Below are 135,006 nucleotides of genomic sequence, written 5' to 3'. Positions count from 1 at the left end.
ATGTATAAAACTGTATAACTGTCATGTATAAAAATTGTCTTTCCCTCAGATAAACAGTTTTCCTGGTATGGTAAGTTGTTTCTCTGCCATTAGCACATTTGGCAGCATGTACTTAAGCATGATTGACAGTGCTAGGAAAAGTAAACACAATTGAATAGCCTAAATGTACTACTCAACTCTGGTTCTAAGCAGCATTCTATATCTGTATTAAGCCAGATTTAGTTTGCAATAAAAAAAAAAAAAGAATTATGTAGCAGCAACTAACAGTTGCAGCTAAGTAGCCTTACATTTTATCACAAAAAAAATAAAATAATTAATTGGACAAACATGGCCTCAGTAATTATTCAAGACCATTTTAACTCCTGTTTTGAGTTTATATTATGGCTCTGCTCTATGATTGGTCGGGCCAGACCAGCACCCACCCCCTCCGCTGACCACTCCCCATCCGTGTATTTTTCCACGTGACTCTTCTTCTGAACGCTCCTGTAAAGTTAAAAACAGACTTTGTTTATCTTGCAGGCGGTTTGCTGAAATCCAATCCGACCAACAAGCTAGCCCTACTTCCCCAACGACTTTATTTTTTTCTTCTTAGCCACTGACACTTCGCTCCTTCTCTCCGTAGCATTTCGATACTCTGTCATTATTTTATTATTATTATTATTTTTTACCCCTTTGGAGCTCTTCATCAGGGACGGTGCACCACGAACGAAAAGAGGAAAACAGTTTAGGCATTCCAGTTCTTCTCCACGTATCTCGGTCTGTGCGGACAACCCTTGAACAAACTAGCGCAGATTTGTTCCGGGGAGGGGGATCTCCTGCCACTGATTGCAGCCCAGCACCGTGACTGTGAGGTGGGTTTTTAACCGAGCACTTGAAGAGCGCCATGGCGACCCAAGTGGATGCGTGGTCCTCCGCACCTCAAGCCGAAGGTGAGTACGTGATCTCAGCCTCCCGTTTTGTGGCGGACTACGCGTGGGATGAAAACCTAAAAATCCCAGGCGAGGTGGCGTTTAAAACTGCAAGACTGGGCCCGCAGACGTGCTTTCCACGATGCATTGTGTCCGTGCATGGGATGGGCTGCAACGCTAGCCATGCTCCACCATGTGCCCTTGTTGAAAACACACACGCATACACACAGAGCAACGCACCGCCTACGTGTGGGTCGCCCTGCACTTTGGAGCAGATGTAATCTTTTATTGCACTCAAGCCGATGCTATTTTGCTTCGACGAGTTTATTTTATTCGTGGCAAGTGTGTTGTTTGACTCGTCTTGCATTTAATCCTGCCACGGTTTTTGATTGGACGAGGCCACTTCCGCTTTGCACTCGAGATTGCACACTCAGATCTTTGCGTTTCCATTTTAACGTGTAGTAACGATTCCAGGTCAAAAACAGCAGAACCAGTCTTTCCCGATGTAGGCTTTATTTGCAAGATTCATCAAGGCGCACACAGAGACCGTTTACTTGTTTTTTTGTGCACTCCTATTGCATTCATTAACGTACTGCAGATTTATGTTGCTTTCATCCATAACATTGATTTATACATATATAAATAAATAATTTTTTATTTGGGGGGGACTCAATCAAAAATACCATCTGAAATAATTCATTTGAAATGCAATAAATAAATAAACGATGTTCATAATATCCTCAGAAATGCTTGCACAGCAATAATACGGTTTTAATATATTTTCTTCCTTGTTAATAATAGAGCTCCACATACAGTGGCTTCATGCTCCCTCTTCTTTTTGCCAAGAAATGACGTCAGCACGTATATCCCACAACAAGAGGCACCAGGAGAAGGCTTACATAATCTGTGATGCTGTGTATTTAGACGTTGCATAATGAAACGTATATGCTGGGGCTGTCACATGTATACTTAGATGCAAAAGTATCAGCATGAGATACATGGTTTTCAAAATATTTTACAAATAAAAATCTGAAAAGTATGGCACATAGTTGTACTCGGCTTCCCTTTTCTGTGATACCTCTGCTTATAATCACGTGCAACCAGCAAAGGCCAGGCGAGGAGAGAAATTTTCAGCAGCTCATAGTAACTCTGGAGGGCTTGCAGCGAGCCACTGCTCAGGTGAATGAATCTGTTTACATGAAAGCCTTTAGTTACATGTCAAGAACAAGTTGTTATTATTAGAAGAAAGCTACAAATTTCCCTCTTTTTTTTAGTTTTGTTTTTGTCATTGCTGCGCTGAATCCATCTACTATTACTGTTCTCAAAAGAACGGTGTGGGCAGACTTGTGATGCTGATTTTAATTCTGTATCCAGTTGTGATTTAGGAATGGCGGCGAGAGGAGGCTCATTTTTGTGGAAAATGTTTTGTGAAAGAGCCAATCGTATGTTCACCAAGATTAAATTACACAGGTAGACCCTGTTTACTGAACTAGGTGACTTCTGAGAGTTATCGTTTGCACTGAGTATTCTTAGTTTATCCAAATGAAGGAGACCAAATCAGATGTAGCCTGCAGTTTACAGATTTTTATTAATAAAAAAAAAAAAAGTTGAAATTTATTTCTCAACTTTCACATAAAACCCAAGTAAAATACTTTTAAACTTATTGCTTGTAACGCTGGGGTGCCCAAAGTCGGTCCGACATCCTGCATGTTTTAGTTCTCTCCCTGGTTTAACCCACCTGGATCAAATGATGGCTCTTTAGAAGGCATGCTGAAAAGGTTGTTGGTACTACCAGGGAGAGAACTAAAACGTGCAGGATGCCGGCCCTCGAGGACCGACTTTGGTCACCCCTGCTAACGTGACAAAATCTCAAGCGCTATGAACACTTGTTTTTGCAAGGTGCTTACCAGAGGATGATGAAATGATTATATCCGAACTCGAATGTTCTCTTCGGCCAGATTCATTGATGAAGCACTCTGTTGTTGTTGTTGACATGCTGTCTAACAGTCCATTGTCTGTGGCTGGACGGCAGCTGGCTGCTCCTTTGTACAATATGTGTCAGCATAGACATTCAGTTCACCCAGCAGTGGGTCAAACTAAGCAGACCTTAAAGACGCTTGTTATGATATAATGGTTTTAATATCACATATAGTGGTTACTGTTATGACATTCTTTTGAACACTCATGTACCAATGAAAGTCAGAGTGATGGCGTTGTATCAGCACCCAAAGTAATGTGATTACACATGTGGCTGAACGAGACTTTTTGTATGATAAATGGTGAACTTTTCCTCTAAGGAATGCAATTAATATGGTGAATACCCTGAATAGTAGTGAGAGCAAGAGTCTGAGCTGGGGGCTGCACCATGTATCGTCAGGATGTCATCAAAACAACCATAGCTTTGTGGAATAGCACCTCTGCATATGATGAATGCAGTAAATGAGGTGAAATTATATCCCAAGCATCATGAATTCAAACCTTGCATGTCATTAATAAGATATTCAATTTGTTGGAAATTCCAATATGTCACTCATCTTGCAATGTATACGATAAAGTTCACACGGAGCGTTGAAGCAACCATTGAAAAAAAAGAGAGGAGCAAGGAAAATGCTTTTTGTGTTTTTATTCTCAAGTGATTTCATCGCATTTTCTGGGAATAGTAATGCCAGAAGATGATTTTTAATGCAGCGTTTCAGCCTTACTCATTTGATCCTCCAGACTCCAATTCATGATAGATGTTGCTGTAGATCGAAAGGCTGAACAAAACTCTGCAGAGAGCAACGACTGGCTTCAGAACTTTAATTGATCTGAATCCGTTTCCATGGCTGCTTCCCTTTTTCTCTTTGGTTTCTTTGTAAGCTTCGCCTTAATTAAATAGTTACATTAAATATAAGCATTCAGTTTTGGACAAAATACAAAACCAGTGATGTATACAGGACAGACACCCCTTAAGCAAACAAAATCTGGCTCCAGAGCAGTGTGATTGATTATTATTATTTTTTTTTTTTCGTTTTTTCCTCCCACTAATGTTGCTGGAAAGATATACAATAACATAAACTTCAGTGTGCAGACGTGGTAAAATGAGGCTCATCAGAAATCTCTCTACATGTCAGTCATTCGGCAGCAGTGGTGGCTGTGGCAGCAAAGGCTGCAGGTCCTTTTTGGAAATCTTTTTCTAGCTCCCTAAAGAATGTTTTCACCACACCGTGTGGTTTTAATTACGAGGTTCTACAAAAGTGAAGACAGACACAATACTACTTTTCTTTGGCTTTTCTATTATCTTGCATTATTCAAGCATTCACCTCTCTGCTTTTGCAAGCCTTTTCTTTGTCTTATCCATCAACAATATCTTCTCCTACAGATTCTAATACAACGTGTTTGGAAAAACTCATTGCCAGATAGTTTTACTCAGTTTAATCTTTTTGTGTTTCAGAAATCATATCATTTTCTTCTAGAGTCCTACTATTAGCCTGCATCTTCTGCTCCTAATGTTGGACACTTGCTGACTTTTCAGCTGGGTGTTTAACTATAAAATACAAACCCCCATCTGTGTGAACATTGATGTAATTCCTTCAATAAACGTGTCTGCATCTTGGAAGAAACGTTATAGATGTCAAGTCCGATTTCTCTGTGGCCCATTGAGTACATTCTATGAGGATCTTGGTTGTAGCCCCCCCACCCCCCCCCACCCCTCTCTGCTTGTCAACCTTTGGTCCACTCATGCATTAATGACATGTTTGCTCACACTGTCTGAATCCATTTAGTCTCACAGGTATAAGGATGGCAAACCCATCCTTCCCCTGTCATATCTCAGGCTGCTCGGGGAAGTTGCTGACTAAACCAGGCCTGTACCCAGTTTATCTGTTCTCCCCTAATCATTTACATGCAGTTCCTTTTTTTGTGGGTCTGTCTTGTCAGGCAAAGTCACCCCAGAAGCTGACTTGATAAATTTCTTGAAATAAAGTTGCAAGTTTTGACAGTGAAAGCAAACATATCTTGACTGGTAGCTTGTGTGGTCTTTCCCCCAGTTTTCAAGATTTGGCTGTTTCTAACAAACCTGTATTTAGGGGAAAGATTTCCATTCTGGCTCCCTTTCATAAAAGCCTGACAGTTAAACCCCAAAGCACATCCGCACCCTTCCCTCCATGTCTTATAGATAAAGCAGAGAGGTTGCTATGCCTTATTCCTTTATCTCAGCACAGACTCATAGGTTCTGTTTGGGATTTTTTTGTTTGTAGTTTTAGTCTTCAGTATCGTGCCTGATGGTAACGTTATATCCCACTGTCCAACTGGCTCTTACAAATAATAAAATCCACAAGTTTAATCAAACAGTTGAATTTTTCTCTCTCACTCTTTCCTTGAAGAAATCAGCAAGTGCAAACAGAGATACTGCAGTACTGGTATGTGCAAGTACTGCAGTGCTATTCTTTTAATTTGGCTGTTTTCTGTCTCTCAATTATTTGTCCATCAAATTCATAAAGAAAAATAAAATTTTAAGATGTAAGGAAAATGACCTATGAACTGTACAGATGCAGTACTCTGAGATTTATAACCCAGTTCAGGTTTTTTTCTTTTTATAAAGCTTCTTAAATTTTTTTCTGTATTCCACTTTGTGTGTGTGTGTGTGAATCGGAGGTTTAGTTCTAGAAAGAAAAAGAGAAAAATGATTAGAAGTTGACTGTTTACTATAGTAGTGGCAAGAATAGCTAACTGCAAACACTGGTCTGTTTGTACTAATAACTTTTAAGGCCCATTCTGGGTTGGTGCTTCTGACCTCCTAACATTGTACAACTGAGGTCAACAATCATAACAGCTGCAGTTTTTGACCATACAAAAATGTCTTCTGAGAACTAAAAGTGATGAAGGTTTTTCAGTCAGCCCACCGCTCGTGTGGAATAATGTCCCAGATGAGCTCAAATAGTTAAATTTACCTTCATATTTTAAGTCCTTTTTAAAGACAACTTGAAACTTGGAGAATCTACTCCGATGAGTGATTTTGTTGCTTTCCTTGTGTAAAAACATACTCCTAAATTAATCAATTTTGCACATTAGCTTTTGCTATTGGATCAGAAGTTTAAATAAAACAGACTCATTGTGTTTATAAGTCACCACCTTCAGACATGTGTTTAAAGGCCATACAGGAATAATAATGTTTATCAAGCTAATGTGTGTCTCTTTCAGCTACGATGTTTGGTTCTTGACTCTAGCTGTTTGTGCTCATAAACATTTTGAACTCTTCCAACATAAATCTAACATCCTTTTTTGTGCTACCAGTTTTGCTGCTTGTATGGTAAAACCTTTTTTTTTTTTTTTTTTTTTTTTTGAGCAGAAGAAATCTATAAACAGCCTGTATGTATATTTAGAGCTTTAAAAACTGTTCCTATGTGAGTCATGTGAAACTTCTGCCCCACTGACTCCCTTCTCATTCATAAACACTCCTACTCCATGCACGCCTACATCCAAACACTTTAGCAGGTTTGCAGACTGTGGAGTCTTCCCACAGGCCTTTGCAGAGACTTAATTTCTTTTGTCCTGCACCTTTGGTACAGATTGTAAGCTGATTAAATGCAAATGTGTTTTTGAGGATCATTATTCCAGTTCACACTTGGTGAGGTCCATCGCTACTCGCTGCTGCAGTTTCAGCCGTTGTGTTTGCAACTCTCAGCAGTTACGGTCAAGCTCTGTTATCACAGAGCAACATTGTCCTCGCTGTGTTCGGGGACAATGTTGTTCTGCTTGTTTTGCAAGGCCCGTCTTGGCAAACGGATTTGAGTTCTCCCACAAGCTCCTATTTTGCTGGGTGCTCCCTTCCAGTTGGCTACAGAAGTGCTTTGGCCCGCAGCCATTGGTTAGTTCCTAATTTATGACCTTGCTCGGACGTGTAGCCTACATTAGGGAAGGAGGAGGAGGAGGTGCCGAAGGAGGAGATGACACATGGACGGCTGTTTACAGATTTCTGAAGGCCATGGGTGTGGCTGTGTGCTTGTATTGGAGCAGGTTAAGTTAGGTTTAGATTGCTGACTCAACTGAAATCTGCAGTGTTTATACCTCCTCTTGTGCTTCTTAATTAAACATAGCTGTTTTAATAAGAATATTAAGATACTCCTACTATTTTATAAAAATAAAAATTGATAGAAGTTACAGTGTTTCACTCCATAGAGCACACAATATTTTAAGAATTGCACCACTTTGATTAGAGGTTCATAGTGTTTTCTGGAAGTATTCACTCTTTAAAATTGATCATGTTTATTTGCATTAAAACTCCAAAATTCAGTGTATTATATTGGAATTTTACATGATAGACCGACAGACAGTATTCATAATTATGAAATGAAAGAGAGAAGAAAGCATGACTGGACCATTAAATACTTGAATATGCTTTGACTTAAACTATTCCAGTTTCCAATTCCAGTTCTGGCTTTGTTGTCCTCTTTTTTTTCTTTTTTTTTTTTGATCTTTCCATCTGTGTGTCAACTCCCAACCAGCTTTGCTGTTCTCGCTAAAGAAAACCTTTCTCAAAGTACAATGTTGCCACCACATGATGTGTAGTGCTTCCATTACATGTAGGAGGTTTCAAGATCAGCACAAACTCCAGGATATCGTTCACCAGCAGTTTTCTTTTTGTCACAGTTGTATAAAGATTAGATTATAGATTAACTAAAGGTTCTTCTGGAGCTGTGGATTTCTGCAGCTCTTCCAGAGTTTCCAAGTTTGTAGGGGATAACAATACTTTTGCAAGGCAGTGCAATTTTTTGTGCCAAAATACTAATTGTTTAATCATGCCCTGCTACTATGATACTACTCTCCCTTAAATTGTATGGTAGGTCTGCACTGTTATTGAAAATGCATTGTTCTGTTATCAAAATACACGATGCACAGTGTGAAAATTATGAAAACATGCAAGTGCAATGAATGTTTTAGATAATGTCGTCTAAGGCCTGCAGTGCATTTTCAAGCTGTCATGGAAAAGGAAAATAATTGGTCCAAGGAAGTTAGGTATTTGTTGGTTTCTTAGGATTTTGTTTTCCTGAAACTGGTCAGCTCCATTGTGCAGCAGACCAAAGGGAGAACCATTCGGAGGACAGAGGCACCTTTAAAATTTTCAGTTTACCTCTGTGTGCCTTTACAGGCTCTGCAATCCGCTATTTGAGGCATTTAGATTTTAATTACACCTTGTTCCTGTCTTGCCTCACTGCTGCTTTTCATGCCATGTGATCAAACTTGCATCCACCCATGCCATATGTACTCAGGTTCACTGTTTAAAAAAAAAAAAAAAAAAAAAACTGGCGTCAGCATTTCTCCAGCATGTGCTCGCTTCTCCCTCTCTCCCTCCCTGCCACCGCTGCAGCTGTGCTCCTCTCCTCTTCTCTCTCTGCTGTTCTACACACTTTAACCTGACTAAATATAGGATTTCACCCACACAGGAGTAGTACATTAACGTGACCCGATGTATGTCTGTATTTGTAGGAAGGTAGGGTTTTAAGTTTTCTCGACCACGTGTTTTAGCTTGCAGCATTTGCTAAATTCTTGATGTCATTCTATTCTCTCCAACTTGTGGGGAGAAACGGCGTTCAGGAACCTATTTTGGTGCTACTTCAAGTTTATATTCAACAACATTACCTCCAGAAAAGGCTTTTTTTAGGGAGCTGATTTTTTTTATAAGTGACCATAGTTTCAACATGCAAGCATATCTAAAATCACACTGCAGTAAGAACAGTTCCTATCAGAAAAAGCTTATGTTAGCATATTACGCACAACAAAACCAAAACAAACCTCTCAGCTTTTAGCAGAAGTGAAAAGAGTTGTGTAACCGTGTTGCAAACCTGAGCTTACAAATGAAAAAAGTAGGTTTTAGGGATACAGAAAAGGCGTCTTCAATGGCTTTACTATTTTTCTTCCGGTTAGATTCAGTTACTGTTTGCACACCAAGCAACACCAAGCCCTTTTGCAGACACAGCTCTACACAAAGGTCAAGAGCAGTGGTGTCTGAAAGAATGTGGAGGTTGGGAAGGCCAGACCAGCAGTTGAGATAAATCACCTGAAATATGTTTTTTCATATAGTCTTACTATGATTTTGCAGCTATATAGCCAGCAACACAAATCTGAGTCTCTTTTACAAACACAAATAAGCTTGAAATATCAAAAGATTTGGACTGCTCAGAAATGTTGGCTGCTGATCAGAGTTGTTTGCATTTTAATTTTAAAAATTCAGGTTGATCTGACATTGCGTAATTGCAATATCTGTATGTGCAACATTTTTATGGCAAAGGACTGTTTGGAGTAATATGATTGTTGGATGACGTTTTCCACATCTTATGAACTTGTATTTTTCATGCTAAGGTAATAGTTACTCAGTCAAAGACTCATGTCAGTGGATGCTCAAATGACGTTGCCGAAATACTCTTGAAGCACAGATGAGAAAGAGAAGAAAGAAGAAAATAGGCATATATTTCATTGTCAACTGTCATTGTCCTGGCAATGTTTGACCAGCCCTGACAGATGACCAGTTAAATGGTTAAAAAATATATTTTTTCTACCACAAAATTGTGTCTAGGTCTGTGCATCTCTATTTTTGATAAAATTTGTAAAATCTCTGGTTTCTAACCACAGGGGCGGTTACTTTGGATCACCAGCCCGAGGCCAGCTGTTCTTACAGTGATGACGATGACGGACTAGACGAGGCGGAGGTCAATGGCAACTGGACGCCCCAAGAGAAAGCACTCCACGAGGCTCGCCTCAAAGCCAAAGCCAAGCGTCGCCTGCGCAGGTCCTCATCCCGCAACTCGACAAGCGAGTCCGTCTCAGAGTCGGGCGAGACGCCAGGAGGCGACCCGCACGCCGTGAAGGGCAAAGTTCACAACAACGACCGCAAGTCGAGGACAGGCAAAGGCAGAGGCTTGCCAAAGAAAGGTAGATATGATTGTTGATCTGATTACTATCAGCTTCCCGTCTGGAGATGTTTCCGGATCAAATTCAAAGTTAGTTTTCTTCATGCAGCGCGACTAAATTTAACTGAAATTATCATGACTTCCTTTCATTAACTGTGCAAATTACTGGATAAATCCCACGTTATGTTTAAGAACTTCCTGTAGTTAACTTTTTTGCTGTGTTCAGGTGGGGCAGGCGGAAAAGGAGTTTGGGGTGCTCCGGGGATGGTTTATGAAGCTGAAGAGCCGGACGTAAAAGACCCCAACTATGATGAAGCTGCTCAGGTCAGTGGGTCTCTATGGGGATGTCGCTTTCCTCTCTTGGGTCATTTGTTTATCCAGACAGGGAACATTTAACTTGTCATCTCCACAAGTTCATTTGCTTCGATTTCATTAGAGGATCTTTCAACTTCTGCAGTTCCATTGAGACATGCATCATATGTCTCAATGAGCGTTATACGTTTATGATGTTAAATTTGTGGAAGCATCTTTGAGCTCAGTATGTTCTCACTAGCTTTGTTGTTGACCAGAGAACCCTGATCAGAGGTGAGAGCAAAACATAAATTGATTTTCATACGTCTAGCACATTCAGATAACTTAGTGCCTGTTACTGTATTTTCCCAGGAAACAAGATATTTGTTCATATTCAAACATAATTTGAAATAACACATAATAGAGAACCCACTGCTAGTTTAATTAACAAATGCCAGATTTAGACACACATACAAGTCATTGGGGAAAAAAATAAAAAAATTATATATATGTGTGTGTGTGTGTATTTTCTTATAAAGTAACGATGACATTGTTAGTGAAGTAGCATAAAAAAGGACCACAAAAAAGCACATCAACAATCCTTCCCATGTCTGAACAGCAGCAGCAGTAGTTTGTTGTGGACCTCCTCCTGCACCTGCACAAAATTATTACTGCACATATTTTATTGTTTTTGTCTTGTAATAAAACTAGAGATCCAGCTGCAGTCGTAGTTTGCATGTGTGTCTTTCCTGGCAGAGAAGAGACATAACACTGCATGTGATTTGGCCAAAGCTCATTAACAACACTCCGTCCCGCGCGATTGTTTAATCCAGATGGCCCTGTCCCATCACAATCAACGCTGTTTTCAATCTTTAACCCTGGTTATCATGTGATGCTGATGGGCTGGTGTGTTTGTCTCCCGGCTTCGATCACACAACTGCTTCACTGCCTGGGAACTCGGCTTCTGTCTGTTTCAAAAAAGAAAGAAAGGAAAAAAGAAAAAGATCCTGATAACGGTTTTTGGAATTGGTTCAGAGAAGCTGGTTTGATTTGGCCTTGACTGGTGCACAAAGTCAGTTCAAATATGTTGAAGGGAGCAGGGACGGAATGGTACAGAAAAATAAATGGGGACACGAACAGTCAGTGTGGCCTTTGAGTCCGACTGCGGAGTAGATCAAGGATTTCTGAACGCTACAGGGTCATCGTGTGCTTGGGAAAATGTCAAAGTGTGGGGAAAAAAATGACTTATTTGGAAACTCTTACAGTCTTATAACAGATAAAAGATAAATGTGCCCTGCAAAAGTCTTTACACACCTTGACCTTTTGCACGTTTTATCACATTGCAACCCCGGACTTCATTCGGTTTTACTAGTATTGTAATGAAAATCTGAAAGGTGTGCTAATTCAGTCTCACACCAACCCTGAGCCAGACCTTTGTAGAACCACCTCCCACTAAACCCGAAGCTTACAAATGAAACTCTCTCTCTACAAATATGGAGCATCTAACATCTTATGTTTATTTTCAAGTCTTTCCCCAGATTCTTCATTGCGTTAGACCCTGACATCGACTTTTCCATTGCAGCTCTGGTTGCATGTTTATGGTTGTTTTGCTCCTGGAAAATGAACGTCTGCTCCAGTCTCTACCAAGTTTTCTTTCAGGATTTTTTTTGTGTGTGTTTAGCTCTTTGATCTAAATGAAATAGCTCAAGCTCAGTCGGATTCGATTGAGAGCACCTGCAAGAAGCCATTTTCACAGATTCTCAGTCGGATTTAGATCTGGACTTTGATTAGGCCAGTCCAGAGGTGAACCTTTAGAATGGTGGTTCAGGTCTTCTACTGCTGCTAAGAGGATCTCTTCCAGAACCTCCCTTTATGTAGAGCTAACTATTCGTTCCATCAAGTCTGACTAGCCTCCCTGTGTCTGCTGAAGAAAGCACGATTCCACCACCACCATAATTAGCTGCTCGTCACTGTGCGATATGCAGTGTTAGTTTTTCTCTACACAAATTGTTTTATTAAGGTTTTATTTATCTTTACTTGTAAACCGTGGCAAAATGTGAAAAAGCTTTCGGCTTGTGAATACTTTGGCAGTGGACTGTAATTATAAAAGCACTTGGCGTACTTTGTGTACCTTTTGGGGGCATTTGTGACTCATTGTGTGAATGTGCTTTTGCCACAGGGTGACACTGTTTATGAAACGGTTGTGCCAGAGGTAGAAGAGAAGGAACTAGAAAAAATGGTAAACCCGATCGTATTGGAGTACTTTGAACACGGAGACACAAAAGAGGTTGAGGTAAATGATTAAAACTGTACATTTCCTTTTTGTTTTTGATCACTGATCAGGTAGAAATGTGTTGCTACCTGATCAACCCATTTCGGGTAGTGTAAATTTACTCACTGTAAATTTACACTCATTTACAGTGAGTGTAAATGTGGAGAAACATTAATGATAGTAATGAATAGACAGCATACTTTAATAGAGTGACAGATCCTGACTTGTGTTCAATGTTGTGGTGCTTCCAGGTGTTGCTAAAGGAGCTCAACCTGGGCCAACATAAGTACGAGTTTACCTCCTTGGCTGTCTCCCTGTCCCTGGAAGGCAAGGCCAGTCACAGGGAGCTGACTTCCCGCCTGCTGTCCGATCTGTCGGGGAAGATGCTCACGCAGGGTGAGATGGCCCACGCTTTCGATAAGATGCTGAAAGAACTGCCAGACCTCATTCTGGACACGCCAGAGGCCCCTCAGGTAGGCCTGACACCCTGAGAGAGAAACAGTGGCAACCACAGCTGTGAATCTGATCTTGGTATTGTTTGCTTAGAAGGGAGGAGAGGCAAAGCAGAGCTTAAGACACTTAAAAGATTAAAGATGAACACAGCCCCTTTTTAATTAGTGTGGTTTTTTTTTCTTTTCTCAATTCCATGTTGTAGGCTGGTTGTTCTGCGTCAGCTGGGTGTTTGTACCGTATTACATTGCCAGTTTGGTCGAGTTTTAAGCCACGATCAACTGAAAGTGATCAAAGACGGCACTAATTGATCAAAAATTTCAAACAAAATGGTAAATGGACTGAACTTATATAGCGCTTTTCCAGTCATTTTGACCACTCAAAGCGCTGTACACTAGAGTCACATTCACCCAGTCGCACTCACAAGCACCCACACTTATACACCGACACGCAGATCGGTTGGCGATTTGGGGTTAAGTGCCTTGCCCAGAGGCACATCGACATGTGGCAGGAGGAAGCTGGAAATGACCCTACAACCTTTCGATCGCAAGACGACTACTCTACCAAAGAGCCACAGTCGCCCAAGACTCGTATAGTTTTCTAAAATACAATTAGCTTATATGTTTTTGAGAATAAAATGCTTTTCTGCAGGGCCTTTTGGACGTTATGTGAATATACAGTTTATCTCATTACATAGAGTAGTTTTCACTGTTCACCTACATAATACATAATTCACCTACAGATTGGTTACAAACACTTTACACTGTGAACAAGTGACATGTGGATTGTCTCAGTTTAATGGGCTCTAAAATTTTTATTTTTTTGAAAATTGCAAAATGTGCACATTATTTTATATTTTTGACTGTCACATTATATAATCTATAAAGAAGCTACACATCAAGCATTGCTAACAAAAATGTTGAAATACTTACTTACTCCTGCTTAAGTAAAAAAAAAATTTGTTGTTGTAATTGAATAAAATTATTTACTGCTTGAATATAGCCTTTGTCTATTCTACTAGCTTTGTAAAAGCATCAATAAAGTGTTAAAGAAATAAAAAAGTGTTTTAAACAAATCAGGTTAGGATAGATGGAAAATGAAAACATATTTGTTTTTTCAGACTTTATATCCTATCTTATTGTCTAGAAGTCATATCCATCTAACACATTCCAAATCTGAATATTAAATTGTAAATTTGCTACCATAACGTCTGTTTGAATTTTGACTTTTGAGCCTGGAAATGTGTAAAAATTTCTTCTGGAAATGGTTAAATAACAGAAATTCAATCCAAAGTTGCTTTGCGCAACACTCAAACACTGGACCATTTTTTCCTCACTCTTTTTGAAGAGGTTTCCTCTGGTTTCTTTCAGATGTTAGGCCAGTTCATAGCCCGAGGCATCGCCGATCACGTCCTTCCCATGAACTTCCTGGATAGCTACAAAGGGAAAGTGGACTGTGAGCACGCTAGGTAAGCCAGCATAAGTTGCGTTAACCTTATTGTGGATTCCCAGAAACGTCAGTGTTTTCTATTTTAATAAATAGCAGTATAGTCATGGTGGGTATTTTTTCTTTTCTCTTTGTGCAGAGTGGCTTTAGATCGTGCTGCAGTGCTGCTGTCCATGAAAAAAGGGATGATTGGTCTCGATAACGTGTGGGGTGTTGGTGGAGGTCTGAGACCCGTTAAACATCTTGTCAAAAAGGTGAGCATAAATTAAGCAATGATAGAATTTCGCTTTTAGATAAAAAGTTATTTAAAATTGATTATGATTCAGTGATTTAGTAAGCAGTGTCTAACACTGGGGGACAAGGTGTTTGTCTTGACCATATAGGGATCTTTGTTGTTGTTATGTAACATAAACAGAAGGCAGAAATGCATGCTGGGTAGAGATCAGCAGGGCATTGCTCTACTGGACTGCTGTGTCAGCAGAGCGTTTTGTCCTCTCAGGAGTGTCCACATTAAAAACGAGGACACAGGAGAGGCCAACACACCTTCTGTTTGTGTGCCGCAGCTTTGCTTTGATTACAGTTACCACTCCATCATCAGGGCTTTTTGGGTGATTTGAAGTGATGGCCGGTCACATGGTTGCACAACATTCACAAGAGCTTGTGTTCTGAAATTAAGCAATGTCGTGTCAGGTTGTTCTCTCAGAGTATTGTGTGGCCTTCAGACCTTGGAACTGTCCTGTCCAGTTTTGATTTTCTGGCTGAGATGAGTGTAGGTACAGACGATTGACACACTCAGGGAGCTTTAGGACAATTTGTTTGGATTAACCTTTCCACCGCTATCTCAAAATCTGTTGAAATGAATGTATTATTTAATTGGAAAGCAATGAAATCAGATGTTGTTTCTCTAGTATCTCAGTGGCAGACTTGCTGTAAAAAGGGGGAAGCATGGATGATTTCCCTATTAAATTAGCTGTTGAACTTTCTCTCTCCACATTCATCCATCATTCCCATCAACGAGCCCCGTGTCTTTTGGTGTCAACATTATTGGCCCAGATTATCTGGTAATGTGAGAACACCCAATTAAAATCTCCCCAGAGGAGTAAAAAGTCTCACACTTTTACATTCCACTGCACAGTGCTGCTGACTTTTCAGCAGATTATTGATGGACGTCTCCCATTTTGCTTGCATCCTCTTTCCCAATCAACACCATAACATGCATTGATCCCTCTAACACAATAAAATGTGGGATTTAATAAAGGATCACGTTTGATATAAGATGCTAATGTCTGAAATCTCACTATGATTGGACTCAACTGGAACTTACTGGAGCTTTTCAATGTTATTTTATGATCTTTGTTGCCTTTAAACCACCCACATGAGTTTCTTTTAATTTATGGGACTCAAATATTCAGATTTCCATCTCAGTGACTTGGAAGCATTGTTATAACTCAGATGTCTTGAAGCATCTTGCAGAGAGATTAAAGCTTTTCTCACATCCTAACCAGTGGCTAATTCCTGCAAAAAAGGAATGAAATATCTTGGTATGATCTGACCTTTAAGCATCGTGAAAAAATGTGCAAGTTGGGTTTTTTCCAGCACATTGTGAGCGTGCTTTGTAAATCCCAAAATCAGTTTTTGTTTGCGTTTGGGATCATTTTCGTCCCAATTTCAATCATCTGTTGTTAGATGTCGTCTTACCCTTTGAAAATAAAATTCAGTGAGGCTTACATCTTGTTCAACTCCAGTTGATGCATTGGACTTGTTCCCTCGTGTCCTGCAACGACTTAGTTGTCCAAGCAACATCAACTCTGACTGATGTCCTACTTTGTGTTTGCTGCAGATGAACCTTCTCCTCAAAGAGTACCTGATATCCGGGGACGTGTCCGAGGCAGAGCACTGTCTCCGGGACCTGGAAGTCCCTCACTTCCATCATGAGCTGGTCTATGAGGTATTCATTCAGTCAGACTCGCCTCCGTTTCTGGTGCTTATTTGTTCTTCACCAGTTTATTACAACACGTTTCAAGCGGAGATGTGTGGGTCAACACCTTTAGAAAGTGTTTCTTTTTCTTCCTGGCTTATATGTCTTGTCAAGTAAGCTGAAGACAGAGCTGTACTCATGAATCTCTGCTTTTAATAGGATTCCTGTTTTTTTGCCAAGGACATTGTGTGTTTGGCTGCTTTTCAGTAAATCTGATCTTGAAGCCGAGTCCAAATTAGCTCAAAATGCTTGCAAGTGTAAATCATGCATTTATTTGTCTTTATCACACACACTGGCAACATGTTCATTTCTGAACTGGGAGACTTCTGTTTTCTTTTTTTTCTTTTTTTTTTTATTAATTAAAGCTGGCAACCCGTATTTAGCAGATGATCTGTCTCTGTTGCAAAACAAAGCTAAAAAACACAAATTTCTATAAACTAACAACCATACTTACACAATGTGTACTCTGTCTACCCGAGTTTGACTTTACAACAAGTAACAAATTGTGAGAAGTCTTAAAATGAATACATTTTTGATTGCAGTAGAATAATCTTCTAATAAAAAAGCACTCACCGACAGATAGCTATAGAGATATTTTTTATTTGCCTTCTCACTGTTTATAGTGGTAGATAGAACACATATTTACTCTCTGGCATCTCTCCCAACAACTATTTGACATGTAGATGCAGTGCGAATGACTGAAATATGCCACTTTTTGCTCATGTTTCCAAGCTTTTAATTTTGCATACTTTTTTTTTTTACACTCACTCATTCAGGCTGGTCACAGCTGCAGCTGTTTAAACCTTTAACTTATTGCTGTGATGGTACACAATTTGATGTAAGTAACTGCTAATTCGCAACTTGTGAAGATGAGCTCCTGTCTGCTTTACTTTAATTGTATGTCCTCCTGCATTTCCCATTTGAAGTTTGGCTCCTACCCAAAAGTACTGAAATATCTGATAAAATCTAAAATAATCACATTAATACACACAATTTATGTCAAAACGGTCACATGTACAAGACGTGCACAGAACTGAAATGGTGTCCAGCTCATATCCCTGGCCCAAAATGCAAAGAAAGTGAGAAAAAAACCCCATAAAAATATGCAATGAAAACCAAATCTGTGGGAAATCCATTCGACAGCTCTAAATCTATGCAATAATCTTTGTTCATGGGAGGAGGAGGAAGAGAGAGGGGTCAGTGTATGGGGCTCATGGGGGGTAGAGATCAGGGAGGGAAAACATGGGAGACCTGGGAGGGAAGTCGGCGTCCCGACAGCCTGATGGATAAAATGTTCTCAATCTGCTGCATGTTGCCCGGAGGCTCGTCATTTTTCTCCCTGAAAGGTTTCTCAACAAAACATTAATTCAAAGCTGTGCACACTTATTCAAACACATTACAGTTTATTTTAAACTTTTTTTGTTTTTCAGTTTGTTTGTACGGGTTACGGGTCATACTCAAGGTGGAAAATGTTCCTCCACTTCGTGACATAATCTGATCATCATATTGTCAAAGAAAAAAAAAAATACTGGCATTAAAACAAGGCTGTGGACATGTTTTATGTGTACGGTTTACAGTTTCAGCATCACCACAAATGTTGCAGTTGAAATATAATCAAGTGTCCTATGGTTTTTAAATGAATCTGCAAACAAGAGAAGCTCTACTGCTGCACTCATTGTGAATTTCCTTCTACGATTACAAATCGTAAGATGAGGATAATAATTTGGTTGATGCATTAAATGATACTGTAAAGTTTGCTGATGCAGATGTATTCCTTCACCTGCAGTTTGCCCAACACCTTATCTTTCACATCTCTAGGCTCTGGTCCAATATTAAATTGCTCTGTCCTTGTACCCGTCAACCCCCTGGTTGGAATTTCATCCTGTTCAGTTGGATACTCTGCCACCTTGTGGTGAAAAGCACAGCTGCCTTCTGCCTGTTCATGTTTCTTCTCTTATGTGGCTCTTTGTCGTTCATGTCAGGCTATAGTGATGGTGCTGGAGTCAAGTGGGGACACTGCCAGTCACATGATGATGAAACTTCTGCAGTCCTTCTGGAAAACAGGCCTCATCACGGTGGATCAGATGAACAGGGTAAGGGAAACTACATTTGTTTGGATTTTCAGGCTAGGGCTGAAACGATTAATCAGTTTAATCGTTATGAATCAATTATGCAAATATTCATCAAGGAAATTAGTAACTGATTAATTGTTGACTCAAAATAAGGTAATTTAATGAAAGATCCACACAGGCCAGTAATTAAGCCGAAACAGCACAAAAATGTATACATCCTGCATATAAGATATAAAAAAAGAATGCGTTAAAAAATGCTACGTTACTGTCTTTTAGACAATAAAATGTTTTTCATATTTAAAAAAAAAAGTGGATTTGTTTATTTGCATCTCTTTGTATATTACCAATATTATATCAAAAAGGTTGAAATACTTAAATGAAAAATCTAAACACTGTGCCAATTTATTTAGGCAATTAATCATCAGAATAATCAGTCACTAAAATAGCTGTTAGTTGCAGTACTATTTCAGACTAATAGGTACAAACACCTGCTGGCGTTCTTCATGTTTACGTGCAGGGTTTCCAGCGCGTGTATGACGAGCTGCATGAGATCTGTCTGGACGTGCCCCTTGCCCACCCCATCATGGAGGCCTTTGTGGATCTCTGCTACCAGGAGTCTGTCATCACCAAACAGCTGCGGGACGCCTGTCCTTTCAGGTTAGTTTTTATCAATCACCTCTGAAACCTTTTTTACAACCTTTTATTATATTTATTCCAGGCCAATTCTTGTTGCTGGAAAATAAAAACAGCCACCAAGAAAAGCTGCTGTCTGGCTCTAGATCGTTTTGTTATTTATGTTCAATTGAATGGTGAAGAAGAACAATGACATGGAGTTTGGTTTTTATGAACTTTCAATGTTTTTTTTTTTTTGCTCAGCATTATGGGAATGTTCTCATACAATGCAAAGTCAATCAACCTCTGGCGTGTGCTGCTCTCGCCTGGTATTGCATTAGAAAAATGTGAAATTCTATTCTGAATTTGAAACACGATCACAAATTCAAATCTTCTGCATTTGCACAAATCTTTGTAAGGCACTTTATTTTGCGGACACAATTAACAAGCAAGTAAACAGCCAGCCAGCTGTTTATTTGCACAATCTTTGGTCCAAATTTGTGGAGCAGGTTTAATTTTATTATGTTCACCAGAGGGCGGAAGCGCTTTGTAAGCGAAGGAGACGGGGGATTGATCAAGAACTAATCGACATGTGGAAAAGCAGGAAGAGGAGGACGAAGATGAAGGGAGGGTGTCTACCGCTCTTCAGCCTCTGTTTCTGCCTCCGTGTGAATCCCAACCTGGAACGTTCCTATCCTGTTAATGTCATTTTACAAACCAGCATCCACATCAAACAGAGGAGCTGCCTGGGCGCTGGGCTCCCTTCATGCCGTTAATTACAGTTTTTGAAGAATATTCTGTATCTCTGGGGTTGTTGAGACCCTCCTTGCTCGGTCTTAGGAATAATTCAAGCTAACGCTGTGGGGAAACAGGTGGTTAGGCCTGAGTTGTGGCAGGGGTAAATCTTTTTTTTTTTTCTTTTTTTTGTTCTACCTTTTGGCCATGTGTTTTTCACACAGGCACTAATAATGAGGGGACAGGTCATACTGTATGATCAGGGAGCTCAGCGGCAAAGATCTAAACCTGCTTATCCTCTGCCACAGACTATCTGAAATAATTTCAAAGAAATTGTTCTCTGTACATTCTTATTCTTGTTTCTCTCAGTTCTTTAAAATAAAAAAATGGAGCCTATTTTTGTTTCCATCTTGGTCACATAGACCATGTGTTTACTTTGTAAAGCATCAGTTGCATTAAGATGTGTTTGGCCACTGTTTATTTGAAAACTGCATTTGAATAGGCATAAATGAATCATCAGTTCTGAAAATCAAATGAAAATTATTTGGGTTCATATGTGTTCTGATTGTTATGTAAAGAAAATAAAAATGAAGCAAGTATTTGTTATTTAGAGAAATAAAGACTTTTGCTTGCAATTAAGTAATATAGATAACTGCTGTGGTCAGCAGATGAATCTGAAGAAGCAGATTAAAGAGGGTAGGAAAATGTTGTCAAACTAAGCTGGGATTGGTTTAATACCTCATTGAACCTATTCCAGCTCCTTCATACCTTCGAATACAGTTTGTCGGTGAGACTTTTCCACCCTCTGTCAAACACTTTTACATGTTGACCAAAGTTGTTCTCAATGTTTGAGTTGAAATCTTTCATTCAATAAAAAAATGCAACAAATTGGTGTTTCTTTTTCTTCTCGTTTCAAGACCATTACAGTGAGCAAGAGCAAGTTTCAAGATTTTACAGGGTAGTTTTGACTTAAACAAGCTGATGGAAAGTTTCATAAAGCTAAAAGATAACACAGAGGAGTAGTTTAGGTTTTAAAATTTACTCTGTTTGAACCATATGAAAATGGAAAGAAGATAGCACACACCTATGTCATGATCCTGAAAAGGTTGGCTCTGGAGGAGCTGCAAAAATGGGAAATCACTGTTGTGACATTCATACTTAGTTCATGGAAGAGCAACAAGAAGACAAACATGAGAAGTCTTGTTTGCCACCAGCCATCTAGAAGACAGTAAAGATATGACAGAAGATGGCCTATTACATATAGTCTCAATAAGATGCATCGAAATTTGAGTTAGACAAAATAGGAAAGCTTTCAAAGAACTGAATAAGCCATTCCTCAGGTCTCTGAGCTCTCAGCTAGAGTTCAGAATAGTAATTTCTGTCTAAAATAATCAAGAATAGAAAATGTTTTGAAATTGGGCGTCTTGTGATGTACACTGAAATAAAACAGCTTACAAAAGAAATATTTCAGAAAATTAAGACTTTATGCGTACAACAACAGAAACGTTTCAGTGAAAACGTATATGTTAATTATTTGTGGAATAAAATTTGAAATATGCAACAGCGGTTTAAAAAAGAAAATCCATGGTGCACTTTTTGGCTCTAACTCCATTAGTAACAGGGAGAAATCCAAGATTTCTCCATGACCGCATTAGGATTTAGAGACTTCATGGTAATGTCCTTAAATATCTAATTTCAGAGGACAAACATGGGCTCTGCTGTTTCTTGTTTTTGTTCCTGCTTTTATTATTTTTTATTAATAAAAATGTACATGCAGTACATTTTAAAACAGCGCCTTTCTTATATTTGAAGGCTTATAGCAGGTGTGGATGAGCCACCGCAACACTTGAGTATGTACACGTCAGTGGAAGCCAGCCGTGAACTAGGAAGTGGCTAACAGGCTTAGCCAGCGAAGGATCATGAGCAGCTGAGAATCTGCGTGTTTCCACAGGTCAGTCATCCACTTTGTCAATGAACATTAAGCTACAACTGCACAACTGCAGAACAGAGCCGCATTCATCAATACTCGAGTTAAGTGAAGATATATTTTTACGTCAGCTGGCTGCAGTTGTCAAAACTTGCGTTAGCTTTTAGCGCAGCAGCGTGAAGCATGAACGGTAATACTCCGGCGGGTTACCCAGTGAATCTGTCACACAGGTGTATTTAACGAACGTGAACGCCTTACACATAAACTCAGTTTAATTTATAACCAGCTTTATGATGACTATGCGTATTTGGGGGCATTATGCACCTTTCTAGCTTAACATTAGCAGGGAGCTATATAAGGCTCCCATAGGAAAAAAATACACAATAGCAGGATTGTACCTATGGGTGTTTTTGTTTGTTTTAGTTAAATACAAAAACCGTGTGGTCCCAGTTATGTAGAAATGCCTAGCCAAAGTAATTGAAATTAGCATCCAGATTTGGTGGACACATTTTTTTCTGCTTACTTTTTGTCCTCGTAGATACTTAAAGATTGACTTTGTATAACCACGTTTTAAAGTTTTAGTAAATATTAGGTATGTCGTCTTGAACTAAAATACGAAACAAAATAAGGTTAAATGCAGAGCAACACATGTAATTGGCAACATACAACACATTGCCAATTACACAATGGCATAATCCATTGTGTAATTGTTTATATGACACATCTTCAGATTTATAATTTAATTGTGTCTGAATAATAAAAAGGTACATGCAAACAGTGTATTATTGAGTTTTCCCGCATCGTTTGTAACTTAGAATAACAGAGGTGCCCCTCCACCACCTGTTGCTGTGCACTGAAAGAACACTTCTACATTTCCCCCGAGCCCCTGCTTAAACAATAATGTCTGCACAATTTATGGAGAAATAATAATTGAAATTTCTATTGCATAAATGGTATCTTATCAGTGACTTTGTTTCTGCTACACAGAAAATCTACATTGTTTCAGAAAAACACATGCTTTTCCTCTTTGTTTTCTTCAGAAGGGCAGGATGGGCAGGCAGAGGAAGAGGGTGATGACAGGTGATGCTCCTCCCTACTCAAGGAGAGACGAGAGGCCCTCTGCACTTAATCGCAAAGAGAAAAAAAAGAAAACAGACATTGGAAAATTGTTCATCAACATCTCCATTGGGCTCTGCATATTCAGCCTCATTTGGTTCTTCTACGCCGTCTACATGCGGTCCAGTCTGTCGAAGCGTGTAGCGACCCTGCATCCATCACCCCGCGTTCTTGATGCCAATAGCACCACTGCAAAGGTTTCCTCAGAGAGGTTCTGGGGCTCATACAGGCCTCAGGTCTACTTCGGCATGAAAACAAGAAGCCCCAGGTCCGTTGTGACAGGTAGGTGGTCACAAACTCAGCTTACAAACTCATTACAAATTCTGAAAATTTTCACCAGAGCTCATCGAATTTGGATGTAAAATACCAGATAGTGGGACAGGATTTCTGACTAAGATAATTTTATTAATATTATTTATTTTATATACTGAACTTTGTCTTGTGCATCAGAACTCATACAAAAGTAGACATTTGTATCAGTTAGCAATTTAAAAAATAATAAATTTAAGATGCTTATGTTTCTTTATTAAAATTTGTAAATTAATTTGAGTCTACCTACTAGAGATCTCAGACTGAGCTATTTGGTGAGTTTGCATCCTCAGTTCCTAGACAGGCTGATATTATAACTAAAACTTCATGCTTAAATTACATGTTCTGTAAGAAGACGCTTGCTTTTTTTTAAAACTGTTAACAAGCACATCATTTTTCATCTGTAACAACATAGCCTTATTGCTGAGATGGTAATTAATTTCTCTTATTATTATGTTATCTTTGATGTTGCTCCATTTTTTGCACAGGGATGATGTGGATGCGGCAGTTTTCCAACTCGGACATGAACCTGAGGCATACTTGTGAGCAGGGCGATCGTTTGCAAGGCTACGGCTGGCTCATGCACGACGGATTGACGTTCGGCATCCAGGAAATTCGAGATAACGACTTCACCCTTACCACTGAGTTTGTTAAGAGGATTGGTGGGGATCATGGAGGAGACTGGACCTGGAGGATCACAGCCAAACAGCATGTGAGTGTCAACAGAGCTCGTTGTGATGTTCCGCAAATATGTCCTTTCAAAGTCAGAATGATGTTTTGAGTGATTTGTGATGGCCATTTTACAGCTATTTTTGAGAAATCCAGGATGTTTATTTTGTCTTGTCGTTACCCCACAGAGCTCAGCTCCCCAGCCTCCGGTTATATCCCTGATGTTTTACGCAGCGGCAGACACGCAGGGCTCGCTGCAGACTCACATGGAGGAGAAGAATCGCCTCGCTTCCATCACTGGTTTTTCAGAGGAACTGGGAAACTTTAAGATCACTTTTAGGAAGCCTGTCACTGGGGAATTATCCAGCACAAAATATGCCAGGTAAATTGACAAAATCAGACCACACACAAATGTTGCTTTAATGTACAAGCAATAAATAACTGCTACTTCTGGATAATACTAGAATAACAAGAAATATCAACCTAAATATGACTCTAAAGTCAGATGTTTGTGAGTTTAAGGAATACTTTTCTATTCCTTAAACTTACAAGTTTAAGATGCCTTAACATCTTAATCATGAATGTTAAGGCACATTGAAACAAACTGTTCATAAACAACAGGCTTTTCTAAACATAAATAAGAGAAGATTAAGTGAAAAAACCAGAAATAAAATGGAAGTATAAGAAAATGAAAAGCCATTAATTAAAAAAAATCCTTGAATAATTCTTCAGATTGAAGGAAAGTTTTTTAGATGAAGCGAGCGTCTGACATAGTAGAAAGGAGAAAAGGACTTGAAAAGAACACTAGGTGGCACTGGAGGATAAAACTGACACTTTACTTTATGATGACGGTGTAGACATGTGATATTTCCAAATTATATCAGCTTTAAAGAGGAAAAATACATGCCAGAAATTATTTAAGCTTTGTGCAGGATATGTATCTGCTCTGATTTTAATATACAATATGTAACAAGTTTTTGCTATAACATAGTTATAACAAACTTTTTTATGTGGAAAATGTGTATATTTTAATGACATGATGTATTCAAGTATAAGAAATTAATTGTAATTTGATATATCGTACAAACGTAAAAAGTATATTATTAGTACAATAAAGTTTTCATGTGAAATAAATCAGTTTTTCCTTTGTCAGGGTGGCAGCTTTATGCTTCCACAAAAGTCAGATGGTAAATTATTCAAAAATGGTGTTAATGCAAAAAACAAAAGAAAAAAAAAAGTTAACCAGATGCTGTTCACATTCTGATCAAGAGGTGGCAGCAAAGTGCTTCCGATATTATGCTAAGTATGTTAATCACTAGACCAAAAACAGTTTGAATTATCAAGGAGTTAAATGTAGTCTCATATTTACATACCACATTACACCGTCTCCACATGCCAAGAAAAAACCCAAATGGAAAAGTTTATAAGAACGTTTGTATACTCTGAAATTACTAGCAGTTAAGAAGTTGTATAAAATTCTAGATTTAAAGTGGGGTGGTTGTTTTTTTTCCCAATCCATTCAGTTATCATGAATTGATTGAAAGGAAGCAATTTAAGTCTATTTTTCCTTTTTCTTTCTCATCCGTTTTAGTTACAACTATCTTCAGACCTTGTCTCCTGGTTTAGAGAAGCTGACTGACATCGTGAAGCTCAGTCTGAACCGCAGGTTTGTCTTCAGCCCTCCTTCTGGTGAGAAGAGGCATTACATAGGTGTGGACACCTACAAGCCACCCCATCACCAAAACCAGCAGAAAGCTGCTGACCCACGGAAAGAAAGTGACTTCGTGGTCCACCAGGTGACCGTTCAGACACCTTTCCAGATTGAAGTTCTGTTTGAGTCTGGAAGTTTCTACAATCGCCCTAACCAGCTCGTTGGTTCTATCATGACTCAGGAGTTGGAAAGGAGGAAAGCTGAGTTTAATGCGAAGTTTGAGAAAATATTTGGACTAGAGAGTAAAGGTTTTAGCCAGACGCATATTAAATTTGCCAAAGCAGCGCTCAGCAACATGTTGGGTGGAATGGGATATTTTTATGGCGAGTCAGTGGTGCAGTCAGTCTACAACGAATACCCTCTCCTGTACCCAGGAGGTGCTTTATTCACTGCTGTACCGTCACGCTCTTTCTTCCCCAGAGGCTTCCTCTGGGATGAGGGATTTCACCAGCTGCTGCTGAGTAAGTGGGATCCTCAGCTGACCAGAGAGGTGATAGGCCACTGGTTTGACCTAATGAACATTGAAGGCTGGATCCCCCGTGAGCAGATTCTTGGAGACGAGGCTCGCAGTAAAGTCCCAGCTGAATTTATTGTCCAGCGGAACGAAAATGCGAACCCACCTACCCTCTTCTTAGCTCTGCAGGAGCTAATTGAACAGCTCTCTTCAAAGTCAGATGAGGCAGCAACTAGACCAACCCTGCCTTTCCTTCGAAGGCTGTTCCCCAGGCTGAAGACCTGGTTCGAGTGGTACAACACCACACAGATGGGGCCAAAGCCCAACTCATACCGCTGGCGTGGACGAGACAAGGACACTAACCTGTACCTTAATCCTAAAACTTTAACCTCTGGACTGGATGATTACCCAAGGGCCTCTCATCCCTCCGCAGACGAGCGGCATGTGGATTTGCATTGCTGGATGGCCTTGTCCTCAGGCATCATGGCCAGCATAGCTCAACTTCTAGGCGAGCCCCATCAAGACTATAAAGTCCTACACGATGTGCTCAGAGACAACAACCTACTCAATGACCTTCACTGGTCAGAGCAACTCCGTGCCTTCAGTGACTATGGCAACCACACACAAAACGTCTCCTTGCAGCGGGAAAAGGTGTACGTACCGCCCGGACAGCCCCGCCATCAGTTTCCCGTGGCACGTCTCGTACGCTCCGTCCGCAGGGCCCCCAAGCTGCAGTACGTCAACGCTCTCGGTTATGTCAGCTTGTTCCCCTTCTTACTCCAAATCCTCCAGCCCGACTCGCCAAAACTGGAACACATCCTCCGAGACATGCGAGACCCCACTAAGCTGTGGACGCCCTTTGGCCTGCGCTCTCTCTCGAAGACTGATCCACTGTATATGGAGCGAAACACGGAGCATGATCCCCCCTACTGGAGGGGACCAGTTTGGATCAACATCAACTACCTGGCAGTCAGAGCTCTCTACCACTATGGCAACACAGAAGGGCCATTCCAAGAGAAGGCAGCTCATCTTTACAAGGAACTCAGGACTAATATTATAAACAATGTTTATGCGCAGTTTGTTGAAACAGGGTATATCTGGGAACAGTATAATGATGGCACTGGCAGGGGCCAAGGAAGCCACCCCTTCACTGGCTGGTCATCCTTGACAGTATTAATGATGGCTGAGCATTACTGATGCCCTCTAATCCATCTCTTTGTTGCTTCAATTCAGGCAGCATTGACTGTTAAGATGTAAAAATGTAGTCTGCTTGACTATGGTGACAGAAATCAGAAGAGAAATTACTTCTGTCACTATCACATTTTCGTATGAACCCTTTAATAAAAATGACAAATGTATACACTTCCACCACTGGAAAACATTTAAACAGGCGTTAGGTGCAGCTCTTGCAGCTGATTTCCTTATTGGACATGCAGCATAGCCCAAAGTTATTTTTAGATTTTGATTTAGAACAGTTTCCGTTCAACAATATATTTGGTTCTGATTTTATATATATATATTTTATTTTATTTTTTTATTTTTTCATTTGCATTTAATAAAGAAGTCATTCTTTTTTTTTTAATACCCTCTTCAAAGATGGGTTTTGGATGCCAATATAGGTTTGTCTTCTTCAAACTGCTAATCAGCTTTTTGCATAGTTCCTCTTTTCTTTGGTGATGATCTCCAGGTCTTTTATGCCGTTTCCATTACCTTAATCTTTATCTCCCTCTGTGTAGTTTGCATCGGATTTGAGTCACGACCTCCAGGGCCATTCTGCAACACTGACGTTACTTCTCACCAGAAGAAATATTTTGTGAAATTAAAATATTTCTTTAAGCCTAAAGAAATATTTCGGTAAAGGATATTTTTACCGTATATCCTCTAATATTGTGCCTCTTTTGCACCTTTAATATTAAAACTGTCATTTTTGGAAGATGAGGACAAATATACAGATGCCCCACAAATTAGAATATTATTGATAAATATAATTTCATTCAAAAAGTGAAACTCTTATTTTATTCTGGTTATGCATTACAGAGTGAGGGCCGGTGTCCTGCATCTTTTAGATGTATCTCTACTTCAACACACCTGAGTCAAATAATTAGGTCATTAGCAGGACTCTGGAGAACCTATCTGCACTTGGGAGGTGATTCAGCTGTTGGATTCAGGTGTGTTGGACCAGGGAGACATCTAAGAGTTGCAGAACACCGGCCCTCGAGGACCAGGAGTGCCCACCCCTGCTTTAGATTGTCGACGTTTTTGGGTGTGGGGACTCTTGAAACACTGACTCGTGCAGTATTGCGAATCTCTTCTGAACACTTGCTAAAGACTGCAGTCACCTGTGTTGCTTGTGCACATTCTCTACCACACTTTTTCCTTCCACTCAACTTCCCAAGAACATGCCTCAATACAGCATTCTGTGAACAGCCAGCTTCTTTGGCATTGACCTCTTTGTGGCTTAGCTTCCTTGTGAACTGACTGCTGAGCAGCTATCAGGTCAGGACCCTTCCTCAAAATCGAGTAAGTCATAACATTGCCATAGCATATAATTTTCTGTTTCAAGCCTTTTTTTCCTTTTCTTTCAACATTTAGATTTTATGAGAAAGTAAAAATTTCCCTCAGTGGTTCAAAAAATGTTAAGCCATAATGATGAAAATGTATTCTTAAAAAAAATCTCTCTGTGGCTATTGAATTGTGGAATTGGAGTTTTCATTTTTGAAATTGATTGCTAAAATAAAGTTTGAAATTCTAATTTGAGATTCACCTTTTGTAAGAACAACACTTAATCAAGCAAACAAAGCGGGTCTCCCCGTAATATTTGTTGAAAAAAACGCAAAACTAAAATGAAAAAGGTTGAAAAAGGTTCGTTCACCCCTAATATTATAGAGACATATGGAATTAATTAACCTCTTTGAATTTAAGTGGTGTACTCAATTTAAATTGGACATTTATCTTTATGCCAGAAATGAGAACTGAAATTATATCTGTCATTACATTTTCTCATCATCTGTCCATCATCTTCTCTGTTTGTTTTTTGGGAATCCCAAGATTTTCCAGACTAGAAGGGTCAGTATTCTGGGTTTGCCCCTGAGACCTGATGGACCCTTTAAGATGTTAACAGTCTTTTGTTTTTTCACCGTTTATAAAATCTATATATATATTCTTTCAGTACAACTCTGCTGTCTTAATATTTGTGAACTCTTCACTGATCTGCATTCACACTATGTGCCAGTTGATTGTCGGAAATGACGGACATCTGTATTTCTTAAATCGCAAACCTAACTGATGAAATTCAAGGACTGTTTTCAATGGGCAGCTGGTTAATTCATGTGTTTCGGAATTTTGAGTTGTACTTTTACTTGGTGAAATCAGGTTTATGATGTATAATTGTGCCATTTTCTCACATGTATTGCTCTTTTGATTCAATGTCTTAGTCAGTTTTAATATTTGTTTGTTCACACTTTCTAAAAAGACTCAATGTTTATAAAATGCCTGTTTCTAATAGCAGACATTTTGTGTACATTGTGGTTTGTCTGGCAAGGGAAAACAATGATGAAGTATTGAATTTGTTTTGTCTAATTATTAAATGGTTTAAATATTTTTTGTCGGTTTGATTTTCCTTTTTTACTGGCTGAACTATTAGTGCATTGTTGCAAGAAAATTGGATATTGAAACTTGATCCTTGAGCTGCAAACTTGGTGAACGGTTTGTTCAACGAAGACAGGAATGTTTTCAGAATTTAGTATCTATTCAGAGTAAATCGCACCTGTTTGCAACCAGCTGTTGCCCCAAATGCGTTTATGATAAAGAGAGAAGGAAGAATAAAAGTTTATATGAAATACATGTCTGTAAAATCTGTCTATAAGATCTATTTTTGTTAGTATTTTCACTAGGAAAAACTTTTTTATTAGGAAATGCTCGCAAAATTCAAATCACAGTATCTGAGAAGTATAAAGGTCTTAGCTTTGACTGTTTAAGAGCTTTACTTTTCTTAGTTTCATCCAGTCTTCGGTGACGCAGCTGCAACAAAGCATCCTCAAACAATGACGTGTCATAAACTCAATATGCTTTCTGGAATGACATATTTAGATTATGCCTAACATTTCCTCTGTTCTTTTGGTGTAAAATTTTAGATTAATCTGACCAAAGAGCATTAGTGTGGAAGTCCTGATGCCTTTGGTTTGCATTTTCTTTGACTAACTGGGCTTCTTTGTCTTTTGTAAAGAGGAAAGGTTTTCTCCTTGCACACCTCCCAAACATGTTCCTTCTCTTTCTGATCCTCTAATCAACTTTCATATGAACAGTAGCAAGAGGCTGTTGTAGGACCCATGATGACATTTTAAGGTTTTTGGAGACTTCTTTGGGCATCTTGTTGGTTTGCTTTTATGATAAAGTTGCGTGGACAGTCAGACCTGAGCGCGTTGGCAGTTTTGAATTTCCTTCACTTGTATTTTCCATATTGTTGAATGGCTGCTTTCAAGTTCTGTTGAGACCGTGGTTAAACCCCTAATAGACTCATCGGCTGCTACAATTTTCTTTTTGAAGGCCTCAGACAGCTCTTTCAATCCTGCCCCAAGGTTCACTATCACACCAAACCTCTTTCAAAGTGATGAGCAGTAATTTCAGAAAAACAGTTTTGGCAAAAACACATTTTCACTCCAGAAACACTTTTTGCAGGTTTTCCTTTTAAGGATGTGATGTAAGGTTTTAAATGTATATAAAACTGTTTCTCAGGCTAAATATGTGTATAGGCTTTCCTATTCCTTCTGAGGAAATGCACCCAGAACATAATGCCGTCAGCACCATGTCAACCACAGAAATGATGGGTTCAGCATGAACCTGAACATGGCCATGCATAATTTGCATACAGGTCAAAAGGTTACAACATGTCTCATCTGGTTGCTGTGTCTCCTGCATGACTTGGGTCAAACTTTAAACAGGACTTCTTATGGCTTTCTTCTCGTCAGAGTAAAGGGGGGAGAACGTAAAATATGTAACACTTGATATTTCTCATCAAAAGAAGAAAAAAGTTGAAAGCCCTGTATTATTTCCCTTCACTTGACCATTGTGTTTTGCATTATGTTGTTCTGTTACATAAAACGAAAATGCTTCGAGGTTTGTGGCTCTAAAGAGTTCAGCTGAAGTGTTGTAAATACACACGCAAAGCACTACATTGCAGTTAAGATTCTACATTTTTTAAATGTTAGAAAAGAAAAATTAACAAATATAAGTGTTCTGTTTCCCTATTTCTTTCCAATTCAAAGCCTTGAAATTAAACTGTACACTTCCACCGATGGAGAAAGCCGCTGTTACTATTTCAGCTGAGGCAGACAGTAGCTTCAATACTGTGACCTTAAGTACAGCAGCCTGATAATTTTTCCTTTTTCAAATGGCACATTTGAAGGCCTCTAGCTGACGTCAGTTTTTTTTTTTCTTCTTCTGTTTTTTTTTTTATTTTTTATCGGTTTCCATGGAGCACGGTTGTTGTGAGGGCCTGGTGCTTAATTACCCCACATCAAAAGGCATGGAGTACATTGATGGCAAATTCTTTTCACTCCTTGACATGTGCTGGCATACATTCACACAGCAGGGTACACAGTGGCAGTGTTCCTTGTTAATGCTTTGCCATCGTATGTATTAAGAAAAAAAAAAAACCTGTGGTACTGAGCAGCACTCAGATTGCTTATGTGACCATCAGGTTCCAGCCTCTAGACTTTCATGAATCCTTTGAATGGGCTAGATTCGCAGTTGTATCGCTGAAAGCTTAGCATGGTGCTGTAAGGTTGCATGGCTAAAAATAGGGCCTCTGTCAGTTAGCAGAACAGCAAGTAGGCTGTGAAGCTGCACGCTGGTAGTTTTGCCAAATGTTTTACATTTTCCAGTTCCAAAGACTGGTTGTTAACTCTCCATGCTTCCTTTATAATTATTTTAATTGACATAAAACACAGATGTATGAAGTGAAATGACGTGACTCAGGGAGGTCAGAAAGGACCGAAGCTCGGCATTTGACCCTTTGACCCAGTGACGCAGGGAGCAGTATTCAGGGATTTCTACCATGGATGAGACATATCCGTTCGCTTGTTTTTGCCGTTCCTCTCGTTTGAAATGGATTCTCCTGATTGTAACTGCATTGGATTCATTTCTTTGAAGAGTGTACACAATCTGTGTGACTAAAACACTCACTGCGCAATCCATCCCCCTCACCCGAGACCCCCTTTTTCACAGGGAGATGGGATAATAGCCAAACGGCATCAGAGCTAACTAATGTGACTGCATAATAAACAGATGAGTCACTGTTCATTTGCATATCATGTCATCCCATCTCAACCTGATCAGAGCTTCTGGATGGTTAATATTAGTGAGTGTTATAAATGTGCTTTGGATGCACTGACCAGAAATACTGCCGCTTTTCACCGTAGATATTGTTTGTCTGTAATAATGGAAATCAGCATAGATCTACAGTTATTATAAAGCCGTCTAAAAGTGGGCCCCCAGTCCCCAGCACTGACTGCTGTAATGAATGTAATTACTGGGAAGGTATGCTAGAGGGAGCTAATTAATAAGGCATTTGTGAGTGGGAAAAGTGGATTTTTCACTACAGCTTGGCTATCATTTTACACACAATAGAGAGAGCTACTTAGAATTAAAGCAGTTATAAGTGGATAATTATGCTAATAGCTCAATTAGGATTTAAGATATGTTGGCAGGCTGTATTTCTGAGTGATCACTGTTCGGCTCTTGGACTGGCTCCCTGCATATGTGGGCTCGTGCATTCACAGTATCTCACTTCAGATGTCCGATTCTGTGTCCCGAGGCCGTGTGATAATATGTGTTTTTCGAGTGTGACACAACTTTTTTGCCTCAGATACAGATGATCCAGTGAACTTGTGCATCCTTGAATGTGCAGTATCTTTCCCCTGCTTGTGTGGGCTATACCTGAAGACTTGTGGCTATCGGCTACGTAATGGATCCATGTTTAATGAGATTACTGCATGTTAATGTTGTCTGTGAAACTCCAGCTTTGACATCACTGACCTCACGGGCCACACCGACATCAGACAACATGATCCACACCATGCTGAGAGCTGTTTATACTATGCGCCTCTTTGCAAAATGTACTTCAGGGATCCAGCATCTCTGGATCTGTGTACTCTGCCTTTGCTCCCTCCCACCCACCCCTCAGTGGAAGCTTACTGTGTAGTACCAAACTCGCCTCAGCCAACATAGGTCTATGTATGTTATGTAAGGCCCACTATAAATAGGTTCACCCAGGATCTTTTGTCTTTACCTGATTCGCTCTTAGCCCAACAGTTTTTATTTCTGGAGAGAGCTGTGGAAGCCGGTGCAATGTAGAGCCGGCCGTTTCCATAGTTACTTTTGTTAGCTGCGAGCTCTTAACATTCTTCATCTGTTTCCTCACATGCCTACTGTTGGCTATTTGTTTGAATCTGTTTGTACTGCATGTCTGCGTAATGAGTGGACGTGCAGCAAATAAAGCAGTAAGAGAAACAGTTCTTTCTAATTAACAACGTATCTTTTATAAACACTGCAGTGTCACCCTCTGAGAGAAAAGAGCAACAAATAGAAATCAGTGTGGGTGCAGATGAGTCAGAGACCAGAATATGTAGACCTATTAACTTCTGCTGGTCAAAAGTACACGCAATTAGTTGCATGTTGTGTGAGACTCACTCATATCACCTCAAGTGCTATGAAGCAGATATTTGCATTTGTCTCCAACATACAGTGTCTCGCAAAAGTATTAATATCTCTTAAACCCCTTTGCATTTTTGTTACTTTACAATTACAAACTCCACTCTATTTTAGTAGGATTTGTGATAGAGCAACACAAAGTAGCACAGAGTTGCACAGTGATTTCCAACATTTGTTTCAAATAAAATCTGAAATGTGTGGGGTGCGTTTGTCTAGACATCTGACATTTTATTTAGGTCTGGACTTTGACAGGGTCACTCTGACATATGAAAAAACTTTGATATAAATCACTTCATTGCAACCGTGATTACTGCTTCAATGATTGGATGAATCTTATTACAATATGGTAGCATCTGGGGATGCTTTTTACATAGAATAATCACAAAAGAAATCCAGACTTTAGGGAAAGTAACGAAACTTTAAACATGACCAAATACTTAAAAATCACAATTCCAAAACATGAGAAAGATAAAAAAAAAATCCAATAATGAGTCAAAACTTAAATCTTTGAGTGACTAAATAGTGCGTTATTACGATTCTGACCGTATTTAGCTTTACCAATTTTTCCACCAACTCTGGAAAGCTTTGACTACTGAAGGAGACCATCCCCACAGCATCATATGTGCACCACCATGTTCTGCTGTAAGGCTGATATTTTTGGGGTTATGGGAAGTTCTGCTTATGACATTCTGAAAATAGAAGCAACAGATACATTTTGATTTCATCTGACCAGAGCAGCTTTTTCCCACAAATTTCCTGTGTGCCCCAAATGGATTGTGGCAAATGGTAAACAGGATTTCTTACTGTCTTCTTTCAACAATGGCTTTTGGTATTCCACTTGTGAACAGGGTAGATTTTTTTGAGTGCAGCACTAATAATTGTCCTCTCCACAGATTCTCCCACTTGGGCTGTGAATCTCTGCAACTCGCCCAGAGTTATTATGGCCCTCTTAGCTGCTTTGCTTTCTTTTCTTGTCCAGTCTCCCTGTTTAGACCTACTATAAATGTCTTTATAGTAGGTTAGCCAATGTGCCAAACCTTCTATAACTTAAATTCTGATGGCACAATGAAGTTTCATTGGGGTGGTACGAATATTTTTGCAAGCACTGCTCTGTCAATCCTCTAATAGTAAAAATTATTCAGTTGTGCAGGACGTAAAACTGGAAAAAATATCAGATGCCAGTGTTTATTTATGTGAGTTTTCTCTGCAAGTTGTTCAGGCAGTTAGATAACACCAGGTGCAGTAGTTGGACTGGGCCCAGGTTTTGGACTGTCAAAGTGCTGCAAGGTGGATCCAGCACAGAAAACAGGGCAAGGTGGGAGCAGTGTGAGTGTGTGGAGGAGTCTGGGAAGGATGAGGGGGATAAGGGAGGGGGGGACACGGTTAAAGAAACACTGGGCCACTCCAGCATCACGAACCTACAGCTGAATTATGAGTCTCACTCATCCGTGTTGTAGAACCAAACAGTGCACAGGCGGCTGGGGACCAAAGTGGGCGAGCGCAAAAGTATTTTTGGCTCACATGGGAAACCTGCCACACCAACATCATTATCATCAGCAGCAGAAGCATCGGGGCCTGGTACCGGGCTTCCCTAACCCACTCCCACTCTCAGAGGAAGAGCGGGAAGAGAGAGATGTTCCCTGAGCAGAAGAACCACGCTTCCGCTGCTTTTATTTTTCCTGTTTGTGCTTTATTCCTTTCGATTGCCCAGTGTTTGAATGATGATGCAGTATAAATAACTGTGCAGAGCCCACCATGACAGAGAGAAAGGGAGAGAGAGAAAAAGAGAGAGAAAGAGAGAGAGAGAGAGAGAGAATAACGAACTTGGCAGCTGAGGCGAGTTCCTTGTATTTATAGAAAGTCGTGTTTCCGGCAGAGGTTTCTGAGGTTTTAGCAACCCCAATCCATTTTTGCGGTGCCTTACAGGGTCCTATTGTGTTCAGGCTGAGATTGAAGATGTTCCCTCGTTTTACGCCTTGGGGGCAAGATTTGACTGCGAGACGTGTCAGAATGTGATTTGGGGGAGGCAGATGGATTTCTCAGACTCTGAACAGACCTGATTTCAGAGGACTGATCCAGAAAAATGTACTTTGTAAGACATTAGTCAAAAGTGCATACTAGCACTGGTGGCTACATGTGAATACATGTGAATACATATGTGCTCCTTATTGGATCATGGCTGTATTTCCCAAATGTATTTTATTTACATACTGTTGTAGTAAATGTTTTGTGGATAAAGTGCAGTAATTTTAAGATAATAGTGTGCTTGAAGTGCGGTTTTATTTTGCTTTTTTATTTGAAACAACAATGACATCTTCTGCATGTCAGTGGATTTTTTTTTAATGGATTTGATTCTTCCATTATTTACTCTCAAACAGTGTGGGCTGCTAAGTTGGTTGACAGCAAGCCAAGGCATGGGAATATTCAGAACTGACTGCACATTAAAATCATTTTAAAGTAACAACTAAAACCTGATAATTTAGATTAATATCAAGTCAAATCGTTGCTGGGCAGGTTTAGTTGGGCGGTCACTCTCGAGGACTGGACTTGGACACTCCTGAATTAAAGCTCTCCACTGATCTGTTTTTTTGTTTTTTTGTTTACCAATTATTTAAAACTTTAACAGAGTCCACGCCACCAGCAAATAACGGTGTTTCAATAGCCAATGGTCCAGACCGTAAAGTAGAACAAGGGTCAATTTTTCATAGCTCAGGAACAAATAGAGTTTAGTAAACTAGCCATGTTTACATTTTGGATGTTAAGTCAGAAAATACTTTTTCTGATGTCATTTCTTAATCAACTGGCCGCCATGCAGACACCATCTGATGGTTGTTATAGAGACTAGGTGACCCCAAGATACCTTTGCTCTTATCAATGGTATTTTGATAAGAGCAAAATACCATTGATTTTGCTCTTATCAAAATCTTATTTTGCTCTTATTTTGAGCAAAATAAGAGCACATTTAACAAGTTAACAAATCTAGTCAAATGTGTTAACTAGATTTAACACATTTAATCTAGTTAAATGTGTAGGATCTAACTAGATTGACTTTAATTTGTTTGAAACCTGAAGTCACACAGGATTAGTTAGAAATCTTCATCATCCACCATGTGTCCATGTTACCTGGATTAAGCTATGAATCAGCACATCAGCTCGGTGTAAAGCAGATTTTAAATTAAAGGTGCCACATTTTGTAGTTGTTTTACTTAATAGAGTTTTATACATAAACTCTAAATATCTTGCGACTGTCCTTTGAAATGCATCGTTTTGGTTAAACTAACAAAGATGAATATAGTGATTGCACAAAAACCCAGTTCCATCTCACATGCAGATATCTCTCGGCCAGATCCTTCATGTTGCAGCTTTAAAACCTAATAGATTGCCCACAAGTAGAAAAAAAACACACAAAAAAAACAAAGTAGCCTCCCACTCCTTCGACAGAAGTGAACCTTAAAATATCATGGTCAGTGGGTTACATGAGCAGGGTAATGAAAAGTATTTACGCTTTTTTGTTGCAAAAAATATATTTACCTTTGTGATAAAGCTGGCTTTTTTTTTTTTTTTTTTTTTTTTTTTTTAAGATTCATGCAGACGTTTGGTGTCCCCTATCTTGGTTCTTAAAAATCTGAAAATCATATTCGGCACACGTAGTGACTGACACAAGCAGATCCGAACACGTCGCAGCGTGAGGAACAGATAAATCCATATTATACCCGTGCCTCCTTGAAAATACCTCTGTTCAGTAGAAGTGTCAAGACATCTTTTCTTTAAAGCGACGTTTCATCTCCATTCCAACACTTTGAACCTCTTCTGAAGGGAATCTTGCTAAAAGGTGGAGACGGCTTCGTGTTGCAATGTGCTCCGTCTCAACCCATTAAGCTTCTCTCCACGAAACAGGAGCATTTTGTTCAAATGCAAAGCAACAAGACAAAAGCTGTCATTTGGCTTTCACAGGTGTGGCAGTTAGCCCTGCACTATAATGTCAGTAAGTGCTAACATTACGTAAATCCATTACTTAGTCCCAGCACTGTGGCATTTCATAGAGGAGAGAGGTTAGCCACACTGTAGTTATCATAACAGCGTCCCGTGATCTGAACTCTGTGTGATCAGATTGGTTTTAATAGACTCTGGATTACTTGGAGGCAGTCCCTCCAAGCTAAACATCTCTGGGGCTGGAATTAGAGTGCAAGGCTGAGGTGAAAACCATTTTTTCTGGAGAATGTCACAGCTGCAGCGAAAGAGCTTATGTGCTATTATCATACTTTGCCTTAAAAAAAGATAACAGAGTAGGAACTTTGAGGATGCATCTTTCCGCTGCTCTGTATTGATGGAAAGCGCTAAATTTGAGAAGTCTGGTCAAAGCGAGCTGTTTCTGTTAGGTGCACCAGACAACCTTTCTTTAGTCCATCTTCCCAATGATATATATATATATATATATATATTTTTTTTTTACATTAGTCCTTTAATTCTAGCTCAAAGTATAAAAACTGCACCCTTAGAGGTCCGAAGAAGTGAATTTCTGTTGACGGTTGTTTTAGCTTGATGCAGTTTCTCTTCTGAACATGCAGTTGGCTGTTTTATGGCTACTGTGAAGGCTGCAGTGAAGTGCAACCTCAGTTCTCCTATTTTATTTTACTTTTCACAACAATTCCTAGGTGAAAATATGTTTCACTCTTGATCAGTAGAAAACTGGGGTAGAACCCGGAGGTGTCACGAATTCATTACAAAAACATAAACGACATGTTAGATTAAATGTAGATGAAATTAAGTCTGAAAAATCATCAAGAACTAACTAAATTAATTAACCAACTCTAACTAAATAGACTCCATCTGTGCGTAATTTAGCTGTTCAGTCCAGGCCTTAGGTGTTTGGAGACTTAGAGAAGGTGTACATTATAAAGCAACATCCTAAACATTGAACATCCCACAGAGCTCTGTTCAGTCCATCATCTGAAACTAAAGAGTACGACTCAAGTGGAAACCTATGAAGATACAACCATCCACCTGAATGGACAGAGGAGAGCATTAGTCAAAGAAGCAGCCAAGAGCTCCATTTTAACTCAGAAATCAGTTCACAGGACAGTTGTTACTCATGCTCTCCACTGTTGTTTTCAAGAAGAGTGGGAGGTAGGACGCCATTGTTGATAAAAAGCCATATGACGCCCTGCATCATCGAAAGGGACACAAAAAATGTGTGGAAAAATTTTAACATGCGTACAAAATACTGTGTTAGGTGGAACACTAACAACAAACATCACCAGACCTAAATCCAAATGAGAAATTGTGATAAAGATAAAAAAAAACAATAATATACTGCAACACTCTTGATCTTCTCTTAGTTTGAGTTATAGGCAGGAAGAATGTGCAAAAACCTACGTTTCTAGATGTGAAAAGTTTTCAATCAGCGAGTGAACACAAAGGCAGGCAGCACTTTTTACATCTCTATTTGCAAAAGTAATGAAAACATTGCAATTTCTTTCACAAGAATGCACTGTGTTGATCTGCCAGGCAAAATCCCAGTTAAACATGTTGGGGTTCAATATGTGTGAAAATCCTCTGCAAGAAAATTGCAACAGAAAACAATAATCACTGCCTAAAAGATACTAAAACTAATCCCTAATTTGTCCCTGGTTTACGGTTTCGTGATTGTAGGGTTAGTTTACTTTATGGAACTTCAAGAGGTCACAGTTATTGTTGATCTGCTAAAAAGCACAAACTGCATGCACTTAGCAATAATGACCACTGGAACAATAGTTTGTTTCAACAATGTCAACCTTGATGAAATATTAATTAATAGGATTTTTCTGTTGCTGGTGGTGCAGCACCAAACACTGTCGCCATTAAGCTAGAACAGTGAGTTCTAACTTAATGGCTGGCTGACTTTTCCGTATGGACCTGTTGTTGCTTTTCCTTCTGCTGACCTATAAGGCACTACACTATAGTCCTCTACAGGAGGACGCTCCTCTGTATTTATCTAACATTCAGCGAACTTATGTGCTCCTCACATCCCAAATATCATGTTTTATCATCTGCTTTTAGCCGTCTCCAGATCTAGACAGGAGAGTCTGGACCTTTGCAGTCAGAAACACAAAAATCCAACCTGAAAATGTATTCGTCTTTGTTGCTTTTTATTCACATTGACAGCAAGTATTTCCTGCGTGCTTTTGTTTTCTATTTTATTGCTGTACTGCTTTCGCAAACCTTATTTGCTTTAAGGTTTTGTCCTCTACTGTCTTTGCTCTAAACTGCTGTGATCCCTCTACTGTTAATACTTTTTGTACACATTTTTGTGTGTAACTTTTTGCTTCAGCCATTCAAATATCAAAATGTTCACCCGTTTCAGGGCATACACTGTTGTGACTTCTACTATTTCTGAATGTTTTTAAGCTCTTTTTCCACATTGAATTGAATGTGACAAGCTTTCAAATCATTCAAGATCCTTGGGCTTTATAAAGGTTCAATATTTCCCCTTGCGTTCAGCTAGAAATGCCATTCAAACTTTAACTGGGTCACATTGAGCCATTACCAAATGTTTCAGGTTTGTAATATCCTTTACCGCTTTTTAGAAAAAAATCACAAGTCAATGTCATATGATTGCTTTTTGATTTTCTGTTATTAACTACAGCTTTTCTTCAACTACAGCTGCTCAGCTGAACTTCTATGTCCTTCAGATTTCCGTTAACAAAGTCTTCCATAAGACACGTCTTTAATTTTAGGACACGCTAAAGTGACTAAGTCAGGCAACGTAACATTCCTGATGCCTCTGATGCTGGATCTCTGTTTCTGGAAATGATGTAACACCGAGTTGAGCTGATTCTAAAGTTGTGTGATTCACTATTAAGGTCCTTGTCTATATGGTGCAGTGACCAATACAAGCTGATAACAAAACCTGGAATGTAAGATGCTGTTTGCTTCGCAGCGTTTTGATTATAGTGTGATCATCTTCACTGATGTCTTCTTATTCTGTTAGGCTGCACATTTCTGAAAAGATTCAACACTGTTTTGTTTCTGAATAAAGATTCTGCATAAAATTGACTGATTTTGACAACAGCTTCTTGTTTGAAAATATATTGTTAATAGTGTTACATTTGTCATTCATGTAGCTTGTAAATGTAGGTTGCTTTTGGCAAAAGAATAAGGAAAATAACTATTTTATACGTGTTATCAGGGCAATTTTGAGTCCAATTCTAAGATGACTGTTTGTAAAACATTCCTACATTTTCTATACTCCCTGAATTGCATTGACAGTTCCAGAAGAGACCATCCTGTCATATCTAAATATTTCAAATCAGCATGACTCTGTAAGAACATGAAACGTGTTTAAAAAAATGTGTACTCATAGTCTATTATTGAAAAACTGTGGTCAGGATTATTTGTATGATCTCTATTGGGCCATGTTTCTCAATTCCAGTCCTCAGGTACCACTGATTTAAATCGTTGCATGACCTCTTCTGCACGCCAGACGCTTGGTGTGTGGCAGAGGGGAAACAACTAAATCATGTTTTAGTTCCTGAGGACCAGTGATCACTGCCTGAGGACCAGAATTGCGATGGGGTTATTCAGTAGTGTAATTATTTCATGGAGACTTCATGTCACTTTAAGACAAAACTTTGCCTGATTATTGAGCAATTTTCCTTTTGGAGGCTCTAAAAACATGTAAAACTGATGAATAGACAAATAAATGCATTACTTTTATGCAATACATTTGGAAAATTAATATCTAAACACACACACACACACACACACACACACACACACATATATATATATATATATATATATATATATATATATATATAGGAGAAAAACAATTATAGCAAAATAGACTTATTTCATGTGACTGGGGTAAAACTGTTGTGTTCACAGCTGAGCAGACTTTAAAAAGAAACTGGAAGAAGAGTTAAAAGGACATAAACAATATAAAAACAAATCTAAGAAAGAAGAGGCAACAATTTATCCAGAAATTAATATAAACAAACCTCTATTATTATAATTATTCTTTTGCATCCAAAACTCAGAATAACCAGAAAAACTAAAAATAAGTCTAATTTATGTTCAGGAGTCCAAATAAATGTTGTTTTTTTTCTTCTGTCTGTTCAACAGCAGAACAGCGGAAATTTAAAGATGTAATTCTTTTACAAATCTATTTATCTATATTATATATACAGTTATATGTGTATATAGATAGATATATATATCTGAATGTGTATATATAATACTTGCTCACAGGTTGAGTCCAGGAATGTGTTTGTTTTGTACTTTTGGATTGAATTGATTTAACACAGAATAATGCAGTCTGCCTGAGCAGAGAATGACAGGAGCCATTGAGTTTAAAATGAAAAAAGCAAAGGGTTTGTGTCCTGCTGGTTCATGTGTGATTACACGGCTGAATGCAGCACCGGCGCTATCCGCGGTCCTGAACCTCCAGCCGGTGCAAGAGGTCTGCTGCAGAGAGCCGCATCCTATGAAAGAGTATCGACTTTTTGTAATAGGAAGTGTGACCACGGAGTGCACCTGGCAACAGATGCTAAATAGAAAGGAAAAAAACTGCTTTGGGGGGGTTGAAATGTCATGTGAACAGTTGGGTTCAACCACTGAACACCTCAGGGGTGTTATCGACTCCCTTCCATGCTTTTAAAGGCCAAGGGTTCATTCAGACTGGCTCTGCAGCCACTCTCCCTGATCGTGAAGGCCACCACAATTTCCAGCAGCACCTTGAGGGGGAAATGAATTGGAGAAAATAAATTTAGGCAGTGGACTGTCTGAAGTGGCAAAGTGCTGAGATGCATCTAGGAACCGAAGTCTGGCTGATTGTAGGAATGAAGACAGAGGAGGGAAACTGTGAATTGGACTAAAGGTGGTTCGGAAATGTGTAATTGGTGCCAACATGTTTTTTTTTTTTTTCTCTTATGCTTACAAACACCCTAACAGGTGCTAGAATATTATTATAGCGTTGGATTTTCTTGTTTAGTTGGTCTTTTGATCTCTTTCTTTTATTAATTTATCTCGCTCCATTTACTCCCTTCAGCTTTAATTTAACTGAAGATCTCATTGAACTGCACAGATAATGTAAGACTCGTGGGTATCCAAGTACTGTGATTCTCCTTTGTAGAATAATCCACAGAAACAATTGAGCTCTTTCTCAATGTCGAACATTTAATTTCTTCTCCGCTACCCAGCCGTTACCGTAACCCAACGTTCGCTCTTCCCCCCAACTTCCTTCCGGGGAGCCTTTCACAATAAAACATTTCCAAAACATTTTACATTTTCATAACTCCAATTTTCACTCTTACAATAACATGGATCATCAGATTTTTTGAAGTGTAAAGTCTTTTATAGTAAAATGACCCTAGTAGCCATTCATACAAACCAGGGTTGAGCAACATATTTTCCTCAAAACCATTTTAAATATTGATGACTGTTTCCTGTTTAACAGCCATTCTGCTCCTTTTGTACCTGTGGTGCTCACAGAACCTTCCACACACCCAAGCAAGGAAAATTTAGGTGTCTGCAGTGCCATTAGTACAAAGCAAAATATAACGCGGTTAACTTGATTGTGCTTTAAAATGGGCTTGGAAAAGAATACTGCCCCATGAACATTGTCCCTTTTCCTTCCTTTCAGTGCCATTGCCTGAAAACCCCACTGATTCCATCAAACATGCAGAACAGAGAACATTTACTGTCGTGAATAAAATCCTTAAACAATTAAACTGTTACTCGGTGTCTCTACGTGTGGGTCAGACATTTACCACAACCCGTGACATTGAGTTAAATCCTCGAGGAAAACTTGAAAGAGGCTACTTGAGGCAGAGATTCACCTTAGGCAGGACAATACTGACATTTGACTGAAAATGTGTGGCAGGATGGGAGAAAGTTAAAGGGCTATGAATACTTCTACAAGGCACTGAACACAATGTTTTGAGATGATCATTTTCTGAGTTTGTTTATTCTATATTTTGATACATCTAAAGGTATGAGTTTAAACATTCTGCGTGTTCCCTTGCAGATTCCTCAATAAAATTATTTCTGTATCCATTTATTGTGTGGTATCCACATTTCAAACACTGTAGGCAACGTCAGGCAAATACAACTGCAGACACTCTCTCCATATTGCTTGCAATAACATTTCTCTGACAGTCCAGGTAAAGATGATCCACGTATTTCACCCAGTGGCTTTACTTTGCCCTTGTATATGCTATGTTTATGACATGTAAAATAATAGGCATCTCTATGGCGTGATGGTTCAGTTGTAGTGAGACTTTTAATCTTGCTTTTCTATTCTTGCCATCCTTCTGCAACCTGGCAACTGTTTTTGTGAACTGAAGGCTGGATGCTGAGTCATTTCAGAACTATAAAAAAGCAACTTGGAGGCTAATCTTTACACTATAATCCCCATAAATCTCCTCAGTAATGATTACATCAACACTAAAATACTGTAAAGCGCCTGGGGCTGATATCTACCTGGGCCCCAGGTTTATTTTATTTGTTTTATTGGGATTTTTTGTGACATACTGACATAAAATAGTGCATACTTAGAAGGTGTGAGGAAAGGGATCCATGAGCAAGTGTGACAAGCATTTATATGCAGTCGATACATCATAGAACCACCTTTTGCTGCAATCAAAGCTGCATATCTCTAACAGATTTTCATATTTGGATCGTCTGACCTTTGTCCTCCTTGAAGGTGAAGCCTACTGCTATTCTCGTAATTTTTATTTCTTTTTTCCCCCTTTTTAGCAACTGACATCCTTTCTTTCATGTGTAATAATCTCCATTATTTTCCCATCAACACTGACCAGGTTCCCAATCCCAGCAGAAAAGAAGCATATAGCCACAGCGGTAACATTTTACTGTGTGGGGGATGTGTGTTCAGGAAGATGTCCAGTCTTGGTTTTCTGTCATGAACAGGTTTTCAGGTTTTTGAATGTAGACCAGAGGTTCGGTTTTCTTCTTGTCTGATCAGATCACCTCCTTGGGCGTTTGATGTGTTCCCTTCTAGGCCAACTTTAAACAAGTCCTCCTTTAACAGTGGCTTTTCACTCGCAATTCCTTCAAGTGTCCAGATTCAAAGAGTGCACAATATTCTCTTTAATTTTGTCTTCTCCTCTTGAAACTATAAATTAACCTGACAAAGTCCCATTGAGATTTAAATTTTTTTCAGAAAGATGGCCTGGCAAGGAGGTCCATGCAACACACACCATGGTAATTTCCGATCAAAATGCAGATCACAAACAACAAAATTAAACAGATTATAATTCAAATAATGTATTGACCCCACAGTAATATTTAAAGGGTTCTGCTCAATGGATTCATGTTATCGAAAAGTTAAGATAAACTATAACTTTTCAAGTTAAATAAAAAGTAGTCCTGACAAAAAAAAGAAAAACAACAATAAAAAAAAAAACCTTTGAGGGGCTATGAAAGACTTCAAACTGGAGCAGAGGTTTACCTTCAAACTATATTCAAATGATTGAGAGTTCAGCGCTTAATTTCTCAGCAGACTCGACGATACCATGAGACTCTTGTCTGCTTCTCCAAATCGTGGTTGTTTCACAGCTGTGCCCCACTCTTTCTATCTTCCTACAGAACTCTATGAGATCTTCAAAGCTTGGTTTATCATTCACCTGCCTTGAATTTCTCCAAAACTTTGTCTCTTACCTTAATCTTCACGATGTTTCTTCACTAATGCTCGCTGACAAACCTTTGAGGCCTTCACAGAACAGCCAAACCCATACAGAGAATACATCACAAACAAGTGGACGCTACTGAGCAGATGACGACTGAAAGGTAATCTCATCTAAGTGTAAAAGAGTAAAGAAATGTTTTAAATAACCTGCTTTTTACAATGATATTTTAAGCTATTTCATTGTCTCAGAGGCTGTAACAATGCAAATAGTGATCATTTATTAGAGAAGACTCGTCTTTTTCTGTGGCGAGAAATACCAACAGTGGCCGCCACTTGTTGCAACGTCAGACTCCATCTCTCTCCTATCTCCCCGTACAGCAGGAGGAGGGAGGGAGAAGTGGGGGACTCCGTCACATCCTCTGTCCACATATGGGCATGAAGTTTACACGCAGCGGGGAATCCTCTCACTGGAGCCGATGAATGGGGAGGAGGGTCCGAGGGAGCTGCCAAAGTGTATATAAGGAGAGAAAGGGGAAGTCGCTGATGTGAAACCCACAGCAAGCAAATACCGAGGACCGGAGACGAAACGGAATACCTTTAATTGAATTTCTTTTTTATTCTCACTGCTTTGGATCATTTGTTTTAAAAGCCATTTAAAAGGTGGGTGGATATAAAACGGTGATCTACATTATTTGTTTCCCCCCTTCCTCTTCTTCTTGTTATTTTTTTTTATCCTTTTTTTCCCCCTGGGAGAGACGGACTTCTCAAGTGCATCATTATGTTGAACAATATGGATTTGAACGCGAAAGATTCTTTTTATCCTCAATTTGAGAATTGCAACAGTTCTTCCCTGGGAATGGAAAACAGCGTGAGGAAAGACAGTAACCAAGAGGTGTTCGTCGATGCAGAACGGGGGGTACCTGCCCAGTTTGGCCACGGTGAGTTGCTGGTTAATAAACCCCTCTGTGCATGGCGTTAAATATGTAGATAGTGAGTATTCTCAGAGAGGAGTGAGACTTTTGTCGAGTCGGGATTTATAATGAGACATAAACACGTTTATATAAGACGCGTTTTTTAATATATAATTCTTATATATAATTAAGTTCTCTCTCTCTTCCCCCCCTTTTCAACAGAAGGAACCCCTGCAACCCTAAAAACTGAGGCTTCCAACTCGGAGTACGCTTTCAACCACTGCGAGTGCCCAAAAGACGCATACACCTCCTCCTCCTCCTCCTCGCTCGCCTACTCCGGCAGCTTCTATGTTGAGGCATCTCAGGGAGCGCCCTGCAGCACCGAAACACTCCTCAACATGATCACCGAGATCGTGGGCATATCCACGCTGCCGCTCTCAGAGGCGCAACAGAACGGCAACTGCAGCCGGGGGAACTACCCCTCGCCCGGGCCTCCGGAAAGCAGCTCCGGCGGCTTCGGAGACTCGAAGAGGCAGTCATACACCTGTTCTGGACCCGATCCAGACCAAACCCCGCAAGATGGCCAGGCCCACCAAGACCCGTCCACCTCCCAGTTCGGCTTCCAGAAGAAGCCAGAACCAAAGTCGGAAGCCGCTTCCTTCCCCGTTGTGGTTAAGAACGAGTTTGAAAGCAGCTGCTATGAGTGGGGGAGCTTTAACAATAAGTCTGACTGTTTGGAGACCACTTTCCACACAGAAACATTCCCCATGTCCAATGACTTCCCGCCTGATCAGCAAATGGACGTCAAGGACCTCTTGGAGACCTTTCCCCCAATTTGCCCCAATCCAGACATGGAGTTTAAAGTGGAGGGGGGCATCAAGCAGGAGCCCTGTTTCTCTGACACCTGTTCTCAGAGTTACTCCAGCCCCCTTTACAATAATTACCTTCCACCTCCACCAACTATGGGCCTGAAGCCCTACCCAGAGCCTCCACAGCCGTCAAACCAGTGCGACCCTCTCTACACATCTCCAACCTTACCCAGCACCATAGACTCCATCCTGTACTCCTCCCTGCTGCCGGACTCGTTCCCGCAAACTTACACCAACCGCACGGCGAAGCCCCCCGGCAGCAGGGCGAGGAAGAGCCCCGCGGCTTCCTCCCACGGCCCGGCCAAGGAGAAGCCCTTCACCTGCCCCATGGAGAGCTGTGACCGGCGCTTCTCCCGCTCCGACGAGCTCAACCGGCACATCCGCATCCACACGGGCCACAAGCCATTCCAGTGCCGCATCTGTCTGCGCAGCTTTAGCCGGAGCGATCACCTCACGACCCACACCAGGACTCACACCGGGGAGAAACCCTTTTCCTGCGACGTGTGCGGCAAGAGGTTCGCCCGCAGCGACGAGAGGAAGCGGCACGGACGCGTTCACCTGAAGCAGAAGGAAAAAATGGAAATAAAGCCGCAGGTGACCACCGGGGCATGGCCGTTCAGTCTTCCTGAGGGGATATGAAAGTTATGACCCCCCCACCCCCTTGGTCTTTTTTGTTTTTTCGGGGGGAATAAGATGTTGAAAGAAGAAGTCAGCCTGAGTCGGTTTTGCTTTGCAAATCAGTCTGTAACCTCAGAGGTTTTTTTTAAAGAGGAGCAGAGAGGAGGAAAAGAGCCTTACAGTATGTTGCTGCTGACTTTCTGCAGCCATGCCAAAGCTGCACAGGTCGGCAGCAGACCAACAGGGACTTGTTGCTTCAACTTTCAGAGGTGGCAAAGCCTCTGTGTTCTGCACTGCATGGCTGGCCTGCTTCAGCACCTCTTGAATCTGGACAGCTCCAGCCTCCATTTGCCTCAGAGCCATGGTTGGATTGCACTTAGATTATAAATGATGACTATTTCCATTTACAGATTCCTTATTTTCTGCTTTTAGCATTCGTAGAGCAATGATTTTAACCTATGTTTTCTTCAAAAGCAAAATGCATGTTTGTTTCAATGTTTTCTTTCCCTTGACTGAAATATCAGCCACCCTTAGCCCCTCACATATTGCAGTAAAGTGAAGGGTGTTTTTTTTTTTTGTTTTGTTTTGTTTTTGTTATTATTATTATTATTATTTTTTTTACATGAATGTATGGTTTTGACCATGAAGCTGTTCATCTTTGATCAGTTTAGTGTTTTTATCTTATTCTTATCATTTTACCGTCAATGTTTTTTTTGTCACTGGTCTTTGTGTTGTGTTACAATTGTTTGGATTATTACAGTTGTGAAAGATATATTATAAATGGGAAATAAATATATTTGTATCACTGTACTTCTTTGTATTTTTATAGATTAAGTGTATATTTGCCAATTAATCCTAAGGTGAAATGTATTCTCAATCATAAATAATGTCTTGATTTTTTTTTTCTCTCTCTCTCTCTTTCTCTCTTTTTTTTTGGAGGGCTATTATTTAGTAACAATATTTTAAATGTTACAATTTGATATGAGAAAAACCCTTTTCACACATCATTCTTTTATTGCTAAGATAGAGAGTGCTGTCTCACCGAATTGTTGATCTTGATTTTAAATGCGGATATGTACTTCAGCAAATTAGGCGTGTTTACAGTTTGTACAGAATTACATTCAGGCAAGCTAGAAGTTCCTAGCAAACCACATAAACATTGCTTTTGAGTAATCCGGTAGCACACATTGCTGCGAGTCTTTGTTAGACTGTAGAAGGGTTTTTGACTTCTGGTATCTTTTGCTGAAGGTACTGTTTTGCTGAAATGTTCACTTTAGCAAAAAAAAAAAAAAAAAAAAAAAAAAAAAAAGAGGTAAAAAAAGCACATCCAATAAAAATGTTGAAGCGTTTGGTGAAATTGTCACCAACAGGTTATTGCAAAAACATGTAATTTAACTCGCCTTAAGTTATATTAACTGTTCAAGAAAAGATTTTGTACATAGACGATTTCTACAATATATTACATTAATATCGATGTTGTTATTTTTATTAAAAGTTTATGAATAAAATAAAAAAAATAAAAAAACATCTGGAAGCTTCTTGTGTGTGTCTTGAAAAAGCAAAACAAAAGCTTGCTTATAGTTACCTGCTATCACTTCACTCCAATCCGTGCCACACCGCTCAGAGAGCCCCCTGTTCCAGCTCCATTCATCAGTGTGTCACTTCCCAAAATACACATTAGAACAGGCCACCTGTGGCTCCTCACTGCTGGCCCAACGTTAGACAACACTACTCCTCTCTGTGACTCACAGAGCGGAGACGCATTTCATGTGAATTCATTTTAATTTCTCAAAGATTCTCTCTTGGTGTAACACCGTGATTGCCTCTGTGATCTTGTTAATCAGGACGTTTTCCTGCCCTGTCAGGGAAACGATCTGAAGCTCCTGCTCGATTCATTTCCTCTTGTCAAAACTGCGCTTGGATTCCTGTAAATGCAGGTAATAATATATGTGCTTTGGTCTCTTCTGGAACTTAAAAGCTGAGTGAAAAAAAAAAAGAATCAGTACCATGGGCTTTTATTTGGTGTATTTAAGCTACAAGGCCTTGCATACATTTTCAGTTTTGTTCTGTAATAGGCTAACACAAATCAATGCATCATTATAAAAATGAAGGAGATTGATACATTAAAATCTCAAAAGTGCGGCACCAACCTTTACTCTGATACCCTGGATAAAATCTGATTTACTCGTTCAAAAGCAAATCTAGCAAGACATTGCCGTCCACCGAAACTGACAGCCTGGCCAAGAATAGAGCTGAAGCCAACCCTCCAAACATTGAACATCCATGCATGCCTTTGTAAAAACTATTTCAGACTGGAAAGTTCAGGTCATTTTTGAGACATTTTAGCTCAAAGATTCTGTCCAAATTTAAACACAAGAAAGTTTGTGTTTCACAAGAAAATTTGGGCCCATTTCATGAACCCCAATCACTTCTCAGCTGTTCAGATATCAGAGCACATTGTCACATTTTTGTTTTTTGAGCACGAGCTTGGTTTCTGTTGACAAAATGTACCTTTGTGCAAGAAAAAAAAAAGCTTTATTAGACTTGACATAAGAATGGATGGAGTAAAGTACAGGACAGTCATGGAAGAAAACTTGTTAGAAGCTGAAACACACTTAGGACAAAGGTTACAGTTAGCCTTGAAGCAAAACAATGTCCCCAAGCAAAATGCCAGATCTAAAACAGTGCAGTTTAAATCCAAGCATTTGTTTGTCTTACACTGGTCAAGTAAAAGTTAACATCTTACTACACATGAAAGCTTATGCTCACAGACACTATGTGTAGCTTGCAAAACAAATCTTTTTAGAAACAATTTGAAAAACTATGTGTCCTATTGTACATGTCCGATACTTTATTTAAATAATACAGGGAAATTTTGTGTCTGAAGAGCCACATCATGAGCTTCGTGGTTGCTAAGGGCAGCAAAAGGAGGTAAAGTTTAAAGTTAAAGCTATGGGAACGCTTTTGCAAGGCACTATATATGTTCCAGCACACAGTTCTATTGTAAAGTGTACCTGCAAGAGATTTTAGGGCAATTATTCAAAGGGGTTTCTATTTTGTTTTGCATCATTTTCTTTTCTTTTCGATGTCAAGACCTTCCAATCTGTCCCTGCAGCTCATGCAGGCATGTTTAAGAGTGTCTCCACGGTGGTACGTAGAACATGCATGTGTCCGTGACGCAGTCGGCTGGCAGAACACTGCACTGCTTGCCCACGTCAGTGCGTAAGTGCCAGAGCTGTCTGTAGCTGACAAACATACTGTACCAGTGTGAAAATGCAAGCTGCCACATGGAGCACTGTGAATAGTATGTACCCATCTTCTGCTGTCTATCATTCATCATCTCCTACAATAGCACAGAGCCCAACCGGCATCAACAGGCGCTGCCTTTATCTGTGTTATTTTAGTGGCAAACATTTCCCAGTGATGGAGCAGATGAGATTTTGAATTGCAGCGATGTGCAGTCACAGTGACCATTATCCGCACACTTGAAGACTGAAGAGGCATTGAACTCTGGCTACTGATGGAATTTCTGCAATTGTACATTTGGTGAGCTCAAATTCACATTTGCATACAGTAAATGGTCCTTGATGTATCTGCGGTACGGCAGTATATGTTTACCCTGTTTTAACAAAAGCCCCTGATAGAGACAAAAGACATAAATCATTTCCTTTCAGCAGAGTGACATTTATGGCTTTTGCTCCTGTAGATATGCAAAATACCTGAAGCCATTAAGTAATTTTGCAGGAGCGCTGAGAACCAGGCTCTCTAAGAAAGTGGATCGCTGCGAATGGTGGCATATGAAGTCCATTAAATCTTTTGCCAAGGCATTACTAATGCTAAGATGTTAACATTAGAGATGTTGCAACAGGGTGTTTATCCGAGGTAGTCTGTCTGTCTGAATCATATGTTTCACAAGCAACAAGGGAGAAACAGATGAACAGATGTAATTTCACTTCTGTGCTGCCTAATCCACAGAAATCGTTTGATATTGGATTGCTTTTGAATTAGTCAATTGGCCTTTTTATCTACTGCACCACTTTCTCTCAGGATTATTATTTTTTTAATTCATAAACATGAGAGAGAAGGATTACATGGACCTGATAGCAGAGGATAAGTGTCACTACAAAATGATGGGTGCTTACATGTTATGCTTGCTTGAATTTTTTTCCTAAACGATAAAACACACAGCCACATCTTCATGTTTTACATTAAACACATTTGGAAAATTAACCCATAAAACAGAGAGGTTATAAATAATGTAAATATGTGTCCATTTCAATGGACACTGGACATTTGATCTTCAGGGATTTCTGGATGAATATAAAAATAAATATCTGTGAGATCATAGTTTGACACATGTAGGTGCATCTCAGTCAGTTAGAATATCATCAAAAAGTTAATTATTCCTCATTTAATTCCAAATTGTAAAAGTGATACGTTATATTGGTCTTACACACAAGATGAAACATGTGACTTACATCTAAAGAAAATCTGAATATGTACATTCAATATATAATGCTAATAAAATATGATTTCTAATGAAGAAAAGGTTAGGTTAAGGAATTATGGGTAAAACTGCTACTTTTAGAGTTTTATATCCAAGTATTTTAATGGAGAATTGAGAGGAAGAGACAAATACAGTGTGAACTTTAGATGAAGTTAAATCTTAAAGAGCCACCACACATAGACACTTCCAAGACATGATATGAAGCTGTTTTTTTTACCCCTTGTGTGAAGCCACTGCTGAATCAGAACATTTTAGGGTCATACATGGGCCAAGAAAAAAAGGGACTAGTCTCTTGCTAAATTTACTTTTTCCAAATGAAAGCAAATTCAGCATTTGGAGTCAGGAAGAATAGTGGAGAGAGCTATACATCTAGTTACTGGGGGTCTGGTGGGAAGCTTTGATGATTTAGGGGTGACATGATCAGTTAGTGATCCTCCACTGTGTTTCTTCATGTCTAAAGTCAGCAGAGGAAACTAGAAAATGTTGCCCACTTCATGCCTCCTCCTGCAGAGAACCTTTATGGAGATGTTGTTTTTATTTGGCACCTGCCCACACTGCCAAAGGTACACAAATCTGCTGTAACAACCATGAAATCACAGCGCTGAACTGATTGGCACAGCAAGGTGACCTGACCTGAGCGCCACAGAGAGTCTATAGTTCACTGGCAACAGGAAGATAAGACACAACAGATCCAACAACAAAAATGAGCTGAAAGCTGCTATTTATGTAACCTAGACGTCCTTAACACCTGGATCAGCAGAGCCACAGATCGACTGCTTTCATACCACAGCAAACATATGCATTATTCTGTGGAAGTGATCAAATATTGACTCCATAAACATTAAAACTTATGAATTGCTGTCCATAAGCACAAAGATAAAGACGTGGAATATATTATTGTGTGTTTTTGTGTGCGCGCGGGATGAATCTGCATGATATATTAGTTTCCATTTTTGAACAGAATTACTGAAATAAACAACCTTTTCTTTGATATTCTGACTTATTGAAATGCATCAGTGAAACATATTGTTCTCCTTAGAGTCTGTCCATCACTGTTCTGCCTTAAAACCTCTGAAGTCTACTTTAGGAACGACAAGTGCATCTTCAGCTGTCGGTGAAGCATCCCTTTTGTGCATGCTTGAACTCCAAACAATTCTACCTCTACAACAATAATCCAATAATGACTTTTTTCAGAATGTTTGAAAATTAATTTATTTGCTTATGCGAAAGATCATAGGCAGTCTTAACGGCTTGAGCTTCAGATATCAGGTCACCTCAAGCACCTATTAATAATCACAGTCCTACTTGAGACAGTCTATATGGCTGCACAGTCTCATTCTCGTGCTGGATTGATCCATTGTAGGGGTAATCACCGCATAATTTTATGCGCACCTTTGAAATGTGCACCCGGGCACGTCATGGTCCTTGGGGTGGGCTCAGTAATCAAGGTGCATAATCGCATGGCAGTAATGGCAATCAGGCTTTAGCAGATTAATTCCTTGGATCATGCATCAACCCTTTGGTCCGGTATCTGATCATGAAGAAGGGTGTAGGTGGTCTGGAGAGCGCAGGTGATTAAAAAAGAAGAGAACCAGAACGTCGAGAAGGTGCTCGTTATGCAAACATTTTAAAGTGCCTAATTCTTTCTTTTTGCTCTCGCTCCCAAATTCTTCATTTGTATAACCGATCAGGCAAAGCATGAACCTGAGAGTAACTTTCTACTCTCTCCTTCAGAAATTAGAATTCAACTCTGAGGTTAAGGAGTCCAAGCAGTCCTTTCTTTCTTTGTGCACTAGAGCTGTCTGTGAAAGACAGTGTGTGTGTGATGCAGCTAAGGTAAACACTAAACTATGAATTTCCCCTGGCTTAATGAACACCTTCATTGCTGTCTAGATAGGAACATTCATGGCTGCCCTTGAAACATTGTAGATTTGATTCCTGGCAATACTGCCACAGCAGAGTTATGCAGCTGAACGCAGACAACATGCAGGATCCTATGGACAGGGTAAACAGCCGTTTCAGTGCAGCAAAACACCGTTCACAATATCTGTGAGAAACGGTATGTGCCAGCTTCTGGATTTTTTTCTGTTGTTGCATTTTTGGAACATGTAAGTATTTCAGATTATTAGAGGCGCATAAAATTGGACAATGTGACCTGAGTTCGTATAATTACTTTCAGTGATTATTCCCTCTATCAAGGGAAATAGTTTACCGAAAAATGAAAATGAACCTTTCCAGGAGTGCCTCAGCTAACTAAATTACTCTGCAAATACGTCGCCTAATCATCCAGGAGGTGATAAAAACCCAAAACATCTAAAGAACCACAGGACTCACTGGCTTTATCTATGCCATTGTTTATGATTTCACAATAAGAAAGATACTGGAGAAAAATGGACTCCAGGAACATGGATAGTCATCTAAAAAGCCTCAGTTGAAGTTTTTTCAGAGGTTCTCACCAGAGAGTCAAACTAGCACCTTACCAGAGTGTGGCCCAAATGGAAAATGAGATTTCTACCATCTTAAAACAACTCCGACCTCAAAAATAGCACAGCACCCACTAACAGGTGTCATGGTGAAGAGATAATCAGTGTTATTCACTTCTCCTGTCAGAAGACATAATGTTATGTCTGGTTTGAATATATGGAAGTCTATGATCACCTAAGCTGAATAAATGGTTGGTCTGCAGTATGTTGCAAAATGTCCTTTATGTACAGCACATATTGTACAGTGGAACATGTAAAGCACAACAAAGAAGATTAAATTGTGTATCTGAAAAGTAATGTAGTGTAAAAAAATATTAAAACTGTATTTGTATGGGTATTTTAAAAATATATATTTTGAATGACAGTTTCTGTGTTTAGTTGCATTCAATGTGTCCTGATAACATTTTGATCCCTATGACCACTCAGAGTAATCTAAGCATATGTATTAGCTAATAGTGAGTTGTCCAATGTTTTCTTAAATTGAATAAAATCATCAGTAATACGCTTAACTCACTCACTGAAGGTGATCAGGACCAAAGAGTTTTGTCTTAGTTTCTAAATAGCAACAGACATTTTATCCCAACAGCAACTATGTTTACCATGAAGCTTCAGATGAAATTCTGACACCATCAGCTTGCACTGATTTGTCTTTTGTTTCTAAGTACATACATGGCTTCACATCAAAAACTACAGCTTGCTCATGCACTATGTAGTGTTAGCATGTTTGATCTCACACATTAATAATTTGATTTGCACATGTCGTCTGGGGACAAATTCTATCAAGTTGTGCTTTGAATGTCGTAAAATGTATGTTCGGTAGTGTTTCAGCTCTGCTCTCTCCTACAACAAGAGCTCTATGTGGATTTCTGCAGGAAGCAGCATGGCAGGTCACCTGAGTGGTCATGCTATGTGGGTTGCAGGTGGTTGTACACTGTGGGTTACTTTGGCCCACTCTGGGCACTGATTCTGCAGGGGCCACTGATTTGCTTAATGTGTTGTTGCTTTTATCGAGGTTGTTGTCTGGTTGTAGTTACAGTCAGGAAGGGTTTTTTGGGGGGGGCATGGTTATTAGGTAGCTGCTGGCTGGGGGTAGAATTATTTGTTCCACTTAAGTCAGTAAAAGGGTGTTCAAATGTAAGAGAGCATTTGGGGGTTTAACTGATGTGATGGCTAACCCTACTAGGACCACTGGATTTTGGCCCCTTCTTGGCACTTTGTCTTGGAACAGCCCATGCAGCAAGAAGCTGCAAGAAGGGCTTCACAGTGGTTCAGAGAGTGGTACTTGCATCTCTCCATTTGAGACTAACTCCAACATTTTAACGTCTGACAAGTTCTGCCTCTAATTCCGAGAACATTTCCTTACCAAGATATGAGGGTACGTACATAACCCCTCACACATCGAATGTCTTTCTATGCTCACAAGGACTTTGCATTGACTTCCATTAATTTGTCATTCACTTCTGCAGCCTAACCTCTAATCCTAACCTCAAATCTAACTTCAACTCAATTCACACTTTAGTCCTAAACCCAGCCCATAACCCAGAAACACCACTTCTTTGGCTGTGGGCCCCATAAGGACCAGTTGGTTCCCACTTAGTATGTGTTATAGAAAATGGTACAGTCTGGTTTGCTGACTGTACCAGTCTGGAATCAATTGCCTTGCTCATTCCTGGTATGCAGCGTCATGGTTCATTCATTGAGCCATCCATGTAGAGTTGATGGCGAATGATTTCTTCACCCTGAAAGCTGTACCTGAGGCTGATCTTTGTGATCACCTAAGGGGGATCTTAGAGAACAGCAACATAACAGAACATAACCTTAGTTTGTACATCTACTTTGCAGTTTTCCCTGAAATGGCCTCCAAGCGTGTCCTCCACATTTCCATTGAGATCCTGGTAAAGGTCTTCAGAGTAGCATTGTGCAGTTCCACGTACTCAATGATTGCGTGGAAATGAAAAAGGTAGAGCTTCTTGACCTATGTGTGTGCTCACAATAACTGTTAGGAGACCTAACAAAAGCTTACATGTTGTGGAGAGTAATGTTATTTGTCAACAAGGAGACATTTTCCAGTTTTCAGGGTCTTTCATGACAAGAACTGTTAAGCTTGATTGTGCTTCTGGGTGTTGAGGAAGAAAGGCAGTTTCTTTTGTAAGTAAATGTGAATCAAATCAGTGCCTGGTCAGAGTCAACTCATAATTCTCAAGATTTTCTTGAAAATATATGCAGGCTGCTGTTCTGTTGTCTTGAACTTTTAGAGCCATGAGGGGTACTGAGGACCCCTAAGGCCTGGCTTTCTAAAATGCTTCTTCATTCTCATCTTGAGTGGATCTCCTTATCTTGATGAACAGGAAGTAGAGCATAGAAGAAAAAACTATCAGACAGAAAAACTGTCTACATGAACAGTCAGGAAGTTATGTCTCTAAGAGACAGTCAAAACTGAGCACTTACCTGTCAGAGGAGCTGGAACATATATCATCCATCAGTCATCTAACACATGTCATATTTTCAACAAATAGAGCTTTAGGAATCACCTGCTTGATACAGAAAATATCCTTTTTGGTGTAAAATAGTGTAAAAGGAACATGTTGTATGTTTTTGACTGACTATTAAAATTAGTGACTACAGATCAAATTTGAAGTAATTTTTTTGAGATGCCTTTTGTGGATCAAACAACTTGTTCATTCATTGAGCCAAGCGGCCTTTCATACATAAACAACGTTAAAGGTCAGATTTAATTGCTTTAGCAAACCAGAACCTCTTAAAATGCTTGAAAACAACAATGTCAACACAAAACATTCAACAGACCTTTGGCAATATCTTAAATTATTGGCCGAGCTAACTTAAAAGCATCACGAGGAAATCTGGCTCATTTGGAAGTAAAATTCACAAAAATGAGAGGTGCTCTAAAACTTTTGCACAGGAACGCTGGGGCAAATCTTGGGCTGTTGACAGAAATAACTTTGACGGAAGTTTGTGCTTGCTTGAAAATGTCCACAGTGCTATTACTTGTTGTAAATATCGAGAAATCTGCTGTCAAATTAGCATGCATCTCAAACAAACAAAAAAAAAAGACCGTCTCACGTCCACCTACCTATATTATTATGACTTTATATACTTGCAACTTTTAACCCCTCTTACCATAGAATAAATTACTACTGTATGTGACCGTGCATCCTGTAGGGCTGTGAGTGATTACTTTAGTGCTTTGACATTTGCAACAGCTGTAATGAGGCATGTCTCTGACAGACGTGTCACCACCAGCAGCCTATGTCTCAGCCGCTCAGTTCAACACTGAGTGGGGAGGCACAGTGTGGCCAAACACTGGCATTCTTTCTAGATAATGATGGCTCACCCAGTGGAGAAGCAGCGGGAACGCGTTGAAGTCTCAGACAACTGTGCGCATGTGTGTTTTAGAAAGGAAGTGAGTGAGCGAGGCCCATCGAGAGCCTATGTGAAGTTTTTTAGTGTGTGTGCGTGTGCGTGTGTGAGCGTGTGTATGCGTGTGCCTGTCATTGCCAAGATGGAATCAGAGACTGGGAGAGGAGGCTGGCTTGGGACATAAAGACTAGGAGTATAAAAAATGAGTGGGCCGAACTCGCTCATACAGTCCACCCTCCTGTCAAGTCAAGCAGGGCGACGATTTGCATGTGCACACCAGCCCGCAACAGCAGCCCCAGCGCCTATTCTGCATCTAAATTAACCAGGAAAATCAAGCGCCGGCTCTTTGGAGCTCCATGAAATGTATGCAAAATGTAGCTACTTCAGCAGCAGCTTGTTTCCTCTGCCACAACTGTTGTTTCAGTCCCAGCCGAATTACCACAGCTGTGAAGTGGAGGCATTAGTGAAGATTAACACAGAACTGGCTCATTAGAAAGGAAATCACACACTTTATTGTGCCTTGTAAAAAGATTTGCACACCTGGAACTTGTTTTTCTTCACATTTTGACACATTGCAACACCAAATTACCGTGTATTTCTTTGGGATGAAACAAATAGAACATACTTGGGAAAAAAAAAAAAAACGAAGACAGGAGATATGGGATTTTCAGCAAGCTCTTTTAAAAATGTGTGTTTGAAGAAGTTCTTTGGATAAATATTTTCAATTCTTGTCATAGATTCACCATTGAATTTAGGAATGCAAAGAGGCATTCAAATGCATAAATATGCTTAATAAGACCATTATAATTTAGGTCTGGCTGCATTGGTCCTGGTCCTATAAGCAGGTAAACCTTACTCCCAGTTTTTCAACAAAGACTTGCTATCCTTCCATATTGACCAGGTTTGTGAAGTACATGGCAAATAGTTGCCTTGTGAACAGATTTCCCCACCAGAAGGACAAGTGAAGCTAAACACAAATGCATTAAACTGGCTCCCGGTAGCTCAAAGAATAGACTTTAAAATACTGTTGTTAGTTTATAAATCAATTTCTCATCCCTTTCTGTATGGTAACGCTGAGGGTCCACTTAGATCATAGTCATAAAATTACTCCTTCAGATAGATTTTGATAGATTGAAGACAAATAAGAGTACAGTGCATTTATTTAAATGTATGCACGACAATTACATGTATTTCATTTCAAATATAGAAATTTAATGGCACACCCTTTCCTTTCCTTTGTCTGCTTCCTGCAGTTAGTAGAGCAAAGATCTCTGTTATATTATAAGCAAGGGACAATTGGAAGATGAATTAGCTGGTGGAACTATTTTTAGGGAAAAGCGCTCCGATTTCTGTGCAGGTCTCCATACATCCGTCTTTTAACAGTATAGCAGAGCTGTTGCATCTCACAACCTCCTTCCTCCCTTCCTCAGTTCTCACCCCCTCCAGCTGTTCATAATAGCCAGCTCACCATTTCTCCGGCAAGGTGGCTTTTAGCCAGTGATTGACTGTCACTTTCCCCAGCGGTGGGGGCTGGCGGAGAACAACGTCCCTCCCTGTCTGAGTGTATAGGAACCATGGAGAGGTTACACAGGGGTGTATCAGATACAGTATGTGCTCCCGAGCCTTGAAGAGCTGGTGGTATCAGACAGGAGCTGTCTCTGATCTCAAACCTGCAGAGTCTTGTAAATCTAAAGAGATGTGGCTTTCATTCTTTTTTCCTGATTTTTTTTTTCCCTCTTTCTCCTGTGACTCTTAAATGCAGGCTTTCATATAGATGAGTCAGATCAGCAGCGCACATTTAAAAATCAAAACAGTTTCTCTCTCTATGGGTCCCCAAATCCCCTTGTCTTGTGTTGCAAGCAATCACTGTGTGAATATGTAATGTGATTCAGTGGTCTTAGAGCTCAATTTGTTGCATATAGCTGCATAAGACCAGTCATCAGCAAATATCCAAATCAATCATTTTCTTAAGTCACTTCTCTGATTTTAATGACCGCAAAGCGGGTTTTAAAGACTCAGCAGCAAAAAGTCTCAGGTAAAAACAGCAGAGGGGAAAAGAAAAGGAGTGAGTGCTGCTGTTGTTAGTCATCTGTGATCCTGTCACTCAGTGCTGCTGCGGCATAGGGTCCGCTTCCTGTTAACAAGATATGTTTACAGCATCAGCACTGGGCTCCCACCGTCTGCGGGTTTGTGCGTTTATGCTCCTTGTCACTCCTGAAGATTGACACGTCCACATGTCTGTTAACCATTAACTGGTCAGGAACTGCCATCTTTTTGAGGAGACAGATAGTGACAGGATCCCTGTTCCTCCACAGCGCTTCCTGGCTGAGGCGGACCTTCCTTTGTCGGCGTGTGGAGGGAGGCATGCGTCTAACCATTAACTGTATTCCTGACACCAGGCCTTACTACTGGGGTGACAAATCGCAAAGTCCCTGCAAAACTTTTAGGATGGAGAAATATTAACCCCATCTCAGCTGGGGCTCTTCCTCCATCGGCCTGCAGATAAATGAAGAGTTGCTGATCGTTCCATCACCATCAACTTCTCCTTCCTCCCACTCATTCACTCACAGTGCTTGCGTCTCCTCAGGCACTTTTGACAGTGTGGTGTCTTGTAAAGGAGGAAGAGATTGATATGAAGCGAGGTTCATGTGCTGCGCCTGGGTACAGATGAGAGAATGATAATTTATGGACTCATCACTTTTCAGGTCATAAAAACACAATTTTTTTTTTAACAAAGAAAAGCCCTCAAAGAAATTATCATTATGAACGAATGCAGAAGAGTGATTGAAGTTGAACAATCACTTAAATCGAGTCGGCACAATCAAGGGTTTTAATTCATGGAACAGCTTCTCTACATTTGTGTCTTTCTTCTTCCAGTAGAAAGACACTCTACAAGAAGAAGAAAGACACAATATATTTTTTTTAAATATATTTTATTCATGCAGTGCCTTGGAAAAGTATTCACACCACCTTACGTTTTAAACATTTTAGTACTCTACCACCACAAATATAAGTGAAATTTAAAGGGACTTTATGTGTCACAACAAAACGGTGCAGTGTGTAATTGGCAAGTGGAAGAAAAATCAAGCATAGTTTTCAAAATACTAAGCAAATAAAAATGTGAAGGTTTTGCATGCAGTTGTATTCACCGCCTTTGCATCACAGTGGAGATCTGCTGACAGAATAACTATACAAAACTTGATGTGTTGCAAGAAGAAAGCCAGTACTGAAAGAAAAGCCTAAGTTCTGTTTGCCACAACCAACACAGTGGACGCACCAAACATTTGGAAGAAAGTGCTTTGGATGAAACCAAAGTAAAATTTCCAGGTTTGCATGCAAAATTGCTGGGTGGTGGTGAAAAGTCAACAGTGTGTTTTACCCAGAACACACAATCCCCCTGATAAAACACAGTGGTGGCAGCATCATGCTGCAGGGAGACGTTTCTTCAACATGAAAATCTGTCAACAGAATGGCTGTTAGTTGTATTCTCCTCAAATTTGGCCTTTATGAAAGAGTGGCAAGAAGAAAACCATTACTGAAAGAGATGCTTCAAAATTCAATTTGCCATTCAGCATAAGCATTGTACAAGACGCAGCAAATGTGTTGAAGGCGCTCTGGTCAGATGAGATCAAATGAAATGTGTTTAGGAATCCAAGGCAACACAATCCTCTGACCCAGGGGTCTCAAACTCCAGTCCTCGAGGGCCGCTGTCCTGCAACACTTAAGATGTACCTCTGCTGCACCACACCTGAATAGAATAATTAGTTCATTAGCAAGGCTCTGGAGAACTGATCTACACAAGGAGGAGATAATTAAGCCATTTCATTCCAGTGTTTTGTAACTGTGGCACATCTTAAAACGGTAGGACAGCGGCCCTCGAGGACTGGAGTTTGAGACCCCTGCCAGACTGAAACATGGTGGTGGTGTCATCATGATGTTTTAAAGGCTCTCCACAGACAGTGAAGCTGGTCAGAGTTGATGTGAAGAAGGAAGGAGCTGCTTACAGAGCAATCCTGGAGAAAAAAAAAATACAAACCCCCAAATAAATGTCACTAACGGCTAAAGGGGGATCTACGATGCATTGACTCCTGGAGGTTGAATACAAATGATTTCTTTCCTTTTTAACTTGAAAAAACATGCATCGAACCGCTTTACACTGGACTATCACATCAAATTACAGTAAAACAAAATGTTTATAGTTGCGATGTGACAAAATGTGAAAAAGGGGCATGGATTCTTTTGCACAGCACTATAATTTACTGTATTCATAATCGTTGTGGTTCCAGTGTGTTTTTTTACACCTTCAAAATATTTTCCCCCTCCTTCTACCAGATCATAAAAGGGTGAAAGACTCAGCTGTTGCCTCCATCATTAAAACCTGCACCCCTTCATGAAGTCGATGCACCTCTGTTGCGTCTCGGCGCCTGGTTCTGTAATGGTCGCTCACAGCCCAAATGGACTCAAGGGCTTTCATGTGTCCTGAACAGTATACTCCTCTCATTATGGCCCATAGTTATCACACATCAAATGGCCTCATTATTTTCAACAAGGAAAGGAGCGCAAGTGTGTGACCAGTTGGAGCTACAAAGTAACTTCCAAGTTCAAATAGAAAAAAAAATAAATAAATAAAAAATCAGCAGTTCGACTAGTATTATACAAGCAAAAGGCTGCAGAGATGAAAGGCAGTGTATATCCCCTGTCTGGTATGATTATTAAAAACAATAAAATATGGACCTTTGTTTTTTTGTTTGTTTTTTTTTTCCAATTGAACATTTTTAAGCATTTAAGAAGCCTGATGTGTGAGTGTGAATAGGCTGTGCAAGATTAACATTTAACCCAAGCACATCTGAACATAACACTCCATAAATGGATTTGCACAATCTGACCGTTAAAGTGCACCAACAAGGTTTTGATTTCACAGCGACCATTGCAACAGCTCTCAGCAGAATTATGCCTATTTATAGTTTTCAAAGCCTTTTACATCATTTACATAAAAAGGTCTAATTTAATATAAGCTGACAACAATTTGACAAGGCAAGATCAAAGGTTAAGCTAACACACAATACCTGTTAAGTCTATTAGCATGGAAATGAATGCAACACCTCCTAATAGCCTGTTGTCATACCTACAGTGAACAGCCTAAATAAGTTGCAGTGAAATAAAATGAAACAGGAAAAAAAAAAAAAATCACAAGGGCTGTACTTGATAAGACATACTCGTGTTTCTATGACAACATCCATGGCTCAAGCTAAGAATGCAGAGATTTGGATAATCGTTGTCACTGTGATGCACTTAATGTTTGTGCTTGGACAATAATGCTTGTTTAATGTCCAAAGGACCGCATCCCATTCAGAAATTCAAAATGACTGCAAGGATGTACGACACTGAGCCACATGCAACACGTTCCCCGTTCAGTGTGTTCTTATTTAGAAAATTAATAGAACTACTCGAAAAAGGTGCGAGATGCATGTCTCACACACTGAAATAGTTAAATGATGACAGTTTTAAAAGTTATTTTTTTCTGTACTAGAGAAAAAAATCTCAACATTGTTTTCATGTTAATTTATTATATCTAAAAATACAAGTAAATTATTTTTTTTTACCTAACTGGCATTATATAATCTAATTATTTTTAACAGCACTGTGCTATAATAATGATCATGTTGAATTTCATCTGTATGTTACAATATAACTGTTTTGCATTGGAATACATTTTCCTAATGTGATTTCAATACTACTGCCTATGAATAGGCTCTGGATATAAAAAGCCTTTAAAATGGCTTTGATGCAATGTGGAGTCACTTGAAATAACTGAATTACGGGTAGCACTTTAAAAATAAGTGACACAGATTTAAAAAAGATTCCCCATAACAGGAACCTACAAACGGAGTAAAACCACCTGACAATGAGCTGAGAAAAAAACACCTTCAAGCATGGATCCAAATTTTACTCAGGATAAATATTTCAAAACATAGTTTACTCGTGCAAAGTTTAGAATTTCATTTGTTTGTGTCTGTTCATAAATAGATCTTACTGTTGGCAAAGCTGCAATTAATCTGCAAGAAATTAGTCAGGTCAGAAGTAATTTAGAGATTTATTGTTTTTGACCACTTGCTACAGATTGTACATTTTACTTGCTGGTTTGCTATGGTAATATACGGCATACTCACAGTGGACCAACATTGTTTTGTGGTGAATGTGATAATGACTTTCAAGCTGTTAGCCTGCAGTTTCATCACATTTTATCCCTTTAATGACTATAATTGCCTCTCGAGGTGATATATTGATATTGGCCAAGCTCCTACGGGCTGTGTGTTATTCCATTGTGTTACTCTGAGTGTTAACAGACAGCAAAAGAGCCCGTTTGACCTTGTGATGAAGCAAGAATTTTCTCATACGCCGAGGAAGCCAAACAGACTGTCATTTTGCACAGTGTGTGGTCCCTGAGTATAGTCAGTGCATTGATTTGTAATAAAAATATCTGCTCAGTACTTATAGCTTAATGGATATTGATTTCAAGTCATTCATGCAAATTGAATAGTTGTAGCTTTTTTTTGTTTTTGTTTCAATAATTTTAAGTATCTTCACAATGTTTCAGATATGTTTAATTTGTGATCTGGTTCTGATAACAGAAAAGTTTGTTTTTATTTTCTTGTGAGAACTGATATAGTACTAGTGCCCTCTGCTGTTCACAGCATAGAACGATTTTTTTTTCCTAAGAGTTTTTTTTTTTGTAATTAGTCAAAGGGGAGTACAGCTTAGTGCAAATTATCTCAAGGCAAGGTCAATGTTAGAATGTGAAGAAGATTTAAAATAACTTTCTGGGTCTTTGGTCATTACTAATCAATAATTACTATAGTTTTTAACTTTTCATCAAAAATAATTCAGTTCATTAATGCAAAAGTTATATATTCTAAAAATTCATTGCAGTGTTATGTTTTAGGTGTTAATTTCTATTAATTTAAATAACTATGGATCAGAAATCACAAAACCCCAAAACTCAATTTCTTAGAAAATGTAAAAATGAGATAAGAAACAAGACAAAAAGTAGCTAACCGAAAGCATTTCCACAATGTGTATGCGCTCAATACTCGGTCAGGACGTCTCTTGTATAAATTACTCCATCAACACAGTGTAGCCTGTGTCTCTGCTGAAACGTAAAGGAAGCCCAGGTTGCTTCGATAACGGCCTTCAGCTTGTCTGCATTGTTGTGCAGGAAGTCCAGTAGATTGCCCTGAGACATTGACTTGTAGCATTCACTCCTCCAGGACGAGCACAAAGTGACAGTAGGCAATCGCTTGCATTGTGTCATTGACTTAAAAACTCTTACAACGACCATACATGCAGCAAATGTAAGGGGGAGGAAAAACTCCCCTTTTAAATGAAGAAAAAACTAGCAGAACCTTCCTGAGTGCGAGAGGCCATCTGGAATGACCGACTGGGAGTTTCAGAAGACAGAGCAGAAGACACATAAGAGAAACAGAAGAACTGATGAAGGAGTAATTTCTATGTTAATCAGATGTAAAATGTTAGAAGCAGGAGTCGGACACAGATTAATAGTTGGCAGCAGTATCTCAGCCGATGCCCTCTTCCAGGAAGGCAGCGCAACCAAACAAAATGCCAGACCAGGAGTAGTTTCTATGGAGAGAAAATAAAATAAAAAAACAGAGAAATTAGCAGCTTAAATTATAGGAAATCATTCAAGTTGAGGAGTAAGAGAAGAACAAAGTCCTCCGGCAGCCTGTAACAGCATAACTACAGAGAGCTCAGGATAATCTCAGTCCTTAAAATGAGCCATGAAATAGGCAGAGCCAGGGAGAACCATCTTTCCAGACTCTTCCCCTCCCCCACCTCTGTCAGATACGGCCGTACACTCTTAGATTGCCGTTCACATGAACAAACAGGAACCTGTCGGACAGAAAAACAAATTTAAATAAAAAAATCACTGGAGGTAGAAACTTTGCCCTTGCCCTCAAGGAATTTGGATTCTGTGCCTCTCCAATCTCACACCTTGATTTCCAATTGAAACGTTGGACCACTGAGAAACAGCCCAGTCCCTTTTCTCCTTAAGCAGGTTAAGATGTTTCTGATCCTGTTTCTGCTTCACCAGTGGCTTAAACAAAAGGAATCCCCCCCAAACTCTTAAATAAACACATCTTTATAGATCTCTCAAGGCTACAGTCAACCCTGTTGCTTGCACTTTTCTTTCAAAGGTTTGCCTTCCATCAAACTTTCCATTAATACACTTACACATTACACAACACTCTGTAAAGAACGAACATCATTACTGGTGATCCGTTGTGCCTTACGAAGGGTTCTGTAATTGTCTATTGGATTACAGCCATGCTAGTTTACCTCAAAAAGGGTTATGTTGGAAAACTACATATGCCTAAAGTGCTGTTTTTGTTTGGTGCATAAAATATACAAGTGTGTTTAATTAATCTACATAATACAGGAGTTTCACTTTCTAAATTATGTAACTGAAAAAGAAAAACCCTTTTTGATGATATTCTGACATATAGAGATGCACCTGCTTGCCACACTGAAAACATATTTTATTCAATTCATAAAAAACTACATGAAGTTGTTTTTCTCACCTCACATTTACACTCTACTTTATGTTGGTAACTCTCCAGTGAAATACATTGAAGCTTATGGTTGTAACGTGACAAAAATGCTAAAAGTTTACAGGATTATAGCTTTACAATCCACTGTACAAATGAGTGGACACAAGTAGAATCCCTATATCAATTTTCCTCTAATAATGGGCATAAAAATGCAGTACAACAAAAAAAAAATGAAAATATTAACCATCTTTTATATATTCTGTTTTCTCACTACAAAAATAAACTGAACCCTAGGTGAAACACTTTCATTGTACAACATTTGCAGACATGTGCTGTGGTTGCTAAGCAAACAGTGACTAATAATATCTACATGGAAGAGGTTTGCATTAGTGCAGCAAGCCAAAGCACAGCATGTCTCAGTCTCTACCAATCTAAAGACAATGAAGGTTCACCACACTGTAATTACACAACAATGAATTTGTCAGTCACCTCTCATACATATGAATGAGGGGGGACGGATAAAGGTGTTCGGTCTAAATTTGCCAGGGTTTTTTGACGTGAGAGCGAGAAAAACGGCCCAGCATCACATTCAACCTATCAAAATCTCCAGAGGGAGAGAATTTTTAAGCTTTTGTGTGTCAGTCTTTCTCTGTCATGGCTGGATATGTGCGGCATGTAGAGGGCGTACAGGGGTAAGAGACAGACGTAACAGGTTTAGATGTCTTACTTAAAAAAAAATAAAAAAATCATATGGCAAGAATTATAGAGGCTGAAGTTGTTGGCTTTGCCTCTCAATAGCAAGAAATTACATGCAGTCACAGAAGAAAGTAAATACACCCACTTTTCTTCATTAAAAGGTTTTACACCACCAGAAAGGAGGAAAAAAAATATCTGGTTGATTGCAGGCTTATATAAATAAAATAATGGAGAAAAAGTATGACATCTGATTCAGCGTGAATAGGCATCCATCTATTTTGTAAAGGGATCTGCCACCTGTGGCTCGTTGAATCTTTCACAATAACTCTGGCTAAAAATAATAATGAGCCAACTCATGTTTTTTTTTAAATGTACAATGACTCCTGAAAGTATTCACAGCATTTTATTTTTCCACATTTTGTTAAGCTACATCTAGCTTTACTGCAAATTGTATAACTTTTTTAGTCAAAATTGTACATAAGTACCCAGATCTGATGAAGTCCTGCTGGTTCCAAGCTTCTTCCATTTAGCAATGATGGAGGCCACTGAACTCACTGGGACATTCATAAATATTTCTGGTTCCTTCCCCAGATTTGTGCCTAAAGACAATCCTGTCTCAGAGGTCCCCAGACAATTTCTTTAATTTCATGTGTGGTGTTTGACCTCTGACCTTAACCGTGCAACTTTATATTAATAGGAGTCTGCCTTTCTAAATCAAGTCCAATCAACTGAATTTATCACTGGTGGATTCCATGTAAGCTGCAGAAACATCTCAAGGTTACATTTTGAGCTTAATCAACAAAGTATTAAGCTGTAGAATATTTATGTAAATGTTATTTCTTGGCCTTATGTTTTTAAATTTCCAAAAATCTCCAAATTTTTCCATATTGTTAAAATGGGCTATTTGTAGAATTTTGAAGAGGGAGTTTAATTTACTACAATTTGGAATAAGATTGTAACATAACAAAATGTGAAAAAATGGAATACTTCCCAAATGCACACCAGATATAAGTGAATTTTCACAACAGAATGATTCTAAACACATCAGTAATATCATCTAGATATATATTTTTTTGCTATATTTTTCTTTTTGTCTTGGATAAGTTTTCACAAATATATAGACACACATATTTATATTTTATCACTTTAACGCTAAAAACATGTTTTTTTTACTAGAAAAACACTTTTGATCAAATCTTGCACGTCATTTTTTTTAATCCTCCCCATCAGGAAAAAAATGTTCCACAAGCAGAACCCCACCCCACTCCTACTAAACTTTAAATTATTTTTTTCTACATTTTTTTTTTTTGTGTGTGTGAAACTTATTTATTTTATTTTTTAAATTATTGCTGAACTGTAATTGAAAATAAACTGCATAGTTAAAATTTGCTAAAATGTTCACAAAATGTCCCCCCCCCCCAAGTCATTTTTAAGCATTTTCTTTAAATGTGATATGTGAATAAAATGTATCTGCATACTTCTTAATGAGACTTAAATCTTAAAATCTAGCTTTGATTATATTGCACTGGGGTCTACACTGCATTTTATCTGTTAGATTTTTCAATGGAAGTTGTACTACTTCTCTTTGACCAGGAAGTGGTGCTTAATCACCTACACATAATAACTGGGGATAATAAATTTCCTTCTCCCTAACTTGTTCAGCCATATTTACTAGTGCTGACTCCTTTTTTTAATTGGCATACCTTATATAGAATATGCTTCATATCCAGCCTACAGCTTTTAACTAAGACCCAAGAAGGGAAGCAGTATGGAGCTTTTTTTTTGTCACTGTAGATCATATCTTTTATCCTGGGATGTTTCTAAAACATGCAGGAACCAGTTTCTGTGTAAGCCTATGCCTGAACTCTTATTTTAATATCAGAAGGGAAAAAAGGGTACTCCCATTACACTGTTGCATATTTGTCCCACATTTCAGTGTCGTAATCAACCACTGGCTTTCATAAAAATTGCTCAAGCATCATAGTACTGTACACTACAGCTGATGGTTCAGCAGAGAGATCTCTAGGTAAGCCAGGAAAGGTTTCTTGGAAATTTGATGAAAATCTCTGGTATGAGTATCACAACTTTGAGAGGGCATATAAACAGATGACAAAAATATAAACAAATTTGATATAGTATTTACGCAAGTGCTACTCCAATGTTGCAATAATGCATCCATTGTCTGTACCTTTTTGTTCATGCAGGGTCCCTGTCTCCATTGGCCATTTTGCAAGAGACAAGGTACACCATAGACAGGTTATCAGTCCATCACAGGGCAACACAGAGGCATATAGGACAAACCATGCACACATTCATACCAAGAGGAACAAATTATCCTGGCAGTCATATATTTTCCACTGTGTGAGGAAAGTGGAGTACCCAGAGAGAGCTGACGCATGCCCAGGGAGAACATAGAAACTACAGCAGAAAGACCCTGGGCAGAAAGATCCAAGGTTAGTATTTGAACCCAGGGCCTTTGCTGCAAAGCAACAGTGCTCCAAAAACTACACTATTGTGCATCAATTACCCTACAATAATCAATTATCAAGTCAAAAATCAAAAGACATGCTAAACTATGCAAACTATCTTGTAGCACTCATAAAAATGTACTCACCTCAGCATTTCAAATGCCTAAGTTGGCTCTAATTGATGGCAGTTAAGCACATACTTAGGATAATGTAGGCATGTAACCTCTTTCCTCATAAATCTAGATAATAATTAACTAATGGCTAAAAAATAATTAACTTTACTCACTAAAGAAAGTAAGCAAAATGGTCTCAGTTTCAAATTGTTATTTTGTTTTTTTTCCCCAAAGAGTTTTTGCAGCGCTAGTGGCTCGTATTTTTTGTGACAGTAGGCACACAGGAAAGAGGGCGAGCAGAGGGGGGAAGACATGTGGCAAAGGTCATCGGGACCGGGAGTCGAACCCGCGACGTCCGCGTCGAGGACTGAGGCCTCCAAACGTGGGTCGTGCTAACCTCCTGTTGCGCCACAGCACGCCCCTCACTTTCAAATTGAGTCCATTTTACTATAGTACATATTCAGAAGATTTTACTTCTATTCTGAAATGTTTAAATCATTATTAGATATTGAAAACAGGAAACAGTAAGATCACATAAAAAATTACTGAACTTTGATGCAATAAAGGATAATTTTCCACACTTAATCTCAATACACATTCAATATTCAAAGGGTTTCTGCAAGTGTTAAGTTTTTCTTTTTGTTTTCTTTGAGCACATACTTTTACATATGTGCTCATTTGTAAATAGCATTCACAAATAAAATTGCTATCAGTGACCCACAAACAAGTACATGAAAGTTTCCAAGAAAACCTAACAGCTAAAAAAATGACAGTTTCAAACGACATGGATAATTGCTAAGAACAAAATTAACACATTAATAGTTAAACTCTATAAGCGGAATTCAAAACAATACGCAGAAGTTCATATGTTTACATTTTAATAATAGTTGAAAAGCTTTGGTTAATGTATTTTTACACCTTTGTTATCTTTTGATTCTGTTTTCTGTGTCTCTTTGTGATGATGACCATTGAGTTGTGGTCAATTTTCTGTCTTAACAGTCACTCTGGGTCTACTTTGAACAATCTCTGACAAGACCAAATTGACCTGCTTGTAATGTAACGCAGGAAGAAATCCAGTCTGTCTGTTCCCTCTGTCTTTAGTGGGCAGATGTAATCGATCTATCTTCAATCTCACAACTTGAAAACGCTCAGATGCAATATCCTCCTCCTGATGAGGGAAAAGGGGGTTGCTTTTAAGGACTCTTCCACCTTACTCGTCTCTCCTCCCTCTTGTGTCTAGGGCAATCAGATTTATAATATATTTCTTAGGACAGTGTCACATTTGCCCTGTCTACATTTAACATTCCAGATATCTCTAGTATCAGTCTTTAGGAGACAAAGGGTATAACTCATTGCTGTATTTTGGAGTTTTACCTCAAGACATTCCAAAGTATCCTTTAGACATTGATATGTGTAATCAATATATTACAATATATTACACATATATTAATATATTGATATTACACATCAATATATTACACATATATACCCTTTGTCTAATATATTAGACAAAGGGTATAACTCATTGCTGTATTTTGGAGTTTTACCTCAAGACATTCCAAAGTATCCTTTAGACATTGATATGTGTAATCAATATATTACACATATCTGAAATCCAACTTATACCAGAAGAAACTCATATTTAGGATATTTACAACAAAATTTTAAGAAAGAGCAGAGATGCCAACATTTTACCAAATTAATAAAACCTTTTTTTCTGTGGGAGGTTGAATGGGCGTGCACACAAACTGAAGGCTTGAGTGCTGAACACCTAAGCTGCATCTGCTCTGGTTGTTACTGCTAAGGAGTCTGATGCAGGCAGTAGGTGAGCTAAATCAAATGATTAAATTAGCTTTTCAGCATGCCACCAAGTGTGGAAAAGGATCAATTCGTTTGATTAGAGCAGGGCTGCACCTAAAATTTGCTGGACAATAGATCTTAGGGTTATAAGTTGGAGAGCCCTGGTCTGTAAGATAAAAAGGAGCTCATACAATTAGACCAAGCAATAACTCCTTCATTTGCTTTGTCTAGGAAATAGACAAGGTTATGAGCTTTATCAAAAGGTTTCTACCTCATGGACAAAACAGAGCTGGTTCCACAGTAGAGATCTGCTCTAACCCATTCTACTTCACAAAAGTTTAACACTACTAAAATGCCATCAGATTCTTTACCTCTTTTGTCAGATCCTTCTTATGTCCGTTTGCTGCCTCACCTAATCGCCTGTCCTCATGTTAGCTCATTCAATCTGAACTTGTCCAGAGTTCTCCTGGTGCTTTCTTATCTCTGTCTGCCTTTTGAGTTCCTTTTCCCGATTAATCATCAGCAGAAAAAATTTGGATGCCATTCTCTTGTCTGTGATTGACTTCACAACCAAAGAGATGTACATTTTTGGAATTAATAATAATTAATAAAAATTAAAAAAAGATAATTGAATGAGAACAAGTTCATATTTAGACAGTAAACTTAGTTCAGTATCAGGTACTGAGCAATGAACATAAATTATTTCATTTTCGGGTGCGTACAAATTAACAACAGCAAAAAACTTTTTACATGGGCAACGCTATGTGTTGTAGTTTGTTGTGTGAATGGAGCGTGGTGTTAGATTAAATGTCTAAACGGTCTGCCTTACCTCGAGTCTGGTCCTCCTCTGCAGGCCTTACCGCTCTCTGCTGCAGAGAGGGGCTTCGTGACGTCACTGGCGGCTCCGGCGGCTCGTTGATTGGAGAAGAAAAAAAATGGGGAGAAGATTGTGAGGTGAGTAAGGCGCACGTTTCTTTCTTCTTCTTCAAAAAAAAACCTCGCGTCCTCCCTTCATCATTCACACCGGTGCAGGTTCTGTAAGTGTCGCTTCATTGACGCCGCCGGTGCGCCTGCTCAGCGGTCTGCTTTGCTTGGTCCTGTCCAGCGATGAGCCCAGAGCCGCTGCTAGGACCGGGAGAGAGAATCGGGTACACGCCAGGTTGTCGCCCTTCTTTTTTTCCTCTGCCTCTCTCTTCTCCCGGGAGAGCGCAGCCGCTGCGATCAGCATGGGTGTGAATTAACCTGCCTCCCGGCCTGCTTATGCGTTGTGTCATGACGGCGGCTTTCGCTGCTGCTGTAGCATCAGTTTGGTGATGCCACTCGTCCACACCCACATGATCCGCTGCTTGTGATTGATCTGTGTGCAGTGCAGATATGAGGATCGATTATTTTTGTTACCGCTGGACGTGGCAATGTTTACGGGGAGCCCTTTTAGCTGCTGTTAGTGTGTTCAGAGGGAACCGTGGCCGATCTGCACGGCGGGACTTGATGCTGTATTTAGAATAATGGGCATCCTCTGTACAATATGTGCAAGTTTTACATGCCAGTTTTACAGTGCACTTTGTACACTGTGTTTTCAGGCTGTTTTGATACTACTGTAAACCCAAGATCGTCGACATGGATAAAAATAAGAATAAAAACGACTTAACATTCTAACAATAATACTCCCTTGGGACTCTTCACAGTGTCCCAGTAAGCTATTGGCTCTTACGCTACCATGAAGAAGCTGCTGGAGTTTTGGGAACCATCATATGACTAGCAGTGGGCCTGAAAGCTCTCCCTCGAAATCTCCTTTAACAAAAGTTGCAGTATTCCAGCAGAAAACCCAACCAAACCTACAAATCATGCTTCAGTTCAGTGGTGGCATTTGATTTGGGCCATTTATTTACAACTGTTGTGACAGTTGTGACAAAGTTTTCAATTTATTTCAGAACTTACAGGCAATGATAAGTTAGAATACCTTCTGCTAGGAATAGGGAGAGAGTGTTTTATTTGTAATGTGCTAGATTACACTGCATTTTATCCTGCTTCAGAATTTTTATATTGTTCTAGTATTCTGAGTAGTTGTGGGGCAGCAGAAAGAGTGCCTTGTCCAAGACACCATTCATGCAAAAACTGCCAATGCTTTAGTTCAAAGTCAAGCATGTACATAAAGACGCTAACTTCAAGAGTTATTCACTGCGCCATCAAAACTGGTGCTTCAAATATTTCCCCATAATAACGCATTTGGACAAATACTTTTCTCTCTCTTCACGAACAGCTGGGTGTCTTGTAGCCAGCTGCATAAATCAAGCTATGATGCTGCTTTTAATTAAATTTATTGAAGCATATAGCCACCTTTTTTTATCCCTTTAGACAGGAAAAATATAGCAGAAGGAAGATCTGAACCTCCTTGTGTACCTCTACAGTTGTTGCAATAATTATTTTATTGTTGGCATTATTTTCTACCATCAATACCCCTCTATATTTTTTCATCTACTGTGTGTGACAGACTAATGCTGCCATGTATTTTATGACCTTTTTTTTTTTTTATAAAATAGACCAAAGCAAGTAATCCACATTTGTAAAATAGAACGAAAATAATACATGATTTTCAAAATTCTTGACAAATATCTGAAAAGAGTAAATTATTTATTTAATTATTTGCTTAAAATACTTTAAACAAACCCCTATATCTTGCTGAAAAGTTACTTCTAAAGTAGTTTTGTCTTATTTCACTTTTACTAAGATATTTGCAATTGGTCTATTTGAAAATTGGTCTATTTTTGGAAATGAGACCAAAAATACTTAGTTGGATTTTGTGTTTTTGCAGTGTACACAGGCAGCTCAGGACAAGCTAAACTGCTCTAAAGAGGGAGAGGAAAGTTTTAAGCCTGGTCTTAAAAGTAGAACCGCTGTCTGCCTCACAGGCTAAAAGTTTGGAGCTGGTACCACAGGAGAGAAGCCAGATAACTAAAATATGTGCCTCCTAAACTACTCTTAGAGATTCTAGGAACCACCAGTAAGCCTGCAGTCTGAGAGTGAAGTCCTCTGTTTGGAACATATGGAATAATCAGATCTTTGATGTATGATGGAGCTTGGTTATTATATGTAAGAGGGAGAGTCTGAAATTGCATTCTGGATACAACAATGAGCAAATGAAGGGAAGCTAAAATAGGAGAAATATTATCTGCTTTTTTTTATTGTCAGCAGAACTCTTGCTGCGGCATTTTGGATGAGCTACAGACTTCTAACTGCATTTTGTGGACTTCCTGATAGTAAAGAATTACAATATTACATCCTTCAAGTAAAAAAAGGAACAACTAGTTTTTCAGCGTTACTCCTGAACAAAATATTTGTTATTTTGGCAATGTTATGGAGGCAAAAGGACGTTCTAGAAACCTGTTTCATATGGGACTTGAATGGCAAATCCAAAAAAATAACACTGAGGTACTTTGCTTTATTACCGAAGGCCAATTTACACAATCTGGATTAAGTGATTGACTAAGCAGTTTATTTTTTAGTCTTTCTGGTCCAAAGACAATAATTTCTGTCATGTCAGGATTTAAAAGCATTAAGTTGATAAAATTATACAAATGTCTACTCAGAAACGTGCAAAGTGTACAGTATTTAGTCCATAAATCAGTGTTAAGAGCTAAAACTAAATACCAAGCTAGTGAACAAACAGGCTAAATTCAATGACAATGTAACATGTGAAAGTCAATTAATGACACCAGACAGAAATTTTCAGCAGCCCAAAGATTCTGGATTCAGCTATGCTAATTGGACAGATGTTTATCATTTTTTCTTCCAACCTCAGAGAATAGGCCTTTTAGTTTATTTCTATAGTGCAAGTTAATATTGCTCATAAGAGAAAATGACAGGATATGTCGGGGGAAATTCACTGTTCAGTGAGTATCAGTTGGTTGAAATGTTGTGCAAATAATTCAAATTACATTTAGGCACACATTATGAACTGACATTAATAATACGGACATTATAATACTGCTCTGGAGGATACTTTTCAGCTTTTATTGGATGAGGTTTATTGTGAGAACATATATAAGATAACAGCTCTTGTATTATCTTTACCAATTGTTTTATTTACTTGAAATCAACTATAAAAAACAATTATTGGGCTGTGAAGGGATTCACTTCAAAACTGGAGTTGTGAGTTGAGAAAATGGCTCAATTTGTGGGACGCTGGTCATGTTGCACCTCTCATAAACGCCCGCCACCTCCGATGTTGCACTGCAACGTGCCAGTTGAGAGCTGCAGCACGTCTGGGTGAAGGCCTGGCATGCTAGCTGTGATGCACCTTGAGTCACTCTCCTTCTCACACCCCGAAACAAAACAAATCTGTGTCAGAGACCGCTGGCTCGCAGAAATAAATCTTACCCTGCCTGCAAGATGGAGCTGCAGAGTGAGAGAGAGAGAGAGAGAGAGAATACTGAGCAGATGCTGTGTGAAACAGAGAGGGATAGTTTTCTTTTACCGGTTTATTAGAAACCAAAGCTTTAGGCCTTTAGAAAAAAGATAGATGGAGGGAGATGAATAATATGGGCTTCACAATACAGATAATTGTAAAGAAGAAAGAAACTGCCAGGCTCAGCACTTACTCAGACAATAAAGAAACACTGCAAATGTACTGGACACAGACGATACGTATGAAAGCATTGTAGGGACAAATCAATGACAGCAACAACATGGAGGCCTAACAAGCAATCTGGAATCTTCTGGATGTTTTCTCTCTCTTTCATTTTATGATTTTTGCATTAACCTGTACCACTTGAGAACGAGAGGAAAGGTCCTCCTGTAAGACATGGAGACTTTTCAGCTGCTCAATGTTTGAATATAAAAATTTCTGATTTGTTTTTAGTGAAAAGCAAACGCAGCAAAGTTTGTTCATGGTGGCAGTTTTTATTCCTAAGAAAGGTCTAGAATTCGGGAGAAATAATTTGCTAGTCATGAAATTTACATTTGGTCCATGAGTACATCTCTTATGCAAACACATTCTACTGCTCCAGACTTATCTTATTGGTAAAAAGAACTTTACATTGAGCGCTGAGAAAAAAATAAATATCTTAGCGTTATGCTGGTGTCGATTCTAAGTCATCCACGACATGATAAGACCTTTAGGCGCAAGATTTCTTTTTAAAACAAGGGAATCCATGTGTAACGACAACTAAAAACTACATCAGCAAGAATACCTACTCTCACCTGTCAAGTATGGTGGTGGAAGTGAAATAATTTAGGACTCTTTCAGGACACCGGCCCTTGAGGACTGAAGTTTGATACAGCTCTAGCCATTTAGATTGATTTTTCTTTAACAAATAAGAACACAGTGGAATATTCGGCAATTCTCTTAACCTGGTAAAATCAAGAACCTTACTGAATGATGGGAGAGTTGGTGGCTATTTCTTGTGTCTATCTGAAGGGGTCATTAGCCATAAAGGTAATGACCCCTTCACAAGCTAATGCCCTATGATAAACTAGTTTTCAGCCCATCATAGGTTAATAAAAAGACACATTGAATGAACACACATACACACAGACACATCCTTGTATCAAAGTTGGCAGTCTTAAACGCAGATATTTGGACTGTAGACAAAGCCAAAGCCGCCAGGAGAACATTTGAGACAAGCCTTGATCGGGGTGAGAACCCTGGAAGGGAACAAATGTTACCAACTCCACTACCATGCAGCCTTTTTTTTTTTTTTTTTTATGGCCTGATGTACAATCCTACAATTTAAAAAAGGTTTACTTCCTTTTTATCAAGACTGTGGTTTTCTTCCATCTGTTTGTGCTACCCAGCCTTGATCTCTTCTTTTATGTTCAGAAACCTTTCCTGGATGTGATAAATGGATTGGGAGTCGACAGTTTTCCAGGTCACAGCCCTTATGTATGCCCTCGCTGATAAAGAGACATTTACTGAACCTTTAATATTATCTGTGTCACTTGTGACCTTGCTGCAGGGAACAGGTTCGCCCCGCAAGTCTCTCTATATCTTGCTACATTTCATTGCTCGGTTTGACCATTAGACAGCTTGCAAATGTGGAGATATGATAGAAGAGAAGAAGAGATTGCATCTCTGCAGGGAGCTTCAAACAATAGCTTTTCAATAAATATCGACAGAAGACCCCCTAAAAGGAAAATAGTTTATGGACATTTCTAATGGGGAGTCTTATAAATTGGGAATATTGCTTGGTTTGTCCAAATATTAGATAACATAACTGAACATACTGTGCTTCCTAATGCTGCACACTGTGGCACACAGAGGGAAGTCTTGCCTTACCACCAGGTGGCTACTTTGGGGAGACTGTTTGTTTCACTTAGTGCTTGTTTGCATGTCAGATTAGTGCTGCAGTACAACTGTCACTTTGACGTAGTTGCAAATCGGCCTGTGATCAGTGCGGAAAATGAGCGTGGATCAGTTTTATTCCCTTCACTTTAGTTAAAGGAGAGAAAAGATTTAAATTTGCTTTAAAGCCAGTAAATGACTATTTGGTTCCAATCGAGTTAAACATTCCCCAGTTTTACAATAGTGAATGCAACTTCGAAGTCTGTTTCATGTATCTGTGCAAGAATAATTGGAACAGTGAGGGAAAATGCAAAAGCTTCTTCTGCGTCATTTGTCATAACAGAAAGGAATATGGTGAACAATCCAACTCTGTAATGGCTTCGCCTGCTGACTTCAGTTTGGTGAATAGGTCTGTGACATTCTGCCTGCTTAATAAGTAGGCACAGCTTGGCAGTTCTCTCCCCGATTCAGCCTTACCAGACGTCTAATAGCAGTCTCTGTGATTTCAGGGGATTTCCAAACTATGAATGGTCTGCATCTGTGACTTGTCATTAAACTTCTAATGGTGGCTGGTTTCCTCATTCACAGCTGCTGTAGGATGCCGAAGAGTTCAGACAAATCTCCACTGCTTCAGGCTTCAATTTTAGATTGTAATTTCTACCCAGATGTAAAGTAGCCAATATTAAAATAAAAACAGTGCAGGCTGCACTGTTTGGGCAGCAGTTCACAGACGGATATGAGGTCAAATATTTTTGAATGAAACGGTTCATGTACTGGAAACCGGGGGGAGTTCGAGAAGAGAATATTTTGCGTTCTTTAGTTTATTTTAAAGACAGTTTTAGTAATGTGTCAGCTCTAATAAATATGGCTTAACCAGCATTTTCTTCATCACTGCTAAGTAAGGCTCTATGCTCTATCTCTATGCTTTGCTTTGTTTTAACTTGTAGAAAAAAACCTTTACAACTTGACTGAGGTCGATACTATGTTGGATGTTACAGAGCCCCACTTTGTAACCAGTGAGCACTTTTAGAAAGAATGCTTGCAAATTTCTTTAAATTTTAAATTTTAATTTTAAACTGTTTAAAATCTGCATGTATATATACTGAAACAGTCAAATCAATTTGATAGTCATCTCATTTTATATTAAAATGACAAAGATTGATGTTTTGTTGGCTCATAGCAGCAGCTTAGGTTGCTTATGTCTTGTGCCTACCTCGACCAAAAGCTGTTTGGCAAAGAGGGTTTTTTTTGTTTTGTTTTTTCATGGGTGTAACCCCAAACCTCAGCTCTACTGCTTGACCCAGAAATGCATTTCTCTGGCAAATGTGGTGCCATATACAGGAAAATAAACGTGCCTTTCCAATATTTAGTGTCAAGAAACATTGTTACAACACAGAAAAGCAAACATTACCAGAAAGTCCAGAAATGTCGTGTTCTGGCAGGTCTTCACATAATTCTAATTTAAAGTAGCATATATGAGAAGGAGGGAAAAAAGATGTTAAGTAAAGTTTTATGAATGAAGAAGCGTTTGTTATTTGAGAAAAAAGACAGTATTCATACTTTCGAGAGTTGGTCATGTTATTTGTGTTTGTTTTGATTTGTCAATATGGGAATTTAAACACAGCATAGAATTTATGACTCAGAGAGAAGAGCAGATGGTTGCAAGTCAGATAATTTACACATTTAGGTTTTTGGTCTTAATATTATCTTGTTTGACCTCAGAGACTCAACCCGGAAAAATGATGTTGGCATCAGTGAGCACTCTCCTTAATGGAGCCATTTTCATTTCCTGGATCTCTTAGAGTTTTCCTCTACACAGGAGGACAAAGTTCAGGAGTGTGACGTCTAACTCGAACTAAACCTCTTATGTTTCTGCTCTATTAAATGTGTGGACTGTTATTGACAATGATGACATAAAATGACATTAACAGTGACTAAATGACCTGTGGATGTTGCAGTTGTTTTAAGGACTGTTATTTATTTTCTCTTTTGTTACTGTTTGCAAGCATATTTTTTGAGTTTGTGTTGTGAATAATAGCATTCAAATAGCTAAAACCGAGTTTAAACAGTAACAGTACAAGAGATAGCACTGGTAAAAGGAAAAGTAAACTCCCTTTGTTTATTTACAAAAATAGAAATGAGGTTTTTTTAAAAAAAAAAAGATAATATTAAGTGATAAGACAGCAACACCAAACAAAGGATATTAGTTGCAAGATAGCATTTTAACTTAAAATGCACCACAGAATATATTTTATAAGATTAAGACTAAAGCACAGAGAAATTGACAATTTCACACTTGACTTGGTTGGAGACTCAAAAACCCAAACTCTTTCAGCCAGTGAATGCCTCATACCTGAATCCTAACTGTGACTTATTTTGCCTCCATTCAGGTACTCAGGACCTCTGAAGTACAGACTGAATGTTCCCTCCCTGCGCAGTCATGTGACTGACCTGGCTCTTCCATTTTACGGTGGGGTCTTTTCCTCCTCATGCTGACTAACCCAGTCTGCCCCGTTCTCACCATGAGAGGTCTGACCTCCGTGCCCTCATACTGGCGCTGTCGTCGTGCCGCATGAGTGCCTCCCTCCCCTCCAGCAGTTACTGCACGGAATGGCCTCTCTGGACCTGCCATACCGCTGTCCTCGCTGCGGGGAGCACAAGCGCTTCCGAAGCCTTTCGTCCCTACGAGCCCACCTGGAGTACAATCACACATACGAGACCCTTTATGTCCTCTCCAAGTCCAACAGTGTATGTGACGCCGCCGCTCTGCTGCCCCTAGTGGCCGAGGGAGCTCTCCTCACGCCCGCCAACAACAACGACCCCTTCGAAGCGCTCCGGCCTTCGGCTCTGAAGGAGCGCCACTTTCCCTGCAGGGAGCTTCCCTGTGCCGACGACCTCAGCTTGACCCCGGCTAACTCCAACTCCGAGGCCAGGTACATTCCTAATGTGGAGTTCCCCCTGGGGGAGATCTTTATGAAGAAAGCGATGACATCCACGGATCCAGGCAGCCATGGAAACCCCAGCACTGCTGTGGCTGTGGCTGCGAATGTGGCTGCTAGTGCTGTAGAGGCGGCTTATGAGGAGGGCCTGGCGAGGCTGAAGGCGCGGGCGTTCGAGCGGCTGGAGCTGGATGAGAGGCTGGAGAAGTTGTCAGAGGAGGTAAGTGGGGTTGCCGCTGTTATCAGAATAAACTTTATCAGCAGGAGGTGAATTAACAGGCTGACTCTGGTGGCCATGTACTTGCTCAGAGTGCAAGCCTGATTTTTGGAGGGGGTAATTGCAAAGTGCAGAAGCAATCAAGGGAAATACTTATCCCCCTCCCTCCTTAGGCTGGACATTAAACCGTCAACAACACTTCTCCTGACACTCTCCTGGTTTTAAAGAACCTTGAGTTCGGCAGCATACAGGAAACTAAGGAGCTCATTAGAGCCACAATCTGAATGTGATCCAGTCCTTCTGAAGGTAACAATCTTAGAACAGCTAATATGTTAAATGTTAGAGGCATAGCGTCTCTACACTTTTAATCAGGAACAAAGTGAATATGCAGGAAATTTGAAGAGTTTACCCAACCACTAGAAATGCGTATTTCTTAGCCTTTGGGAACGTAGATTTTTGATGTGAGCACACTAATACTCCTATTTATTTATTTATTTATTAGTTAGTTAGAATGTAGAATGTTTTCTCTCGGGATTGTCCTCTGTTAAGCTCTGTCCATTTTTAAAATCAACTCCAACCACCATTTCTTTCTTTGCTGAATAAAAGCATCCCCAAAGCATGATACAGCCGCCACCATGTCTTAAACATGCATGTAGTCCAGTACAGTTGAGGTTGGATCTCATCGGATCAGGACACAATCTTCCACATATTTGCTTGAGGAAATAAAACTATTTATGGTCTTCTGTCAACAACAAATTGCATGACTACATTAAACTGATTACACCTTAAAACTGTAAATCAATTCCATATTAGTGAGATGCTTCCTAGCAGAAGTCCTTAATTCTTGATGTGCTTGTTACTTTGCATATAATGCTGAGGGTTTTTGTTTTTTTTCCAGTATGCAAATTTCAAAAGGACATGAAGCAGCTGAAACTGTCGGCCTTCTTGTTCCGTAGGTGGAGCAGAAAATAGCGGCCCGTGTAGGCCGTCTCCAGGCGGAGCTGGAGAGGAAGAGCTCTGAGCTGGAGAGGGCCAAGCAGGAGAGCGAGCGGCTGAGCCAGGAGAAACAGGACCTGGAGGACAAGGCCTCTGAGCTCTCTCGGCAGGTGGACGTCTCCGTGGAAATGCTGGCCAACCTCAAGCAGGATCTGGTGAACAAGGAGGCGGAGCTAAACCACAAACAGCAGTGAGAGGAATTTCAGTTTTCAAAGATTTCATTTGCGACAAAGTCAGTTTGTCTTATTCTGCACGGGAGTATTTTATTTTCTTTCTAAATTTTACATGGATTGCACTAAATAGGTTGCGACAGACTGGCGACCTGTCCAGGGTGTTCACTGGACATAGGCACAAGAACCCCTCCTGACCTCACTAGGGACAAGGGTGTACAGAAAATGGATGAATTCAGTAAATAGGAAAATTTTTAAGAATTGTCTGACAAAATGGCACCTTCTTACAAATGACCACTAATACTAATGCGAGTTACCAGTTGTGTGGGCGAGCTCCTGATTTACAGCTACAGCTGCTACCTGCTCATTTCAAATGAAGACCAAAGCAGACTGCTGCTTTACAAATTAGTGCACAAATAAGTGGAGTTGTTAATAACCAGGAGCTTGTAATTTACCAACAACACTATAAAAGCTTTTCCTCTTGGTACAGCACAGGCCATATTAGCATAAAATGGCACAAATGATTATTGTGGGGAAACCTCATATTAAAACAGAACGTTAATCAGAACAAATCTGATTTCAAAAAAGCCAATCAGGCTTCTCTCTCTCACTACATTAATTTACATACAGTTTTTTTTTTTATGGTTAATGGGAGACAAACTAGGGGAAAAAAACATTATGGAAATCTACAGAGCCAGAAACAGAGATGTAGTACAAAATAATTTTTCAATAATCAGGCTTTATCTTAATACACCATAAACTTTATAGAACGTAATAATGAAAGATGTAATAAGTAAAAACAGAGACTCGGACTCTAGCCCTACTTTCAACAGCAGGATGAAAAAAATAAAATAAATAGTGCAGTTGTCCTGCTGCAAATGTTAGTACAAATCTGTGCGACCAATAATCACAAAGTGTGACAACACCTAACTGAACAAATCAGAAGATTATTAAATGCCAAACAAAATCAAACAACAGACTGAAAGATTATACGGTATGAGCCTGCGTGTGCACGAGCATTCTTTAGTTTCCAGTGATTTAAGTAGCAGCCGTTTAACCACATCTTGCTAGAGAAAGTCCTCACCGCAGGCTACTGTTTTAGGCTTAAAATAAACACGGTACATGTGACCGAGAGCAGATGAAGTTGGAGACAGCCTAAAAGACAGCAGGCAGAGATCAGAATCAAAGTCATTACACAAAGAGCGACATTATGTACCAGTTTTCAACTGAAACGTTTGTTAATTTCTTTGCAAGCCACACAGTGATAGCACATAATGGCGCCTTGACAACTCCATGAGTCCGTCTGTTGCACAGCAGCCTGCAACCTCCTAAGTTTTTCCAGTTTTTTTTCTTCCTCCTTCTGGAAGATTATAGGCCAAACAGTAGCTTTCACAAAACCCAAGCAAAGCCTGATTCAAACTTTTTTCCTTTAGAAATAAGTAAATATAATATATCTGACTCTTAAAACTCTGTAACATTTGCTGGACTGTTTCATTTGTCACAGGTGAGTGAGTGATGTTCTTAAGAGTGTTAGTGGATTTAATTAATATGGAATTAAGAAAAACTTGATAGAAACTGCAAAAGACATGAACGTTCAGCCTGACGATGACCCTGAACATACAGCTGAAATTCCAATGCAATGGTTCAGATCAAGACATAGTGGTGTGTTAAAATGGCCTAGTCAAATATCCAAACCTAAAAGGAATTAGAATCTGTGGCAAGACTTGTACATTGATGTCCACAGATGGTCAACTTTCAGACTGGCTGTTTTTAATTGAAGAACCCTGCAAAACATTCAGACACATATCCCAACACACTTGCAGCTTCTGTAAGGTTCTGTAAAGTGTTGACTCAACTTAAGCTTTGTGTTGCAAAATTGGCCAAACAATAATAGTATGATGTGCTGCACCTTTATTGGCACCCTGTTTAAAGAAAGGGTAAAAATAAACGAATCAGTTCAGTTGTATTATCTCACACTAATACAACTTTAACTTTAACACGCTGTCTTTTTTTTTTTCTGTTTTACCACAATGATTTGGTGCAGGTTATCCTCCAAAGAAAGACCTGTTCCCCTTGTTTCTCCCACCTTACCCTTGTTGATGTTTTAATTCAGCAGATGAGTGTTGCATCTGTCCTCTTGTACACCAGTGCCCTTCAGGACCGTTCAGGTGCTGATTGGATGGTTGGAAAGAAGCAGCTGGGCAGGTAGCAGCAAACTCATCAGACCGCATCCTGCCAGTCTCTCCATAATGCTGCCAAGCTCCTTCATGAACTAGTGCCACTTCTGCTCTGTAAATGGACTTGGACGTAAATCATGGCATTATGAAGCAAGTTGAACGTGATTTGGAGCTGTCTGGCAATCTGGCACTGAAAGTGAGAGCTGAAATGCTTTCAGAGCTTTTATTGAAATTAATCCCAGACTGATTTATTGTTTGTTTCCAGACACTGATGTTTATTTTTAGTTGCAACCTGTAAGCTGTGCAAAAAAGAAATGTTTTAAAGTCTCATCTAGACTAATTGATCAGATATGTTGTGACTGATGTCCAAACTCTCATATTGGTAAAGCTCTCACCTTTGTTCGTTGATTGTTGGCCTTAAATGCAGACAAAACCTTGGAGTGTACATAGCTACATACAGGTCTGGCACGAAGAGAACAGGTCGAGGAGAAGGAACCAATGAAGAACAATGAAAACTAAAGACTTTATATACAGAAGGAAAGAGTAGAGGTTGACATTGAAAGTAGGTGAATTAATTGAGGTGTATGTGAAGCAGCTGTGGCAGAATGACAGCAGAAAACGTGAGGGAGGGGTAAAAAATTTTTACAAAGTATCTGAACTAAGACTCAACATGAACCACAAATCTAGGACAAAATCAGAACACTAATCTGAGAGAAATAAATCTAAATCAGCAAAAGCCTGAACAGAAGAATAAGCCAAGAAAGCAAACACAGAGGAAGGAACTGAAATGCCAACACCTAATGCATTAAGAACACAGAGAATGTAACCGAGGATGGCAAGACCAACGGTATGTTGTTTCTGACCAAAACATTTTCATCTCTGGGTCACAGAACCAGACTCCACTCTTGCTCACAATTTGCCTGTTTTCTTTTGACTTTCTCATTGAACATGGTCAATGTATTTGTATAGCACTTTATGTAGTCCAGTGATCTCCAAAGTACTTTACACTATATTAAGTCATTCACCCGACCATGCACACAATGTGATAAGCTATTATATTATAGCCACAGCCGCTGCCTTGGGCCTGTCTGACAGAAAACAGTCTGCCGTGCACCAGTGCCACCGGGTGTGTGAAGTGTCTTACCAAACAACACAAGACAAACAGATTTGTTTGTTTCTTGTGTCAAACAAGAAAGCACGTGTTTCCTAAAAATACATCCACAGCTGTGCGTCCAATCAATTCAAATGTCAATAAGTCTATTAGAAGTTTCCAAAAGCACACTTTCATAATAGTAATAATAAAATACTGTTTTCTATTTTATTGATAAATTAAAAATTGAGTTCTCTCAAAAATAAGAAAGAGATCCTCCAGGTTGTAAAACAGGCATTTAGAAATAAAACCTAAGTGAAAAAGAAATGTCTTACCTTTCTAAAAAACTAAGTCTAAAAGACATCTATACATGTCAAACCATGGCTCCTTTCATTTTTACCTCTCTCTTGACTCTTCCGCATATAGAAATATAGAACTGCTTTCTATCATAAAATGCTCTATTTTTATTCAAGCAGCTGTTTCAAGACTAATAACATGCAAAAAAAAAAAAAATCTGGTTAAACTGCTGAAACATTCACATCACTACTCTGTGTCTAGAAATAATGCATGCATATTTACCAACCCTCACTAATGGCATTGTTAAATACCATATAGATAACAAACAGACATTCAAATGACCACATTGCATTAGTGCCTATTGATGATTAATAGAAGGCTATAATTATCGCCATCAGATAGCAGATAGTGGTGTCGTCTGTTGACTACAAAAAATTGTTTGGTTTATAAAATGCCAGCAGTCAAAGATGGCTGTTACTGTTTGACAGTGTGAAGCATCCAGCCTGCTTGGTTTCTTCAGAAACATTATTAACATCAACACATTGATCAGCTTGAGCTTTGGGGATTCCTGGGTTGAACATTATAGGCAACCGTTAGGTTTCGTGGTGACTGTTCAGTTGAGAAGGCTGGAACCTGGATCTCAGCATCTCTGATTCAACACCTGAATCAAATGAATGGTTCATTACTCGGCCTCCGCTGGGCTGAAAGATGCTGATGAGCCATTTGATCCAGGCGTGTTGCAGAAGGAACGCGCATGAAACCTTGAACAGGTCCAATTTAAAAACATTCCACCATTTCAAAAGAAAAAAAGGATGTACAAATATTCAGTCACAATGATGAAAGGAACTTAATGATGTATTCAAAATGCAAACTTGTGTGGATCCTGTGTGGATTAGAGGAATGTTGCAATAAATCCAAACTTGTTCACCAGATTTCTGTTATTTTTTAAAATAATTCTAGAAATTGTGACTTGTTAAATCATTGCACCCTGAAAAATGACCTGTTGACCTAGGTTTATGCACAAATGAGTGTAAAAAAAAATCCTCCTGCTAATAATTTACCAACAGGATTGTTCCTGTGCAAACTTTAGCTAAGATGTGAATAGGCTACCTAAATAGTGCTTAAGCATTTTTAAGTACCTGTGAGACAGAAAATACACAAAGACACCTTCCACTTTAAATGCTACATTTAATTGTAATTTCTAGGAAATCATACATAGAATTTTCTTATGCATTTGAATGAGATCTGCTTTTATTTTATTTCTCCTATGAAACCTAAAGCTGCTGCTCACATGTTTCCTGGCTGAATCAGAGCAAAATTGTGAAACTATTTCCTTAAAAGCCTTTCCTTAAAATCCTATCCAAAGCAACCTCTTCTCCAGCATGCACACACACACACCCACACACACACACACGGACGCATGCACATATCATGTGTCTGTGTCTCTGAGGAAAAGCTGGCAGTGAAACAGGGAGCTTATTCAGACTCTAAAGTACATCATAGGTCTGAGGTGGAAAAAGGGCATCACAGTTAGAAAATTTACTGCCAGCCTGATGACTAGGCAGACTCCAATGAGCTGACTGCCTTTGAATAACACAAACATTTTCTTTGACTCATCCCAAAGGTTTTCAAGATCACGAAGACATAAGCAGCTGCTAAGGCCCTCAGAAGCTCCAAACAGGAGTAATGTTTCACATCAGAGGTCTAACTTTTGTGACTTTTGCATTCACAAATAACTTTCTCAAACTGAATATTGCCTCCAGCAGCACTGAGAATAAAATGACACCCGGCTGATCATTTGTCCCGAGCTTAAAACCTTCGAAGGTAATGATGATGAGCATGCACAATGCCTTACGCACAGTTGCTCATTTATTACTTTGTATGCAGATGACATTGTAGAGAGATTCATTCACAGAACAAGTATGCACCACAAACAGCTCTTTAATAGTCACTGTATGTACATAATTAAGATAAATCTCCCTGGGATGAAAACAAGCAGAAGTTGCTCGGGCGTGGCTGTCAACTGGCTTAATAACAGCTGTAAAAAAAAGTGGAAACAGCTGGAATGATTAAAAAACTGAGGCTTGCGGACAAATGAAAATGCTGGAGCATCTTAATTTCAGCCTTTAAAATTTTCCCTCAGACTTTAGAAAATCAGCTAATTTTATCTGTCTTTGTAATTTGCTGGATGATCAAAATCTGTTCAAGCAAAACCCATCTCTGCTTATAATTGGATATAGTTGGATCAATACATAAACAATTAGAACTATTAATCTAACAACTGTTAGAAAATATTGGCTCCAATCCACTAAAATATGACTCTGCCTGATTTAACAGACTTTTCATGGTGAACAGTTTTTGTATTTTTTTTGTTTTTGTTTTTAGAGAAGCAGCCAAGAGATTTATGGTAACTCCAGACAAGTTGCAGAGATCTGTGAACAGGACAGCTGCTGGTTGTGAAATCTGACTTTCATGGAAAAGTGGCAAAAAAGAAAACGTCTTGTGTACAAATCATGTAGGCCGCACAACAAATGTGTGGAGGAAGGAGCTCTTGTCAGATAAGAACAAATTAAAATTTTTGGGTATCTTCTCAAAGGCTGTGTGTGTTGGAAAACTACAATTTCACATATCCTCAAACACAACATCCCCATGGTTCAACATGGTGGTGGCAGCACTATGATGTGGGGATTTTTTTTCTCCCTCTGAAACATGGAATGGATTTGGAATTGGAAAGACGGATTATGAAAAATATAGCTTATGGATCATTATTCACTGCAATTCAGTAATTATCCATAACAAATAACAACTGAAATGCAGTGAATAAAAATCTTGTAGTTTATCTTTATGGAAAGTATTACCCAAACCTAATTAGTCCCAAAGAAACAAACTCTTCTGTTTTTGATAACAGAAGAATTTGTTTTGCAGATGCCTTCACTGTTTTCTTTAGGAATATTTGGAAAACTTTTCATTATTAAAATATTAGTCATCAATTATTTGTGGAAGAATATTATGCATAAACGATTATGTATCAACGGGCCTCATTTAATCACCCTTTTTATCTGCAGGTATATTACTGTATCTGGAGTAGTCATAGTCATGACAGTCTTTAGGGAATGTTCTGTGAACAGCAAGTATTTGTATTCTGACAGTACAGACCGGTTTTCTGTCGAGATGAAGGCCCTTATGATCGTATTTGATGGATAACTCAGACTGAAGTGAATGGATGGCTTGGTCGATATTGGTCTACATTTAGATGAGGATTTATGAGCAGAGGGACCGTGTGTGTCTGTGGTTAGCAATGAGAAGCTGATACGAGTGTCTTTCAAGTTTTGTGAAGCTATTTGAAAAGTGAGGAAAAGAAAAAGAATGGATAACTGTCTTTTTGGGGGGATTTATCTTTCCAGTTCTCATTTTTAGGATTGACATGTAAGGCTGAAGTGACATAAGCCACAAATATTCTGATGTTACTGAATCACAAGGCAGACATATGGCAGTGCTTCAGGTGCATAACACATGTGTGTTTAGATGTATTTCAGAGATCTGTGTGAATATTGCTGAGATAAAAGTGTTCATACATCATCATATAATCTCTGTTTGTATAGAAATATGGATTAAAACAGGTAGACTGCACCTTCCATCATTTCATCCCCTTTACTGACAAACATCCAGTTTTTTCTGCTTCCGCATGGCTGCAGATTTTCACCTGTTGTTTCAGACGCTGCGGTATGTTCTTTTTTCCTTCCCAGTCATTGTTCTCTTTGCCTTAACACACACAATCCACTGTCTCTCACCCTCTGCTTTCTCACATATTTCTTTTTTGCATGGGGATAAGTAAAACACAATATTCTATTTTCTTCAACAAACAAGGTCATATCAAATTGTGAACAGTATGAACGGTTTTATGCTGTTAAAATATTATGTCTGCCAGACATTTCATCCTTTCATTCTGTAAGAGGAGGAAACAGTCTAATATAGTGGTTGCTCCTGTTATCGTCACATGAAGCAAATTTCTCATACAGTTGAATAATTGATGAAGACAAGCTGCATGAATATGCTGAAGCCAAAGCACAAAATGCTTTCACTTACTGGTTACTACCAAAAACATCTTTTTCTGTTTCCTCATACAGCTCTATGCTGCTTTCTCTGGTTTACATAAAGAGGGTGAATGATTTGTCCCTGTTCTCAAACTAGAATTTTTTAAATGACATCACATAAAATGTCTGACAAATGAGGCAGTATTCTGTTTACCTACATTAGACGCACTTCATTCCGGCTGCTTGTTCAAAAAACTGTTAGATTTGCTAGTTGTGCTCACTAACAGGTGTGACTAGGCAGCACTAGTTGATAACAATGTATTTCTCTATATTTTCAAACTATCACTGCCATAAATTTGGAAAATTTCAATTTGTGATGATTTTGGTGAAATACAAACAATATGACTTGGGATACATAAACAAATAATTAAAAAGTCTTAACTGCCGTAGGTTCATGGTATTACATGAGTAGTTTCTCCAGCTTGGAAAGAAAGAAAATCATTATGTCCATCTCAGCAATCAGTTATTATTGAAAAAGTTCCTTCTGACCGATGTCTGTTGTATTTTCATAATGATGTGACCACCTCACACCTCACCAAATTTTTGCAGTCATTGCCTGAATGCATGAGGAGGATACCTAAATAGTTTGCAAACATTTATTGCACTTCAAGCAGTTCTGCACACTATGCTTAATTTGTGCAGTGGTAATGATGAATTAATTATTTATGTGGTTTAATGTCTTTTTAGCAGTCAGTGGCTGGACTGTGTTGTGTGTCTGACATATTTTAGAAGACTGAAAGACGTACAAATGAAATGTTATAACTGCTGCTGTCATTAGTCCTACCAAGCAAGGCAGCCATGTTAGATTTTTAGGTTGTTTGTGTGACTGACTCTTTCACTGAACCAATCTGAAATCTGACTTCAAGATAGATTTTTCTGAAACAGGCATTCTGATAAGCTTTACTTTTTTTCTTCCACTTAACTTTCCTTTAGTATGCTTGGATGCATCACATGGATAGACAGATAATTTAACAAAAACCTTCCTTAAACAGTTCACTTTCATTTCATTTGCTGATTCATTGTTTTGCTATGCAGCTTTTACGTCTGGCTGACTGTCAGCTACCTTGACTAATTTTGGATTCACAATTCTTGTCATCTGTGCCTGGAAAGGAGCAAAGTTAACTGTGCCAGACACCAAACTATTTTTATCTCTAAATGTCCCCATTTCAGAAAAATGTATTATGCGTGTTGCTGCTGCTGAGGAGTAGATTCTGGGATGTACGATGTTTCGATGCATCGACTGATGGATTTCGGCTAAACGTAAACGATCCAAACTAATGACCATCATGCTCACAAACAAACACACTTCTGACCCAGTTTTCATTTAATGGCTGGGATATTTTCAGTGACTCCTTTTTCATTCTGAGGTGAATTCTCTGCAGTAGCTCTTCTGCACAGAAAAGAAATGCATCTGTCTGCATTTCAACATCTTAAAAGAAAATATACCAAAAAAGTAAAGTAAAGGTTATCTGTTCACATTGGAAGAGTCGCCTAAATGTTTAAATGATGCAGCGCCACAAAGACAGATTGTTGTTGCTCTAGTTGTACCCACTTAGAGTATCTGGGATTTACTAGGACAGCAGCTTCTGCCCTTACACTTCTGTCCCAGTGGGAAATAGCTTCTAGTTTAAAGATTGTCCTTATAAAACCACTTCCTTCCATCATGTGTGCAGGGAGGTTTCCCAGATCGACCAGTTCCTTCAGGAGACGGCGGCACGGGAAGCCAATGCTAAGGTGCGCCTGCAGCAGTTTATTGAGGAGCTTCTGGACCGAGCTGACCGTGCTGAGAAACAGCTGCAGATCATCAGCAGCTGTGGCACCACACCGAACGGCAGCTTGGGACGCTGCAGCCTGCAGGCCTCGAAGGGCACTGGGCGCCAGGTTCGGATCTTTCAACATATTTTTAGTTTGTGGTCTTAACGTAGTATTTATGCACTACTGTTGGATTGTTTTGGTTCCGTTTTAAATGTGTTTTAGGGGTAAATAAAGTAGCTAGAGTCGTAGAGATAAAATTCATCGGGAATGCTGAACTGTCGATCTTTGCCTCAAAATATGCATATGCATTTTTTATTTAGAATGTCAATTTGAATTAATGAGGGTAGTCACAGACATAGTTTGCTTTTTAAACCTGCAGGTCTTCAGATCTCCTAAAGTGAAAGATCACAGAGGTTTTTGGATAAAGTTCCTCCAACAGGATCTTTTGATCAGTTGATGCTTCCTGAACAAGGAGACTACAGAAACAGGAAGCATGATCTTTGTCTGCTTATCCTTCAGCACCACATCAGTCAGAACATCTAGTCTCTGCTGCAATTTATCCTTACCAAAGAGTGTAATGCACAAAGAGGAGCCTCTGTAGCTTTAGACTGACATCTAGCTCTTTTGTCTCCTGGCTCAGAGCTTGAACTGTGCCACTCTCCCCTTGTGTTTTGCCTTATTACACAACAATGCAAAAAAAAGAAAGGAAAAGAAAAAAAAAGACCAATATTCAAAAGGTTGATCTTAAAATGACACCTTTTTAAATTATTATCCAACACCTGTGGATGAAGAGGTGACCTGCTTCATATTCTGCAAATGTGTGTGCTGCCATGGAAACTAACTCCTGCTTTCCATCAAGGTTTTAACAGGATTTTTAATCAGATGTGCTTCAGATCTGCCTGAGACAAAATTTTCTCTTAGACTCTGTATAAAAATCCTTTACTTCATAGACCATAAGTGACGGCATAGAGGCATTATTAATACCTTACTTAGTGCAATGTTTTGCCATTGTTCATGATGGACAGAAACTGACAAATTTGTTGTCATCCCTTGTAAAGGTGCAAATTAATCCTTAAGTTATGTCTCTCTTTTCTCGCTGCAGCATACTTTCAGAGTTTTTTTTCCCCCTAACCTTTAATTTGTAAATTTGATCAAGCAATTTCCGAATATTCATATAACTGCTCCATATACTAATTTACAACCACCTCAAATTAAAAAGTTAAACTATATATATTTTAATTTATTAAGCAATTTATTTGCATTCATAACTACTGTATATTTGCATTCTTTAGTTAAACATTCTAAACGATAATTTAACAAAAGTCACTAGTGGAATACTTATGAATCCCTTTAAAACAAATGTATATTTTTATTGATGTCTTCCACAAGACAAATTGTTGTTTTGGAGACATGACAGCCAAGTGTTTTTTTACCCCTCCTACCATAACAAATGTAAACGTGCAGTTTGCTGAACTCTAATGGGACTCAAATGAGAATAACATTCAATTTCTTTTGCAACAAACGGTCCAGGGCTATTTGGCATAAAATAAATGATGAATGTGTGGCACATATTGCTTGCTGCCAGGTACAGTAGGAAATCTGTGATGCTGTTTCTCCCCCAGAAGCCCTGGGAACCTTGTGCATGGCATTATGAACTCTTTGAATCATCAGGACATTTTAAATCACAATCTGATGGACTCTACAAGCAAGCTATTACATGTTGTTACCATGTCTTTTAGTAAGTTCATGATCCAAAACATATGGTTAAATCAATACAGTTATGGTTCGCTGGTGAACCCTTTTCCAAGGCCATCCTAGTTCTAAAACCTAGGTCTTATAGAAAAACTGGTGATCTGATTTCAAGGAAGAAAAGCATAGTGCTATTTTCAGCTAAATAAAAGCTCAGGTAACCTGTAAACGCCTGCTAATTACAATTCCAGGACTGGAAAGTTTCACTTCTGTTACCATATTCATTCAGAAATGTACCCCTTTTTGATCGGTACCGTTGCCTACATTTAGCTGCATTGTGTTAAAAGTTGAGATATCTCAGTTTCGTGTTTGCATGCATGTGCAGTGTTGTTTGACTTTGAAAAATCAGCATGACGAGCACAAGTGCGGAGTAGAGCTCAAACTGTCTGACACCTTGTAATGCCGTGAATGGGAAGCCTGGAGATGTTACCCAGGCAGCCACCCACCCTCACAGCATCTCTTCCTCCCTCCATCCGGTGGCAGCGGGGTCGCCCTCATCTCCGAGGAGACGGGTCTCGCAGCCAAAGACTTATTTGAGTGCTGACACTCAGAGTGGACTTGTTTCCGGCTCTCTCTGATTTTAATTCCAGGCTGATTTGAAGTGTTTTCTCACAGAAAACAAAGGGAACACAACTTGAAACAAATGTCAGCGTTTGCTGAAATTTCTTTGAAGCGGAAACATACTCAAATTTCATCCAAACGTCTATAGATGAATGCATTATTATTTCGTCCATGTCCTGAAGATTTGCCCCTCTTCTGTTTTTCACCAGTGTGTCTCGGGCTCAGAGCCTCAGACAGTTTACCTATTTCCTGGATCGACAAATTTCCACTGACAAGAAGTGGGAAGAAAGGAAAAAAGGAGAAATTGTGCTTGTGTTTGCTCTGCCTATGAGGCATGTCAGTACACAAACCTCCACCTGGCTGTGCTTCACTTGTGTCTTTGCACAGTCTCGTGTCTTTGCACAGTCTCGTGTCTTTGCACAGTCTCGTGCAAACAGCGAGTGCTTTGGGGATGAGTGATGTGTGAAAGAGTGATGAGAGGAATTTGTTTAAAATAAAATAGCGTGAGAATCAGCTTTTAAGACCTGTGAATAAATAGCATTGTCATCTGTTTTCAGATCTGCTTTCCATAAATTTTACAATTCATGGATTGAAATATTTATTGATCTGTATTTTTTTTTTTTTTATTATTATTTTGACTTCTAACAGCTGCTGTGTTGATGATCAGAATGCTGCCTACATTTTCAGCTAGCCCTACTTTCTTATTATTTGTACTTGATGGGGTTGCATAGAAGTTCAGATTTTTCAGGGCAAGAAGATTCTGGGGCCTTTCTGTCTACAGTCTACATACCTGTGCATGTTCAGTTTCTTCCCACAGTTCAAAGATATGCCTTTTAGTTCAATTGGAGATTCTAAATTTGCCTGTAGGCACTTAGATAGTGCATGTGTGAGAACAGCAGGGTTTTGCCATTTTAGTCCAAAGACAAACAGATAAGGAAGTTGATATTTAACAGTGCTTTGTTTTTCACTAGCAATTAGCATAATTAGTACACTAGAATTTCTAACTTTAATCATTGGTATCCATGCTTATTTTTTTTGAGAAGGAATATCTTGACTTTATTTCCAAATTCAGCTTTCACCATAATAGACAGAGGCTAATTTCAAAAGAGAGCAACGTCTGTGTCACTTGTTTAGCATTCCTGTTGTCTGCTATACCTTGCTCTGGGTCAGTTTGCTCCCTCCCCAGTTTTAACGTCTCTAGGCTAGATGTAAATTGATAGCTTGTGGCAGGGTATCAAATAAAGCCAAGTGAAAGACGCCCAAAGCACCAGAGCCTAGCTCTCTGTTGAAGCTAGATGACATATTCCAAATAAAATACTTTTCTTCTAAAGACCTTCTTACACTTTCTGGGGGTTTTTCTGTCCTCATTTATAAACGCTTCACAGACACTGAAAAAGGTATGTTGGCATCTTCTTACAGTAGCAACTTCCACAACAAAGGATGTTTTGTTTAGAACAGCCTGGTTGTACTTGGATCTGGTGTGTTCACTACATACAAAAAGAAAAAAAAATAGGATTTTTGAGTTTGTTACTGGCAGGGTCATGGAAAAGATAATAGGAAGTAGAAAGTAGAAGCAGGTGTCAGCTGAGTCTGAGTAATTCTAAATTACATCTTATAAGTGTTTTTATAGTAAAGAGGTTTTGTTCTGTGGCACCTAAAACTGAAACTATCTTTCACACACACATACTCAATTCTTGTATTTTTAGGTGGTTTTTTTTGTTTGTTTTTGATTAGTTCTTTCTTTCAAAATGACCTCTGCATTAATAATGCTTCTTCTTAGTGTTAGTGAGTTGTGAATCAGCACCATGCTGAAAAATGATACACTTGCCCCTCAGACGTTTTCCAGATTCTAAAACTAATGAACATTTTTGATTTTTTTACTTTTTTTTAAGATTTCAATCTTTTTCAATCAAATTAACTCTTTGGTCTCACTTGTTTACTTGTCACTTTTCTTCAGAGAAATTCCAGCCTCTCTGGGAGCACAAGAGGAATGTACCAAGTATCAGAGAGACGATCTTCTCCCAGCACAGGGTAGGTCAGACACTGTCACCTGAAGTTTGAAATATTATTTTTTTCAGATAAATCTAAAGACAAAAACAGAAGAAAAACAGGTTGTTTTTCTCACATGTAAATAATAGGTAATTCATGCTTCCTTTATCTATTTATTTATTTTTTAAAAAGAGAAAAGAAACATAGTTAGAACCTTTAAATGTGCTAAATTTGTCCAATAGACTGTTTTTTCCCCCAAATCTGATGTGAGACTGAAAATGTCTACAAGAACAATAATATTTACAGCATCACACCATAGCTGTTCACTGTTGTCAGAAAGACAATCTCTTTTTATTGGAAGTGCAGAGGTTTTGACCTATGTGATGAACGTGATAAACTGGTAATATTTATTGTTTTGTGTTGTCTACATGATGGATTTTGTTGGGTCATGGGAAGTGTACTTGAGTTTTAGCGTCTCTCTCAGTAGCTGCATTGAGTCACCGGGTTGATGTCCCAATTGGAGGTGTGACTGAACAATTTCTGGGTCTCTGGCACCAACCTCAGACACATGGCTGTACTGTAGTATTCTGACTAACCCAACTGTCATTCCCAGTTGGTAGTGAATGTATTTCCTGTCGTGACGTCAGGCCTTCCCCGTTGAATCACTGAGAGCAGAAAAGACACAGACACACACACTGTGGCCAGAAGCACTCGACTGTCTTGGGTTAATAATAGCTCCTCACTAAGGATCAATACATTCTATACCCTTGCTGTTGTTAGGCGTCATTTTAGAAAATAGGAAGCAGTTTTTGTGACTTATTGAATATGACTTCATCAGTGTAAGCATTGCTTGCAAAAATAAACCTGAGAAATGAAAAATATTTTAGCATGTGGTGCAGATTATACAGGGCTTTTCTTCTAAGACAAAATAAGACAATATGTCTTTTCTACTGATTCAGGTATTTTAGATTTGCTCTCTAACTCCCGATTAGGTTTTGTGTTTGCACATTAAATTATGGTAGATGTTAGTAGTTTTGTCACAGTTTAGAGGAATACTTCCCTCTGTTGTGGAGTGAATTTCTGTTTGTCGCCAAGCAAACTTTGCGGTAATGATGCTGGTCCAAGAAATCGTTTTTCACTTAACCCCCTTTAAAAACACAATCTGTCACTTTCAGACAGAATTTTCTGTGAAAAGCTGAGATTTACATGCTCTGGTTGAGTAAAGAAATAAATTTTTCTTGTTTCTAATTTATGGTTTCATATTTCTAATGCACATTTCAGAGAGGCTTTGATTCTTATACATTTCTGCACAGGTTCATGTTTATATTAAATATCCTGTATTCCTCTTCAGAGCATCAGGGAGGATAAAGTCTGTCTCCCAGGGTTCTGGAGGTTACGACAGCGACAGCGTCGAGATGCATCCCATGGAGGATTGTCCCGAGGCGCAGTACTATCACATGCAGTGTCGCATGGGTGAGGGTGGTTACGAGCGCTCCCCGGGATGCGGATCTAGAAACTGGGGTCTTCGCAAGCAGGCCATTCAGAACTGGCAGCGGCGACCGTACAGGAACAGCACCGAGGGCGAGGAGGGGGACGTGTCGGACGTGGGCTCGCGGACCACCGAGTCTGAAGTGGAGATGTGGGAGCAAGAGCGGAGAGCCGTGGCTGAGGTTCAGCAGTCTGCAGTACCCTATCCTCACCACAGCAGGGCAGCGTATCGCCCTAACACGGGTAACGGTTGTTTGCAAAATAGTCACAATCTTGAACAATTTTCCTCCCCTCCACCTAGGCAAGTTTAATGATTTGCACAATAAAGGGCTAAAACAAGTCGATGTTCTGACTTCAAAGGTTAGTGGAACATCTGGCTGTTGCTGTGCTGTCCTGATTAACAGCTGTAATAATTATATGAACAGGAGAGGGTGAGATGTTATTTTATCATTTAGTTATTTGGATATGTATCTGCCAGCGTTAAACCTTTGCCCCTTGCTCATACATCAGATTGAGTCAGATTTGATGGAGAGCAACATCTACCTTTTAGTCTTGCGATAGAGTTTCATTTTAATTTAGATCTGGACTTTAACTGGACCATTTGGTTTCATTAATATGCTTTGACCTAAATGGCTCCAATGTATCTCTGGCTATCTGTTTAAGTTTAGTGTAATGGACTGAACTTTCAATGCTCTTTCTTCTTGTCTTAATAGGTTTGGATTTGCACCATCCTCTTTCCATATTTAGATAATAAGTTAAGTAGATATCAGATGTCCAAAGCTTAGAATACTGTTTTTAACCTTACCCAGACTGAAGCTTCTCCAGAGCCTGTCGGTTGTATTCCTTGGTCTTCATAGTGCAGTTTGTTCACTAATGTTCTCTAACAAACCTCTGAGGCCTTCACAGAACCGTTGGATTTACACTGAGTTTACGTTATACACAAGTGGACTCTATTTATGTGACTTGTGAAGATATTCTACTTCCTCTTTACAGTTATGTGTAATTGATAACATTGAATCAAAATGCCACACACTAATGTTTGTGGTTGTAACTTCACAAACAGAGAAAAAGCCCCAGGGGTATGAATACTTTTGCACTTAACTGTATTTATATCATGATCCAACTTTTGCATCAATTGCAGTTTAACCAGCTTTACTTTCAAGAACACAAGGAACCAGCAGGTTCAATGAACCATCTCTTACAGTTCCTATGGAGCTTTGAGACACTAGCTAGCCAGTCGTTGCTGCACAGCTCAGCTTCACAACAGATTGTGCATTTTTCTGTTAGCATCATCCCATGCCAACCCCCTTACAAACCCTGCTGTTGCACTCTGCGTTTCCCATCTGCTGTGGACGTATCAGGTGGACCACAGCAGTCTGTAACTGAAGGAAACTGGGCCGGGGCTCAGTGACAAATTCACATGTACAAATTTGGCCTCCTCATTAGCTGAAAAGTTGTGGGGGGTTTTTTGGTCTCATGTAACATGTTGCTGGCGCCTTTCTACTCTGACGTAGTTCTCCCTATTAGGAGAGACTCTGCCAGAGCTGTTTGTGTGGTATGTATCTGCAAGCACACAGGCTTGTTTTTTTAGTTCATTTGGCAGTCTTGAGTGTAGGAGGTGTGCGTGAGTGAGAGAGAGAAAGAGTCAAATAGTATGCATTGGTTCACAGCCCTGATGGTTTCAAGCAGATGCCTTCCAAGGCCAAAAATGAAGTGAGTCATGGAGGAGCAATTTTGCTTCGAGGGTTAAGGCAGGCTGGGATTGGACACACTGTAACAACAGCATTAGATGGGATAAAAAGTACAAAATGCAGAAAACTAATTATGCAATCTGGTTCTGTGGTTTTTAGTTGGAGATTAGCGCCACCATGTGACAAAAATGGTTTTACCACAGGATGGTGAAGACAAAACATTTATCTCATAGATATTTACCCGATTACTTAACACGCATCATGAGGTAAGCACACCTTAAGGGGCAAACGACTCATAATGTTCAGGAATAAAGAGATCCCATTAAAAACAAATGAGCGAAATAATATTAATTAAATAGGTTCTTTCAGAAAGGCTGCAACAAAGTTCAAGATGTACTAGAAAGGAAAAAATTAAAAACAAGCTTTGAAACTGTACATTATCTGAAATATATAACAACAGAGTTATTATTGTGCTTTGTTTCCTAAAGGCTCTCAGTTTTATTATACAGAAATAGATTAAATTAGTTTTATATATGGGGTTCTATGTAGTGACTTGTAACTGCCCTTACCTGCACTATGTGTCTAAATTTCACCAAGTTAGAAAAACAAAAGAAATTGTCATTTGAAAATAGTTTTATTTTGGTCATATTAAAGCTAGTTAATTCATCATCATCATCATCATCAGTTACTCATTATGAACCACTCCACAAGTCTCATGCTGATGACCTTAATTAATAAAAGCACTAGTTAAAATAAAACTGTATAACATAGCCTGACAGGATCTAAATTGAGAAGCAGGTTTCAATATTTTATGGCACAGAATGTTAACCTTTTTAGATGTTCTGCTCTACAAAGCAACACAAGTATTGAAAGTGTTTCGTTTTAGGAACTCCTGAAACCAAATATTTCCATACACACAAAAACACAAAGCCTTTTCTTTCTCTTTATCCGACATTAAATCAAACTAAATGTTTGCTGTTTCAGTCTACCAGAATTAGTCTGCAGTGAGTAATGTTCTCCCTTGTCTTTGTAGATTTGCAATTATTTCAGTTTTTATTTTGTAGTAGCAAAATGGGATAAATTTCAAGAGCTATGGAAACTTTCTTGAGGCTCTGTATGTATCTGTTAAAGGTCTGAAAGGCTGTGTTGTTGCCACAGGTCGGTCTGATGTGGTTTACAGCAAGCCATGCCGCCATCAAAAGAGCCCATCGAAATCCAACGAGGTGATAAGTCCAGAGATCCTGAAGATGCGTGCAGCGCTCTTCTGCATCTTTACCTACCTGGACACCAAAACCCTCCTGAAAACCGCCGAGGTCTGCCGCAACTGGAGGTTCGTGGCCCGACACCCAGCTGTGTGGACCAGAGTGCTGCTGGAAAACGCTCGCATTTCTTCCAAGGTGCATTGCCAACATTTGTTATTGCGCTTTATCCTCTGTTTCAATGAAAAAAGTTGTGGAATGGTGTAACCATTGTAAGTATATGTATTTCTCTAGTTTCTGACCACATTGTCTCAGTGGTGCACTCAGACACACTCCCTCATTCTCCAAAACCTTAAACCAAGGCAGCGAGGCAAGAAAGAATCCAAGGAGGACTACCTGAAAAGCACACGGTGAGACACAGACACGTTCACTGTTGTAGCAGATTACAGCTTCAGTTCCTCCGGGGTATTTATTCCTACTCCGTGTGCTGCCTTGATTTGATTAACCACATTGTTTGCCCAACTGTTGTGGCCGAGCGACGTACTGAGTGATTTCCTGAACAGTGACTGATGAGAGGAAAGCCAGCAGAGAGAACATGAGTGATGTATGCTGACGTTTTTGTGCGGTTTAATTATTCTCAGCATGCGGATATCAGCTTTTATTTACCAGGAGAAAACAAGCAACAAGGTTTGATTCAAGTGGATTGTTGTTTGTATGAAGGACACACATTTAGTTGCATAAAGTTCTCTTAAATGCTGTACGCTGAATACATCTGTTGCAAAAAGCGCCAGCAGCAGAGCTCCCAGGAGCATGTCTTGACGTTGTTAGAAGTGAAGTATGATTAAAAGTGACCTTTATTTTTACGTCTGTTTTTTTTTTCTCTTGTGACCTTCTCTTATATTTCTATCAAAAGTGGCTGTCTTGAGGAAGGTTTGGAGGCGTTGTTAAAGGCCACAGGAAGTAACCTGCTGATACTAAAGATTTCACACTGTCCCAACCTGCTGACTGATCGCTCCCTATGGTTGGCCAGCTGCTACTGCCGTGCCCTCCAGGCCGTCACCTACAGGTGAACCATTGCCATCAGATCCCAACTATCTTAAAACTTTGCAGCATGAATCTTACTTCATTTTTTTTTTAGCCTTATTTTATTTCACGTAAGGTAAACAAAGCCACTATCTTCAACCTGCATCTTCAAACATACATCATGTTTATTTTTTCTGCAGGAGCGCCACAGATCCAGTTGGCCAGGAGGTTATCTGGGCCCTTGGCGCAGGGTGTAGAGATATTATTTCTCTGCAGGTGGCTCCCCTACATCCATGGTAAAATGATGGAACATTAATTAATAATCAGCCATAAAATTAATAACATAAAGACCAATCCGGGGCTCATGTTTTCATTAGAGTGTTTGTTTCTCTCAGTCAACAACCAGCACGTTTCAGTAACCGATGCCTGCAGACGATTGGAAGATGCTGGCCACATCTCCGCGCTCTTGGTGTGGGTGGAGCTGGATGTGGGATTCAGGGACTCGCCTCACTGGGTAAATATTGAACATACAGCAGAATTATAGTGTTTTTGTTTTACTTACTACCCTAGAAAAATATTCTTATAGCGTGATACTTTCCACAAGACCTCTGCGGTCGCCCTGAGATCATCAATCAGAGATCTCAGTTGGGAGCGTCTGTTGACAAGGCAACCATTCATTGTGTACTCTACAAATATGGCTTAAAAAAAATCTAATCTGAACTCAGAAAAATTATTTGGTTATTTGTCACTGATGCCTTTTCTTTTTCTTTTTCAGAACTTAAGTTGTGTCAACATATTGTTTACTTTGGCTTTTGATTCTTCCAGTTACAATCTACACTGAGTGTAAGATAACCCATCCACTGCTGAATCACAAGCCAACTTCATGGATTGTGTTGTTTCATGATTTCTTGAAAATATAGATCATATTCTTATGATCTATATCATAGGAATATAAGAATATGCGTACTAAAACGTGTTCCTACTTGGTCCTTGTGTTGAATGTGGGCTCTTCCTCTTTCCCGTTTGTTCAGCGAGGAACTGCATGCGCCTGCAGGTGTTGGAGTTGGACCATGTGAGCGAAATCAACCAGGAGGTGGCAGCAGAGGTTTGCAGGGAGGGTCTGAAGGGTCTGGAGATGTTGGTGCTTTCATCCACACCGGTCACCCCTAAAGCCTTGCTCCACTTCAACAGTGAGTTGAGACTGATATGTAACACGATTCAAAGTCAAATTCTGGACTGTGCAGCCAATTATTTTATTTATTTTTCTGTTTCAAAGCTTCTTTTTTTTTTTTTAAAGCTCTTTTGAGTAATTTAAATCTCCCCAGCCAACCGCAACTTTCAGATGTGAATCACATCCACAAATCCTCCTTCCAACCAGGTGTTTGCCGCAACCTGAAATCCATCGTGGTTCAGATTGGTATAGAAGACTACTTTGAGGACCCCAACAGCCCCGAAGCCAGAAAGCTGTTTGATGAAATGGTTAACAAGCTGCAGGTAAACAACACCTCTGTGTTTCACAGCAGGTTTTCCAAACCACTGACGGTCTAAAGTTTTAGAAATTTACAAGTTGACCTTTTACGTGTCAGCGAATAGTTCCTGGTGTGCAACATGTTCCTGCGGCAATCTAGAAATTCTACATCTGTTTTTGTCAGAATTGACTCTAGAGTCAATTGTTGAATCTATTGGTGTTGGATGACCTGGTCTCATAACACTCATGACTAGACATGAAAGGCTTTGTTTTGATGTGTCAGCCTGACGTGTGCTGCAATGAAGTCAGCGCTGTGGCTTCACCACAACATGTGTTGGACACATTTACTTATTGCCGTCATGTTCACAGACCTCAGTGAACTTATTTGGGATTTTATGCGGCAGACCAACACAAAGTAGTGCATAATTTTAAAAATGATACATGATTTTGTATTCCTTTAAAAAATCTAAATTGTGACATGGAATCATTCACAGTCTCATTTATACCAATAATCCTGAATATCCTACAGAAACAGAAAAGGAAAAAAAAAATCACAGGTTGTAATATTTTAGCACTGTTTAGAGAAGGAACAGCCAGGGCCTCCTATATTTTATCTCTCTTTTGTTTTCTGTTCTTTCAGGCTCTAAAGAAGAGACCGGGTTTCTCCAAAATTCTCCATGTGAAGGCAGACAGCCTCTGCTAACATCCTTTGTGCAGTTTGCTGGAGAGTGCGACCGCAGTATGAGTTGATCCGCAGGACACAGCTAGCTTGAGCCCACCTCTTGGTGGCTAGATGCATTTGGAGCACAAGAAACAGAACCAAGAAAGATCTGATTGATGAATAAAGGCCCAGGATTACCAGGTATATTTTACTAAATGAAAATCATAAATCAGAACCAGATTTGATGAAAATGTGCTAAATGTTGGTGATCTTCAGTGGCAGTAGATTTTCAACCAAGGGCCTGCATAAACCTTACTAACTCAAGAAACACAGCTGCTTTCAAAACTGTCTCTCATCCACAATATCTCTCTAAACGTGGAGCCACTTGGAGTGTCACACGCTGCATTCTTACTTTCTGCATCTGCATTATGCTTAATGCAAGCCAGCTTCAACATCAACTGCAGAAACAAGATGGGGAACGTGCTTATTTTCCCACAGATGCCCACCAGGCATCTGTTTTCACAAGAGGTTGAGGCATTTTTTTTCCTAAAGCGTTGCAACACGAGCTTTATGCTTAGTTGTGATGTTGAGGAAATAAATGCTTATTGCACTCTGTCCCCAAAACTTGCCAAATCCAAGTGTGTGAACATGCACTTCTTCCAAGCACTGCAGAAAGGGTGGGGGGCTCCCGCCCTGCAACACACAGACCATGTTATCTTGAACGTGCATGGTAGCGCTGGGTTTTGCCTCCTCTGCTTCCTTGTATGAGAATATCCATGTCAGCCAAACTGGATTCAGTGTTTATGAACTTTGTTGTACTCTCTGGACCTGTTTGCGTCAGAGGACAGTATGGAGTGTCCTAAGTCGCTGGTGCATTTTGTAGCGACGTGCATCTTTATTCCAGTATGTTCTTCTCCGGTGTGCCAATTATAAAAGGATGAGGGACCAGGCAAGTCACCCTACTGGACCCAAGTTTGCTGTGAGCAGAAGCAGCTCAAACTGAATATAAAGTGTTGTGTTTCCTATAAAGCAAATTATCCAGGTGTGTACAGGTGTTCTAGTGTTTGTATTCATACTGAACAGTGCCATTTGCATCACAGGGGCTATTCTCTTCATTTTAATTCATTAGGTGACATCCTCCGACCCTCTTCTGATGTTTTCTTCCACCCAGTATCACAGCTAGGGTGAAGGGAGCTGACCCCTGTACATTAAGGGATCCGGGGCAAGTATTATGGTTCAGGTCTTCAGGACTTCCCTTCAAGTAAGAAAATTGATTTGGCAGAAATGTAGTCAAATTTTGATTAGCTGTATTGTCTTTTTGGGTTGAAGACAGCACTGCTCTACACATTTTCTGATTCCAGTGCCGCTTTACTACTGTGGAACAACAAGCCCGTTGATCTGATGGCTCTGTCTGGAGCTCAAAGTTTTGGAAGTTGGAGGTGTGTGTTTGCCAGGCCTTAAAAAGGATTCACTGTTTTATTTGATAGAATGTAATCCCTACTTTGGACCAAAAATGATTTGCATTCTGGTGCACTGATTTCTCCTTATCTCTAACTTTAATAATGTGCAATATTTTTTTCTCGTTCTCTAAAACATGCACAAAATCTGATTACAGATTGAAATGAAATCATTTTACAGGATGAACATAACAGTCCTTCCCATTTGTTTGCTGCGGGTTACGTAGAGGGTTCTGACATAATCTTTACAAGTGTGAAATTTGCATGACATTTGCAAAAACTTATGGGGCTATGATAGATGTTTTGATTTATTTTTTGGGGGGAGGGTATTGATAAAGCATCTTAGCCCATTATTTCAAACATTTGAGCTTTGGATATCAGATAAATGAGATGATAGCTAAATCAAGCCCCTGGTCTCATTATCTCAAGATATGATGAAACTGTTACCACAACTGCCATATCTTAAGCACAAAGTATCCTAAGACATTATTGTCTGCATAGTAGAATCAAAAATATTTAATGAGAAGTGAGTTTAAAATCTCGTTACTGACTACATAAAGACAAGAAAACTGTTACTGCATCAAAAACAAGCTTGAAATGTTATTACCTTTAGATAATGAGACAGGGAAACCCTAATCTTTAAAAATAAAAAACTTTCTTAAGGTTATGATATAATGAAAGCATTATAATGAGAAAATGAGACTCAGAGCTTAGGATAAGAGCATAAAGCTAGGAAGTTGTCATCTCAACAAAAAATGTTTTCCTATCAAAACAAGACAAAAATGTCTATCATTATGTATTGAGCTCAAGATCTTGATATCTTCAGTAACATTTGAACATAACAAAATCAGCTCTAGATTTTTGTCACCTCAATATGATGAGGCAGTGACATTTTCACCTTGACTAAACAAGCTGAAGAAGTTTGAGCTTTGATAAATGGGGGAGAAAAAAAATGCTGTTTTTCACTTGCTTGTGAAAAACTGCTTGAAAATGAAATGAGAAATTTGAACATTTTAAGTCTGGCGTTTTGAAAGGAAAAGTTTGCAGGAACCCTTTGCCTGACATGCTCACCATGAGCACATGTTAAATTATATGTATGGTCACATATAATATTCTGTAAGCTGTGACTCTCCCTCTTTTTATTCCACCCTGGTGTGGATTGGTTGCTGGCTAACCTGAAGGAAAAAGGCTCACGATAGAGGAGATAAACTTCACAGTAGAGAAAACTCCCCACAAAGCACTTGTTGATTTTGAGTTTCAGACAATCCTGCATTCATTATCAGCTACTCTGTATATAATCTTTGTATATAAAAAAAAAAGAAGAAAAAAATGCCCGACATTTGATGTTATTATAATAAGGTGATGAGTCGGAGTGGAAAAACTGAAGTTTACAGGTCTTCATTTAGAGTCCAATGAATAATTACACATAGAGAACTATATTATGTCTAACAGTAGTGTTAAAATTGCAGTTGTGTACTAGATACTTTATATTAAATGTGCATCAGATTCATATAGAGATGGAGATTATTTAAAAAGGTTAAAGATGATAATTCAGCTATTTATTTCTATATAAAAAGAGCGCTGTGTACAGTATAATGTTGGCATGTTTGTGTTCATGCATCAATCATTGAGTTGCCTTTTTAACTGTTCTGCTACTGTGGCAAAAAAAATAAAATAACAAAATAACAATTAGATGTTTAAAGAGCTTTGTTTGCCTGCAGGTTAATAATAATCTTCATTTGATCCTGTCTGTTGTTGCACTATAGAGAAAAACACTATTTCAGATGTTTATTATAAGAGTGTTTTTAATGTTTTCGGGTATTTAAAAAAAAAAAGATGCACTTTCCTTTCTTGAACACTTTCCATGGCCCGTTGGTCATCCATTTAGACAGATATTTCTGGGATGTCTGTTGCTTGATTGTTGGAAATAAGAGTAATAAATTGCTTTTTCTCTGTTTGAGAACAGGCAACATCTCCCACACTATTGCTCTCTTTTAACTACATTTAAGTGCTTTTTACGTTGCCAGTATGACCTTATATTTGTATTTGTTGCCATCTTTGTTTTACTTCTACCCTGCAAACTTCACACTCACATCAGTGGTATTCTCGCTTGGTTGTGAATACAGACTCTTTGTAGACGCTGCAGGGTCAGTAGGCCAGAAAACTATGGCATAAAGGTGCCAGTGACACTGGAAAAACCTGTAACTTTGGCTTCCATCTGTGTACTTACCTTGTCTCAATGCATCATTCTTGAACCGTAACTTTTTTGACTCAAGTGTCCTCTGTTAACATGCCGTGCAATAGGAGAAGAAAACTGCGTGAGTGTTAATGTCCTTCTGTATATATTTTATGTATGAATGATTGTACTCTGCCCATTCATCTGAAGTGTGTTTTGCACATTACCTCAACATTAACAGGGAAATTATTAATGCATTTTCCTTTCTTATTTTTTTTTTTTTTAGTTTTTAGTTGGTTTCTTACTACCATCGACAGGTGATTTATCCCAATTTCTGCCAACACATGAATTCTGTTGATGAAAACAAAAAACTTTTCCAAAAAGATCAAACAGCCTTCTACGATGACTGCAATAGATGGATTTTCATTCATTTGATGTCATCAATAAAACTGCTTTAAATTGTACTTTCTGTTTTTGTTTCTTAAATATATGTTTGTGTATTTACACGAGATGAACTGTATTTAATATATGTCCGAGGCCTTGACTGCATTAGTCCAGTTATTTGACCCAAAAACATTTGCTATACAACCTTTCTGGGATTCTAGTCAAAAACTCTGTAATCCCAGAACATAGAAATTAAAGTAAAACTCAAGGTCCCATCAGATAATCCTAAATATCAGGCAAAATCTTGTAAAGAAATTTTCAGTGGAGTTGTCTTAACAAAGCAATATCTCAACATTTGATCACATGAAGGAGTGCTGTTCATTCATTCATCTGAAAATGGAAAGATCATGACACAACTACAATCCTACCAAAACTTTACCATCCACCTAAATCTGGCACACGAGATCCGAATTTAACTTTAAATCTAATTCTGCTCCCTGAAGCTACAAGCACTGTATGTACAGTGAATCTAAGAGCTGTGAGCCTTGCTTTAATATGAGGGAAGTCTGGTTATTTACAAAAAAAAAAAAGTGGAAATGAACAGTCGAGCAGGAAGATAACAAGGTGCCCTGACAGTTATGCCTGAAAGCCGCATTCAGGAAGCTCGGCTGCATGTCACACAGGAAATAACAAAGAGCTAAACTTGTGCGAGCCACTTGCCACACAAAGACCGTCCTGTCTGGGGCTTTTCCTGGTTTCTTGTGAGCAAATCATTTGCGAAGGGATCAAAAGTTCTGCTATTTACAGCACTTTCCCTTAATAGCAGTCATACACTTGAACATACACATTGTGAAACGCTTTTGCAAACACCAACGCATTTAGTTGGAATTTTATGAAGTATTAAATGATAAAGGTGGTCCAATTAGTGAATAACGTCAAATAAAATCAATACAACTAAAAGTCTGAAAAGAGTGAACACATATCTGGTTCCCTTTAATTCAGTGTAATCCATGTAATACATGCAAAGGAAATCTTGAGAAATGGGGATCATCAGCCAAGACTAAAATTATCTTGCTGGTTTATAAATACCGTAACGTCCTTTTGCTGTTGTGGTTTATTGTATGTTTTTATCATTTAAAGCAGTTTGAATTGCCTCAATGCTGAAATTTGACACAAATAAACTTGACTTATATGGCCCTCCAACAGAGAATTAATAATGAAAATGAGTTTTCAGCAAAAAAAAAAAATGACACTTTTGGGTGTGGCGGTGGTGCAAGGCTAAAACCCGTGACCCGTGTACGGAGGCCTCAGTTCTCAATGCGTCCGCCACGGGTTTGAGTCTCCACCCGTTGACTTTTGCCAGGTCTTCCCCATCTCTCACAACCTGCTTTCCTGTTGCTTCACTACCAAACAAAGGCCAAAAGAGCCGAAAAAAATATCCTTATTTTCTTATGGTAAATGCATAAATGTGAATAAGTTCACTTTCTTTTAAGCTTTGCTGCTTCAAAAAGTTGGCACGTTCCACAGATGTTCACTTTCCTTGACTTTTGTCTTAATACAACAAAGTCTTGAAAAACATCTACCGTAGAATAATACTCACTCCTTTAAGACAAAAACTAACCAAGAGCCATTTATCATTTAGGTTTCACTAAGTATCGAATGCATATCATTTTAAGCCCAGATGTTTGTGCTTTTTCTCAGCTGACAGTGTTGAGCGAAGCCGTTAAAACTGTCTTTTTTTTTTCTTTTTTTTCAATTTTCAATCTTTATTAAATCCTTCAACAATTAAACATACAGTGAACCCAATGTTGACAATATCACTACTGTGAAGTATACAACCTTAAGTAGTTATACAGAGAAGGATTTGATTTTTTAACATTTCCCCCCCTGAACCCTTCCCGATCCTCCCGTACTCCCCCCACCCCAGCCAGCAGAAGGAGCTAAAGGAAAAGAAAAAAAAAATGTAAATAAAAAGTACAAACACACTGTATCTTTTATTCTGGACCAATAGTGTTTGAGCCTTTCCTCTATGGTTTTAAGAACGGTTCCCACATACTCTGATACGCCTCAATCTGACCGTTTATCTTGTAGATGAGTCGTTCATAAGAAGCAGTTTCTAAAAGTGCTGCATACCATTCTGTATAAGTAGGGATACTTTGACCTTTCCAGTGTCTTAATATAACTCGTTTAGCCGTTGTGAGGGCTATTTTTAACCACTGTACTTTTTTTGTTCCTATTTTGACTTTATAATCCAAGAAGTTAAGAAGTGCCAGTGTAGGTGTCAACAATAGGTTGGAGTTGAGGGTGCTGTTAATTTTCCCCATGACCTCCTGCCAATAGGAAACTAGTTTCGGAAACATGAGGAACATATGAAGCATGTCTCCTGAGCTTTGTTTGCATCGCCAGCAAGTATCAGAGTTACTTATTCTAGCTCTGAATAATTTAACTGGTGTCCAATAGAATCGATTCATAATTTTGAACTGTATCAGTTTGGAGCGTGCATCTCTCATGGCCTTTAACATTTGTTTGACTATTGCAGCCCACTGTTCCTCTGTGAACTTTATGTTTTAACTCTGATTCCCATACCTTCTTAAGTCCTGTATTAATATTGCAAGTGTTCTCAATCAGATAGTTATAAATATGACTTACCCGTCTTGGGGAGTCTTTTACTTTATTAAACATGGTGTATATTGGTGATTCCATGGGTATGGTTCCCTCAGGATTCTTTAATTTTGTAAGGCAGTCTCTAATTTGTAGGAACTTCCAGAAATCTTTGTGGTTTAGATTGTATAGTTCTTGAAATTGTTGAAATGACAGTAAGGTACCATTTTTGAGAAGCAGTTTATACAGTCAATCCCTTTTATATGCCAGCTCCTCCAAAAAAATCATTTTCCCCCCTATTTTTATTTTTGGGTTATTCCACACTGAGGCTGTTCCCTGAGCGAAAGGACAGGTGTTTGCTTTTTTATGTAACTGCTGCCAAACCTTTTTAGTATGAGTGATAAAAAACTGTCTTTTTAAATTTATTAAGCCAGAATACTTGACCGGCTGGTGATGGTGAAGCTGCAGCTGAATGGTTAATTCCTCTGCAGCCTCACGTGTTCCTCTGCCGGAGCGGGACTCGTGCCAGAACTTTGTCCCAGCGTTCTCCTCATCTTGCTCTCCCGGTCTGAATAGAGGAGGAGAGTGCACAGCCGACAGAAAACAACGTTTCAGCTTACACTCATCCACACAATCCTCTAAACTGACTGATTTAACAATCTCAGGCAAAATGCTGAATGTTGTAAAACTTAAAATACAGCAACCAAGTGTCGTATTAATGTTTAATGCACTCAGGTGATTTTATTACTTCCAGAAAAACCACTGCTGTTTGTTACTTTCTTGCCAGTCAATTAAAACACCTACTTTTGATGTTTTGGGTGTTATATTTGACAGCTAAATGGTAAGCAGAGAACGTTACATATAAAAAGCCATGAAGCTGATGAATGATCATAGAACTTTTATTTTGTTAAAATTTGCACAATTTTTGTTAATTATCTCCATAATTTTTTTGAAGAAACATGATATTAAATACAGAAGGCACTTATAAAAAGGTAAATTAAAGATGTTGCTGCTATGAACATAAAATTCCTGATTTAGAAAAAAAACAGTAACCGCATCATGAAAGAATGGCCAAGACAAGAAATTACAGCACCGTTGATAACTATCTAAACAAAACATTTAAAATGAAATTAAGTTGATTTAAAACCTACAGTACATGAAAAATACTTGTTTATCAGTGTAATAATGCCCGAGCTATGCTTATACATGGAACTTAACCGTTAAGACAGAAAACTTTAAGTCAATGGTTTGTAATTTTTTCACTAGTTGGAGGCTCAATATCTTTATATAGATTATATTAGGCTTTGTGGTCATGGTACACCTCCATCAAGCGAGTGGCCTCTCTCTGCCCTGAGAGCAAAGCACCATGTGTTGTGGAATAGTACTTTCTGTGAGTGGCCTCTCCTGCAAACAGGACCTGCAGCGGCTAAGAAAGGAGCAAAAGACAGCGGGGGAGGGGAGAGACAAAAGGGAAAACATGTTAGCGAACAAATCCAGATTAAGAGCAACATTTGTCTGTGTTATATGGTTTTAGCCTTCCCAGAGGCACCGTCTTCTATTTCTCTTTCCCTCGTCTGAGGTTCACTTGTTGAAGTGCTGCTGGGGCTAACCTGAGTGTGATTTTAGCTTGGCTGAACTGAAGGACTCTCAGCTGAGAGAGGTCATGCTGTTCCTGCAGGAGTGTCAAATGTACATGAAGAACTCCCACCAATCAAACACACCTCTAGCTCCTTTTCCTCTTCACCCAGAATCATCAGGTTTCATGCTCCAGCCTTACATTTGCTCTCTGACAGCATTTGCTCTAAATGTGTTGGCGGTGTGACGGTTGCTGATCTCTGTGTAAAGATATATTAGATCTATGAATATATTTACCTAGTTAAGGATGACTGTATCTGAGCCGAATGGGTGACAGATAACCTGTTCATTAACTTTTCTACATTTTGACACATTACAATCACAATTTTCTTTATATTTTACAACCATTTTGTTCTGCAAACCCCAGTGGTGCAAGATGAGGACAATGACGCATAGTTTTATTTTTTTTATATAAACAAAAAGCTGAATGGTGCGGTGTGCATTTCCAGCTGGTGTTTAGTTGGTGTTTAGTTTCCCAATAATCCTGAATCAATATTAGCTGAACAACATTCTGCTGTCTTTCTTTCTTTTACAAATGTCTTTGTTAATTGCCATTCTTCCATAAAGGCCAGCTTTCTGGAGTGCATAACTAATAGCTGTTCAATCAAAAAATATTATACTTGAGCTGTGGATTTCTGCAGCTCCTCCAGAGGTAACACAGGCCTCTCCTCTGCCCCCTGATTAAGAGTCTCTTTGCCTGTTCTGTCAGTTTAGTTGCTGTTATCTCCACTTCTCCTTGATCTGTTTGCTGTTTCTTCGTCTTCATGATGCTGTTTGTCCACTGATGTTCTCTAATAAGCATCTAAGGCCTTCACACATCAACTGGATTGAGACTGAGACTAAAATTACAGGTTAACACTCTGTAGTATTTAGACTTCTGAAGGGAATTGATTGCATGATAATTTATTTAACGCGGAAAACGTGACGCACTTTTATTTCTCAGTAAGAAACCTTTCAAAATGATGTGTTTTCTCCATGTCAGAATGATGTAATACTTTGTGTTGGCCTGTCACATAAAATTCCAATTAAACACGCTGAAGGTTTCGAAGTTACACAGTGGGTAAAATGTTTTTAGATTGTGAGTCCTCTAAAAATAGATTTGTTTGAGTGCATGGCAAATGAGCAAAACATGAAATGTACTTTGTTCAGATGTCTTACTGGAGCCTTGGTGCTGTTGGCATAAGGCAGCGGCATGGCCAGCCTTTCACAGTCTTGTCCACTGGACCCGACCCTGGTGAAGGAGTAGGAGCCTCGGATATAGGGGTTGCTGCCCCACGATGAGCGCAGGATACGCTTGGGTTTTGGAATGTCAGGATTCCCTATCAACAGGCAACATGAAGGGAAAAAGTCAACATACTACTGAATGCTCAAATTAAATAGAGTTTGCTTTCCATGACATAATAAAACTCAGACAGGTGGCGTTTTAGGACAGGTCAGACTCAGGTCAAATGTACAAAGGGTATATGCATGGTGATTAAGTGTAAGATCTTAAATCAATAGTGATAAATAAAATCAATGCTGACAGAGGAAGCTGCAGTGAGGCTCAAGGTTTGTAGCTCTGATAGGTGATGAAGAAATAAGACTGTGACAATGGCATAGATTCTGGTCATCTATTATATGACTGCATGTGTAGGTACATGCATGTTTATTATCCTGGGTTTGTCAGCATATGACTCACTATGACATTGTGCTGAATCATTAACTGTAGTCAAGCTACAGATCAGTAAAAGGGAAGAACTTTAGTACAAGAAAAACAGTTTAATCACTAAAATGAAGTGTATGTGCTATGTATTTAATTCTTAGACTTTGGTGCGCAAAGTAAAGCAAGAAATATAGCAAGAAAACAGCTCTAGAACCAGACATAAGTAGTTACTAGTTACTTTTTCTTTAGTTACATTTAGTTAGCTACATTTATGAAATGTAGTGACTCAAGTAGCTTTGAACACATTTTTTTATGAGCATTTTAATGCATCATATTTTTTACTTCAACTTGAGTAATATCATTATGAATAAAACTCCTGTTTTGAGTCAAATTTTTTGGCTACTCTGGTTACATCACAAAATACAGCAAGTATGTTTTGACTAAAAACCCACCTCACACAGAAACACGGTGCTGTGAATGGTGAGACCTAAGGATTGTAAAAAAGCTTCATGTTATTTTCCATTTTTTTGAGTTTGTGCTTTTGTTGCCCATTTTTTATCTTATGATGATGTTATTTATATTTACTCATTCTTTTATTATTCTATTTGTATAATTTCTGTACAATTACAAATTAAATCAGATTACACTGTAGTACTCAAGTACCCTTATATGTTTTTTTCTAATTCTTTGGGTTTATTCTTTTTCTTCTACTAAAGTTATTTTTGTACAGTTTTTGGCTACTTCATCTAAAATCAGTTTATATAAGGGGGATTGACGCTGTATTCTTGTATTTTGACACAGACAAGTCAGATGGAAAAAAAAAGTGGCATAAAGAGCTGTAGCCATACTGTCGATTATATTGCCAGTATGTCACATGATCAAAACACTGTGGATGAAGAAAGGTAAAAGTTCAACGAGTCGAAGTCGTTTGCTTACAACTTTGAGTGCAAACAGAGGCTCCCCTGTGAGGATATATGTAATTGAACAACAGCTGCATAAATAAAAACACACTGACCTAATTGAGGAGTGTGTGTGAGCATGTGTGGCTTTGCACTTGATACATTAGAAAGACCATTTTTCTCAGTGTGTGCGTGGGCATGCGTGTGTGTGAGAAGGACTTTTGTGTAATTCACATTACACATAAATAGGAAGTGCACTGACCTCAGCATGAAGTGACACATACAGCCTCTGTACTTGGACTGTGACCCAGTTCAGAGGAAGAAGCCAGACTTGTGCGTGTTTTGTACTTCCTTCCTGACCTACTGCCATTCAGCACACAGTAAATCAACCCAGAGAACAGGTTACATGTTCTGCTGCAATCACGTTGGTGCCCTTACGCAACTTTCCCCTGAGTTGTTCTCACCTCCAACAATGTGAACAAGGCTTGTCTTAAGGAAGATGTACTGTTCTAGGTCATAGAATTTATATATTCAGATTTTTCTTTTTTATATTTTTTTTAATATGATGCCTTTCTGAAACTTGCGCTCTTTGTGTTTTTTGTTAGTTTTTTGTTTTGTTCCATGTGCGTCCTTTTTCTTGTAAAACCAAACTCGAGCAGTTTTGACCCTCAAATGTGGCTACTCAGTGACCGATACTCAGTGTTCAGTTCTGCGTCTGTGATCATTATAGATGTTCTTTAGAGAAACAGATTCTCCCATCTCAGCTGTGGACCTCCATGATTTCTCCAGTTACTGCCGGGACTTTTGGATGCTTTGATTTTATTATTGCCCTCTATATGCAGTTGACATCCTGTCTATTGTATACAGTATACAATAGACAGTATTTTATTTTTATGCTTTTTAGTTGTGAAAAATGCTGAAACCGTGTGTGATTTTTCTTCCACTCAGTTATCCTCCACCTTATTTGTCAATCATATGGAATCACATTACAATACAATAAGGCTTGTGGATGTATTGTGACAAAATGTATCAGTAACATACTTTCTCAGGGTGCAGTACACCAGAGTCATTCGGCTGATTCCTTTGTTAAAACTTTCTAGGAAAGCAGATTACATCACAGCATCCGTTATGCTGTAGCAACTCCCAGATAATGACCCACTCACGACTCACGATTCACTCCGTAAAAATTCTCACTCTTAGTCATCCAAGGTTACTAGGTTAATTTCAGACGAGAGAAGGCTCATGAAGTGAGGAAATAAATGACAAGTTCCTTGTGCTTGAATGTGCGTGTCCTCACCTGTGAAGCGCCTCAGCAGCTCGGTGCAGGTTTCAGCCACCGTCTCGTCATCGCAGCGCTCCATGTGCAGTGCCTCTTGGCCGCAGATCCAGCCACTTAGCATGTAGCCATAGCGCTCTGGTGGGTAGAGGACATCGAAGCTGCAGATTTTCTTGTACCACAAATCTTCGGGGTAGGCCAGCTGTTCGAGCTGAGCTTCATCCTCCCACACGAACTGGATGCTGTTGCACTCTGGGCTCCAGAAAGGCTCCTCAAACTCTAGGAAAATCTTATCAGTGGTGCTGATGCCCAGCTTCTCGATGGCGAGCACCTTGTCTTCGGGAAGAGACGGAGAGAACATGGCCTCATGGTTCTGCTTCAGCACGCCGAGGGAAGTCGTCACAATGACGTGGTCTGCTGGGATCCACTCCTCATCCTCGCACTCCACCCAAATGGGCTGACCTAGGATCAGGGGATCCTTGTTACGTTGGTGGCTGTGGTTCTTGTCATTGTGGTTGTCCTCCATCTTGACATGGCTGCCCTTGCCGATGACTTCTCGATGCTGTGCTGAGTAATTCCAGTGGATGCAGCGGACTGGTTTGCAAAGGCAGATGGTGTGAGACGGGATGTCCTGGGCCAGGAGGTCCACAATCTTCTTGAAGCCTTCAGGAATTACATAATGTGCGCCAGGGATCTCCGTCCACTCTCCAAACTCACTCAAAGACACCTCATCCATGCTGGGAGAGCTGCTCTCACAGCTCTCCACCTTAAAGAAAGACATCATTATATCACTCGCAACAAGACTGAAAAGTAATTAAGTTGTTACCCCAACAGAAATTAGCGTAAACGAATCGTTTCAAACTTATCGGAACTCGCTCGCAATGATCCAAGTGATTTACAAAAAAACTACTATTTTGCCTGCAAAAAGCAAACATTCAGTGCTGTGAAAATGTACTTAACAGAAAATGGATTTCTTCCATTTTGTTTGCTTCTCACGCTAATTTTATTATTTTATTTTTTTTTCAGATCAACAAATGTTAATATCAGGCACATATCTTTGTCTGATTAGAAATATTGAATTGTGACCAAAAAGCCTAAAACAGGGGAACACAGTAAACTGAAGGCCATTAATTCAATTGTTTATTAAAGGGTGACAGAATAAAGGGGGCTGAACACAAATGCAAACCAAAATATTCAATACAATTTTTATTTGCAAAAAATATTAAAAACAATTTGAATATTTTTTCCACTGTCAAGAATCCACAGATGGATGTGAAGAGCCCAAACATACCTTGAGGTACTGTTGAAGCATGGAGAGTTTGAGCTTCTTGGTGCTTTCAGAATCATCAGGGTCCACCATAATCCTCCTGCGCACCAAGTCTCGAGTAAAAACGCCGACGCTGTTCTGGCTCTCAGCACAAACTGGTTTCCCATTCTGGAAGAACTCCTGAGTCAGCTCATATACCTACAGGAGAGAGAAATGCAGCAATTCAAGACAAGAGAAAGAGGAGGAAAGTAAAGAAAGAGAGTCAGTCAGTGGAAGCTTTACTTGAGACAGAAAAGCATCTTATTTATGTCAAAATGTAAAAGAAAAAACAATGTAAAAAATAAAATATAACTAGGTATGTTCTGGTTACCTGGTTTATGTTATACCAAGGTTTTTCTTAAAAAAAGAAATAGAACAAATAAAGCGTATAGATGACATTATTATTAACTATAAAAACCAACATGTGAGGATGATTGTCAATTTTCTCTGTTTTAAAAAGAAGTAATTAGGTCGTGTCATACAGTGTTGTTTTAAAATTTTGACAGGAGTCCAGTGAAATCACACCTACTGACTCTTAAGATATGCTGGTTTGTGTCACTGAGCACAAATTTCTCATGAACAGCAATCAGTTATGCATCAACATGTTCCAAGGAAAAACAATCAGTGTCATGCCACAATGTCCCAACTTCCAGTTAATGAAGCTGGATTTCTTAGAAAGAATAACCTGCATCATCAGATGAACAGAGGTAAAATATTGATGTTTTGAGTGCTGTGCCAAGTAAAGCGGATGGAAAGTTACAACCAATGTGGATATTATAACCATCAAAACTGTGTTCAAAGTTATTATAAGTCTGAATGTTGAGGCTACTACTGCAGTGTCACCTCTACCAGTTCACTCTGCTCTATGCTGCTGTAGTGAACACATAATAATAAACACTTTTTTTAATGAATAAAGTGATTCTGTCCTAAAAGACTGAAATCATGTCACAAAGATTTATGTTATATGAACGACCAGGAGATATCCTGAACTATCAGATGCATGACGTCTAGCTTCCAGGATGCATGTTTTTATTATTATGCTATTATCATTATCATGTTTTTCATATTTATATATCATATTCATATATTTAATGAACTGGATAAAGAGAGATGACATACAACCAAAAACGAAATCATAATGTTGTCTGTGAACATCACAGCTCCTCTTTATTTTATGTATTAACATTTCCTTGTTTCCCAGTACATGACTATATGTACATTTTTAGGTTTTTACTATTACACCTTTTTTCTAAACTCCCACAATTAGCATCTGTGGAAATTTCCCCTTCTGAATTTGGAGTTTACATTTTTACAACACAGCAACCTACTTTAAAAGTAACTGGTGACCTTGTATTACCTGTTTACTGTGCTGTGACTGCCTGCAGGAAGGTCTTTGTGAGATTAGCATACACAGGTTTTTTCTGTTGCTTTGCAGGCTGAACCATGCATAGCACAATTTGTACATGGTAATATGAATTCAGATGTGCACCTATCCATCTCTGTGTAGTCTCACCTCATTGTACAGGTCACTGAATTCCTCCACCAGGTCTTTGGGGATCCTTTTCCCCACATTGGTCTGATAGTGAGCCACGCCGTTCTTGGTGTACAGGCTGATGCGTCCCACACTCCTCTCTCCGTCTGTGGTGTGCTCCAGCAGCCCATTTTCCTCTGCCAGGTGGTACACTGGGTTCCCATTGGCACCATGAATCCAGGTAGCTCCAAGTTCCAAAGTTGCTTCTCCTGCAACAACAACAAAAACAACATTTGAATTGGATTACAGAAACACATTAGGTCTGTTTGATGTTATTATGATTTACTCAGATGTAATCAAAATGTCTGAATGAACAGCACTGCATATAAAGTCTGAATAGCTCAACTTCAATCAGGTAATTAGAAAAGTAAGTTCGATAACATGATAGATTTATTACATGGTAAATACAGTTTTTAAATTCATTTATGTATTCTTTATAGCAGTGCTGTCCAGTTCCGGTTCTTCCAGCTTATTTTGGATGTAATCAAGCTCCATCACACCTGTGTCAAACAGCTGCTCACATTATGATCCATTCATTTAATTTAAGCAAGGAAACATAAAGATTGAGAAATTTGGCCCTTTAAAATCAAAATTGAACATCACAGATGTATCTAAAATGAAAACATTTAGTGTTTTTAAACTATCTTTGATGACCAGGTAAAATAGCCAGTGCCCTACTGACCAACTTGCACTTTATGTTTAAAAGAAAGTTTTCAAAGAAAAAAAACTTTGGCTAAACAGCAACACATGATCTCACCGTTCTTAACACTCTGAACTCTCCCACCGACGTGGTCTGATGCTTCTAGGACGGTGACATCCGTGAATCCGTTTTTCAGTAGGACCCTTGTTGCAGCAAGGCCAGCCAAGCCAGCACCAATTACTACTATTCGAGGCTGTCGATGAGGGCGAAAGCCGCTACTAAGAGGATCATCAGTGCTGTCTGAGGAAATTTCACAACTTTGCATGCCGTCTAAGCTCTTCTTCGGTTGAGTCTGGAGGAGACAAACACAAACAGGGTTAGTAGTCACAACATCTGAGTTATATCTGGTTGAGCACCGTCTCACAGCATGTTACTAAGATATAAAGGTATGTCCGCAATTACTCATATCCCTGGCAGATTGTGAGTTAAAATAATCTTTTATTTTAACCGGGCAGAGTCCCGACTGGAATCTGTGAATGGAGCTAAAGATGATAAGGGTGATTGAAAGGATGCCTTTCAACCTCAGTCAGTTATCAAAAAAAAAGGAAAAGAGAGATGAACTGTTAAACAATAGCGATGTTGATGCTGATATTCTTTCTACAAATGAGTTCATTGGTGCTGCAAAGACCTACACACCTAAAAATACCTAAATTGAGGTGAGGGGTCTAAAAACCTACTGAAACTGGAACCAAAGAGTTTGTTGTTTACTGTTGTTAAATGAGTAAATCCTTAAAATATTTTCACCCGTTCTGTTCAACACATAATTCGGCCTGATTTGGAGCTGTGCTGAGCTGTTTATCAAGCTACGACTACAAAAGCCTATTGAACAGACGACCTGTGCTGTTAGTCGGCAGTCAACTTACCATGACCCACATTTACAGCAGAGTTTATTACAATCATTAACTTAATTTAGAGCCTTCATTTTGTGGCATGTTTACATTGCTTTGTCCCCTGGCTCTGTATTACTGTTTATTAAGCGTGAGGCCAAATTAGAAGGTCTTTGGCGAACCGTGTTATTTCTGTCAGAGAACACAGTGTACACAAAAGAGAAGCATTTCTTATTACAGTTTCCTGAATTTCTCAGACAGAGAAATGGCAAAGTTCCTGGTGAAGAAAGAGTACAAAGCTGACCCTGTTGCTTCAGCACAAGGCTCTTTGCTGTGGATGTGTGGACAGCTGTGTGTAAAAACAACATTTGATTGAAAACATAATACAGACGTTTACTCAGCACCAACATTTGAAGCCTTTTATCAAAGATTAACAGTAAACTGTCTCCTACATTATAAGTAAGCATTGTAAAATGGTTTAATTAATTTTTAGAAATAATCCTGCTTTGTCTGATTGTATGTGTACACAAAGATCACTAAATGATACCCCAGTAAGCAGTATGTGGAAAATACATAAAGAATAGAATAGAATTAAATTGAGATTATTGGTTTAAAGATGCAGCCTTTCGCCCAGATTGTTAGCTGGAGATAGGCACCAGCACCCCTCCCAAACCCACTGGGACAAGGGAGTTCGAAGATGGATGGATGGATGGATGGATGGATAAAGATGTACCTTTTTAAAAGCTGATACAAAAAATAACAGAGAATTCTATTCTATTTGATGATTTTGACAAAAATGTTTACTGCTACATCATTACATTCATAAATAACATATTGATATACAATAGATCTAAGAGTTAAATTCTAATCGAAAATATATTTCTCCTAGTCTAAATATGGTTTTAATTGTACATCGTTTAATGTGCATTTAAAGCTCAAACTGATTCAAGAAATCCCCAAAAAAAAACTTATGACCTGACTCATAAAACATATCTGTTAAAGAACTATTTTGAAACCCATTTTCACAACAGTTTTCTATCAAATTTTAACTATATTTATTTCATACTTTTACATTTTAGTTGACTTTTGTTGACTCGCTAGTCGAGTATAGAACAAGTAGTGTTTCAGGCACAGTGTACAAATGATGGAACATGGATTAAAGAGATGTTAATGTTAGAGAGATGTGTTAGCATTTGAACTAAACTTTAAGTGGGACTACAAATTAAAATTTGCTCAAGGCGCCATGAAGTCTTACCGACTTTCATCAATTTCTGAACCACCATGGAATAACACGGGTTCAGGCTATGTGAATTTTCACAGCCACAGAAGCATCTGCAAATATGATCACTGCAAATGCAAACGCAAGACAGCCATTGTGACTGATTTCCAACTCCCACAGCAGAAGAGTCCGTAGAAGTCATCTGACTAACAAAGAAAGAGGAAAACCACAAACCAGGACTTCAAGACAACATATGTGAAAATCGCTCTGTAAAGTCAAAATTAGACTGTGACGTCTGTTTATGGAGGACATGTACAGTTTAGTGGAAATAGAGTTTCGGTTGACTGCTGTTCCCTCAGGGAGATATGGGTTAAACCCAATGATATGCTGGAGTCAGCATATGACATTGGGTCTAATTTCACTTTAAACACCCTGCAGGTTTGTAGGACAATCAGAAATGAATTCCATTCATAAACTATAATTCCAACAATACTGTATATTTTAAGAATGAAAAGGATTCAGGCAATAATGCTTAATTTATTTTCTGTTTACAACAGCCAGCTAATTTCTTTGTAAATCAAAGAGTATTTCTGGAAAATTAACAGCAATAAATCTCCCCTCATGTGACTTTAAATCACAGAAGCACAGCAGTGGATTTATTCCACTCCAAACATTTCAGCGTTATATATAACTAAAACACTATAGCTGCAGTTTTCATGCATTTTGAGGTAAACAAGCTTCAACAATTCAACATTTCTGTGGCGTTATCACTGCGCTATACATGTAAAGGAATTTTTCTCTACATCGTTATCTCATGGGATTTCATGTAAGGCGATCAATATTCGACACAAACCGTCTCTGAGCCTCTCACACACATTACTCTGACAGCTTGTGCATCCGTTCCTGGTTGCATGTAATTCCATGGCTGGTTAATACAGTCACCACATGTCGCCGCTCCATGCTTTACCCTAGCACCACAGATTACTGTGTGGGCTGGCCTTGGTTAGACAGGTGGCTGCGGGTGGGGTGGGGTGAGGATGAAGGGATGGGAGTTTGCCAACACTGACCTAGAAATGGCAATTTACAGAGAAGCGAGTCTGCCAATGGACTCTCAAAGAGCAGGACTGGCCTTCAGCAGGAACTCTTTCAAATGACTGTGTCTGAGCTCCTGTCTTTCGTCATAACTATTTCCCTTTCCTGTTTTCGCCCGCAGACACAGCTCTTTCCAGCTGTGTGCGCACACACTCGCACACATCTGCATTTCCTCTATCAGCCACATGAGACCAGGGGCATCTCTACATGAAAAACTTGCAGTTTAGTCTGGCGAATGCATGCCAAAGGTCAGACATTCCTCATTTCGCTCCCAACTCTGATTTTCCCATGCTGCAGGAATCAAGTGGGAGTACGCAAACGCGCGTGTGCACTTCACAGCTGTGCAGCAGCGCACCACACTGGTTGGCCCCCTGACAGGTACTGTTGACTTAGTCTAAAGCAGAATCATAAAAATGAAAAGGAAAATAAATTGTTTTCTTGACAAATGAAAAGAATAATCTCTAATGGGAGCATATCAATAATATAACAGAAAAATGACTGAGCGAGAACTTTCCCCAAGGTTTGAACTGGAGACTGTCCTTTCTTCTTGGCAGGCCATAGTGCACTGATGTCTAAGTTTGTGGTTCCTTATGTAACATAATCATTCTTCAGCAATTTTTCACTGCATTCTTAACTAGAACTATATGTCAGACAGACATATATCAATGGATCTTAAAAATATTGCCATGACAGGGTGGGTGCAGCACTGAATGATTGTTTGTGTTTTTTAATATTTTATGGGCTGCTGACATCTACTGCTTTTTTTTTAATGTTTTCAGTTAACATGGTGTACATATTGAACCATCAGCTGTTTTATATTATGTTACTTTTTTTTGTTGTCAGAAGTAATTATTTTCTCACGAACCAAATGCAGATAAACAAGGACATGCAGAACTCCTCCATCTGTACAAGACTTGACAAGACTGAACAAGGATAAGCATTGTAAAATAATAAAATCTAATTTTCCATTGTGTGTGAACCTGACGTTCATCTTTAAACTACAAAAGGAGGCGGTCTGAATATGAGAAAAAGTTTTAGTTTTTTTTAATTTAAACTTTGCCAGTAATTTGTGATTTTTATTGTTCCATTTAGAACATGATCACAACATTTTGTGGTATGTATTGTGCTACTATTAAAAGTGAATATAAAAATGTACTTCAGGTTTTTTTGTACAGAATCCTGAGCTCTATAGCTTCTGCTTATAAAAATAAAATTGACTAATTTACAAAAGAGACTACTGTACGCCAAATTTTATTGACATTGTCTATCCCACTTAGGACAAGTGGGTATAGACTATCTCCAGGAGTTATTGGACACGAGGTGAGGTCTATTGCCTGGACATGTCACTAGTCCATTACAGGGTAACAGACACATGTTTTTGTCATAAAACAGAACACAGGAACCACTGAGATTTTTGGATACATTATGATTTATTAATGCTTTTATGGACCCTGCAGTGGAAGAATATGGTAAAAGTGAGAACCCTAGCACACTGTTCATTTTTCTCCTTTGCAAATGTCATCAGTTAGAGTTTATCGATACTGCAATAAATCACAAAATCTTATCAAACAAAATGTAAATAGTTTTAAAATGTATTTACAGCCCAACTCTAATTTAAAAAAAATTGATTCCTGTAAACTTATGTTTGACTAGAAAAAGAAAAATGGCTTGTATTTTATTTCAATTATTTTCTAGACTAATCTAATCTAAGAATGAGATAATCACTTGCTTTTGCTCGTCCTTGATATCATCAGTACTTGATGAGAAAATGTACTTATGCCAGGAATCTTGAAACAAATGCATGACTTTATGAGGTGGATATACGCAGAATTTCGACCACAGCAATGACCAAAATTGTAAATATACTATTTAGTTGTAAACGGTGAAAACAAAACATTGTAATAGGAGTTTCAACCAAAGAAATCTATTATCTTTGTTCTCATTAGTTTTACTTGTTGTTTTTCAGGATATCACTGTAACACCAGTATAGTGCTATAAACTGTATATAAGCGCACCAAACTGGGAAGCTGAAACTTTTCCTAGCGGAATAAAGAAGTGACAGCCGCTCGCCGCCTGTAAGAACAAAGACAGCTGAAATCAGATGTTTCCTGTATGCTGCGCACAACAGCTGTGTGGTGAAAGCCTGCCACGTCTATAGGCTGTGATGCCAAAGTGGCAGCAGCTCTTAACAAAGCGAGCCACTTCACAGAGTTCATCTGGAAGACAGAACAGCGATGGTGACGTGACAACACACAAACGCGCCTTGAGGCGGAAAAATACGGGTGAAAAACTCCGTTTCCGTTCAAAGCCAGAGCCACTTTGTTCTGTTTATCAGTGTGTCAGATGTTGTTTTTGGTCAGAGCGGCGCTCCTGTGTACAGTTTGTCTTTGTGCGGCGTTTTTTAGTGTTTATCCTCGCAAACACCTGGCTGACATTCAGTAAAAACATGTAAACAAGATTATCTCCCGTTATTGGCCAGCGACACGCAGCCTGGGTTCTAGAGGATGAACGCTCTCACCATCAGCGACCCGCTTTGTAAACAATAACCAGAGTGAATGTGCTGTACGCGGAGCAGCTGTTTACCTGACTCTCTTGGTCTTCTTCTGTATAAAATCCCCCTCAGAGTGCTCCGCTTCTCCTTTGTGCCTCTCGGGTTCTCTGGCCGACCGGCTCGGCTTTGTATTTATGTCTGGAAACCAGAAGCAGCCAGTTTTTCTCGTGGCCGCTGCCTCCTCATTAATTAAACATGAGCTATGATGACGGCGCAGGCCAGCCCTCCGTTGAGTAAAGCCTACCGTCACAGGGCTGTTAGCACACTCGGATTCTCGCACATCTGACCTGCCAAGCCACAACAAATCCCTTCACTCACAGTCAGTCATGCTCGTGGTATTAAGGTGTGATGACTGACACCGCGTAATGGTTTTCATTCACTTCAGAACACCATGTGATCGCTCCACCTTTAGGTGTCAAAGTTATTATATCTGCAAGCCGGGACGAAAGCATTTTAAGGTTCATGAAGGATTTCGCCAAACTATGAAAGGATTGGAAGAAAAACTTACCATTTTATCTGTGCATTTATCCTGATCTAACTGTGGCAACGAATAAAAAGTTGTGTTAACAGAAGATCTTCAACTAACCTGGCCTTGTTTAGCTGTTTTGCAAGGACAAAATTGGTAAATTATATATTCCTAGATGTACAAGCTTGTAGAAAAGAACTTCAAAAGGAGTTAGAGCCGTAACCCCTTTGAAAGGTGGTCCTCAAAGTAGACTGCATGGAGAAGACTGTGCTATATTTTTAAACATTTTGTAAACCACACAGTCTTTTCCTTTATTCGAGGCAATTGTGCACAAACTTGTGTTGCTTGATATAAAATCACAGTAAAATACATCAAAGTATGTAATTACTGTAGGCTGTATACTTAATAAAATGGGGATTGTGTTTTACTGGAAATATCTGAACGAGAATGACAAGCAAAAGCAGAAGATGAAGAAATACTGGAAGCAAAAGCAACATTCAGTTCATAAACTTACTGTATCTGAAGGAAAATAAAGAAGAAATAGCCAGTGGACAGAAAGGAGGACAAGTAAATTCATCCAAAATGCTACAAGGAAGTATTTCTGTTTGCACTACGGTCAATTGAACCATGCAATGAGAAATGTGGGTTTCAGGACATGATTCACAAATTAACATATTGCGATAGTACCCATCATCAATGAGACTAAGCAAAGGGAAGCTACTGCAAACAAGAATACAAAGTAAGAAATACAAATACAATCTGACTCTGAAGTCCTCAAAACAAAGGTTCAAATTGGAAAGGAAAAACACATGTATTCACTTGTTCATTCTAACGTCACACCCATAAAAGATAAAGCATCTTTTATTTTTTTCTCAAGTCAGTGCATTCAAATTGGGTAGGGTGTGTCTTCTATTCTCTTTCAGTAACACATATGCTGTTGTTTGATGCGGTAGAGCACACTTAAAAAAATGTTTCTTAGAACCAACTTAAAAAAAATAGTCCAATCCGTTAATGCTAATTATTTTAGTTTTGCTCAAGGTATAATTCTGATTTGAATAATTCTGAAATCACAATTATACCTTCAGCAAAACTAATGAATGTGGCTGTAAGTAATAAGAGTACATTATAAAAGCTGGTACAAAAAAATATATATTTTTTCGGTGCAAATATTTATGTTGGGTAGGTTGAACCATCATCTTATTCAGAAATGAAATGAAATTTAATGTAGACAACTCATGAGGTGACTTACCTCTTAGATGTCACGTTTTTGCCTGTGTACAATAATTGCTGAAGGCTGGGTTTTCTCCCTTCCTGCTCTCCACTTTTTCTTTTCCCCTTAAAAAAACAAGGCCATTTGGTTCAAAGTTACTGAAATAATCAGCAGTAAATGAAACAATCTGCGGGACAGCTTCATAAAAACATGCGAGAATTGTTCACATCAGAGTTATAGGTTGAGCAAAACTATTATAACTAGCTGTTACAAATTAGAGCAATTTTCTAAAGTTGGTTCAAAGAAACACATTTTCAGTGCAAGGTTTTCCATTATGTACATTATATATTGCATATATTGTACATATTAAAAGCAAAAAGAACTGTGCTCCCTTTGTTTGACTTCCGTTAGTCCTATTTTTTGATAGCATGTGGCAGTTGTATATGCAAATCCATCAAAAGGTCTTGGTTTGCATGTTGAAACCTGCATTTGCATGTGCTGCATAAAAAGACAATGTTTTAGCTGAGAAAGGATGACCTTCGTGTTATTGAATGACACCATGTTTGTATGTAACCGCTGGATATACAGGTATAGGCAGAAAATGGCATAAAATATGCAGCTTTGCTTCCAGAGATCAAAGTTATAAATACAGTGACTTCTAGTCTTTTATGAGCACCAGTTTTACTGCCACCAATGGAAACATTAATACTTTGCACTCAGAGGTAACAGCCTTTTTCACAGTGAAAACATCTGAAGCAGAACACTATGTCTAGATGCAGTGCATCCGGAAAGTATTTACGCTGCTTCAATCTTTCCACATTTTGTTATGTTACAGCCTTATTTCGAGTTGTATTAAGTTAACTCCGTTCCTTAAATTTCTACACATAAATACTCCATTATGAGAATGTAGAAAATTTGTTTTTAGTGTTTTGGGAATTTCTTTAAAAACAAAAACAAAAAAAATACATAAATCACATTTACATAAGTATTTATAGCCTGTTCTTTATATGTAATAAGGCTGCACCATAAAATTTGGAAAAAGTGAGACACTGTAAATACTTTTCATTCTCATCGCATCTAAACAGACTTTTCTGCTTCAGATGTTTTGGCTATGAAAAGGTTTCACAGGAGGCAGAAATCATTCTTGTTTGTAGGTTTCATCCAAAGGTTTTATACATCACATAAATCTATAGACAAACGTGCCAAAAGTTTTTACTTGCTGACCAGGAGTTACAAAACCAATCAAATTTGCATTATATTGCAACATGCAATAGACTAATATGTGTATTGACTGATCGTTTTTGAAGCTAAAACAGCACAGCGCCCAACAGCACCATCAGCACAGATTAGACAATCAGCCAATCGTTAACTGACAGCATTATGTAATCATAAATCAATTAATCCACCTTCCACATATGTCCATCTTCACATGCTCACTTGCTATTTTAATCACTCAGCAGAGTGTTTCCGATGAGGTGATCTGATCAGCACGTGAATATGCATGTGTCTGCTGCGTAATTCAAGTGAGGAGAAATGCTGGCGTGGGATCGGTGAAACATTTGAGAATGGCCCCTCTGTTAGCTGTTCCCTTGGTGCACAGAGACCTCACATTGTGTGTCCGGCCAGTGCCTGGGTTACTGCTATTGTCCGTCCACACCTCCCTCTCATTCTCCTGCACAACCATGCACCAGAGATGGGGAAGAAAGTGGCTTTTCATTGATGGGTCAGTTGGAGCATGCACAGGAACTAAGAGGAGGCAAGGTGGGGGGTTTAGTGGGAGGCGGGGGGAAGGGTCACTCAGCTGGCTGCAATGGCCTTTCATTATCTTGAACTATTTCCCAGCAGCAGCCAGCATGAATACTATAGAATGGCTCATTACCTCCAAGTACCGACATGAAGCGTTGAGGAGGAGGGAGCAGAGGACCAATGAGGATGCTGAGGATGAATTACTGGCCAGTTTCAATATTCCTTTGATTGGACCGGAAGATATATGACCTTTCCTCATCCTTTCTTGCATAAGACATTTCTTTTCAAAGTTTCCACAGCAGTCAAATTATGCCAAAGTGTACATATATCAATTATAAATGAATGAATGAATGAATGAATGAGTTTTCTCTGCTTTATTTCATTCATTTTTTACAAATCTCATGTCACCTACATGAAAAAAAGCATTAAAGTTTTATTTATTACATACTTTTAGAAACATTAAACATATTCATATAATCCAATAACAATTATACATATTTTCATTGTGCTCAAATGAATTGTAAGAAAAATAAGATTAGGCAAATCACCAATTCTAATCAGTGAAACTGTCTATCTGAGGAAAAAAGTAGATGACAGCAACTTCTCGTTTTCGTGCAGTCTTCCATCCTGAGTAAGCACAGTGAGCGATGCCTTAGAAACAGGAAGAAACCTTCAGGAGAAACAAACTCAGAGTGGACAGCTGTCCGGCAACTTGGGGTTGACAGACTAGAAATAAGACAATTTACACATGCTTGCTTCCTTCCTAACAGATTTGATTCACCAAGCATTGTGGATAAATGCTGTTCACCAGCGTCAGAAAAATGAAGGAATTCCAACCAATCTAATTAATTTAGTTTAACAAATGAAACAAAGTATAAATTATTGGCTCCAGTTCTAAACACTATGGAGCTCCACAACTATTCCCATGTTATCTATCTATTATTCCTTCCCTCAATTCTTGTATTTGTAAAATGTAGTTGTAAGTATTTTTCCTGTTGACTCAGTCAGTTCAAACTCATGTCAGTTTGAACCTTGCTAGGAAGGCCCTAGACTTTGATCTCTTCTGGTCTGAAACAATTACAAAAGTGATAAATGTTGTTAGCATTAGGAACTGTACGTTGCCCTGGAAAAATATTTAATTTCCTCTCTGTATACCATTTTTTCTCCCAAGAGCTCATTTCTTAAAGAGGGATTTTAAACTCAACTCAGAGTGACATCAACTGGAAGCAGAACCCTTTTTGAAGCTAACTTAAAGAGTATTAAGTGAAGCATAATTTTAGAGATATAAAAGGTTTTTTCAGTTGCACCAAATCAACCAAGCCTGGTTGATCTCTGAGGTTGAGTGTTTGATGTTTGGCTTTTTTCTTTAAAAAAAAAAACCCCAAAACATTCATTTCCGATTCTCTTCGCCTGCTGTAGATGTTTTTAAAGCTTTTCATTTCTGCTTTCACCTTGCTCACTCTCGTCATAGTGTTTTTCAGGACATATTACAGGAATTGTGTAATCATTTATCAGAACATAACAACATTTAATAAATCTAACTATTCCACTCCTCTTTTGTGTACACTCACACCATGTGTTGCGCAACAGGCCTTGGCCAGAGGTCAGCGTTTTCTGTTACTGCATCGTAACAAGGAGATCTGTCACAACGTGTTGGGGGAAAATCTGTCCTCCCTCACTGAAACTGATGCCTCCCTCTCCCTCTACTTCTCCTCCTCCTCTTCCTCCACTCTGAAGTCTTTCTATCAGACAGGTTAACTCATGAGCTCCCTTTTTCAGACGCTCAAAGGAATAAAACATCTTAACACAAAATTAAAGCCAAGTTTTTCTTAATAAAAAAGGTCAAACATAAGTCATTCTATTGTTCCCAGAACAAGCTTTGGCTCAGAAGGCAAACTATTCGAGTATTAATACGCTGTAAACATTTGTTGTGTAGGACGTAAAATCTGTGGCACATAAAACTGAGAGCTACTAGACAACAAGTAACACAGTACCTAAAAATAAGGAGTTAGTCTCCATTTTATAATAATTATAATGGATTATGGACACTTATAATTACATTTATAGCAATAAAAAGTCATATTATGTGCTTAGACATATATGTTGCTGGATGTTCTGAAAACATGTTTGGCTAAGGGTTTAAAATGAAACACTTTGCAAATATGATTAAATGTAAAACAATTTTATTTTTTTAAAAAATGTCACTATCAACATAGGCAAAAATAATAATTTTGGAAAGATTTCCTCTTTTCTGGGGAAGAAATCATGTCCCAAGTGGTAGAGTTTAAGAATTTCAGAGTCTTGTTCACAAATGAAAGAAAAATGGAGTGGAAGATCAATTGGAGGATTGGTGCAGCATCTGAACTTATGCAGCAACTCGTCTGTTGTGAAGAAGAGAGCGCCTAGCCGAAAGGTAAATCTCTGACTGGGTGGACGTCAGCCCTTGTCTTACATAGTAGCCTTGTCTTTTTTCCCAGTTACTGCAAATGACACACATCAGTAAGACTTTCAAAGCAGATCTGTGGTCTGTCTGGCTGCTTGTTTTTGCTCAGCAAATTCTGTTCCTTAAGACTTTTCTTCTTTTCCTTTGGAATCAGCACTATAGGCACCAGATGTCCTCCTCGTCTGGCCAGATGGAGGAAGCAAAAATGCAAACACGCTAAAATAAAAAGCTAACTTTGTTTTCAACTGAACTTAAAGCTATGAATACTGCACTACTTTATAGTTTTTTCTTCTTTATGTAAATCAAAAATACTTTAAAATTTTCAAAAATATTATGATTTCTATTGATGTTGTGGATGTAATCTTATATCTATAACAAGAGTTGCACTGCTTCCAAAGAATCCACAGTAAAGCTCTTTTGCTGGTTTCATTTCATCCTGCTGTGTATGTGCCATGTGACTGTTCCTTCCTCCTGACCCAACGCATTTACTTGAAGAACTGCAACTGAACTGCTATGCCATAAACCACAATACACTGTGAAAACTAACGTTAAATACACTGAAATCATTTATCATAATTTGAAACCTAAAAACATCTTGTATTTCACCATGTTGTTTTTGTCTGACATAAATATTTTTTGTTGCTGGCTAACTCTGACTGACCATACTGTTGGACCTCCAGCGTAGGTAGTCAAGCTAATACATCACTCTAAAAGTTTAAAATCAAAGTTTTAAATAAACATAAACTCTGCTCTAAGCTTTAGTTAGACCACCAAAGCAGATGGATTAGGAAGAACAAGCAATAAAAATGGATGTTTAGACTACAAGAGGAAGCAGACACAGATAGACCAAAGCAGGAGGGGCCTTATAATAAATACAGATGCTAGTTTTACCTTTTCAAAAAAAGTAAGTATTTTAAGTTCCTTTGTGTCTGTGTTCCCTGGGTCTCATCCGGTGATCACACAGTGAAGAATAAAAGGTGCATGATAACCCTTTGACCCGACCTGTGCGTGTTTCTGGTTTATTTTAGAAATCCAGGAAGAGGATGTGTGACTGTGTCATTGACTCCTTCAGCAAACTGCAGCTGGAGATAGTCATTCTAATGACCCATTACAAAATGTCAGGAAGAACGGATACCTATTTACCACCACATTTCCAAACAAAATGCCTACAACCCTCCTAGATTGTACAATATGTTGCTTAAGTATAAATGTTCAAACTCTGAATTTTATATATATATATATCATGCAGTGGCAGTATCATGCTGCGGTGGAAGCTGTTACTTTGGGAATGAGTTTTTATTGTGTTTGTATGTGTTACATTGCTCTTCTGATTAGCACTGTAGCACATTGCTCTAAGTAATCATCATCATAAGCATCAAGAATACTTATGATGATGATTACTTTAGATTTTATTTGCTTTAGTACACAAGTCAAGTCAGTAGTGGAAAAAGGAAGCAGAAAGGATTAAATCAGCAGTAAGTTAAGTGTTGAATATGAATTACAATGAAACAACAATATCTAACCAGGATCACGGTTAAGACTAATGAAAAAATAATTAGGTTAATTCTGATAAACTGATACTATAAATTGATGAATAACAGTGAGTTTTTATTAGAGCAATAACTGCTGCACATAAACCTACAATCCTTTGAAAAGAAATTACTTAAAAGAACAGAATTTTATTCAGTGTGCCTGCCCTGCGAAGTCAGAAATCGTCCGATGTTCATCTGGTCAGTGTTTGTCATTGGATATGCCATCTTTCCACTGGACACTCTACTATGTTTGCCTTGGTGGGAGAGCAACCAGAGTTATGACTGTGGTCCTATTACAAAACACACACTACAGCTGAGCAACCTTGCTGACTCGAAATGTCATGCCGCCTGCAGGAGACGCTGGCTTTCTTGGATACAGTACATGCAGGACGTCTAACTTTCAGCGGCAGCAGCAGGTTTCCAAACAAAGTTGAACTGTGGTTGGTGTGTAACTCCAACAGCAAGGGCTGACTTGGAGTGGAAGGAATGTTGACCCATTTGGGCCTGTGAGTTAAGAACGTTAAGCAGCATTGTTAAAGAGGGAAAGGGCATTGACATGTTCACAAATTAACAGGGAACAGGGATAATACAGTAAAAGATTATAATCAGGAACTGTGCTCAACACTATTCACTGCATAGTTAAAACAAGGTTAAGTTAACCTGTGATAAAATTCACAAATCAATAAGTCAAGCAGCTGATAACAGTTCAGCTGACTTAAAAGCACCAAACTGTTATCCTTGGATTTATAGCATTTGACAAAGGCCTAATCAGTTCCATTATCATATTTGAAAACATACAGCTGCATATAAAGCAAATTAAAGTGAAAAATGGTGGCAGCAACTGGAAGCTTGCTAAGGGAGATTTTTCCAAAGTTCAGTGGAGGAGTATGTGTAATTTTGGCCATGTAGGATCTCTTCTTTATAGTACTTTTTTTTTTTTTACAGTCAAATAAGAATATTTGTGATTTACTTCCTCACTTTCTTTTCTTGGACTGTGACATCCTTCACCTTTTCTGTTGTGAAGAGTAAAGCCGTGAACAGTGAACGTTCTACTAGAGAGCTCAATTTTTCACGCTGTCGAAATGCTGCCCTCGTGTGGTTTTCATTCTACATCACATGCAATTCAAAACTACCACCACCAGAGGGAAGCATATTCCACATATTTGAAAAGTTTGACGGGGACCCGTTGGAGTCTCGCAATTAAAATATAGCATTTTAACTCGCCTGAAACAGCAACCGTATTACATGAACTTATGAGTTTGGGGATGCAACACTGCAGAACAAACACAAAACATAACTGTCAAAGTAGATTCAAACTGACACAAAACCAAAAAAAGCCCTGTTGCCAAGAGATTTGAAGCAACTGACAAAGAAAACACTCACTTTTCAGCTTGTCATTTGTGTGTCTTACTCAAAACATGTAAATTGTTTGAATTATTTTGATGAATCGAGTGCCTTACCATTCGATATTAGAATGAATGAGTGATATTTGCATTTGTATTCAGTCAACTTTACTGTATCTCTATGAAATATAACCAAATGCAATCAAATGGTTTATTGGGTTGCATGACATGCGAGTGTTCATATTTACTGGCATATTAAATCTGTCACTTTATCCTGAACTAAACTATCCCTGTAAAATCAGGTAAGTTGGAAATGTAATCTTGCAAATGGAGAATAGTTATACTCTTTCAACTAAAATATGACATGATATGTATTACTGTAAAATTCTGTTCTGCACAATAGACATGGTTGTTATTTATATAATTTTTAATCAGTACATATTATCAACATTTTCTCACAGACCTAATGATGGTTGGTGGTGTGCACCTCCGCAACTTCCTCCGTTTAAATATGAAGCCTGCATGCAGGAAGCCACACTTTGGCCACCCAGCCCGGTTCTTCATTTCCTTTTAAAGCAGTGGAAGAGCCCCACCATCCCCTGATGCAATGTCAATGAGGTGCAGATGACAGGAGTGCATTGTGAGATGGCTGCTGAGTGGGAAGCGCCATGTGACACTCCTGAATGGGCTGCCGGGGGTTGGCAGGAGGAAGAGGATGGTGACATCCACAAAGGCGCATTCAGGAACTGCAGACTAGGTACAAGACTGGCACTGGTCCTCCTTTCCTTCCCTGAGACAGCAGGAGGAGGCTGTTTCTTGGTACGGACTGAATGGAGGAATTATTGTTGAAATAATAGGGGAGAGAAGGTTTATTATCCCCATATAGCACTTCCTTCAGTCTCTACATTGGGTCACTACTTCATTGTGTGACTTACAACCTTGTCTTGTTCATGAGGCCTCAAAGACCTAACGGTGTTTTTAGCATGACAAACTTTTCATGAACACATGCTCAGTCCTAAAAGTGATACTAACTTTCACTTTTTGTAGTGTTACAATCACCAAGTTTGGTGTATTTTCTTAAGGCTTTAGAGGACGAATCGACTCTAAGTAGTTCATAAGTGAAGGAAAACGATGAATGGTTTCCAAAAATGTTCTGCAAAGAAATATCTGAAGAGGTTTGGCATAAATATCTGTTCAGCCACATTGACAATCCTTTACAGAACCAGCTGGAGGAAAGTGCTCCCACAGCACAAGTGCTTTGTTCACCAAGTCTCATAATGTGAATGGTTCGTTCAGGGTGATGGTTTTCGCATTTGTTCTGCAAAGTTTGTTGGGTCTCATCTAACCAGAGCATCTTGATAAATGGCATGAGGCAACAAGGACTTCTTGTGGCTTTTTCCCCACAATAGTTGTCTTTTTCTCCCTCTTCCACAAATGCCAGATGTATAGTGTGTCCAACTAGTAGTTGTGTTGTCACCACATTCTTTTTCCTGAACTGTGGATCTCTGTCATTCGAGGCCTCTTTCTTGCTTTTCTGATTAA

General features: G+C 39.0%; 5 protein-coding genes and 1 long non-coding RNA gene across 14 annotated transcripts; 4 read left to right on the top strand and 2 right to left on the bottom strand.

Moving 5' to 3' along the window:
• The first annotated feature begins 464 nt into the window (after nucleotides 1-464).
• pdcd4a (programmed cell death 4a) lies at nucleotides 465-20,540 on the top strand. The gene is made up of 11 exons (XM_044114842.1): nucleotides 465-929; nucleotides 9,519-9,818; nucleotides 10,023-10,120; nucleotides 12,267-12,380; nucleotides 12,611-12,832; nucleotides 14,180-14,277; nucleotides 14,395-14,509; nucleotides 16,096-16,203; nucleotides 18,216-18,326; nucleotides 18,823-18,962; nucleotides 19,451-20,540. Exons 1-11 carry the CDS (start codon nucleotides 884-886, stop codon nucleotides 19,500-19,502), a joined length of 1,404 nt encoding a protein of 467 aa, XP_043970777.1. The 5' UTR covers nucleotides 465-883; the 3' UTR covers nucleotides 19,503-20,540.
• A 957-nt stretch (nucleotides 20,541-21,497) lies between these two features.
• Nucleotides 21,498-29,438, top strand: mogs (mannosyl-oligosaccharide glucosidase). 4 transcript variants are annotated; one of them, XM_044114841.1, is made up of 5 exons: nucleotides 21,498-21,603; nucleotides 22,623-22,977; nucleotides 23,493-23,716; nucleotides 23,862-24,055; nucleotides 25,265-29,438. In XM_044114841.1, exons 2-5 carry the CDS (start codon nucleotides 22,629-22,631, stop codon nucleotides 27,033-27,035), a joined length of 2,538 nt encoding a protein of 845 aa, XP_043970776.1. In that variant the 5' UTR covers nucleotides 21,498-21,603; nucleotides 22,623-22,628; the 3' UTR covers nucleotides 27,036-29,438. The 4 variants fall into 4 exon arrangements, with proteins under 4 accessions (XP_043970776.1, XP_043970773.1, XP_043970774.1 ...); XM_044114838.1 differs by having other exon boundaries at nucleotides 23,859-24,055; XM_044114839.1 differs by having other exon boundaries at nucleotides 22,620-22,977.
• Nucleotides 29,439-45,685: 16,247 nt separating this feature from the next.
• LOC122829916 (early growth response protein 1-B) lies at nucleotides 45,686-49,011 on the top strand. Its single transcript, XM_044114836.1, has 2 exons — nucleotides 45,686-46,112; nucleotides 46,308-49,011. The coding sequence occupies exons 1-2, from the start codon at nucleotides 45,953-45,955 to the stop codon at nucleotides 47,591-47,593; spliced, it is 1,446 nt and encodes a 481-aa protein (XP_043970771.1). The 5' UTR covers nucleotides 45,686-45,952; the 3' UTR covers nucleotides 47,594-49,011.
• An 11,525-nt stretch (nucleotides 49,012-60,536) lies between these two features.
• On the bottom strand, nucleotides 60,537-72,819 carry LOC122829915. The gene is made up of 2 exons (XR_006370456.1): nucleotides 72,414-72,819; nucleotides 60,537-60,597 (listed from the first exon to the last, which is right to left on the bottom strand). It is a non-coding gene; the product is annotated as an uncharacterized LOC122829915 (long non-coding RNA).
• fbxo41 (F-box protein 41) lies at nucleotides 72,409-107,525 on the top strand. 2 transcript variants are annotated; one of them, XM_044114828.1, is made up of 14 exons: nucleotides 72,409-72,538; nucleotides 80,255-81,023; nucleotides 81,977-82,206; nucleotides 91,518-91,725; nucleotides 95,867-95,940; nucleotides 97,250-97,629; nucleotides 100,236-100,474; nucleotides 100,571-100,686; nucleotides 101,190-101,342; nucleotides 101,500-101,595; nucleotides 101,695-101,813; nucleotides 102,331-102,489; nucleotides 102,678-102,793; nucleotides 103,408-107,525. In XM_044114828.1, the coding sequence occupies exons 2-14, from the start codon at nucleotides 80,475-80,477 to the stop codon at nucleotides 103,468-103,470; spliced, it is 2,502 nt and encodes an 833-aa protein (XP_043970763.1). In that variant the 5' UTR covers nucleotides 72,409-72,538; nucleotides 80,255-80,474; the 3' UTR covers nucleotides 103,471-107,525. The 2 variants fall into 2 exon arrangements, with proteins under 2 accessions (XP_043970763.1, XP_043970764.1); XM_044114829.1 differs by lacking the exon at nucleotides 72,409-72,538 and adding an exon at nucleotides 72,620-72,743.
• Nucleotides 107,526-110,929: 3,404 nt separating this feature from the next.
• On the bottom strand, nucleotides 110,930-124,891 carry smox (spermine oxidase). Of its 5 annotated transcripts, none has more exons than XM_044114830.1 (7): nucleotides 124,757-124,891; nucleotides 119,093-119,327; nucleotides 118,318-118,544; nucleotides 116,790-116,963; nucleotides 115,520-116,264; nucleotides 112,822-113,000; nucleotides 110,930-111,472 (listed from the first exon to the last, which is right to left on the bottom strand). In XM_044114830.1, exons 2-7 carry the CDS (start codon nucleotides 119,298-119,300, stop codon nucleotides 111,344-111,346), a joined length of 1,662 nt encoding a protein of 553 aa, XP_043970765.1. In that variant the 5' UTR covers nucleotides 119,301-119,327; nucleotides 124,757-124,891; the 3' UTR covers nucleotides 110,930-111,343. The 5 variants fall into 5 exon arrangements, with proteins under 5 accessions (XP_043970765.1, XP_043970767.1, XP_043970768.1 ...); XM_044114832.1 differs by having other exon boundaries at nucleotides 110,930-111,463; XM_044114833.1 differs by having other exon boundaries at nucleotides 112,840-113,000.
• Between the last annotated feature and the right edge of the window lie 10,115 nt (nucleotides 124,892-135,006).

The sequence above is a fragment of the Gambusia affinis genome, linkage group LG04, assembly GCF_019740435.1.
Source record: "Gambusia affinis linkage group LG04, SWU_Gaff_1.0, whole genome shotgun sequence".
Classification (NCBI taxonomy): domain Eukaryota; kingdom Metazoa; phylum Chordata; class Actinopteri; order Cyprinodontiformes; family Poeciliidae; genus Gambusia; species Gambusia affinis.
Note: the sequence above shows the minus strand (reverse complement) of the source record. Positions and strands in the feature narration are given on the sequence as shown.

Bases quoted from the DNA above. Each gene is read 5' to 3' on its own strand.
- pdcd4a (XM_044114842.1), top strand. From the start codon at position 884: ATGGCGACCCAAGTGGATGCGTGGTCCTCCGCACCTCAAGCCGAAG. The intron at 9,819-10,022 runs GTAGATATGATT...TGCTGTGTTCAG, and splicing joins CAGAGGCTTGCCAAAGAAAG to GTGGGGCAGGCGGAAAAGGA. The intron at 14,278-14,394 runs GTAAGCCAGCAT...CTCTTTGTGCAG, and splicing joins GTGGACTGTGAGCACGCTAG to AGTGGCTTTAGATCGTGCTG.
- mogs (XM_044114838.1), top strand. From the start codon at position 22,629: ATGGGCAGGCAGAGGAAGAGGGTGATGACAGGTGATGCTCCTCCCTAC. The intron at 22,978-23,492 runs GTAGGTGGTCAC...TTTTTTGCACAG, and splicing joins CCCCAGGTCCGTTGTGACAG to GGATGATGTGGATGCGGCAG. The intron at 23,717-23,858 runs GTGAGTGTCAAC...GTCGTTACCCCA, and splicing joins GGATCACAGCCAAACAGCAT to CAGAGCTCAGCTCCCCAGCC.
- LOC122829916 (XM_044114836.1), top strand. From the start codon at position 45,953: ATGTTGAACAATATGGATTTGAACGCGAAAGATTCTTTTTATCCTCAA. The intron at 46,113-46,307 runs GTGAGTTGCTGG...CCTTTTCAACAG, and splicing joins ACCTGCCCAGTTTGGCCACG to AAGGAACCCCTGCAACCCTA.
- fbxo41 (XM_044114828.1), top strand. From the start codon at position 80,475: ATGGCCTCTCTGGACCTGCCATACCGCTGTCCTCGCTGCGGGGAGCAC. The intron at 82,207-91,517 runs GTGAGAGGAATT...TCATGTGTGCAG, and splicing joins GAGCTAAACCACAAACAGCA to GGAGGTTTCCCAGATCGACC. The intron at 91,726-95,866 runs GTTCGGATCTTT...ACTTTTCTTCAG, and splicing joins CGAAGGGCACTGGGCGCCAG to AGAAATTCCAGCCTCTCTGG.
- smox (XM_044114830.1), bottom strand. From the start codon at position 119,300: ATGCAAAGTTGTGAAATTTCCTCAGACAGCACTGATGATCCTCTTAGT. The intron at 113,001-115,519 runs GTGAGGACACGC...GCCTGTTGATAG, and splicing joins GCTGCTGAGGCGCTTCACAG to GGAATCCTGACATTCCAAAA. The intron at 111,473-112,821 runs GTACATTTCATG...CTCCTTTCTTAG, and splicing joins CAGTAAGACATCTGAACAAA to CCGCTGCAGGTCCTGTTTGC.